Raw genomic sequence first — 121896 nt, forward strand, 5'->3', positions numbered from 1 at the left:
GGCCATGGACTATGGCCTACCTTGGGAAGTGTCTCTGATTTCAACAAAACATTTTTCATCAGGGTACGCTGCAGGGTTTTTGAGCATGTATGCGTGCGCATGTGGAGATGTAGACTGCGAATGAGACGGACTACGACGGTTTTTGAACCAATTAAATCTGATTGACAACATTATGTAGGACTAAAAACTGACTGTCAGAAGAATATTCACTGAATATTCGCTTCACCCGGTACAACGAAAAGGGAAAGTCAGGGAACAGAGGCAGGGTACATCTCGAAGATCAATCAAATTGCAGGTGCCGATTGGTTATGGATCATCGCAGCTCAAGGCACAGTGTATATAAATAGCTCAAGGTACTGCCTTGTGCTGCTTTATTGTTAACTGAAATTCCTTCCACCTTGTATTGAAAGAAGTCATTATGTAAGATTTTAAAAAGGTTCTTGAAAAATTTTAAATACTCATTTATATTTCTGCAGAATTATACACCCGTATCATTCTTTACATGTCAATATTTGTATATTATCTAGCAAATAAGAAAATAGTGGCCTCAAGTTTCTAGAAAATATCTGATTTTGCTCTTTGGGCCGCTGCAGATCCCTAAAAAGTTAGGAAGCGTCTTCATTATTTAATGTATAAAACCAAATAAATTAGCATTGCTCAAAAGTGGAAGAAATGACAAATGAAAAAAAGTTTTCCTACAGCGTTGCAATCCAGATTTTGAGATAGTGATGGGCGTACTAGAAAGCAAGTAAAAGGTATTGTAAAAGTTCTCCGCAAGGTAAAAGTAAGGAACAAGAATATCCTTATACTGTTTTAGAATTTGGTAACAAACATTTTTTATGTGTTTTAAATACCTGAACGAATCGATTCCAGAATCCGTCTTGATGATATTATATGGTTTTTGTATGGTGTTGGTGGTACTTGAATGACCAAAGTCAGTACATGTCCATCACCTTTCGATATTTCCGTGGTGCTCGCTCCCATTTCATAGCTGCTCACGGTGTTTTCTGCTGACGTCATATGGTGCTGCTCCACTAGCGCCACCATACGGCGTCAGCTGGCGAATTATCCAGTTAAAGGGACCCTCCCACCTTCAAAAAAGTTAATGAATTGGCATGAAAGTGATGTCGCTCGGTTTAGAAAGAGCAAAAACGAATATCTACCAAATTTCATCGAAAAATATTCACCGGTTTTCAAGATATTAGACTTTCACTTTTGTTTACTTTTTGGGATCTCCGCTGTTCCTAGCGACTTTATTTGAAAGTGCGGCATTTGTTGCGCGCAAAGCAGCATATACCACCGCGTGCTACAAAACGTTTTAGTCAAACATTTAACGGACGTTCGAAAGCCTGATGACGTCATCAGATTCCCGTAATGGTTAAGAGATAGGGACCACGCTGGTCCCACCCTGCAAGTAAAGGGAAGAAATTTCTTGAACACCATAAAGCTGCGGGGGTTGCGGCCAGGATAAATGGTGGTTTCTGAGCCTGGCCGCAAACTTGGCTATCTCAACTCAAAACTAATGTTAAGGTGGGAGGGTCCCTTTAATACCAGAGCCCGTTTATGCGGGGCGCGTCATATCCCAAGTAGTTATATCCGTTGCATGTCTGAAACAATTTTTGTGAGGCTCTTTTTTAACATATCAGGTCAAGTTCCCGGTAAGTTCTCTATATACCGTGCCCAAGGCTATATAAACCACCGTGCCTAAGGTGAAATCTGCGGATGTGCTGGCGAAATAGTGTTTGCGGAGATATCGCGTGCGCTTTTCCCCGTCACTGTGGCTTTATAACAAACATTGCTGAAATAGGTAAAATTTGATTTTAAATGACCTATGGTAACCTGACCTTTGACCTAATCTAAAAATGACTGAAGGAATGTCTTCATTATTTTTTACGCTTTTTCACAAATCACATGTCACTTGCCACATGCTGCTGTGCCAGTCTGCAAAAGGTGGCAGGGAGCTCGACGAGATTTTCAGGGCAGACGAAATTCTGCCCCGAATCAGGGTGCTGAGAGATGCGGTGCAGCCCAATTCTGGTTCCCAAATGGTATAATGGTCCCAGGGGCAGCCCATTTCCCATCTTTTTCTCATCTCTGCCCAGATATTTCTCAATCCTGCCCCGATAACCGATTGTGAGAGCTGCCCCGACGAGATCTCGTTGAAACCTGCCACGTTTTTTCAGCCTGCTGCTATGTGGACCAGGAGCTGAGCTAGATGGGTGGGACTGGTGGGAGTATAAACAGTAAACACCCCCTCTCCCCAGCATGACATCAATATTGATATTGGTGTCATCCTCCTCCTCCTGCCGGCCAGGGGCGGATCCAGCCGATCCGTTTGGGGAGGGCAAAAGTTTCCGACCTATCCGACAACCCCTATCCACCCCGCACTGGGAGGAATGTAAGATAAATTTTGGATGGGATGCAAAATTTTCTCAAGGGGCCCCACTGAAGGTTTTGGGCCCCTTTACTTTTTCAAGCTGCCAATCATCGATTTATGAAAACCAAAAGTTAAGGAAACAATCCATACAGGATGTTATCCAAAATGTTTGCATATTTCAGTGAACCTCACAAAATCACAGCATACCTAAATAAGTGAAATGCGACAAGTTTTTTTTTACTGGGTGATTTTTCTTATGCTAACCACCACCCGCAAACCTCAAACCACTTTTCTGGATCCGCAGTGGACCTTTGAGAGCCCTACGGGTCCGCTCTTACGTACAAGCCGTAATCGCCACGCCATATGTGGAAGGCTTTTGGTGTCAATACATACATACATTCATACATACATACATACATACATACATACATACATACATACATACATACATACATACATACAAGACCGTCAAAAACCTCTGGAAACTGAATGACTCAATGGAGGCTCCTCCAGAGACCTTCACGACTTCTCAGATTGAATGAGCCCCGACCAGGGTCGGTTCCTCAGAAGGTGCTGAAGGGTTTCAGAAAGCAGCGTAGGCTCGAGTCTTGAAAGTTCTTCATAGGGTTCTTCATAGGCCACCGTGGGCCCTTGGAGCCTTCGTTACAGGGCTCTCAGAGGTCAGCATGACCCCTGCAGTCTGCCTGCATTGAGGCCCGATCAGAGGCCGTCGTGGGGCCCTCAGATGCCAGCGTGGGCATTTGAAGCTTGCGTTGGGTCCTAGAGGTCGTCGTGAGGGCCCTCAGGGACCGTCCGTCTCGGGCGGAATCAGTGTGGAAGTCGTTGTGAGGGCCCTTAGAAGCCTTCAAGAGGACCATCAGAGGTCAGCATGAAGATCCTTGGCCATCATGACGGTTTTCATAGGCCCTGGGCCCTCAGATATTTTTGCAAGGCCCTCAGAGGCTGTGGTAAGGCCATCAGAGTCCATCGTTAGGGCCATCAAGAGACCGTCACAGGTTCCTCAGATGCCAGCATAGCTCCTGCAGCCTGGTTGTGTTGGGGCCCTCAGAGGCCGTCGTGGGTCATCTAAAGCCCATGGGCACTCAGACCTGAGATGGGTCTAGGACCGTGTCACGAGGGCCCTCAGAGACCGACGTGGGGGCCCTCAGAGGCAGCGTAACCCCTGGAGTCTCCGTGGGGTCCTCAGATGCCGTCATGGGGCACCAAACGCGGTTCGGGACACTCCTAGCCGGTGAGGGCCCCAAAAGACCAGCATATGGCGCTCCTGACCAACAACTAGACGTCTGATGATCGGTGATCCCACATGATCGTTCGTTTCCCGATCACTGGTCTTTGGGAGAAAATGTATTTGGTGGTGTGACAGGCCTCTTATACGGCTTTTGGGGGGTGCAAAAAGCTATGTTTGCACTCCAATGTTTTTCCATGGGTCTGGAGCTGAAACCCCTGCACCCTCTATCCGCGGATTTCCGGTGCCCTTGAGCACCGAGATGACCAAGCGACTTTACAACGCCACACTATCTACATGCAATCAGTTCAGGGAGTTTGATCTATTTACAGCATTCTGGCATAAGTCATCAGCAGCGAACGTCCAGCTCCTTCCTTCGGAATGGCCGTCACCGAAAGTCCTGCTTTACGTCCAGATAGCCCTCGACGCCATATTCAATTTTATCATCTCTACATGCTTTGGGAGGGGCAAAAGGACAGTCTTGCCCACATGATTTAGCTTTGGGGAGGGCAAATGCCCATTTTGCCCTTCCCTGGATCCGCCACTGCTGCCGGCTGCCCCTCGCCAGTTGCCTCACCCCCAAACCAAAGCCACAAGAATCGAAATATGGCAGTTTTGGTTTTAAAGGCATATTTCAGTTGGGGAAACTATGAGACGAAGGTCCAAAAAATTTTGTATTGGTGTGACATGCTTTTTGTTTGAGTTGTGTGGTGCGTATTTCTCGTTTTGTTTCCATACTACTGAGAGGGCTGGGCGCTGGCTTGCGGCTCATATCACTAATTGAGGTCAGTGTGGATGTAAACTGGACATCTGTTTGGTTTGGTGCGGGCTTTTTGTACTCTCATTCGGCTTTGGTGCGGATTTTCCGGCTCTTTCTCAAGCCGGTTGGTGCAGATTTTGAACTTAAGCCGGTACACCTCGTCGATCTATGAGCCATACTTTGCAGTATGGCTTTGCAGTATGGCTACTACCTACCACCTACCACCTAGAACCTAACAGCCTATAACCTTCATCTTTGGGTATAGCACCTCTCCTTGGTTGCAAAAACAAGTGTAATGCCTGCTTTATGACTGCCGGATATTTTATGCGCAGGGGCACTCAGCTCAGGCTCATCCAGTCTATGTTGCAGTGAAGATTTACTGTGGTACCTAGTCTCTTGATTTTGTGTGGAGCAGTTAAGGCGCTAATGTGCCAGGTAATGGGGATCATTACTGCCACTTGTCGAGCTTTGAGGCCAATTACTATAGCATGCAAATAGGTTGGTACTTTATGTTCTTCCTGTTCATTTAGCAAGTTTCTTTACAGTTTTTTTTTCAGGCTTTGGGCCTGCTCCAGGTGGCCATCCGCCTTTTATTCATGTTTTCTCTTGTTGCTGTTTTGTAGGGGCTTAGAACAGGTCATATGGTGGTATGCAAAGACTTTTGGCTAAATTGTCATATTGGCTATGCTATGCTGTATAGGTACATGATTAATTCATCCCAGCAGCATTAGCTTAAAGAAATAACAGCTCACTCAGTTGTATGATCTTGATCTGGTTCATGTCTAGAGTATGTCTAACCACTCGTATCTAAATGTCTCTCATGTCTAGACATTGTACCTACTCATGTCCTAAATTAGATGAAGTATCAGATGGATGTACAAATAATGGCTGCTGAAAGGTGTTCTCCAAAATGTTTTGTAATTTGCATCTTATTACCATAGACATATGTTTTTTATTGCAGTTGATCTGCAAAGATGGGTGACAAAATGACTGGAGATCCATCGGTTTTCCAAGACTCATTTCAAATGATAGTGAAACAGAACATAGAAGACTTTGAAATGGAGAAGGATGAAGCAGTTGCAGATGCTTTGGAGCAGCTGAAAGCACAGGTTGGGTGAAAATTAGCTTTCATGATTTAAAAGAGCTGGTATATTTTCAGCCTCCTTTAATTAGAGACTCATTGTCATAAATCCTACCTCAGCATTATTATTTGTCTCACAGTTTGCACATCATTCAATGTACTTCAATGTTCAGGAAGATATCTCACCAATCATGCATCTCGGACTGTGAGCCGTGAGTTCGGTCATGTCATACGCCCACTCTACATGCACACAGTGGGCTGTTATATAGCGAGTCCATAATAAAGTGCCCAAAGGTACACATCCCCTGGACGATGACCGAAGCTCCCGTCCCGCCCCGCAGGGCGTCGACACTCGGTTTATCGTCACCGACGAGCGCGCTGCGTCGGTGCCGGCGCAGCTGTCGGAGCTGTCTGCTCTGGCCGCTGAGGCCGAGCTGTCGGAGCCGCAGCTGACGCGGCTGGCAGAGCTGCTGGAGGCGGTGCGCCAGTTCTGCGCCGCCGGCCTCCCGGAGCGAGTGCTGGCCGGCCGGCGCGGCGCCTACCCGGCGCTGCGCGCCTGCCTGCGCGCCGGCCGGCCGGAGGCGGCGGCGCTGCGCGCGCTGGCCGCTCTGCAGGACGGCCAGCCGGACCTGTTCGCCGCCGACGACTGCGCGCTGCTGCTGCGCCTGCTGGACGCCCGGCCGGCCGAGACGCTGCCCTGGGCGACGGCCGTCACGCTGCGCCACGAGGAGAACCGGCAGGCGCTGGCCGAGGCGGGCCTGCTGGCGCGGCTGGCGGCCCGGCTGGCCGACCCGGCCGCCCGGCGCGACCAGCTGCCCGCCCTGCTGACGCTGCTCAGACAGATGACGCTCGATGACGACGTGCGCGTGCCGTACGGCCGGGCGCACCAGCACGCCTGCCAGCTGGTGACCGAGCACGCCGCGCTGGACACGCTGCTGGCACTGCTCAAAGGTACGGCGGCTGACGGAGGGCGCTGCTGCTGCTGCCTGACTGCCCACCAGACTGCACTCGCTGTGGTATGCAGCGTGCTTCCGCCTACATCAACGAACTGCTATATTTTATATTGCAAGGTGGTGACTCACCACCTTGCATATAAAATACATGAGCCATTTTTTTCATCAGCTTTGTTGGTTTGATACATTTAACCAGCTGTCTTTAGTGTCATATAGGTAATTTTGCTACAATGTTAGCTGTTTATTTTCCTGACTCCAATCCCACATTTACTGCGGTTTATATTCAGTATCTGTGTTAACTCTTATTTTGTAATGATACACCTACTCCAATGACACCGCCTTGTGATGCCCTCCCCGCGGCCACAGGCGCCGCAGAGGACGCTGCCCTGGCTGCCGAGGTGCTGCACGCCGCCACCAAGCTGTGCGTACGTCAGGAGTTCTGTGAACAGTTCGCCGAGAGTGGCGGAGTGGAGACTATGCTGGACGTGATGCGAGCCAACCCGGACAAAGTGGTGAGGTTGCCCTGAATATGATCTTGCATATAATAACTCCAAAACTCATGGACGCAAAATGACCTTGTAGTCGGCGCGCCTTAAATCCCCAAATAAACAACTTAGAACTCTGTCGTGTCGTTGGAGCTGCATGTAAAAAACAAAAAAGATCGAAATCGACGCTTAGTCAAATATGCTACAATTGCTTGTCACAAACTATCAGTAACATCTATAATGCATGTAACGCAACAACGACTCGCTCCGAATATGCTCTACGCTCATTTATCAGCGTTAATGGTAGTTACTCTATGGCCTGTGCGTAACCCGCCCGGATCCACGTGTGTCACTCCCGTGCTACCTTATCGTACCTTTGCGTTTCAGTCTCTGGTGGGGCGGTCGTTCTTCCTGATCCGCACCCTGGCCGGCAGTGACAAGGTCAAAGGTCACATCATGAAGGCGGGCGCGGCCGAGACTATCGTCACCACTCTGGACACGCTGAAGGTAAGAAATTAGCGGACCAATGCCCGCTGATTGTCATTAACTAGTGTTTGGTTATGACTAGGGTATGTTTGCTGGGTACTTGACCTAACGTCAAGCTCTGACGTTGTATTTGTACCGTCCCGCTTACTTCTTCAAGAGCTGGGCACCAGATTGACTTCTTCCCGGTTTCGCACCCCATCATGCCCTCTGCAGCTTGAAAAATCAACAGCAGTTTGACCTCCCATCTGTGATCTGACCCCTCAGACGAAGACGAGTGTGAGCGAGGCGGCGTTTGCGGCGATCGGCGCTCTGACTCTGCGCAGCGAGACGAATGCGGGGGCCCTGGCCCAGGCTGGCGCAGTGCCCGTCATGGTATCGGCCATGGAGCTGCATCCCACACAGCCAAAGACGCAGGTAGGTCGGAGCAGCTGGGGCAGAAATGCTTGGGCGGAGCTCTATTGGGAGGGAAGGAATATAGGAGCTCATGGTGTCCGAAGTGCGAAGTTGGCGGGTCAGTAGATTTTTAAAAGCAGTGTGTGTTTAGTAGGAAACAGACAGCAGACCAACCGAAGATCGGCTTCATACTGGGATCCTGTGTAGGTGTTTGATTAAATGTTTTGGATAGCATCTGGCGTTCGATAGCGTACCGTCATTTTGATCTCAGTGTCTCTCAATTTCAGTGTCTGTGTTTCTCAACTTGAAACCCAGTTCGGGCACACCTGTGACTTTGCTGACTGATGACTATTTTCTTCGCCGGTGCGTTTCCTCTACTGAATCTTAGTATAACTGACTGGAGCGCTGTGTCTGTGTGCCGCAGAAACTGGCCTGTATGGCGATACGGAACATGGCCTCTCGCAGTCCGGAGCTGCGACCCGCCTTCAGGGAGCACGGGGCGGAGAAACTGATCAACGCCGCCCTGCAGAGCCACGGACCGGTGGTGAGTAGTGGATACTGTGACAGGAACACTGACACACTGACACACTGACACACTGACACTGGCACACTAGCGACGATGCAAACACTTACACAATAGACACTAGACAGGTCCGAACGCGGCCCTGCAGAGCCACGGGCCGGTGGTGACTACATGCTGACACAATGACACTGACACCACTGACACTGACAGAGATGCGTACTGACACTTAGACAATGACGCCACCCTTCAGAGACACGGCCAGTGCTGAGTCACTGACTCTCTGTCTCGCTAATACATGAACACTAGCGTACTATCACTAGCATCGACGACCGACGAGCCCGTCGGTGGGACTTGAATAACACAAGAAGCGGCCGGCTCAGCCGAAACTACATTGATCTGTGTGCGAGTGCTATAAACTTTAAATGCGGACCCATTTCTTTTTCACCGAAACGCTTATTATGTCGGTAGGTTCTGACTTCTGACGCATCTGAGCTTATAACATCATAACCAATTAAGTGTCTGGTCACCCGAATTCGCCAGATTTTCATCTGCACCAAAATGTGCACTGTCGTGAATACTCTCGTGTTTCTGGGTTCCGCGCCGGTGACGCCGATCCTCCGTTTCAGCTGGACGCCGAGGCCCGCGCCGCGCTTCGCGACCTGGACTGTAAGGTCACCCTAAAGGAGGAATGGACGGGCCACGGCGGCGCTCTCACCACGGGACTCATCAAGGTACCGGAGCAGCCCTCGGCATAGGTGGCGCTAGTGTTTGTCCCAGGTGGCGCTGCTGTTGTCTTATAGGTGACGCCACTGTTCCGCACATTCGCCTCCAGCCGTCCGAAGTCATGACATTCCGTATGTGGGTTTGGTCGGACCGTATTGGCACGGACCGGACCGCGCGGTTTATGGAGCCTCGCTGACAGGCTGACTGTGATCTGCTGATGATGATGATGGACCGTGGCCTTATTGGTACACAGGGATGGGCCAGGGCCGTGGACGGACGCATTTGCGTGATATTCCACGTGATAACACGTGATAAGCTTCTCTAGCACAGTATATACATACTCACACTCGTTGTGCGCTTTAATATTTGTGTTAGAAAATATGTGTGACTGTTTTAACTTGTTTTGCTTTGAAAGAGCGTTCATTGAGCTGCTACCTCTAGTTCGTTTTCTAAAAAATAATATAGTTCTAACCTGACCGAAGTGTTTTGACAAACATTCGAAGAAGCGGCTGTACTGAAATGTGCTGCAAAGTTTTACAGCGCTGCTCGGTCGGTACCGGATGGTTCCTCGAAAATCATGTCCAACTGTGAGCGGCGAGCCTCACGCGAACGGTCAACTTTTGCTGGTTCGACTTTTGATGGCGGCGGCGACTGGTTTCGGCTTTTGGTGACGGATAAGACGTATGTCCATCGGACGGACGAGGCGTTATGTCCGTCCCCATTTAATAAGTTTCACTGGAGAGTTGTTAGTTGCATCTAAATTGACCAGATAATCCTACCCACTGAGCTGGTGACTGACTGAAGTGTAACGAAATAACGATAGGAAGACTAGACTGTATCGCTCCAGTCAGTACAGGGTCTGGAAACAATAGAACACAGGAAGAGGGAAAACCGATTGTTTGCCGAAGCCGTGAGCTCACGGCAAGAGTGCAGGAATGCCGGACGCCTTGTCACGCCGGAGCCGGTTGTAACCGACTGTAACCAGTGGTGCCCGTTCCGACCCACGACCTCGCCAGGATGCCGTCAGCTGAGATCACCTTCTGTGGAAGCTGGTGGCTAAACGCCGCATATATCGCCGGTATCCGTCCGTGGAATCACAATAAGCATTGTAATCTGACTAGTACAGCCAGTCCCGGCACCCGGGACCTGAGTGTCCGAACTGTACGAGGTTATCGGAAAGTGGGTACAGTATTACCAATGACTGCTCATCAGGTGATAAGTACCTATTTAAATGAAGAAAACAATCGAACGGATAGTTTTCGGTGTGTGTCAGCGTAGAGTACCCTATATTTACGATTACATTTAAGAATCTACCACGCTCAACGTGATTCCAGCTCTTTTTCGTCACCTGTTTATCTTTGACGACCGTTTCCCGTGTGCGTTTTCTCCACTGTATGCTGATTATCCCTTTCTACCTTGCATGTCTCTTTTCTCCCTCTCGGTGCATCGTCAAAGTGATATTTATCAGGGCCGGGCAACCCCTCTCTCTCTCTCTCTCTCTCTCTCTCTCTCTCTCTCTCTCTCTCTCTCTCTCTCTCTCTCTCTCTCTCTCTCTCTCTCTCTCCCTCCCTCTCTCTCCAACCCTCCCTCCCTCCCTCCCTGCTTTTCTGTCCCTCTTTTTCTCTCTCAATTTCTCCATCTCGCTCTTCTTTCTGTTCTTTGTTCACTTATCTTCCCACTCTCTATCTTTCTTCCCAACACTCTTCCCTTTTAGTCTCACTCCCTTTTTCTACCGATCTCCCCTCGCTCCCTCTCTCCTCTCTCCCTCCCTCTTCCCGCCGCGGTCCGTATCGCGCCGCCTCATCCATCGGAGGTCACATTCCGACCGTAATTGGACCCATTGTCGACCACCCCGGTAGCACTAATGCTCCCGAACCGAGCTAATCGCCGCCCAGCGTCCACCACATGCTACCCTGGGCGCGCCGGCCGCCGCCGCCCCCGGGCCGCCCGAACGCCATCCTTTGGCGGATGACGGGCGATGTGACGCACAGGAATGTGCGCCGTCGGGTCAGCTGATAAGTGTTCCGGGATCGAGGGTACAGGAGAGGTTTTAGGAGACGCCCCAGTGACTCTGCTGCTGCCGGGTCAGCTGATTGGTTTTCCGGGATCGAGGAGACGAGAGAGACTGTAGGAGACTGTAGGAGACGTCCCAGAGACCCCCGCCGTCTCTGGGTCACCTATCATATGCTGTTAGGCGGTATTCCGGGACCGAGGGGACTGGAGGCTTCCCGGAGACAGCAGGAGATGTTACGGGATCTCAGGTGGATGCCTTCGAAATGTAGGGTGGAGACCAAAATGCTGTAGGACATCATGCTTCTTTTCGACTTAGTAGGACTCGCTTCTTTTCGCAAAAATGCGCAGCGCAGTCAAATCGCTAAACCAAAAACCAGCAACGATAAACGTAAGATCACATATGGACGATTACCGTTTGTAAAACCGCCCACCAATAGTGCGACAGACTCATTCAAACTCAGATGATTAATGTTGTCATTGAGCCAGGTAAACGGCACATGAATTAAATCGTGATTGGCCACGGAGATAAGCATCAGTGGTTCGTGATTAAAATTAACAGCCGGTATGTCGAGGAAAAGGGTCGGCGGCGGGCGGCTTCAAACGATCACCGGTGTTACGGTTCTAGTTCGTGGTGCAGTCGCCAAACCTAGTGCGTGGCGGAGGGGGGGGGGCGAAGGACGTTGGCGTCCCGCTCGGCTTGTATGCGTGACACTGATTGGTTGGTTCGCACCGTGTGAAGTGGCCGAAACAGCCTTGGCAAATGTGTGACACCGGCCGCGCAGTCGGCTCAGGAACTGATGAACAAGCAGATTGACGTGCAATCCGCGACCGCCAAACGAACGCAGCATCAGATACCGTAATTGAAGACAGTTCTCGATCGGTACGAGGAAGGTAAACGCACTGGAAAAGCTGAGGTTTTTCTTCGGCTACAGGAATAGAATGCCTTCGAGTTATTTTCTGTAAGAGTGTATCTGAACTGCGACTGGTACCTGGCTCGGAGCTCGGGAGTTGGTTGAGTGTTGAGTTATGTTCGTGCACTACGTGCAGGGCAGTCAGTCGCTGCATCTAGCTGCAGCTGCCCCTCGTCCTGTCACCGACATACACGGGGAATACCTCATAGGAAAGTCGATTTCGCCGAACTATAGATGGTAACGTCACGAATTCGTTTGCAGTTCCATGTTTACAGGCGTGTTAAGTCGCCGGCCGGGCCGGCGGTTCTGAACTTCTGACTACTTCATGTTTATGAATTGAACGGTCTGATGAAATCGACACGGCCCACCGTGGGCCGGAAACCCACCGCTAATTGCGAGTATGAGCAGAACTCAGCCCAGTGAGCAACTGACTCGACGGACGGACTGGATATACACATATGCGTCGTGTGATCGATATATTCGTATCATATCATTGACAGTTGTTTTGGAATGCATGCGCTCGTAATCTTGCTGAAGAACCTACTTGTGGTCCGTATTGTTAAAGAACTGGATTGGGCCGTTCAATTGCAAGGAAATGACCGTGTCAAGAAAATATTTATGCATGATTCAAATACGGTAGAAGAACACGACATTGTTCTTCTAAAGTAGTAGTCTTTTCAACAGTTATTAACTAATAAGTCATCGTTAACATTATAGTATTATTTGCCCAAAATGAGATGATGATATGCATACCTTACAATTATTTGCAAGATAAAGCGCAACGTGCCTTCTAAGTAGGTAATTTCATAATGAAATGAGTCTTGCGTCTAGGGTCAATGCATCCCATCCAGCCCCATCAACTCCCAATCAATGCCGGTCGGCTAACACCGACCGACCACTGCGACTGGAATCCTACCAGTCCAGCCAGGCTCCCCGGACCTGGGATCGGCGCGACTTTCCTAATCCCGTCGCGGACAAAAACCAACACTGCACCGGCGCCGCAGCTTGTTTTTCGGTTTATTGTCGGCTGCAGGAGCGTCGGCTGCACCGGCGGTATCGACTAGTATCACCCCCTGCTCCCCCCCCCCCCCGGCGGCAGTATCTGCACGGTGACCGCCGGCACGCTAAACGTCCATTATTGGGGCGTGATTGATGGAGCGGCAGACACTGGAATGTGCCGATCGACGCCGACTGGTTGCATGTCCCCTCGCCGGCCGCAGCTGGGGACGACGGTCGCTGTTCGGACGCCGGCCGGGCGATGTCCACTGTCCACTGTGTGGCGTACAGATCGGGCGATGTCCACCGTTCATGGTTCACAGTTCGGCTACATTCTGTATATGTACAGGTCCTCATGCAGTCTGTGAATCGTCTACCGTTTACTACCTATACCGTCCACCTTCTGTGGTATGCATTGTTAAGGATACTGAATAGTGATTAAACACCATTCATGATCTACCCTGCGCTGTGTACCGTCCACTGCCCACCGTCTATCATGTGGACAGTGGATGAGCATTGTCCATCGTCTACCAAACCGCCGTCTATCGTCTACCGTCCGTCTACCATCCGTCTACCATCCGCCTACCGTCCGTCTCCGTCTGTCCACTCATCATCCACGAACCGTCCACCTGCAGGTGTCTTTACTCTTTGCAGTACCCGACAAGCGATCGTCCGCAGTGCACCGTTCCACTGTCACTCTACTATACACAGTCGACTACTGCTATTACTCCTAGCCTCGAGTAGTCGACCGGTCGTCGTTACCGTTTTCCGCCGACGCGTACATCTCCGTACAAAGCTTGTCGTGTGTCGGTGTCGCAGTCGCGCCGATCGCAGCGGACGCAGCGGACGCCGTCAGTCGTCTCCGAAAGCGGTGTTTGATGGCCGAAAAATGCAGTCCGGTGCCCGACTGCGGGCGGGAGCTGCAGGACAGGCACTGAGCACCGAACAGGTGTCCGTCCCTGTTGGCAGACTGTGACGACGTCAGAGGAAAACCCGGCGTGTCTTGTGGGGCGGCGGGACACCGGTGTTGTCTGCGGCCTCCTCAGATGGTCGATATGGTGTGCTTACCAGGTAGCGGCAGCGGTCGATCATGCTCCGGCTGATGCAGCATTGCACCGTTGTGAAGTGCATGGAATGAGAGGTGCAGGTCGGTATACTTCAGAGGTTGGATGTTGTGGTTTCGGGTGTTGGCACTTTGAATCGTATAAGGACTTGTGGGAGGAAAAGTATACAGTGGTACATTGGGAAGACCCGATGAGTCAGCGCAAAGTGCCTTCGGGGAACAAAATGGCGTGGTGGTTGATTATTAAACGCGTGCGGCCCATTTCCATCCACAAATTGCATGCGATTGCTGCATGCTTGATCTTTCCAGTTTGCGAGTGCATTTTTTAATCTACTTTTAAACACGCGCTCATACTCGAGGCGTGCTCATCCCTCCGTATTTTTAGCTCATTTACAATGTGTGAGGCTATCGTGTCATGAAAATGCTGCATTTTATCAGATCGTCACGTGATTGTTACCATTTGTTCCGCATTGTTTTGCCGTCGTTTTGAGCACAGGTGGTATGTTACACTCTGCGCCGCCCCTGGTTCTTGTTGGACATTTTCAGCCGGCGTGTATTTCGTATCTTATACAACTCGCATTTTGACCAAGCCACCCAGCCCGTTAGGTTTCCAAGGCTGTCACCTAAGCAGTTATAGGAAGTAACTAAATGCGTTGCCATCCGGTTGGGCTTTTCGGTACCTATTGGTTGTACTTTTTCTTACACATTTTCATAATTTTTAGGTATAGGTATTTTTATTGATATCATCTTAAAGTACATATTCGACAGGCATGTGTACTTTGATGTTTGTGTTATGGTAATTATCATTGTTAACAATATTGTTGTTTTTGTTGTTGCTTTTGGTGTTATCATTATTCCATGATGTTTGTCACGTGTATGGCAAACATACCAATCCATCCACTGCACTGATCGTCCAGACCAGACCCAGAGCGATAGCATTGTCTGCAGCCGGCCCGTTCCCTGCACGGCCAAGCCTTGAAACATATTGCCAAACATTCCACCGCACGGTGGATTATGGTCCGAATCGGGCCGGTCGCATGTTAACAGCGATCAAACAACGCTGCAAGACCAAAACGGAACGAGCATGGAGCGTACCGGGAACTTCAAATAAAAACCGGGATGACAATTTAGATTGGAGAACGCGCCGGCGCCGGCCGGGGCTGCGGTGGCTCGGTGCAGGGGCCGGCCATGTCTGCTGACGGGACAAAGGCATCCGACTATGGGGCCCGCTGTGGCGATAGGGGGACGCCAGCGGACTGACGTCGCAGAACTCTGATTGGTGTCACAGACAAGATCCACGTGCAGCGTGTGGAAAAATCAGGGATGGAATGTATCTGTGCAAGAGTCAAAGGGTGTATGCTGCCTACTTATTTGGTTTCGAGGGCTCAACGAAGCCAAGGCAAATTAGCGCCAATAACATAAAGTTTCAATAATATCCTATGTCTAGGTAGATGCCTCATAACGTTTTATTTTGAAAAAGACAAAACAAGAATAATGCAACATTATCAATATTGTAAAGAAAAATGTTATCGACAACCACAAGAACTACAAGCCTATGTGATTTAACGATGTCGCTTACTCATTACTCAATTAACATTGATCAAATGTTTAGTTGGTGAGGGAGATAACATTTTACTTGTGATCGTAATACGCATGCCAGTGTGATCACTGAAATCAGTATCCCTGTTTTTATATTAATCATTATACGACCTATAGCAATTTCTTGTTAACCCGCGCACCGACGGGGGGGGCGGATATCCGCCCCCCCCTGAGGTTTTTCGCGGATAGCGGGAAAACCGCGGCGCGTAGCGCCGCGAAATTTGGTATGACTATTCTCTCATCAATTTTACACATGGTGTGCAAGTTTGAACCTCCTAACTTTTAAGGTCAGGTCACCAGGTCACTTTGAATGACCCAACCTCAAGTCACTTTTTTGCAACTTTGTCACCGTGCCAGAGCTACAGTAGATGTCGGAGGCCTTTGAAAGTCGCAGGATGTTATTAGGTCATTAGTAGCTACAATTTGTATATCTCGGAATTTTGATGTCGGTGACCTAAGGTCAGGTCAATTTCGCGATCTCCCCATTATAAGTCAATGGGGGGAAAATCAACCCCCTGTTTTTACCACTAAAACGGGTCGGAATGGCCCCATATACCATACATGACTTCACATACGATCAACCTTCACTACCTTGAGGTCTGTTTTGCTGTTGGGCAGCTGTAAGGTCATGTGACGTCATCAAAGGTCACCAAAGGTTTTTTGCCAATAACTCCTTACAGGAACAAGATACAGCCGCGCGGATGGTCTCATTGTGTTCAGCTCGTCAAGACGCATCGAATGATATACATGATGACCTCGAGGTCACGTGACCTGAGGTCAACCTTTGACCTTGACCTTTCGAGGTCAACATATATATCATTCGATGCGGATTGACGAGAGGATCACGATGATGCCCTTAGTTTGTTCCTATCTTGACTACTTCGAAAGTTATTCGAGAAAAACCCTCTCCATATCTAGCGCCGCCATTTTGACTTTTTTGACCCCTGTGACGTCATCTTTGACCTGACCTGAAAATGACCCTAGTAAAAATTGTAGACCTTGTTCGTGCGTATCCGATGCCGTTTACCGCTTGTCGCTATCTTGCTTCGTTCTCGAGATCTCAGGGGGGGGCGGTCATCCGCCCCCCCCGTCGGTACTAAGTTGGCGCAGACCCCCGTCGGTGCGCGGGTTAACATCTACGAATTGTTTACAGGTAGGTACCGATGTTTTTGTTATTGATTCGATAATTTTGTTCGTGTCAGCTGTGCTAATTATGTCGATGTGTCGCATGTATGTACATTGCACAATGCACATAATACCTGAGCATTGTGCATGTTTCTAACTGACGGACAGATAATGCCGGTCTTTTGCAATTTATCACTACACCACGCTGCCTAGTTTCCTCGTCATTTTCCATATGGTGCAATGCATAAAATACCGGCAGATCGTATCGAAACCTACTGAAACGTCGTGATAAAACTCGTGAATGCGGAAGAATCCGGCGGCTCAGGGCATTCACGTCATCTAATTTTTCCTTCAATTTGACACCGTTACATAAACAATCGGCAGAGACAGCCCTGCAGCTGACCTCTCTACCAATGTGCCGCCACGCAACTTTCTTTAGATCTGCCTTCTTTAGTAGGATAGCGTGATCTTTCAGCTCTGTTCTTCAGTGACGGACATACAGAAGGGCGATGGGCATCCGGCGTGTATGCGACTACTGGAGATAGAGCTATTGCCTCCCGACGAATGACGCGTGACATAACCTGACCATGACCCCGGGGTCAGTCGCGGGGTCAGCGGAGGTCACAGTTCTGCTCCGGTGTCCCATGACCCCTGAAATAGGCCACACTCGGCCAATGACACTATGGCTCGTGACAGTGGGTGATATATCCGGCAAACCTCACCGGACGGGAAGGAAGGCGTGCTCCCGTGCCGGAGATAGCGCTCCGGCGCGCCACTATCTACCAGTACGGTAGGCGGAACAAAGACGGGTCGCGTCACAGCCGGCGAGCAATCGAGATCATCTGCCGACCGCGGAGATCGTGTACTGCGCCGGAAAACGGGACGCGACACACCCGGCCGTCGGCAGATTAGGTATGCCACACCGGCACCGCCGGAGGAGAGATAGGCTCAGCGCACCGGCGGACGCCTCAGATACCATCTGCAAGTGCTCGCCAGCCGCGACCACCGTCTGGTAGGACGGCTGCCCGAAACGCGCCGCCACAGTGGCTGTTTGCTGACTTAGTGGAAATAAACAAGATGGTGAATAATTTTGCTACAGTTTTATGTAGCATGCTCAGCGTAATAAGATAACAAGACAATGCAAAAAAGCATTGTTGTTGTTTTCCTAAAGTGGCAACATTAGATTATAATAAACATCTTAGAATCTGCATGAGGAAGTGGACACATTGTAGATTTTGTATGATCGTATAACTTAATATGCATCAGTGAATGCATAATACCTATCTCAGCAAAATCTGAGGCCTCTAACATGTTCTTGAAACTGCATTCCCAGACATAAACCGTTACGTGGTATGTTGGCTCTTGCCATGACTTCCTGGTCGCATGTGAAGACTTTTTTGGACGGCACAGGTGATCACCTGAGAATAATTGTGGCGTCTGGAGTCCTGAGTGCCTAACCACACCAGAATAACGATTTTATATCCCACACATCGTGTGTCATTATTTTAGCATTTGGCCTTGAAGATATTGATCAAAGGTAATGAATTTCCAGGGTGGTTATTTAACCGTCACGCCGTTTTATGGGGCAAAAGTGGGCTACTATTTATAATTGAAAGTTATCGGTGAACTAGTTTGATTTTTGGAGGTTTGCCTTACTTCTTCTATGCTTTAATAGTGAGCATTTTTGCGCGATCCTGTATGGCATTATTGACTTTTATCAAGGTCATGGCGCTATTGCATGTTTCATAGTGTGGGCGCGTCATTCTATCAGTGATGCACCATACCGGAGCACCCTTCCCCTGGTCCGCCCTCCCCCGTGACCTCCCTCTGCGCGGGGCCGGCAGTCGGTGGCGCCCCCCGTCGCTGCCGGCCGCTCTATCATAGGCGGGTGCCGGCGGTGCAGCTCTGTTTACTGTTTGGACAGGGGCTCGGCCGCCGACATCGGACCATCATGAGCGGTCGGTATGCCCCGCCCGGCGGCCGGCGCTCGGCCGACGCCGCCGCTGCAGCCGCCGGCCACATAGCTGAATACGTTAGCCGCAGCCGCGGCCGGCCTCGGCCGCCGGCGGCGCTTTCAAGTGGCGGCGTGCGCCCGACACAAAGGCCGCCGCGGCGGCCCGATCAACTCGGGTAATTGATCGGAATCGGCCCCGAAAGGGTCGACTGGCGTCGGTATGGCTCCGCTAAATTTTAGCCGCGCCGTCTCGGCTGGCCGGCGCTGGCCTAACGAGGTGATCCGATGGCCCCGGTACCCGGATGGTGGCGGGGACTGACCCGACCCGCGGCGCCGCGTCCCGCCCGGTCTGTGTGGCCGCTGTGACGCCGCCGAGCGGTCCTCTGCCGAGACACAGCGGGGCGGCTCGCGCCGCCGGCCGGCGTGCTTTACTGGACGACCGCCCGTGCTCTGGACTCCGTTATGGCCCGGCTGACAGCGGGGAGGTCCACATTTCACACCCTGCACTCCCCGCCGACGGGGCTCTGCAGCCCCACCTGTCTGCAGAAATAATGTGCCCTAGTGGTCCTGAGATGTTGAGCACGTCCTACCTCCTCTACCGCTGAGACTCTTCGGTTGTCTTATGAACTCCTGCCCGTATCTGAAAGAAAATAGCGGGTTTTAGCATCTCACGGGTCATCAGGTCACAAGATCACATCTAATAGCTTCCTCGGGAGCACCGCGTAACAGCTCTCTCCCTCGACTCCCGCTTTGAGGTCAGCTCGCCCTGGTAGCATCTGTACAGCGGCTCTCTCCGCGGTGAATTCCGCCAGTGGCTCCCAGTAGCGTTGGTGGCTCCCGTCGGTGGCTCCCACCGTTGGCTCCCCTGCTGGTGGCTCCGCCAGCGGCAGCTCCTGTTACCGACTCACGTCCTAGTGGCTCCCACCGGTGGCTCCTGTCGGTAGCTTCCATCGGTGGCTTCCATCGGTAGCTCCCATTGGAAGCCCCCATTGGTAACATAGCCCCCATCGTTGGCTCCCATCTGTAACTCCCGTCGGTGGCACTGGCTGTTATTGGCAGCTCCCATCGGTGGCTCCTGTCGGTGGCTCCTGCGGGTGGTGGCTCCCATCTGTAGCTCCCATCGGTGGCTCCTATCCTGGTAGCTCGCTGGATGGGATCTCGTTCTGCTCGACTGGCTGGCCGGCTCGCCGGGCGACTCGCCGGTCCCTCTCCGTGCGCGGCCGCCGCCCGCCGGCTCTGAATCTGTCGGACGATTCAGAGCGGCGCCGGCGGCGCGGCCCCGAAAAAGCCGCCCTCGCGCCGCCCTCGCCGCCGCGCTGCCGTGCAGGAATGCCGCGGTGCGCCGTTTTTTGTCACCTCGCTCCGCCCTCCGAGTGTGCGGCGGTGGCGCGGGCCGGTCTAATGAGCAGCTTCTGACCAATCTTACCGACTGCTGCGCTTTGGAATCTGCGGCAAAAGTGTCGTGGAGGTGTGGGTAATTGGGCGCTATTTATGCCAGCCGATAGATATCAAGCTTGAATGCATGATTTCCGCACATTCAAAATACAACAATTTTACAACGTCCAAATATTGACTGGTGTTCTAACGATATTTGTCTTGCTGCCTTCGCGATGTTCGAGCCCACACTCATTCCTATATTCCTCCACCTAATATGAGTTCTTCCTCCTACTCCTGACCCACCCTTACCAGCCTCCCACTCTCGAGTCCCGACCCGTTCCAACCAACCCTTCTCTCCATCCCTGCCCTCTCGGACGCCTGGTAACGACTGCCCGTCCGTCTGCTCTGCAGACTCTAACAAACAATGACAGAATCAGTGACAAGAGCGATTATTCACGACACCCGATAAGCGTTGCTGATTTATGATCTCACCAATACGTGGACGGCTAAATCCCTGATCAGCGCCCGTTTGTTTTTCACTGGTGGCTTGCAAAACACCTTCGTTACCGATTTACCTCACCACTTGCCTTGCTGCGCTGCTCTGCGGTGGGAGCCCGCTGACGGCTGTGGGCTGTTAAACCGCTGACTGTGTGAATGCAGCGAATAGTTACGGTGACTGAAATAGAGCACTCACACTTACACATGATGAGTGTGGCTGGCTAACAACCGGTGAACCCTTGCACTGCTACTGCATTTCCTGCACTTCATCAAACAACTCCTGCTCGTCCGCCGGGCCGGGTGCGGTGCGGCCCCTCCTTCTCCCCTCGCTCTCCCCTCCCACCACCCCCAGCGGGCGGTAGCCGGCCGCGAGGAGACTGCGACGCGCACCAGGCAAGAAGCACGGAGAAAGGCGGGCGCCGCGCCGCGCCGGCCGGACCAATAAAAACTCAGCTGTCGGGCGAAGGAAGCCCAGAGGATGACCTCAGTGGGCACGAAACGAGGGAGAGAGCGAGAGGGACAGAGTGGAGAGAGCAGCCGCCGTCACATGGGGCGGGGACGGGTGGTGGTCCGTGCAGGGGATATAGCACACCCAGTGCAGTGCCGTATCACCTAGCCAAGAATGTCGGCTTCGTGTGCGGTGGTGGGTCATCGCGGGGATCTGTCCCGAGATCTCTCTGTGAGGCAGAAACAGATGGCAAAGCTGGCGCCACTGATGTGAGGCGGCTGAAATTCGGTCACTGATTCCGCTAGCGGCCCGGTCTGAAAGCATGACCAAAGCTGCGCCACATTGCCACTTACACGTCGCGATTATCTCAATTAGGCGTTTATTTATCATCCTGACCGGGCAATCAAACCCTGCAGGTCAACTCTCAGTGGATATCATAGTGGTTGCAAAATCCGCACAGAGCACTCTCCCGGTCAGATTGCAGTCAAGGTAGATTGGCTGTCTAGTGTCTAATTTTACTTATCTTGCCCCCTGACGATCCATTACAGCAGCCTACGATCATTACACAGTCCTCGATGCGATACAACAATGCAGTTCAACAATACAATACCATATGCAATACGCATCATGTATTCCTCGTTTAAGTACTAACTTCACCGGGCAGTAGTGGCCTGCAGTATCGATGTCAGTGTGGAGGTTTATTTATCCATCAGCCACAGATCCCGTTCGAGCGCCTCTCTCTCTCTCTCACCACTCTGCCTCTGCGGGTGCCCGTGTCCGAGCTGCCTCAGTAATCGCCAGCTACCATTGGCCGCGTGTGTTTACCAGCTCAGTGTGATAAACGGAAGCCGCTACCAGCCGCCGTCCCCCGATAAATAATCCGGCCGTAATTGGGCCGCGCGCTGAGTTATAGCCGACCGGGGTATCATTAGGTGGCGGATTATGCGTCAGGGGACGGAGGGCGGAGGGAGGGGAGGGGCGGCCACTCAGCTGACGGCTGACGCCAGCTGACGACCGTCACCGGTCACCGGTCACGTGGTGTGGGGTCAGCTGACGGAGGTCACCGCCGAGGGGGCGGAGGAGGGGGAGGGGCGCAGGCGCGGCTGCAGCAGCAGTTATGGTAAGTAACTCGGCTGTGGACGCTGCATTCCAACCCGACCCAGTGGCCGCCAACTAATGGACAAAGGGCCGCTTCATACAGACGAAGCCATAAAACTACGGCTCTCCTCGGTCTTTGGACAGTGTGGAATACAAGCTCAATTCAATAGATTTAGTGGGTGCTGTTTTCTTATCAGCAGGGTCTTTGAAGAGAGAAATCGTGACTGAAGAAAATATTGGATGCGTACATACTACATTTCCTTCCGTAGTCCGTTTGGTGCATTCCAAGTTTGGTGGCAAAGTGGCATATATCACAGTCCGGCCAGATAAGAGTTCAAACAAGGGTGGAACACATTCACCCATCATGGCATTGCAATGCTAGACGCTTGCAGATTGCACAGCTACACGCTGCCTAAATATGTGACAGTGGCTCGCTCAACATACGATAGAGGCAACAGCGGGCCATTTGGACCTCGACTGAAGCTGCACTGTTTGGCGCGGGCTCGCCGAAATCCACAATGCACCGTATGATTTTTAAGGCTCGAGTCGGTGTTATTTATTTGTTACCGTTACTTATACAGTTTATCTTGGCACTCAAGCTATGTCGGACTTTCTCCAAACCACGAAAAATGCACCAAACCCGGCTCCACTATGCCGTGAAAGGATTATTGAATGTTTCACGGCGTGCCAACAATTTCATGACTGCGGGTCGTAGACGCTGATGATAATTGAATTTCATTTCAAGGCTGAGACATTCATAAATTACATTGACGCTTGGTAAGCTGACGCTGTGATTAGTTTCCTGATGTCAGTCGAAAGGCTTTGTTCATTTACAGATAGATTTTATTCAAGGACGCGGGATCAGAAAAATAAACCTGCTGCACAGTACGCAGTAGCTACGCACGGAAACAAGATGAGCGGTTAGCCACCGAATCTCTTAATCCCTGATAACGTATGCATACCAGTCCCCTTATCATTAAAGCCCACGTTTTTAAGTCATTTTAATATCTAACCTGCTGTCTGCTAGGACATCATTTGATTGATCTCCATGTTTCTGTCTGGTACCGTCCCATAACCTTGTCTCCGGCTGGTCAGTGTGGTCAGCTCATCAAGGGCATCTTGCCACCAAGGTGGACACTGGATGACCTTACGGGTTCGGAAGGGTGATATCGACGCTGGTGCTGATTGCTGACTGATGAGCAGCGCTTCGACTGTGAGCGTGGTCGAAAGGTCACTAAATTCCACATCTTTGCTCCAGCAGTGAATGTCAAGTAATCACCTAAAGAACTTTGGTGCGCTATGGTGCGATGTGGTGAACTGGTTACTGCGCCCGCGTAGCTGGATGTACTTACTGGTTACTGAGCCAGCTGTCCGGCTGCACTGGTTACTGCGCCAGCTGCCGGGGCTGGGTGGTGTATTGGTTACTGCGCCAGCTGCCGGCGCTGGGTGGCGTACTGGTTACTGCGCGAGCTGCCGGCGCTGGGTGGTGTACTGGTTACTGCGTCAGCTGCCGGGGCTGGGTGGCGTACTGGCTGCGGAGGCCGGCCCCCTAATCAGCGCCGACCCGGGCCGGCCCGCTGGCCGCCTAATGTCCCAGTAATCGCCGGTCGGCAGGCGGCGCGGGCGTCGGCACGCGCACTAAATCAGCTGTGCTTATAAAAATTGATAATGGCCGCAGCCGGCGGCCGTGTACGCCGGCCGACCGCGGAGAGTTGGCGTGAGGTATGGAGCGCCGGCTGACGGCCTAATTACCCGGCGCCTGCAGCCGCTGCAGCCGGCCGGTCGGCCACGCCACTCCGCCGCCGCGCCGCCGCCGGACGTTGCAGAGTAATTGCATCGCGCCGGAGACGCGACTGCGGCGTGGAGCGGCGCGGCGCGGCGTCGCTAAGTGTCGCCGGCGCGCCGGCCGACCGGTTAGTGTCACTGGCGGTGCTCTGCGGCCGAGGAGCGATGGACGGACGGCCGCGGCCGATGGACGACCGCCGGCCGCTTTATTACAGTGACCGGCCGGCGGGCTGGCATTAGGGCCGCCCGATGGCCGCGATCATTGCGGTAATTGCGTGCTGCCGCCGCTCCGATGCCGACTGGAGCGGCTGCCGGCCGGCCGCCGCGCCCGCCGCAAAAAGCGCGCGCCGGCGGCGGCGGGAGCACGATTAGCATCGGCTCTGGTCTCGGGAGGAGCCGCGGCAGCACGCGCGCCGGAGCGGTCGGTCGGGGAGCGGGCGGGCGCTACCGGCCGGGGCGCCGCCATCCGTCATGGCCGGTGAGTGGTGTGGGCAGCGGCCGACAGGACGCCGCCGCCGCCGGCGGCGCGGATGCCACGGACGCCGCTCGACAATGCAGGCATGTAAACCACTCGGCGGCCTCCCAGTCATCTCCGTGACCCGCCGGTTTAACGAGCCGCCCGCCACGTGCAGGAATGGTGGGCCAGGGGCACCGGCGGCGGCACCTGTCTCATAGCAGAACGGCGGTCTCTGCAGTCGTGATATTAACTGTTAATTTTGGTGTAAAATTTTGCGAAAAAACGTAGAAATTCTGACGTGGACATTTTATTCACCGGGCACAATTTACGAGCATTAGTGGTTCAGTTCTTACCCAGTCGTGCAGGTACAGATATGAATGCTACACCATCGAGCCCAAAGATCTTATTCAATCATTAATGCCTGCGAACAGTGTGAACACATATCCCAATCTTGCAGGTTGTTCTACCAATTCACACATTTAATGACCAAAAAATGATACTGATTTGCTATCAGGACAAAATGTATGCAAATAGCTTTTGCTTATAATCACAAAAGCTTCGTAAACCTAGGCGCATCCTGTCAAATAATCTAAGCACTATTAGATTTCCTTGAAAAGCATTCAGAAATGCGGCGATAAATACAGGGTGTCCACGTCAAAAGTGTACCCAGACTTTTCTCCATATTGTATCTTAAAAACATAACACTCACGAACAATTGCCCATGTTTGAGAGCCAAGGCAATGGCAAAACATTTGCTATGCTTTTCAACTGTGCTCGGCACTCTGCTGACCAGCGCGTGCCGTCTAGAGCAACTGCTCTATATGAGCCCCTTTGCGTCGGGCCACCGCCGGCAGACCGTCTGGAGGTGGGTGATCGCCTGGTCAACCATGTGGGAAGGAAGGCGACGGATCTCGTCGCTGATGGCGTCGTTCAGCTCCTGGGTCGACACTGCATTGCCGGCGTACACTGAGAAAGCCCCACAAGAAGGGCCGATTTAGAGGGTTTAGAGCGCCGAGGTCGTGCGAGTGGGGAACCCATTCCACCGCGCTTTTCAAGCTCATGTGGCGGTCAGGAAAGTGCTCCTCCAGGATTTCCAGCGACCGTTTGGCGGTGTGAGGTGGCGCCCCGTCCTGTAGAAACCATTCTTCATGGCGACGGATCCCGCGTCTCCGCTTCAGCTCTCGCCAGAATGGTTCCAGTGCCGCCGAGACGTAGCGTTCTAGCGTTACGGTGACTGTATTTGTCTCTCCCCTGTCGTCTTCGCAAAAGAAGGGGCCGATAATGCCTCCTCCATGCCTAATTGCCACCCAAACCGATACTTTCAGAGGCATGGTCTGAACTTTTTCTAGGCGGTGGGATCCCCAGTGCACGGGACATTGTGGGATTTCACATGCCACGGTCCGTCTGCCGGCGGTGGCCCGACGCAAAGGGGCTCATATAGAGCAGTTGCTCTAGACGGCACGCGCTGCTCAGCAGAGTGCCGAGCACAGTTGAGAAGCATAGCAAATGTTTTGCCATTGCTTAGACTCTCAAACGAGGGCAATTGTTTGTGAGTGTGATGTTTTTTTAGATAAAATACGGAGAAGAGTCTGGGTACACTTTTGACGTGGACACCCTGTATGTTTCGCAATTGGGGAGTGGTTCATGCGCATTGCATTTACAGCATAAGCCAAATTTATTACCACAAAGACGACATTTCACTTAAACATTCACTAAAACATCTCTGTTATCCTTGGCAAATGACATCCTGTGCTAAAGCCAGGCTGTTTATTAATGAAACGTATCTACTTATAAGACAAATGTCTATGATAAATCTCTTTTCAATTTGACCAGCTCCTGCAGTGTTAACCGCAGACTATGCTTATTGATCTGATCAGAGATAAGCGATAGGTTTTCCTTCAGAGCTGACATGCACCTCTATGCCCCTGACGCTAATGGCTATAAACTAAGCTGACGACCAGGGCAGCGGGTCGTCGCCTGTCATCACCGCTGGCGTTCTGTGCAGCGGTTCAGGGAAGACCAGCAGACCACTGGAAACCGTGTCGACAGTTGAAATTGATTGATTGAACTGTTACAGAGCGGGTGGGACAGTGTGGGGATACTGGATAGAAACGCCACCAGCATAATTGTCATACCAAAGAAATATGGTCTCATGGAAGTGACTCACATTTGGTTTCCTGCCGATGCTCGAATAAACTCTTGGTATCAAGAACGTAACGTACGTCAACAAATGTTGGCATACTATGATGCTCAAACGTATGTTATCCGTGCGATTATGAAACAGCCATGCATTGTTACTTGTCTGAAAACATGAAAACATTATGAGTGACAATATGTGATGAGCTCGTTGTTGCTTTCAATTGAATCTCGCGATGCATAAATACAACTCACAGTTTTCTTTACAAATGATATCAATATCAAAGTAAAACAATATCAACCAACATCAGAGGCTATTTAAACAAAAGTATTTACATAAAGCTTTGGTAGTGTTGGACGATAACGAAGTTGAAAACATTCGGCATTCGACTCACGTTTTTATGACAAACATTGAAAAATCAAATCAAGAAGATCAGGAATGTTTGATGATTTAATGGTTAGATGATTTATTTTATTTCTGAGTTCATGGAACAGTCACATTTTACCACTGCATCTCTGCAAAGATCCAGTAGTCTGTCTGCTGAAGGTGCCCCCAGAGCGACGCAGTTTGAAGGACAGGCTTTGGCAGAGATTATATGAGATCATCGTAGCCGTCTATCTAAAAAAGGCACTTATGTTATAGCTACAGAACTATTGCTGCATTAAAATATCACTTCAGCTACGCCATTGCTATTGTTAAAGCGCAAAATAAAGCATTGCTTTGCCAAAGTAACCGTACCTTTCACCAAACACTCACTACGTCTCCATGACACGTCTAAATAGATCAAACGAAATTTCATGTGCGTTTTTCTCGCATACTATTCACCTTATGCGAAAAACGAGCGTGTATATGGCTTAAGCTAGCACCTAATCGTATCTTTACAAATTCAATGATGTCTTAAGACTAAGTGATTTGATGGAAAAAAGAAACGCAAAGTCGGTTTACCTTTTGCAATGGAAATGTAGTAACATCGCAATGTTGCTCTCGAATTTAGTTGGTTAGTGAGCGCTCTGTAATTAAGATATGCATTGCTACTACTTTGACAAGAAGTACTGGCGTGGCAGTGTGACACGATAGGCTTCAGCAGGGACGGGGTCAGAGATCTACAGGTCTCTCGCTCGTGACGATAAATTCACAGGCCATCCCTGCTGATATTTCTCACTGTATGTCCGTGCCCGTACCGATATGTCACCGGCTCATCCCGACCCTGCCCGTGCAGTGTTTCAGACCCGCCCGTGCTCGTGTAGTGTATCAGGCCCGCGACCGTGCCCGTATGGTGTTTCAGGCCCTCGGCCACCGCCTGGTGTGGTGTTTCAGGCCCGCCTGTAACCGTGTAGTGTTTCAGAGCCGCCGCCCGCCTCTGACTCATATCACGCCCGCCGCCAACTTTCACGTTCCCCGTGTTGCTGGCCTTGGTTTCGGATAGTCATTTGGCGCGCTTCCGATATCAGCTTTGGAGGCACGCAAGCCTAAAACCATTGCTTAGTGTCAACGGTAAGTAGCGTTTTTCAATTTAGGCCGGCCACAATACGGAGCTAGTGTGGATCAGCGGCGGGTATTTAGGGCCGCATAAACATTCACACAAAGAGTGATAGATTAGCACTGGGTCTGCCCATGGCCATATGCTCACTGTTTATTTACACACAAGGGATATCAACGTTTGCCAGCTAAGGATCGACTTATCCACCACTGATGACGAACGTCGTATAAGAAAGGCATCTAAGCTTCGATAATAACAGAGCCGAACTGACGTCAAACAGAAACCGAGCATCATTTTACTTGTCATTGTCTCCAGCCGCCCACCACAGCTTCTTTCTGTCTGAAGACTTACCAATGCAGCAAGAGCGCAAACACCAATCTTTTGTGTGATATCAGGTGGCTGGTAGATCCGTGTGGCTTCACATGGTTTGGTGTAACAGTCGCTCTTTCCTGTAGTTCAGCTGTAGCGATATGGTGTGATGGCGCCATTCTGGGCTGGAGCAACCGCTACTCATGACTGAGAATGATAGTGCAGCTGCAGCGAACTGCGATTAACAGCATCAACATTCAGCTCGTCGTGTCAGTTACAGAAAAGCAGTTGACATTCCTGCTACATCAGAGCTGACCTGCCTCTTTCAGAAGCTCACCGCACAGCAACTGACCCAGTGGCTACAGCAACTGACCGCAACAGACTGACTATATAGAAGCTAACTATAGGCTACCCAGCAGCTGACCTATGCGCTATACCAGCTCACCACTCAGCCACTGGCCTATCCGCTGCACCAGCTCACCACTCAGCGGCTGACCTATCCGCTGCACCAGCTCACCACTCAGCGGCCACCAGCTAACCATATGACAGCTGCAGGTGCCGGTGTGCGGGATCTATCCTCCGGTGAGGTCGGGGGGGGGGGGGGAGAGACGGGGGCCGCCGGATTAGCTCTCTCGGAGGAGGCGTCCCGTAGCGATTGACGTCGTCGTCTGGCCCCGAGGAGCCGCGCTGGCCCGGCCACAAACGAGTTCTGAGAGCTGCCGACGTGACAGTGCCGCTGGAGAGTGCGCTGCGCCGTGTCCTCTACCGTCTCACCGAATCAAGATGAACCGCTGTACCCCGCCACCACTGCTGGTGCTGCTGGTGCTGGTGTGTGTGCTGGTGACCGTGGCACCAGCCGCCGCCAGCCCCGCCCTGCGTCGGTCCGGTGAGTGCCCGGGATCCAGAGGTGCTGCCGGCCGCGCCGATTGAGTCGGGACACAAACAGGTCTCCGGCTGAGCTGCACAGACAGCCGTGTCGCAGAGTTTTAATTGAAGACAGTTTTGAGATGAGGTCGGCGATAGAGCGCTCGGGCATTAGCTGAGCAGTTTTGTTTTGTTCGCCACTGCTGCGACCCGCAGATTATGGTCAGAGGCGGATAGTGGTGAAGAAATTCCCAGAGAGTTTTGTTTCAGTTACGCCTGTCTAACGGTTCGGAAACAGGCGACTAAACACTAAATGGCTTGCTTGGTGATCTAGTTTTAAGTAAAAAAAGAGTTTTCCCATGTTCACCTCTCTTGACAAAATGTTTTCGAACTGTAACGAGTTCATGAACGTAAGGAAGTGGCTGAACCTGCACTGGGCTTCTTGAAAGGCAATTGTCACAATCGAAGTGAATGACCGAATAACACTGGCATCAACGTGTGGCACTGGCATAGTGATCACCAAAAGGCTAATTAGTGTCATTTTGCATAATATTGGACAAAATAATTTCGGCACATCTTTTCCCAAAAAAAAAAAAAAAAAATCCGTAGACGAGACGTCATTCAAACTGATAATTCCAGAGCGTCAAGAAGGTAATTCACGGGTCACATAAGAGCTGAGACGTTGTGCCGCGGCTGTCGGCCCATACCGACCATTGCAGCAGGCCTTGACACCCGTCCGTCGCGGGACGACGTTGCGCCGGCTGCACCATGAGCCAGCCGATGCCGTCCTTGGACCTGACGGACGTCGGTAAGGTCGCCAGGAGGTGCGGCCGAGGTCAGAGAGTGCCGAAAGGGGCGCGGCTCGCCACGGGGGCCTGCTGGGCACATCACTGGTGCCGACAGTATGGTCATATAGATCAATTAAGCACACCTTGCAGTCAGTGCTATTCATTCACCAGCTTCTTGACCAAATTATAACACAGAAATACGTAAGGACCAAGGCTCAATGAGAATGAGGTTGTGAAGATAGGAAAATATTCAAATGATTCGGAAGATACGAGTTATGATGTTGTAGTTTGCCCATTCAGACGCTTACCGTCAAATTGATGTGATCATGGCACTGAGCCGCTAGGCAGAACGCGGCAGCTGGTTATGACGTAGACATGCAGCTGCAGCAAGAATACGGTCCACAATCAGAGTCATCGCATATCGAATTCCCACCATGAGCAAACGTGCACGGCCCAATATAGCCTTAATCGCTGCAAAATTACTTTTCAAGGTACAACGTTTTCGGAGAAAGTCCCTAGAGCAGAACACTTCTTTCATGGTTAGTTGAGCTGGCGGAATTTTCCTCGTTTCGACATGAGCGACAGGGTTTGAAAGGGAGGAACCCAATGGCAGACAACGGTGCACAAAGCAGCCGTCATTCACATTGTATTTCAGTTCGCTGGCGCTGGGGTGTCTACTGTACCTATACAGTCGTTTCAAATACAGAGCCACGGCACAAGAAGCTCAATCGAGTGGTTTAGTGATCACCAGCATTTGTAATCGAGTCTTCGAAAGCCTCCGATTGCGTGCCGCTGAAGCGCTTCTCAAAGGATTTAGTGTGGTATGTTTACCGATTTCTCGACCGCGCAGTGGGGAGTAAGGCCTTTGCAGGAGCTTTATGAATATTGATACCGCCTAACGATTGCGCAAGAGGCCAGAATTGCCAGTTTTGATGTTTGTTTTGAAGGAAAATCCAATTACTTGGATTGTGGAAAGCCTCTGGTTGATTTGCAGACCTCCATCAATCCCTATAAATGTTAAACGAATGCTGCAGAGTGCAGAGGCATCCGATGGCTGGCAAATGACATGCTACACACTCGACCTTTCTGAAGAACATCGACGATTGAATTCGGGTGTTTCAAAACAACATAACGTCCAGTAACAAAGAGGAATACAAAATATCCCATTGTTATGTTCCCTCTTACTTTATCATTATCAATGACATCAATGACATCAATCAATCCTCACAGACCGAGAAATAAAATCAGTTCATAAAAAACATAAAACAATGCTCTTCCTTTATTCCTTACGATAAATAGTGCGCCACTCAGAAGCTAGCGCTACTTTTATGCAGCAGATATATCCAAAAAGATTGTTAGTGAGAATTTCATGCCGGAATTCGCGTTGATGTGGCCGCCCTCTCCACTCGGGGCATATCGATCAAGTCGATCACCATGTTACCTAGCCTGTGACGTCAGCAGTCGCCACATGTGCCGACCAATAGCGAGTCTGACGGCAGTAGCATGGCGTCCCTCGTCCCCAGACACAGCGAGAGCCTTCTCCGAGCCACAAACCTCCGTGCTGTGGTCTCGACTTAGCACCCAGGATGTGCTAATACTCCGTGTTCCTATGAATGGAACCGCTGAACCAAACTGTTGCGACCGAACGTGCTTAATTCGATGCATTTATTCAATCGATGCATTTATTCAATTTCATGGTCAACGAGGAGCCTCGTTGTTTGAAAAGGTAGCTTCAGGGAGCCAAGAGGGGCTGTGCTATGTTTTGGATAGAGCAGATTGACCAATGAAAATGTGTACAACTGTGACTGGGGGAGACGATCAGGGCTGTGCTATGAAAGCATCGGGAGAGAAAGACAGGCAAAACAAAGGGAGTGTAAGAGAGAGAAAGAAAGAAAGAGAGGGAGAGCGACAAACAGGCAGACAGACAGACAGACAGACAGACAGACAGACAGACAGGCAGACAGACAGACAGACAGACAGACAGTTAGACAGACAGACAGACAGACAGAGCCTGGCCGTGTTTCACAGTTGGTTACTGTTCAATACCTACCCACCTGAATATCGAACATGGCATCGGAAGCCTTTGACAACGTTTTCTCATGACCGTTGTAAGAACATACATCCGTGTTTCCTCTGAAAGTGATCTAATGTGTGTCTGTTCTCAGAGCGGGACGCGATAACCTGTTTCTCGGTACACGAGACGTTCCGACTCGGAGAGGTGTTCTCCGATGAGCACTGCAGGAGGGTCAAGTGCATCGAGTTCCTGGGCGAGGGCTTCGTCATCGAGGTGGAAAAGTAAGACATACCAATTGTACCATACCAATAGTAAGACATACCAGACTATGTGCTGGGAAACATTGCTAGCGTTTTCTCTAATATGTACATTCACAGATCACCAAATGGCAGACAGTGTATGGCAACATGTAACATAAGTGGAGGTGAGCGATAATTGCCTGTTGTTGATCTCGCCTGGATGAGATTCAGAATGCATCAAATAGTCATTTTTGCACATGGCCACGTAATTCCAAATGAAGGAAGTCCCGATTAGCTAAGGTAACGGTGACGTTCGCCACAAGCCTCCGTGCATTCATGCTTCTGAAAACTAATTTCGTCCAACTACTGAGTCCAACTGGGAATAAAAGCCTATTCTCATGAGCACAATCAGTGTGAAGGTTATTTGCTAGGCCCAAGGGAGCCGCGCGCTGTGCGACCGCATTGCGGGGCAGCTGAGGTGCAGATTTGGTGATGCCAAGAGTTCATTTAAAACGCTGCGTCACGGTCAGATCAGAGTTTCTCAGTGAAATCTATGCACGCGCCAAAACACCAGCATCCGCTACCTATACGCCCTGCGATGAAAAGCTGACCCGAAATGCCCTGTAAGCTGTAAGTAGATCATAAAGCCGAGAATGTGGCAGAAAATTGCATGCTTCTTGCTGTTCACCGTTACCTTTTAAGCCTCTTTATACTGTCATTAGCCTTATGCTGAATGAGGTATGGATACAGCAAGGGTAACAGCAGGATAATCAGTTTTCTGAACGGACAGTGTTCATCTGTTTCCACTGTTCGATGTCCACAACTGCACATATCGACGGGTATATTGGTAACCGTGGCATCGATATTACCCATGCCCTCGAGTGTCCGATAACCGTGTCCTTGTGTCCGCAGGTGTCCTCTGCCGGACATTCCGGAGGGAGCCGACTGCACGATGACCGAGCCCACCGAGGAGCGTTTCCCGCTCTGCTGCCCCAAGGCGGTCTGTGGAGCCGTCTAAAGGGGCGCTGAACACACTGCAGAGACGGCAGTAGCCGAGGTGTTGTGGCGTTCCGTCGCAGTGTTTTTCTACTTTTGTTCCGCACTATCAACAAAAATTATTTTCTGATTTTGTATTTATGGACGAGTTGCTAAACGAGGGTCAGATTGAGGGATAACTGTTAGTGGATAGGTCAGAAAATGTCTATAAGACAAATAAAATGTGTCTTGTTTATCGTCATGATGGCATGTGTCCATATCAAATTGTGAAACGTGATTTGTACTGTTTTTCGTCAAACATCTATCCAAGTTTGCGTTGTTTGATTCATGAATGGGTTGAAAAGAAACCAGTACGATAGATATATTCTGCAGCTAAGGCAGCGCCAGAACGTACGGCGGTGCACCCTACATACTAAGACCGACATGTTTTTACGCCGGCGGATGATACTGTACCGCAGAACTAGGACGCACAGCGGCGCAGTCTATCGGCATTTTATGTTCTGAAGCACCGTCGGACAATACTGCGCCGCAGGGCTGAGGTGCATGGCGGGACAGTCTACCTTTCAGTTCTTTTAGTAGCGCCGGCAGTGATACTGCGCCGCAGCGCTGTGATGCATGGCGGGACAGTCTATCTGCCAGTACTGCTTTTATAGATATAGGAATTTAAAGAAAGCACCGAAGAAATTTAAACATGGGAAAACACAGAAATATAAAACGCAGAAATTAGATAATTATGAAGGGAAAAAGGGAGACAGAGAAAGGCTGAAATGGGAAGGACGAGAAAGAGCGAGAGAGAGAGAGGGAGGGAGAGAGAGAAATAGAGATAATGAGAGAGAGAAAATGTGTGAAAGAGAGAGAGAGAGAGAGAGAGAGAGAGAGAGAGAGAGAGAGAGAAAGAAAGAGAAAGAGAGAGAGAGAGAGAGAGAGAGAGAGAGAGAGAGAGAGAGAGAGAGAGAGAGAGAGAGAGAGAGAGAGAGAGAGAGAGAGAGAGAGAGAGAGAGAGAGAGAGAGAGAGAGAGAGAGAGAGAGAGAGAGAGAGAGAGAGAGAGAGAGAGATTGTCATTGCGGATGGGGTAAGCGGTGCTTCTTCATCCATGACATTTATAGCTAACAGGATGCCGTAATCCGCCATTTGGCAGTAGATACTACTTTTATTGCGTCGTAATGCTTTTGTAGATGGAGCGCTATAAAATATGGTTGATTGATTGCATTTGATAATGTGATTAAGATAAGCTGTCAAGGAGAAATATTAGAAACGGCACACGGATGTTGTCAGATGGTCACTGAAGACGAGGTCATGTGCACTGTGCAGCCACTGAATCTGTTTGTGAGTTTTGACGTTACCTCCCAGCAAAAGAAAAGCAGAAAACTCCGGTCAAAAGCATGCATCAGTCATTCTTAATTGAATCATCTAATGTCAGGACCATCTGAATCCTAGGTTAGAATGCCAATATAGCCATAAAGAGCGAAGTTGGTCATGGGATATGTCAATACGGAAGCCACTTGGCTATAAACTAGGTATTAGCAATATGTGTTGTGTTCCATGACCCATTTTGATAGGAGCTAATGCAAAGGCTATAAGCTGTGCCGGTGTACAATGTGTTTTGATAGATATCTTGAATTGAAGGAGTGGAGAGGTTTTCTATTTTTCAATGAAGTAACCATTTAACTATCAATTTTAACTATAAATAAGTCCATCACTTGCATATCTTACCTATTATTTCCAGTAGCTCCCCTCTCTCCCTTGTTCTAAAGCTGCCCGTTTACAGGAACGTCCTCTTACCAATAAAACAGTCCAGTGTTGGCATGCATCGCTTTTCTAAAACCACTAACCAGTACCTGCCTGGCCCGAGGGGACTTGCGAAGCTCACATCGGTCCCATTACGAAACAAGTGTTAAACCAAGAAAGGTAAGTTCACGACGGTTATTGTCTCTTATCGCGGTCCGTCGTCGGAGCTCAAAGGTGTAAAACTGCTGGCGATTGCCGCGGCCGATAGCCGCAGCGGATTCCGACAGCAGGATAAAGAAAGTGTTGAGGTAATATGGTGCTAAGGTCACTGAGACCGTAGCCACGCCGCTGCCCAGCCGAGCCGTTAGCCAACGAGCCGGCTTCTCTGGAGCGCTCAGTTTCTCCCGGTGGACTAGTTCAGTCGCGCTGGACCTGAACTAAGTTTGTCCGGAAAATCAGAGTTCGGGGGTTTGGTGCGACCTACTCAATAGCTGGAGAACTCATGACTTGAAGTCCTGCATTCAGCACGCAGGGTGACATTGAATATGAGTTAGACGCATTTTTGTGAGTAAACGTGGATTTCTGGCTCACTGCTATGATTTCTGTTAATGCTAAACATTGCAACACATATGTTCCAATGAAAACAGTCGCACACATGGGAAATAAAAATTGTATGACTTGCGCCAGGCGGCTGGATACCATTGTCTGGTCACCGGGCATTACGCAGATGGTGGTGGGAGGGCTGCCGGTGGGTGGGGCCTCCCCTGGCCTCGCCGGTCTCTGTGACGTCCCAGCACGCCGCTAACTCGCCTGCACTGTGGCTCCCTCTGCCTGTCTCAGCACTGGTACACAGTGCGCGGCGGCAGCCGGCCGTCCGCTGCCGACCGCCAGGTCCCGCGCCCCTCCCCCCCCCCCCTTCTAGTGGCGGCGAGACACCGAGGCCAGTGCAGCTAATTGGCGCCGGACACGACGATTGACACCCCGAACTGATAGGAATGTCTCGTCACCCTTCCCCTTTCTACCTCCCATCACCTGGCACTCAAACCGGGACCTAGCTCCGCAACCATCAACTCACCGCCTTCGCCAAACTGTCAATCGCATTCGAGGGAGCGAACCGGTGGACAATCGCTAACGAACAAGTTTACGTGTCACACGTCGGGTGGTCAGCGCGCGCACGCTACGCAGCCGATCGGGAGATAACTTCCTCTTATCGTGAGAGCCGGCGACACGCAGCTGGGAGTAATTGGCAGCGCGCGCGCTCCGCCGTGTGAGGGGCGGGCCCGGCGGCGCCTCCGGAGCTGAACATGTGTAGGGAGCGGTGCACGGCAGTGCGGCAGAGCCGATAGAGCGGTCAATGTATTAGATGAAGCGGTAGCGAAACGGCCTGCGAACGTGCGTGCAATGTGTTCGCTGCAATTATACGAATGTGTGGGAAAGTGAATAGGAGTCCTGGGTGCTAGGGGAGGGAAGGTTAGTGGCTCAATGCTATGAACTTCGCTCGTGTTTAATAATGTCAATTATTGTGTACACAAACGGACTGGAGACATATTAGCCCATTTTCAATTTAACTCCATTTTGCAAATACTCATGTCCTTGCACGTGCACACTGCACACTGCACAGTGCATATTACAAAACGGAAATGTTGGTCAGAAAACAAGTAACGAATCGACGTAGCAAGCAACAAAACGAGAGAGGTGTATGACAAAAAAAACTGCAAGCTACCGAACAAGTAATATCTAAAGCTCGCCTTGCTAAGTACGAAGGCTCGTCACACCCCGTCCGCATGGAGGTGGGTGATCTCGCTGTCTCGTCTCTCTGCGCATGCCCCTTTCTTCCGCTCACTATATCCTTGCGCCCGAATCTGTGCAATTTCTATCGGCTGCCGCTGCCCCAGCAGGCTGTGTCCGCAGAGTGTTGTATGCTCTGCTCTAGACTGCAGCTGCCGTGCTGAGTACACGACCCGGCCAACCGGGGGGCCCGGCGGTGGCGACTGCTGACGCAACGTCACGACACAGAGGTGCCAGTTGCAACTGTCGTTGAACTTATCCCTCCCCAATGTAGGCACTCGCGGATTCAAGCAGCGCTAAGGAACATTATGTTGAGCATGGTAATGCAACGATAAAAAGATTCGAGATACTATAACGCTTCAAGGAGATAAGTGCATGCCCATTCATATGATAAACTAAAACGTTAACAATGAAAAATATTGGATAGAGTAACTGCTCCCTTTATGGTAGCTTAGTTACAAATACATATAGCCCTGGTATGATGGCAACCATCAGATTGCAAACGATTAGAAATCTTCGATTCGGAACTCGTGTACAGTGATCTCAACAGTAAACAGAATCATGAAACAACTTTAAGGTTGCTTAATGTTTGACTCCACTTTCACGAACCAGTCTAAGTTCACATGCCAGTTTTCCTTCTATAATGCAGGCTGCAGCATTACCGTACAACAATGCAACTTCGGCTAGCAACCACATAGACAATGATCTGAAAGATACACTACGAAACGTATACACTCGTATACACTATACCTTCTGCACCTGAGCACCAGCAGCACCACCATCGACAGCATACACCTACCCTGCTCTGACTATTTTCTTGGAATGACTGATAAGTTGTTTGAGCTTTTCTCAACTGACGAGAATTCATGTGTACGTACGTATATTGAGTTGCTCCTATTCTTTCACCTGATGAATGCAGAATGCATCCCATGTCCGTGATTTCTCCTCGAAATGATATCTGAAGACGTAACCACCATCGCCACCCTACAGAGTTGATAATCTGGCACCAGCAGGCGCCAACTGCCATGTCCAAAACGGGTTCCAAGTGACGCCTCTGACCTCCTCCATCTCCTGAGATGTGCGGCGGCGGCACCGGCCTCACATCTCAGCAGCGCCGGCTGCCGTCGGCGCTGCGATCTGACTCACTCTGAGGGCACCCCGCCGGGCGACGGGAGCGCTCCGCGGCCTCTTTAGTCACATCACGTGCGCGGCCGTGCCTGTCGGCCGCCCGGCGGCGCCGGCCGGCCGGCGGTGCTCGCTCGCAGCGTCCTCCGTTCAGGAATGCACCGCCACGCCACCCGACGCCGCTCAATAGAAAGAATGCCGCGCGCTCGTCGCTTTTGGCCACCGGCCGATGCGGTCGTGTCCGGACAGCGCGGCCGCGACAGGCCGGCGGCGGGTCGCCCGGCGGCCGCGGCGCAGCGCGGATGGCGCGGCCGCCCGCCGCCGGCGCCGACCCCAGGTAGCTGCGGCGCCGGCCACCGGGCGCCCGTGTCACCGCCGACCACCCGGCTTTTTATCCGAGTTTTTATTGATGGTTCTGGCCGCCGTGGTCCGGCATCGTCCTCTGCGGGGAATGCACTCTATTTCGGGGACCGGCCTCGCCCGGTGAACATGAAAAGAGACCGTCGTTTTCGAGGTCAGCGCTCGGAAGGTGCGGCGAAATAGCTGCCGTGTCGAATCAGAGGCCACTTTCTAATGGCTAAAAGCAGCTATTGACCATTGGATGGCAAGTGTTGCGCCACTTACAACTCATGGCAAACTTGAAATATGCCCAGTTATGCGGTTCTCTCTTACCGCAAAATGAGGTCACAATGCAAATTGAGTTACGAAAACATACTTTTCAAAAGCTTATGCACACGTAAGCCTCCAACATCTTCACTTTTCCTTTCCACTGCAGGTTTCGTGTTGACTAATGCATTCAAAAGCATGGCCAATTATGCACTTCATGAAAATACGAATCAGATACAATTGTGTCGTCACTTCACATAAGGAAGCGAAGGCTCAAACCATAGCTCCATTCTCGCATGTTGTATTTTTGAAATAGCATTTACCACAGGCGAATTCTTAATGGACTCCTTTCTCCTTTCTCGAAAAATACATGAAATAATAATAGAAAGAACATACGGATCCTAGCGGAAGATGGGATGCATTTCCACGCGAGAACGACCAGTGAATATTTATCGCGTTAGTAAAGTTCCACGTGTGCTTTTGAGTGAGGTAAAACTTCTGGATCGTTTTACATAAACAGACCTCGAATCGTGCCGCTGAATGGCTCGTTAGTGGGGTCTTTAAGTGCATCAAACTTTCTGTCCGTGCCTGCTACCGTTGCATGTAGTTATCAATGCTTTTACATAAAACCGCCACCGAGAGCATTGGGTCCACAGTGTAAATAAAAACGTGAGCTCAGTCGGAATAATGACCATTGCGTGAGTGAAATTTATCCTCTTGTGTAACTAAGCATGATGTTGTCACATGGTCCTTCCTTCGCTTAGTTATGGATTTAAATCACAATTGAAATATATCCAGCATCCAGCCCTAGCACTCGTCTCGTCATTATTGGCTATGTGACCACCGACCATTGACCACTGACTAACAGATCGACTGGAGATATGTGGACTAGTTAGACACATTGGGGGTGTTACACTGACCAGACGCGACAATAGTTTGAAGTTAAAACTATTACAGACGTGTGCGAAGTTGAGCAGAAGTTGGCTTACTATGGAAGTATTATCCAGAACTGTCCACAAGCTCTTAAAACGTTCGCGAGAAATGTTGAAACCTTGGGGGGGGGGGAGAATAAATTATTTTAGAAGACGCGTAAGAAACCTTCAGATCAGCTCCTCTGCCTTAGATCAGTCGCCGGTTAGCTTATCATCTGAGCTAGCATTGAAAATTGTCGTTTTATCTTACAACAATAATGGCCAGTAACGTGTATTTTTCAGCATCCTTTCTAAGCAAACGCGGTGAGTGCTCGTTGAAGACGTTTTTAGCCCGTCGTTATGCTACAAACGCTTTCTAACAGCCAACCAAGTTTATTTACAGTTATTCAGGCACCACCATCAGTACAAGGCACACTCAGCAGTACAAGGTACTATGAGCGACTCTCAATTCGTACACCGCTCCTCCTCGACGGCATATTTTTCGACACACGTTCAGCGCCATCCCAATAGTCACCACAAATACTGCGGCGACTGCCGACATAATGCCAGCCCAGCCCCTGCATCGCACTCCAACTCATCTGCTGATATTGTGTCTGATAATGGCTACTTATAATAGGGCATATTACTAGCAATCGGAGAACCAGAGCACTCGAACAAACACGAAGGGAATACAGACCCTGACGGGGCGGGATATCCGAGGGTTTGCGCGGCGCCTGCCGAAGCGGGGATGCTGTGCCGCAATACACCCCAGACGCTCTGTGGCGATGCACCGTCCGAACCCTGTCTAACCAGAGATCGCCGCAACTCTGCCCCCTCCCCTCCCCTCCCCAAGCACACCCGCACTGTAACAACAACAAAGGGCGAGCCGAGCCCCGCTAACGGGGCCGCTTCTGTCGCCCATCGTACAACATCGGCCGGTGCCGATATATCATGACTTTGGAAGCTCATGGCCGCTGTATAGATACACAGGGATTTATTATCGCTCACGTAAATATCCATCATATGGATAACAAAGGGATTCTGCATCCAGATTGTCATCAAGGCAATAAAGCAGCATGCAGCAATAATTTTGGGATAACATAACGGCAAATTCGGGCAGCTTCATCGACAAAGCATCGTAACAACTTTAAGACAAGACTCGGGTCGCATATTCCATCGGACTTCAATGGCAGTCGGTATGATTACCGACAAGCGTCATGCACCGACTGGTCCCACGCTAAGCACCCCGTGAACACAAATAACATTTTGCACAGCCACACGCGATGCGAAGGCCTGCGAAGGCTCTGAAAGTCCCACTGCGCATGCGTCTTGGCCGGTCCGGCGACTCGCCGGGCCGCACAATCACATTCATCTCGCACGGATCGCGAGGTCCCTCCAGTCGGCGTGGTATCACCTGAACCTCGACTAACTGTCATCGCTCAGTCCCGTCCCGTCCGCGACCTCAGAGCGCCTGAGGCGGTCACTGAGCACCAGAGGTGGCCTCAGGGGCGGTCACTGAGCACCAGACAAGGTCTCAACGGCAATCACTCGGCGTCTGTACCGATAGCGACGCTGGCCGCGTCTCCGGCCCGATCATCAGCCTCATCGCTTCATGATGTCGTCTATGCTGAAGCCTGTGGACCGGCTGGCTGAAGGCTGTGCGGGACGCATCGGCGGTACGCTGACGTGTGCGCCGCCTCGGATGACGGCGTCACCACCTCGGATGACGGGCTCGCCACTTCGGATGACGGCGTCACCGCTACGGATGACGGGAGCACCGCTACGGATGACGGGATCGCTACTTCGGATGACGGGATCACTTCTACGGATGACGGGGTCGCCGCTACGAATCACAGCATCCGCGCCTCCTCGGATGACGGCATCGTTTCCACGGATGAGCGGCTCGCTGCTGCGCGCCGACGTCTCAGCGCTGCGGATGACGCCCTCCGCACCGACCGTAACAGCGTCATCACTCCTGTGTGTGACCTCAGCGCTAGCCGCATGCGTCGTGACGACTCCGTCACCATCCTCGTGTGACGTGTCTCCCGGAGCGCGCTCATCGCCCGACGATCCGACCACATCCACGTCGCTGCATTCATCTTCGGCAGGCTCGTCCTCATCTTCTTCCTCGTCTTCGTCTTCGTCGACGTCGTGCGCGTCCGGCGGGGAGGTGGTAGAGCTTCCTGCGGCGGCGCTCGGTCCGGCGCTCGGTCCGGCCGCCGGTTCGTCCGCCGCCGACGCGTCGCCCAGTGAGTGGGTCAGAGAATGACGCCGCAGGTCGCAGTTGCGCCTGCAGAAATGGGAGAGAGAGGTCAGAGCAATGATCGGTAATGGGTGGCGGCGGTGGTGGTGGAGAGACGATTAAACGAGAGGGTGGTCGGTGTGCGGTGGATTCATCAACATCCACATCCAAATAATCTATCTGACCTATCTTTTCTCTCTAATATCTATCCTACCTATCTATCTAGCTGACAACACATTCAAAGACAAGACAGCATGCGCCGAGTTTGCTGTACGGACCAGCTGTCTCCTCTCCTCCCTCTCTCTCTCTCTCCCTCTCTCTCTCTCTCTCTCTCTCTCTCTCTCTCTCTCTCTCTCTCTCTCTCTCTCTTTCTCTCCCTCTCCGAGGTCAGCTGGCATGCCAGTGAGCGGCTAAAATCGCACCCCTCCCCACTCTGGGTCAGGTGAGTGGGGCGTAGCAGTGTGGGGCGACATTCCACTCTGGGCCTCAGGGATGGGGGGGGGGCTGAAGGGGGAGGGCACGCTACATGGCACAGTCTGCGCAGTACATATCGGTGTCGGGGTAGCGCTGGACTGAGGTCAACTGGGGAGGGGAGCGTGGTGTCGAAACTCCGCTAGCGGTCAGTTCGGGGACAGAGCGAGCCGCCGCGCACGTGACGGCGTCTGGACAGCGCAGCCACCGCACTCTGTACGCAGAGAACACTTGAAACGTTACCGCTGCCGGCCGCGCTGATACGGACCAGATACGGGCGCGGACGACGCACAGAAGCCGTACAAGCAGAGGACGGATTCCTCTAAACAGGCCACTGGCCCCGGCCGCAGATCGACCGCTGACGGGGCGGCAGATGGGCCGAGCGGACAGGCGGAGAGCCGGACAAAGACCAGAGGTCGGTGGCGGCGTCCCCGACTCGTCCGGCCGGCCGGCAGCGGCGGCGGCGTCTCGACATGTGGCCCGAATTCCGCGGCCAGTCTGTCCAGATACCGACAGGGTTTCCCACCGGACCGCAGCCAGTGTTTATTGCACCGATCGACCAATTAGAGCGCTTTCACACCCTGATTACAAGCCTTCCTCGAAGCCTCTAACCAACTGCTAAACCACAGCGCGGCCGAATTCTTTTGCCCCGAGCCGTGGCGCTGCAGCCACGGTCAGCTTCCCAGAACTCGGCCAGATAAACTGTTTGCAAGGCTGGCGCTGCTCGGTCAGCCGATGGGCCCGGTGATAGACACCTACCTGAAAACCTTCCCGCAGGCCTGGCACTCGTACGGCTTGAGGTCCGTGTGCGTCAGCAGGTGGGTCTTGAGGTTGGAGCGCTGGTTGAACGACTTGCCGCAGGTGGGACACTTGTGCGGCGACTCCTCCAGATGGAGGATCTTGTGAACGGCCAGAGTCCGGGACTGGCAGAATCCCTTCCCGCACTCGGTGCATCGGAACGGCTTCTCCTTGCTGTGGATGTACCTGAAACAAACAAATCACGGTCAGACTCAGGCACTAAACAATAACCATGAACCAATGTGCTCCCAAGCCCACACTTTCCCGTCATAACGGGAGCTATAAACCGCAGCATACCGGTTTTTAAATACAGTCGCCATGAGCTCGTACTACATTTGCGTACAATTAGGCACCGTACGCCACCGCATACAGGACAGCCAGCACACATCTCTCGTATATCCCCGCATACACCAGCAGCGGCGGCCGCTGGCTCTCTTCCAGCCCGGTTCGGTTCGGTCCGGCCCGGTTCGGCCCGGTGCGGCCCCATTGTCGGTGCGGTATCGGCCACAGTGGCCGGCCTCATGCTGCATTATTCAGGCCGACGGCGGTACACATTATACCGCAGACAGGATGCATTGTCCAACAGCGCCGGGCAAGGCTAGCGCGGCAGTGTCCGGCGCCGCATATTTTCCTCCTCGGCTCACTGAGGACCGGCGCGGACAGGCGGACAAGCCGAGGACTGACCGAGGACTCGTCGAGGACACGTGAGGACCGGTGGGGGCCGGTGGCCGGCCGGCTGTGGTCGTCTGCGGCGCCCCATAAGGACGGTGTCGGTACAGCGGGTACCGTTAGCACACCGCTCGATAGGTGCACGGCCGTCGCAGAACTGGTACCGAATCTACCGCTTCATGGAACGGCGTGGGGAGGGGAGGGACAGGCGTGCGACGGGAGACCTTGAAGCGAAGTTTATAAAACATGCAGACAGGTCTGATTGGGAGTTGGCTGTAAATATAACATTATCGTCCAGAACAATTGCGGAAATAATACGCAATCTGCTAAAACAGACGGTTTCTCGATATCATGGCTAGCCCCGTTACAGGCATACCTAACCCGTTGTGAACGACCCTTCCATCTGACAGCGGTGATGTCGACACAGGTGACACGGGCCCGGAGTACGGTCCTGCCCTGTCCGTCCCATCCCAGCGCGGTCCTCAGTGCCCGCCACTGTCCTGGTAAGTACGAGCAAGCGGTGATGGGTGGCGGCTCCCGACTGCGACCGGCAGACAGTGATGTATGTGCGCTGACCGCTCCCGGCTCCCACCTGCCGTCCGTCCCGGCCACGTCCCGTCCCAGGGCCGTCTCGTCCATCCCTTTACGTTTCTTCCCTTCTCGATCGTGCCGCGAGTAGATTTGGGACGTCTTGTCCCCGACCAACCGACATCGGGCCACGTTGGGTCCCTATTCCTCGACCATTTCCCGTCAGCCTCACTCCCCGATCCTCAACAATTCGTCAGCCATTCAGACATCCTTCCCCATCTTATTCGGCACCCATTCCACTACCCCTTCCGTACCCATTTCCCTGCTAGTCCGACCCACTGGACGACACCCATTCGGCGCCTATTCGAATTACCATTCGATACCCATTCGCCATTAAAATCCCACTATCCAGCGCCCATTCGGCGGCCATTCGGTGCCCACGGGAGTGCCGGCCACCGACTGGGCCCATCCTCTCGGCGGGGACCCAGGAGCCAGTGTGACGTCACCCGACGGCCGGCGCTCATTTCAGTAATTTATGGCCGGTATAGTGCTGGACAAAGTCGCCGATACATGGGGTCCCGCGGAGAGAGTACCGGTGCGGTATCGGCCAGGTGGTGGTGGAGGGGGGAGGGGGATTACCGGCAGACGGTGCCGGGGTCGAGGAAATGTTCGACAGCGAACAAAATGCTTGTTGTGGTTTGGTGGTGTTGCAGTTACTTTTGAGCGCTGTACCAGCCGTTAGGTGTTCAAGGATTGCAAATAAAAGAAGGGCGGTTTATCTATTGGACTTAAGGATGCTGAAATCGACAAGAGTTCCGCAAGCAGACTTTTTTAATATTAGGTATTTTTTGCATGCTGCGTCTGTTTTATGCAAGATCTTATAGCTGTGTTCTTTATACCGGAAGGTTCCAATAAAGATAGATCAAATATAGTCGAATAAATCAATAAAGGCTTGTAGCATCAAAGCAAAACGAGTAGAAAACATGCATCGTGACTTTAAACTTGTCACAATGGTCCATATACACTTCCATGTCTCTGTCTGCTAAATGAGCAGAAAACGCTCAAGTTGCGTGCTTTCTTTTCTCTCCTTCCCAGAATCACGACCAGTCATTAAAATATCATGAGCTTGTCAGTAGTTTCAAACATTCATAACAATCTCCTAACGTTCTGATTTTTCCTTATCCAGCGTGAATGCATGTAATGCCCCAGCTTTAGCCGGCTGTGTCGCAGTGTATTTACAAGTCTTCCCGATTGTTTCGCCGGAATCGCTAGCCACACGAGCACACAAAACGAGCGAACTGCTGCGCCTGCACCCGACAAAGGGGTGCCCTAGCTCGTAACGCCGGCCCGCGGCCCTGTGTACCTAACCGTGTCAAACGCGCCCGATCCCCAGTTTTTAATCCGACAAGCATGCATGCGGTCGACTAGCCGACTGCTGACTTCCTTTAGCCGTTGACAACATACCAATTCGAGCCGAGCTGCATGTTGCGCCTTTTTGTTGGCCAGCTCCACTCCCATGGCTAAGCCGGGGTTAGTGGGCAGCTGTGGTTTACTTCAAGATAAATCCAGCGTCTGTATGATCGTTTAGGTCCATCAAAATTATAAACTGCATTATCGCCTGTTACCGGCTGTAGTATTATCATCAACGGCTGCATCATTATCTGTAGTATCACAAGCTGCTGTATCATTAGCAGCAGTTGCGGTATCACCATCAGCAGGTGCAATATCACTATCATCATCAGCAGTATCACCAGAACTGCAGTATCACCAGCTGCATCATTAGCTGCAGTATCACTAAATGCAGTAACCGCCGGCTGCAGAGCGGCAGCTGCGCCGTCCACTCGCCGGTGCTGATGGCGTCAGGGACGCTGGTGACGGCGGTCACCGCCGAGACGGACGATAAGGGGACAGCCGGAAGACGATGAGTGACAGGCCGGACGGCCGCCGGAGACGGACCAGACATCGCCGAGTGACGCCCGAGCTGCAGCCTGGCCGTGCAGCAGCGGACGTGCTCGTCGCTTGACCGCTGCGGCCACGTCACCCATGGGTCCGCCGACATTAATACGCTCAGAGGCGCTCGCAACGATGGTAACGGTGGCAGGGTCTCCGTGATGCCTCTACACACGACTCGCACGTTTTGACCGCCCCTGACCGTGCCCGAGTCTCTGACAGCGCCAGCTGACCATTACAGACTAGTGTGGGTCTAGCAGATCAACAGGAGCACGTCTGTCAGGCGTGGTCTGAACTGCGCGATCCATCGCCAACTCTCCCAGTGAGGCATCCCACTGTAACGCAGCGGCATACAGACTTCGCGTGCGGAGATGGGGGCTGCGCTGCCCGACTTGGTGCCACTTATATCGCCGAGATGGGGAGCGGTGCCGTCTGAACTCCAAATGTGGCGTCCAAAACTGACCAGTCTGCTCCAGATACGGTCTACGCCAGAGCCGGCGCAATGTGAGCCAATAGTTTGACCTACACAACGCGGCGCAACCTTTCCCATGCTCCAGACGGCGCACAAAGAATCGTGCCTGGATTGTGCACACTCGCATGTTCCAGCACAATGCACCGTATGTTTCACCATTCGCACCAACATCGCCTCTTCTCGAGTAACAGGAAGATATAACCAGTTCCATGCCAACGTGACCTACGCTGTGTCACCGTTACGAGTCCCGTGTCACCGTGACCTGAGCAGTGTCACCGTGACCTACACTATGTCATCATGACCCGTGCCGTGTCATCGTACCAGAGTCGTGACGCACGTCAGATCCGCTACAGGGAGCCTTGTTCCGCCTCTGGCTTCGTGCGTCACACGCCGTGAAAGCCGGCGTAACGCGGGGGTCGGTGACGCACACCGAGCGTGACGGCCGGCCGGAGGTGTCACGGTCCCCGTGCGGGGGCGGGGGCGGGGGCGGGGCGGGGCGGACCTGGGGAGCCAGCAGCAGCAGCGGCAGCGGAGGGAGCGGCGCGGGGCCACCTGGCGGCACCGCTGCAGAGGAGGCGGCACCACAGCGCCGTCCATCAGCCGACCACCTCAAACGGACCGACGGACGGGGCTGGCACGACTGGAGTTCGCGCTGGCTGTCAGCACCGCGCCGCGACCGCCGCGTCCGCGCCGCGACCGACAGCAGGACGACATCGGACCGACGGCAAAGTGAACAGCGGCCCGACGGTGCAGGACGGCAGAGCCGACAGCAGAGCAGATAACAAAGCACCAACAAAGGGACAGCACTAGCAGAAGGGCTGGGAAAGGACAGCGGAGGAACAAGGGAGGTACAGGAGGACAACGGCCGGACCGCAGAGCCAGAGATTGAAGAGCAAGCTACCGCGGAGTCTGAACAGATCAAAACCAGACATCCCACTGTCCTTGCCGTTTGGGTTTACCCAAGCAGACAACGGTGAACAGAACCGAATTATATAATATTCACGGGTCTTAGCCGGTGGTTGTGAGGTTCTTAGCCACGTTTAAGGTAATTTTCACAAACGTCAGCTGCAAAACTCCCCGTGAGCATCCAAGCGATAAATTCTGCTTAGCACGAGCCAGACTCTGACGCGGGACCAGCGCTCCCGCTGCGACCGTCGGCCGGCGGCGCTGGTCATCTGGGCTCGGCGGCGCGCCGGTCTGCCACCCACAGCTCGCCATCTGGTCCGGCCTGGGGCAGGGAGAGCTGAATAGAGGCGCGGCGCCGGCCTGCCGAAAGCCCGGGGCGCCGGGACGTGCCACCCAGGCGGCAGCAGCAGGAGCGGCGGCAGATCGGGCGCGCGTGCGCTGTCGGCCTGCCGGCGCGGCTGATCCTCCGCCGAGTTCGTGTCAGGTGCGGTCCTAAGTCGGCCACACCTCAGCGGCGGCCCGCCACCGGCCGCCACCGGCCGCCACTGGCAGAGCGGCGCGGCGTCCGCAGTCGGCGAGGAATGCACCGCCGCCCGCCCGGCTCCGCCCCTCACCGCCGCCGGCGGCTGCAGTATGGCAACAGGTGGGCTCCTAGTGGTCCTTACCGGCGGCCGGTCGGTCTGCTGCACGGTACAGCACGGTTCGGCAGGGCACGACACGGCACGGTATGGCGCAGCACGGCGCGGTAAAGCACGGTAGGTGAGGCCCACTCACCCCGCTCACCCCGCCACCGCCGCCGACCGGCCGCCCGCCCGGTGGCCGGCTCCGATCATGAATTATTCGACGGGCGGCGGCCATTAATTCTGGACATGGCGCGGTCGCGCCGCTGCAGCCGAGCGCGCCGTGTCCGTCACCGGTGCGGCGCAGTGGTCGCGCCGCGCCGGCACAGTGGCAGTGGCGGTGGCAGCGACTGCGGTCGGACGGGCCGGCACAGGGGCGGATCTGCCCGCCTCGCCGGGCAGGGGGGCCGGCGGCGACTGCAGAAGACCCCAAGGACGGCTCGGCGGCGAGCAGCGTTACCGTGCATGACTAACGGTTTGCAGCCGAGTTGCAACCGCCGCGGCGGCGGCGGAGGGGCGCCGGCACAGCGTCGGCTCGCCAGTGCTGTGGTCGCAGCCCGGTTTACCTGACCGGGTAGACCATATATGACCACCCGGCGGCGGCTCACTGCACAGCATCGCACCGCGCGCCGCACCGCCCAGGGGCGGCGGCGGTGCTGAATATGCATGCAGCCGGCGGTGGCGGTGCAGCGGTGTCCGGGTGCGCTGTCGGCCGGGTGGGCCGCTGACACCATCTCGCCACTGAGCGGCTCCGATTACCGGCAGCCGGGCGGGCCGGCGGAGGGCGACATGCCGCCGTCACCGACCCGACGACGCCCACAGCCAGGGACGGACATGAGGTATTTGACGTGAGCGGTCCGCCGAGCTGCCTGACATGAGCGCACCGTCCGCCTGGACGTCCACCTACCGCCAACGCCCAACGCCCTCAGGATTTGCCGTTGAAAGCCCTATAGTAGGTATCTGGCTACTGTGGTCCACGTCCTCAATGTCAATGCAGTCTTCTCACCACTTCCCTCCTCTCTGTCTATGCTCGCCATTACATCCAGCCTGCATAGCTAGTCGTATGACCACTGCCTCAGGCTCTGGCCACTGACCAGGGCGTCGGCCGCGGCACCTCGTCCAAGCCCCACCGCATCGCGGATCGGTCCAGCTGGCGTCCGAGCCGTCGGGACTGCCTTTGAACGCGTTCGGGTATATTGCATGGCACAATGGGGCGAGGCTGAGAGCGTCGCCTGATTAAAAAGCCCGACCGGCACTGCCTGCAAGTCACTGAGCGCCATTAGCCCGCGAGCGCCGCCAGAGCCGACATTGGCGAGACGGGCCGACGAATGGACGGACGGACGGACGGACGGACGGACGGACGGACGGACCGTTAAGACGGACGGAATGCCGCGAAATAATTCCTGACTTTACAGTCGAAATAGCTACTGCTAAGGTAATTTTCAGCAACACAAACTATGCCGCTAGTATTGCATTTATCTTAGTATGAAAATAAAAGCATATATCTTGAAATAATTTTTTTTTCGGTAGGTAAGTTTATCATGGTTCAGCCCATCGAGGTCAGCAGCAGAACACGTCACATAAAAAGCGCCCGTCCCCTCACAGTGTTCAGTGACTTGCATGCATTACAGAGGCGCCCCTCCGCAGCTCGCGGTGTTGCATGTGAGCTTGAACGGGTTCCTGTGGAGGATGAAGGTCGGAGATATAATTCGGCACGATAAGACGCCGGATTTCGGCCGAGTTTAGATGGATGGCCGGAGCTGTCGGCCATGGAACAGCCGCTGCGCGCCGCTCAGCTGATGTGGAGTCTACCGCATGCAGATAATTTCCTTGAAACACAACCGGCGATCCGGCCTCTTGAGAACACTCAAAACTTTTTTACTACCTCCTGGAGAGTTCATTTTCATCAAACCCGCAAGATAATAGTATATTGAAAGGGTAACTCGCTGCTACCATTATGTGCATAGTAACGGTGCGTGGTTAATATGAACTTATTCGCCAGAGAAGAGTATTATTACCATGTAAATATCAATATTACTCTCGCGATCCAGAACATCACGAAAACTCTTTCCTCCTGGGTATCGTGACTCGGGTACAGATAGTCGTTTCATGCGTGGATCTTGTTTACCCTCGTGAAGATGATATTTGAAATGGAAACAATCAGCCAATCAGAAACGAGATCGGCCGTTTGCGGTTTGAAGGCCGCGCGCATCTGTCAGTTTTCGGCCGTTGGTCTCCGAGAGCGGATGTGAGCAGTGTCGGTGCCGCGCGGCGTGGCCGTTGGTGATTGTGCTTGTGTGTTGTTCATCGCCTATAGAGCCTCTGTGGACATTTTATTGTAAGTACCGATGTGCTAGAGCATTGCGTGCCGTTGAGTGGTGCTAATTTGACCTGGTTAACAGGACCCCGTGCATGGCCACGTGGCCTAGTGTTGTGAGTACCTACGTACATTAATTTTGTTGTGATGCTACAAGTTTATGCATTTTGTTGGTGACTTTGAAAAAGCCTTGCACTGTAGTGATCCAATTCCAGTCTCATTATCTCACGCAGACGGGCGACCACCCGGGAACGCCGTCGCTCACTTCAAATATTGTGCGCTCTGCCTAATCCAATATGAGGGCGCTGAATGTCTTGTATTCATATTCAAATTGCATTCAAGTTGTATCGTGGTGTTTATTTACCGCTTGTGCCTTGTGCATTGCTGAACGCTTTGTATAAATTTGTATGAATAAGTGAAGAGTCTCACAATGTTCATGGTTGGTGTGCCCCTCGTATTGTTTGTACGGAAGCCAAATATACCTACATTGTTGCTCTTGAAACATTTTTTTTTAGTTGGTGAGCTCCGGTTAACAGAAGCTTTGTGAAGCTTCTGAATCTGAAGGAAGCGTCTGTGGGTCTGTTACCATCCTCTGGGGGGTTTACACTAAAGGAAAGAGTAAACATTACCATGTGACAAAGGGTAGGCCATAAGAATATACTCTCTGTAGGAGGGTAAAGCACAGAGTAGATGATGTGTTACTCCCTAAAAAAGGGTTCCGTTAAAGATTTACCCTTTCAAAGAGTGTAATCCAAAAAATGTTACACTCTAGACAAGAGTAAATCAAAAGAGTTTACCATTCAGAAGATGGTGAAAAACGTCTGTGTGTCATGTTACCCCTCCCTGGCGAGTTTACTCTTCATGAAAGAGTAAAATTTACCATCTGGAAGGTGGTAAAAAACCTCTGTGTGTCAAGCTACCATGCTATGGCGGGTTTACCCTTCAGGAAATGGTAAAAAAGTTTTCAGTGAAGAGCTCTTATATCACATGGCTGCTACTTTTTTGGAAAGTCCCGAGTCTCATTCATTCTAGTCTGTCTCTGCTGCGGTTCTTCGGAGAACCACTCTAAATCCCGGAGGTTAAACAGCTATGTCAGCAAATGTAACGAGAACCAAAAAGTCGCGTGTTCACTGTTTAGTAGATACGTGCAGCGATGGGTGACGAATCACTGCGTTCTTTCAAAAGTTAATCGATTTAACGGCAGTAGCGTGACGCCGGCGAGCTTCCGGACAAAAGAGCTTTGTAGCATAGCTGAAAGCAATGCGAAACGGAAGTGCCTGCCATTGTTTCCCTAAACTGCAAAATGGAGAGCTTTACAACCGAGTGACATGAAACTTCTGTGCTACGAACTACGAGCGAAACAATCCAGTGTATACGGCACAATTAGGTATTGGCTGCAATGGCTGCGCTCGGCAAAACCTTTGTGTTTGGGAACATTACAGGAAATGGGAAACATCGACCGTCATTCCCAGCTTCACGGCTTGCCATTCTAGTGCAGAAGATTCTTTTAAATTATGGTTAAGCTGTGAGTGATTAGTGAGATGATGTTTTTCGTACTCCAGCGTAGATGGGTAGCCATACGGCTTCCACGGTTGACAGTGATGACATCAGTCATCTTTTGCAAGCTCGTTAAAGATTTGGGCTGTACGGGGACTCGAACCCCGGGCCTTTGGATTAGCGCTCCAATGCTCTACCTCTGAGCTATACAGACCAAGTACTTTAACGAGCTTTCTGCCAAGTTTTATGCGGATCATTCTTAGGTGTTGTTTTTATCCGCTGGGACTGAGAGCGTGAGATGATGTTTTTCGTACTCCAGCGTAGATGGGTAGCCATACGGCTTCCACGGTTGACAGTGATGACATCAGCATCTTTTGCAAGCTCGTTAAAGATTTGGGCTGTACGGGGACTCGAACCCCGGGCCTTTGGATTAGCGCTCCAATGCTCTACCTCTGAGCTATACAGACCAAGTACTTTAACGAGCTTTCTGCCAAGTTTTATGCGGATCATTCTTAGGTGTTGTTTTTATCCGCTGGGACTGAGAGCGTGAGATGATGTTTTTCGTACTCCAGCGTAGATGGGTAGCCATACGGCTTCCACGGTTGACAGTGATGACATCAGTCATCTTTTGCAAGCTCGTTAAAGATTTGGGCTGTACGGGGACTCGAACCCCGGGCCTTTGGATTAGCGCTCCAATGCTCTACCTCTGAGCTATACAGACCAAGTACTTTAACGAGCTTTCTGCCAAGTTTTATGCGGATCATTCTTAGGTGTTGTTTTTATCCGCTGGGACTGAGAGCGTGAGATGATGTTTTTCGTACTCCAGCGTAGATGGGTAGCCATACGGCTTCCACGGTTGACAGTGATGACATCAGTCATCTTTTGCAAGCTCGTTAAAGATTTGGTCTGTATAGCTCAGAGGTAGAGCATTGGAGCGCTAATCCAAAGGCCCGGGGTTCGAGTCCCCGTACAGCCCAAATCTTTAACGAGCTTGCAAAAGATGACTGATGTCATCACTGTCAACCGTGGAAGCCGTATGGCTACCCATCTACGCTGGAGTACGAAAAACATCATCTCACGCTCTCAGTCCCAGCGGATAAAAACAACACCTAAGAATGATCCGCATAAAACTTGGCAGAAAGCTCGTTAAAGTACTTGGTCTGTATAGCTCAGAGGTAGAGCATTGGAGCGCTAATCCAAAGGCCCGGGGTTCGAGTCCCCGTACAGCCCAAATCTTTAACGAGCTTGCAAAAGATGACTGATGTCATCACTGTCAACCGTGGAAGCCGTATGGCTACCCATCTACGCTGGAGTACGAAAAACATCATCTCACGCTCTCAGTCCCAGCGGATAAAAACAACACCTAAGAATGTGAGTGATTAGAGCCGCGCTGGAAACCCGTTTACAACTATTCCAATCAACTGCAGGTTGCCTATTCCTTTTGCTGGGTAGGTACCCACCTTTGTAACTAAAGACGACCAGATCTGGGCTCACTGGCCCTCGCAGACTCCGTCCCGACCTTGACCCCACATGGGAGCATGCTCAGCCTGATAACGTTTACCTCCGACCAGCGAGCTCCCAGTATTCCAGGAAATCAGCAGAGTCTGGATTGCCAACCGTTATACGCGGGCCAGGCTTAAACGCTTCAGAATGCAAACGGAAAGGATCTCATAGACTCAGCAGCTCTTACGATCGCGTGACGTTAAAACATTTGTTAATTATTGGGAAACAAAGCCAGTGGTATCATTACCTTTCGTCGATAGTTTGACGAATCAGACACTGCGGTAAGAAATGTAAACGTCCACAACCTCAACAATATCAATTTTAGCCCTTCCTAAATCTCAACTTTTATATGATATCCGGCCAAACTACGGCGCAAGATATCCAGTCTCCAAGCAGCACGACTGGGTTAATCCCGTTTCTCACGCCTCGGCAGCGGTGTCGCGGCGGTGACCAGGTCACGGTAGCGGTGACCGCCTTCTGTCGCCTGCGCCTGCTCGGAGACCGTCCAGTGCCACCGGTCCCGCCGGGGTGCGCCCACCCGTCAGACCCGTCGGCAGTCTGGGGCGCAACGGTCCGCACCTCACAGTTCACGGTTCAACACCCAGGACACCGCCCGCAGTTGGCCGCCCGCACTAAACCCCTGTCTGACGCCCGCGCTAAACCCCTGCCCAACTGCCCGGCCGCCCGGTGGCTGGCTGCCGAGGTAAGATCGCAGTCCCGTTATCATCAGCATGACGCCCGCGCAACGGCTCAAAAACTGGCTGGCTTCGTCCTCGGCTGTCCCGCCGGGTTTGGGAACAGGAAATAGCAGCGACAGATTCGGCTGAGAAAATGAACGGATTAACACTCGAGGTGCTACTAGAAAAGGTTACTGGCCCAACTGGTTTGCATGACACAAAGTGCTGGAGAGAGCGACATACTGCCAACCATAAAAACTATTCAACTGACTTAACTGATCAAGAAGCAAGTCGCAAAAAAAAACTCAGGAAGAGGCTAATGAAAAATGTTAGATTCAGCGAAGCCGTCCTCAGATCTCATGACGCTAAAATAGTCGCCACATCCGTGGGCACCAGTTCACCTTCCGGGGTCGTGGGAATATGTCATTCATCTGCAAGCGCTCTAACCGAAATCCAGTTGTAGACCTGACATTCCCCATGTTCGTGGCCTACACGAACACCTGCACCCTGACAAGTGCTCCGGAAAACGGCCACTTCCTCCGCTGAACCGTTTCTCACGGCCACTGTCGGGTGACAACATTCCGGCAGGGTGACTGGACTGAGCCTGACTCTGAGAGTAGCGCTGACTGCGCCAAAGCTGCACTCTGTGAGTCTTCTGCGGTCGGACAGGGACCAGTGTGGTGTGCTCGTGTCTTGACGGTGACCCTGCATGGCTTCAGTGCCGCGGAGGAATTCCTCTGACCGACCGTACCAGGGAGGAGTTTTCTGACGGACAGTTTGCTGTGCCGGGAAGTCGGTCCTCTGACCAAAAGGATTCTAGCCAGGGAGGGAGTCCTCTGAGGGATGCCGTGACGCGGCCACAGACAGAAGTCACGGTCGGCTGCCCCGACGGCGGCTTCCAGGGGTCTGTGAGTTACCACCGAGAAGCCACACATGGCACTAACGACCCTAATCAACTCATGGGATCATTTCGCCACCGCTGAAATAAATATGATCACGCTCATGCTTGCCATCAGCAACCCATTGTAAGAAATTGATGACTTAACATTGACAAGCTCACGAAAACCAACATTTAACCATTGTTGCTTCGTGACCGGACTATTGTTCGGTCTGAAGCATGACATGGGTACTAAGTCCGGCAGCACGCGCGATGACTAAATAATGTTCCCCACCAGATCCGCCGTACAGCCGCCGTATAAATGGTCATGGTAAGGTCCAAGAAAGAGTGCTATGCATTTTTAATTAAAGATCAACAGGAGTGAAAGATGCTTCTGACCTGAAGACTTTGAAGACTCCACATTAATAATGTCTAATCCGTGCATAAACACAACTTTGGTACATTTATCTATAAAACAAGGCCAATGTTGTGAAAGGTTTGCCCAACTTAGAGATGTATTTCTCGTAGGTTCGAGTCGTCGTCATCAGACATCTCTGAAAGAGCCTGGGTCTAAGGTTTCTTTGATATCTCCCTGAAGCAGAACCTAAAGCATGGGATGTAGGACAAACATCCATCTACGACTTACTTGTGATCCCGGAGATGATCCTGCCGCCGGAACGCCTTTCCACAAATGTCACACGGATAGGGCCGCTCGTCGGTGTGCGTCCGCTCGTGGATCAGCAGGTTATAGCTCTTGCTGAACTGTCGGTTGCAGAACTTGCAGATGAACTGTTTGCGCGGCCGGCTGGCGCGGCCGGGGATGCGCACATAGCGGCGGTCGAACACGCCCGGCAGGATGTGCTGTGTCAGCGAGCCGAGCGGCAGCGGGCCGAGCACGGGCGCGCCGGCTCCGAACGGGCCCAGCAGGCCGGGAGCGCCGAACGCCCCCACCAGGCCCGGGTACTCAGCGTACTTGTTGCCCGGCGCGGCGCTCGGGTGCGGCGCCGGTTTGGGCGCCCCGGCGCGGCCAGCCACCACGGGTCGGAACGCCGACGGCTCTCCCTCGGCGCCGAGACCGGCCGGGCCCGGCGCCGACGACGGGAACGGCGGGTACAGGCCCGGCGGGTACGGCCGTGACGACGGCCCCGCGCCGTACTCCTCGGCCAGGGACATGGCGGCGGCGGCGGCGGCGGCGGCACCTGAGGGGGACAGAGAGAACAGGTCAGCTGCAAGACACACGGCAGGTGGCTGAGAACATACACAAAGGAGACAGATGGATAGAGTCGAGACAAAGTTGGGCGCACATGTATCTAAGACAGGCTATATCCAAGAACATTATCTCGAAAGACCGAGGAGAGGAAACCGAAAAAAATTGTTTTCGGCAAAGTTGTTCCCTTACAATGGCTAGCGCACGAAACTCCTCTCGCATTCAGCGCGCTATGTTCAAGCAGCATGCGTCATCAACGACGGCGCACGCACTTCAACTGAGTCACCAAGCGCAGGGGAGTCTACGACGACAGTCCGGGACAGCCAGGTCAACAACCCTCTCGCCCACGCCCTCGCCCTAGCCAGCCGCCCTCGCCCTTGCCTTTCGCCACACGCCACTCGGCGCTCGGCGTACCGGCACTGTGGACTGATCCCGATCCGGGGTAGCGGATACCCGGAGATCTTGCAGCGGGCGTAGGCGGGATGAGACGTCACGCACGGTCCAGTCCATCCACAGAACCCCGCCGAGGCGAGCGCGGAGCACATCCTTCCCGGACACAGTGTAGCCCTGAGGAACGCGGCCCTGCTCAAGTTGGCCCGGGCGGCCGATTTCTGAAGCGGCAAAAGGCGCTCTCGGTGCCCTTTCTGCGGGCGTTCAATGCCACCTAACGGTGGGGGATTACAGCCCGGTGCGCTCCGCGGTTCCCCGAAAAGGTTCGACTCCCAGCTCCTCTAGCGGTGTCGGCTCATGACGAACTGCTTAAAGTATTACTTCAGAAGCGAACAACGGGGTCTTGTGAATGTCGCCAAGGATGCATTTGCGCCCCGCCTCGAGCAGTCAACGGTAGCCGTTTTATTTCAATTCGTCCGACAGACTCAATTGGATTATGAGCTGCGAGCGCTAGCGGTCCATTCCGCCACTTGAACGGGGTACGTCACTTTGAATAAGGTGCGGGCAAACCCGATGACGAGGCCGACTGCAGAAATGTCAGAGCAGATGCCAAGCTGAGCGCCTGGGTCGGTAGCACCGGTTACTTTCTCGGGAACTTGCATGCGGTATTACAAAGCTTACCGCTGTTGGCACAGGAGTTTATCAGTCATCTGGATTACTGACTCATGGCGTCTGCGGTGACTCCTGCCATGGAGATTACATTAAGATGAGCACTGGCGCCGCAGTCGTGTGGTATTCAAATGGCTGAACTGATTTAACGCGCTGCTGGGTTAATTTCCTCGTTTCGCATTATGACTCATCAATTCAAAGGAACATTATAATAAACGTGTTCAACGTCGCTTCCATTCAGGAGAAGCCCTGGCACTGTGTCGCTGAACTGTTGCAGTCAGTAGGCGGAGTCAGGGTCGTAGAACAGGGGGAGGGGAGAGCAGCAACAGAGGGCGGGCAGGGGCGGTTCCAGGAGGGCGGGAAGGGCGGTCTCCGGGGTGGAGCGGCAGAACTCCGGAAATTGTTACGGACGGACGCAGACTGTTGCTGGGGGTGTACGAGTAAGCGTTTGACGGTGAATGTGCAGGGAAGTTGGATGAGAAAGAGAGAGAGAGAGAGAGAGAGAGAGAGAGAGAGAGGGGGGGAAAGGGAGAGAACGAGAGAAAGAGAGAGAGAGAGAGAGAGAGAGAGAGAGAGAGAGAGAGAGAGAGAGAGAGGAAATGAAGATAAGAGTAAGAGAGAAAAGGAAGAACATAGCTTGGAGAACAGAAAAGGTAGATAGGAGAACAGTTATAGATAGGAGCGCAGAGCGGATCAAGTGAGTCATTGCCACCACCCGAGTCCCCAGCGCCGTGAGATTCCGTCCGTCTGCGGCGGCTCTGCAGTATGTCCCTTGTCGGCTCGAGTGGCCCGGTCACTCTGAGTGGGCCCGTTCTAAGTGTCCTCTGAGGACATCCGTCGGCAGTCGCCACCACCGCCGGCCCTCGGTTCTGCAGGGCGGACACGGCACATACCGACGACGGACAGAGGTGCTGCGGTCATCCATCAGCCACCCAGGCCCCGCCCCGCCCCCGTCCGATTCTGCAGCAGCAATGGATCATGGCGCACCACCCAGACCCCCTGTGCCGTCAGCGGCCGCCCAAATACCGGACTGGACCGCCGACCGTGCGCCATTGCAAATGGTTTGCAGTTGCACTGGACTCTGAGTCTCTGTCCCACATGGTGGAGCGCGCTACGCCGGGGCTGCGCAATGCACATGTTCCATCCCGTGCGGGGACAATGAGGGAGCGTGCAGAATGTTGAACGGTTGCGTGTTCGGGTGGTGTATACGGTGCCCTGTTCACTTCCATCATCCTCTGTGATGTGCTGTGTCATGTTAACTAAAACAATATCAGTACCGTGTGACGCAGCGTGTCGCATTCCACCGAAACATAAAACTTTGTGTGTTGTGGCGTGCTAACCGCCCCACTCTGCACAGTTTGCGCGTTATTCTGCGGTATTACGCACGATCGGTTGAAACAGAAATACCGCACAGTCAGCGATATCCAAACGCACAAAGGCCTATACATACATATATGTAGCTCAGTCATCGCTTTATGAAGCCGTGCCCGGCAGCGGCTGGGATCCGCCGGGTGCTGAGCTGCTCTCTGCGGGGACCCAGGCCGCTGAGCGTCAGACACGTCACCGGCAACAGTAAGAGGATTCTGGGCCGGCCGTCTGGTCACTCAGTCTCTGAGTCCGCACCTGTCTACAGCGGTTAATGCCGCCAACAGAGAGCACTCGGCAACTGTGAACCGGCTGCCCTCGCCTTTCCTGTGTCCAGTCATCGTCCGAAATACACGGTATCGGGAGCAGCATAAGCCCGACAACTGATCTAATCCGGAGAGCTTCTGCCGGTTGCTATATATAGGGTGTTCACTAAAAATTGACACAAACTTTGAATGGCTGCATATCAAAAGTGAAGCAAGCTATTACGATGCAACTTAGCATAGAGATAAAAGGGACGTTTTTATCATACCGAGCATAAAATTTCACAGATGTGATGAAAGCAGTGGCGTTGGAGGTCGTTTTAAACAAGGACTACCAAAAGCCAGTTGGCAGGCTTTCCCAAAATAGCACGTCAATGGGAGAGTTTGACACGTACAAATACCTAATGAAAACTTAAAATGTCAAAATTAGTTACATACCGTACAGTCGGACGAAAGTTCTAGAGGGTGTGCGAGTCCGAAAAGCTGAAGTGGTGTAATTGTGGAGATATTGACATGAGGAAGGGTCGGGGCCCCGAAAATGCACGTGGAGGGGCTTTTTGACACATCACGGCGCAATGCTGCTGATCAGTAAGGTATTAACTGTGCCTAAGCGAAGAAGATATATCACACCTGAGACTAGGCTGAGTTACAACCGGCGCAAATGATTTCTCGAAGCGACTGGGAACAACATAAGGCCAGAGAAGTAAATATGCTATGGTCAAAAAAGGGACAAAAAATGCAGAAAAAAGTTTTGAACTATTTAAGGTAGAAAAATCATATTTTTAGTTAAAGGGCGACAATTAACTAGACAATGGAGTGTTCTGTTGTGATGTGATCGATGATACAAGGGCTAACGTCCAATTAAGTGTCAGCATGCAAGCTAACGCTGGATGCCGTGGTGTATGTGTTATTTCAGAGAATATCATCAGTTTGACTTTATTCCTCCAGACTGGTCCTTTACAATATACTTTTTGAGCCAAGTGTATTATTAAGCACTAGAGGTTCATGCAGAACAACATATGTAACCAGAAGGTGATTTTCTGGTCCGACCTCGCGCCAGCACACTAACCAAGGGGCGCCTTGAGGGCCCCGGCCGATGTAAAAATGCCCATTGGAACGAGACCCGATAAGCCAATTTCCACGCCTGAAATTTAACAAATGAGTGTCTAATGTGATTTGTCTAAGGCTGTAACGTATGTTGGTGTCTTTCGATTTCATACAAAATATCAACTGGTTGCTCATTACCACCATCAACTGGCCAACATCACGGTCCACTGGTGCCAGAGCTTGTGACAACACTTCCAAGGAAATATCAAAAAAATGGCCTATGGGGATCAGGCAAATCTGCTGACACTCTACGGCTTGCAGCAGATGCAATGTGCATTACAACAATGCCTCGTTTGTTTAAATCGGTACATTTTTACCGAAGATACAGCCTGCTAAACTTTGTCTCAATTTTTAGTGAACACCCATTATATCCAACCATGTGCTGAAGATGGACAGCTGTTACGACAGGGACACAGCCATGGCTCATCAACAGACGCAGCCCAGCAGGAACAGCTTTGGCGCTTCGGGGCAGACACAGCGCAGCGGAGACAAATGTGGCACATCGGAGCCATTCGCGGCGCGTTGGAGACGACTGCAGCGCTGTCGCTCGGCGGGCGCGTGAGCGGGGGCGCCGCGGACAACCGGTCCGGTCCGATGGCCTCGCAGCAGGCGGCGGAGGCGGCTGCTGCGCGCGAGGGACACGTGCCCTTGAGGTGACATCGTGTCTGATAGTGACGGCTGCTGCGGACGCCGGGGGAGGGAGGGAGGGGAGGGGAGGGGAGGAGAGGCGGCGTGCCGGCCTCTCGGTCAGCTGCACAAGGCGTGACCGCCCTCCCCAGCAGCGCGGGGTCATGACCTCAATAGGCCGCCTGATAACGTAATGGCTCCGCCGGTGACATTCTCATTGCTCGCAATGAAGCATGCAGCCACTGGCACTGTATTTGGAGCAGTGCAGAACAAACGGGGGCGCGGGCCTGCGCCATCACAGAGAACTACAGCCCCGGCGTAGTTGTCAGCTGTCTGCAGCGAGCGCCGGCATTCGAACCAGTTCTTGGACGCAACTGGCTTGCGCACAGCCGCGCGGGCACGTAACTTCGGGAACAAGTGCAATCAGGTGCGGCAGCTGACCGGCCCGTTTCCGGTTTCCTCCTTCAGGAACTGAATGAAAGTGCGTTCCGGGCGCGGTCACGACTCACCCAGCCGGGCGCGGCGGCCGGCCGACCCTTGCAGACTCAGCGGGAGTCTGTTTATCGAAGGCCGTCGTCCAAGATATATTATTACAGCGGCATGAGAGATGGCCCGGTCGGCGGACGGCGCTGCCCCCAAGACGGATGGCTGCGCTACTGATCATTAGCAGCGCGGGTATATATTTGTTTATCTCGTCTCTATCGTCTGCTGAATTCCAGCCGGCAGCGGGCTGTGCAGACGGCCGGCGGGCGCCAGGTTTACTGAACGGGGCCGTGCCGTGCAGGGGGCCGGGCTGGGCAGTGACGGGGCTGGACAGGGCAGTGATGGGCCGGGGTCACACAGGGGCAGGGGTCTGCCGCTGGAAGAGGGACGCCTGGTCCCCATCTGCCGCCGTTACGCGGCCGCGACCGTCTCTGGACAAGATAAACACTGCCACCGAGCGCCGGACAGTCGGTTCATTTGGTCCAGAAGGACGGGCTGAACAGAGCGGAGCCGGGCCGGAGTCTGGTCAAACAGGAATTGGGACCGAGGACACGAACCGGCGGGAGCGAGCTCCTTAGGGTGTGGAAACTGTACCCTCTGTTTTCACCCTATCTGTCTCTGTCCTCTGACTGCGTGCGTCGGTCGATTGAGGGCAGAGTGGCCGCTGTCTTTCCGGCCGACTCAGCGGCCAAGGAGGTCGGAAAGGGTAGCTTGTTTACACACTACTGCTACCCGTCGTAGGCCATTAGAAGCCAGATGTCCCTGTGCTGTTGACAGGGAGAGGGAAGTGAGGAGGATCCCGCCGGCTTGCCGTCACCGAGATACGCGTGGTGAGACGGTGCGGACACGGGGATGCTCGAGTCATCAGGCAAACGTCACACCTCGGCGAAGCCACCAGGCTGTGGCAGAAGGTAGGGTGTCATCGGGTGGCTGTCAGGACACTGCTGTGTCATCAGTCGACTGTCAGGTCACTGCAGTGCCATCACTCGACTGTCAGGTTACTGCAGTGTCAGCAGGACGGTGTCACGTCTGGCGCCACCGTGCCGGCCGGTCGTGGGGCTGCGTTTTTACCGACGCCTGCGACCGCCCGTCGACTGACAATGTGCAATGTGTGCCAGTTCGCGGAACGTCCGGCCGCCAGGTCAGAGTTGATGCACGCGACAGGCGACCGACGCCTGTCACCTACCGCGATCAATGTGACGCACTCGACAACCGGCCGCTTTTGGCAGCCGTTCGCGAAAAAGAGTCGTGACGTGCTGTAAAACTGTGAAATTTAACGTTCAGCCGTATCCGTGAACTAGCATGGAGCTACGTATCACACGTCAGCATCTGTCATGAGCCGCATGGCGTGCCAAATGTCGTACTATTCGGGCCGCGCTCAACGTAAAATGCGCACAATCGCCACATCACCGACCAGTTTTGAGCTTCATATTTATTTCGAAGGCCGCCGTGGTCAAGAATTATTATGAACATGAGTTGCTAGACAGTTAAGTTCCTGAACTATCGTGAAACTTGAAGTTCACATATCAGATAGTTTGCTTACAAGAACCTTTCTCTATCAGATGTTTAGTTTTTCGAGACCTAAGTCGCGCGACACGCGAAGTACTTTATATTTGTTTTACACAAAGCATAGAATACCTTATGCTATGCATTTACAATGTTTACTAGAATTTTCATCCCTCAGCAGTCAGCAGGTAAACAATAGTATGAATACACAGCCAATAACCTTTATATACAAGCCAGTTGCTGTGCTGGATATTCATATTACCTACACACCCTAGCATCCGTTACGGAGCATCTCCATTCGTTATCGGTAATGATTAGTGATGTCAATTACGGAAAATCGGAATAGGGGCATTCCATGTCAACCGGGACAGCCAAATTCGGCCACCTCTGCGATTTTGTTCAAACTTGGTATACTTGTTGGCTATTGGGTGAAACCTCTGAGGGTCAAAGGATTTTGTCATATGCCCTCGGGCTACAGAGATACAAGCCGCTAAACTTCTGCTTTTTTAGCAGAATTGGACGTGTATTGCAATCTTGAAAGATCTATAGCTTCAACATTTTTGAAGCTATTAATTTCAATCAAACAGAAACGTGAACACGAGGAGTTATGCTAGTTAAATTTGGTAATTTTAACATTTTTTGGTGATTTTGAATTTATTTTATTTTGAATTAATTTCTTAAAATCTAATTTGTGAAAAATGGGTACCCTTCGATTTTGCTCAAATTTGGACATTATCTTCCACCACACGTAAGGCATACGTGCTGAGAAAATTAGAGTGGGCCAACGATAACTTCGGATGATATAGCAACAAGTAGTGCAACGTAGCACGGGCGATGGAAGGGGCGGATTTCGCCAACCCCACCTGTTTTTCGCCAATAACTCACGCCATAACTATTATATTAACGTCCAACTTTCAGCATCTGTCCAGAATTGAATTGCAAATCCTCCCGTGCAAGCAATAGGTAAATCGGTCCACAACTTTTCTAGTAATAGCGGTGTTAAGTCAAACATCTTGCCGGAGCGGCGCGGCGGCCGGCGTCGGCCGTTGCCGCCTGAATGGTAGACTGTGCCGGCGCCGGACGGTTCCATCTTTGCACTGCGCTTCTTACCGCTGATCATGATCGATTCGTGTCAAATTTTGTGTGAAGGCTTAAAAATGTACAGGCAAACTAATGGTCATATAAATACGAAAACCAACTGGTAAAAATTGAATTATTAGGGTGCAAACACAATCTGTGACTGAAACGTTTCCCGCGTCGGCCGATCCCCGCGCCTTTGCCGGCGACATCTTACTCTTAGCAGGCCACTAACTGCCAAATTTATGGTTAGATTATCTAAAGATTCTCATAACACTACAAATGTCGTAAAAAGGAAGAAATAGGAAAATCGGCCAGTAACTCATAGAGCTATGGGCGTATAAACGCAAAATAGTCACCATAGCAAATTTCATCACGATTAACCTCATTTGATCTTGAAGATACCTATTGATCTAGGGCCATGAAATTGGCACACGATAAAGTTCCCCACCGCCCCACCTACAATTCAAATTCCGTTTTTTATACCTTTTTTGGCTAAACCGGGCCTTTCTCCCCTAGCGCTGGGAGAGTCAGGCGTATTTCCTTTTTGCAACCAAAGAGAGGCGCTGCCCGGAGAATGCCCAATTGCATCATTAAAAAAACTGGCTTACATCTCCGCGATGACCAGCTATCTCCGTGGCTTAGTAGTTAGTGTGCCGAGTGTACCCACCTCGTAATCTAAAGGTGGCTGGCTCGTGGCCGGTTAGCCTCAAGTGTTTAAACACGCATTCGTTTTTTAAGTAGCATCTGGCCAGCCGGCAAATGTCGTGAGGGCTAATGTTCGTATCTAAGTAGCATTTGGCCAGTCGGCAACTGCCGTGAGGGCTGTACATATTTACGCACGTTAGATTAGGTCAGGTCACGTCAGGTCAGGCTAGGTTTGCCTTGGTTTGGGGCAGAAAGAAGCATCTCCGGGTAGCGCCTCTCCTTGGTTGCTAAAACGAAACTCGCGAGTGCCAGACATTCCGAAGTCCAAAAGGCAGTTACGTAGACGTCGGCCCATTCTGGATTTTTTTATATGATGTAGCTAATGTATGGGAGGATGAAATATGTAAAAATCAGCAAAATCGAAGGGTACCCATTTTTCAGAAAATCAAAATTTATTTTTTGAATTTTAATTTAGTTCATTAATTAGCTAATTATGTCAATATTGTTATCCTCAAATTAAAGCCTGATCTATTCCCTCCATTTCACACTTTGTCTCATGGTGATATGTCTAAAACTTCAATGGTTATGACGCTTTAAAGATGATAATGTGCCTTGCCTAGGTCAATGTTTGATGACGTGTATCTCGGAAACGTGACGTCATATCTTGACAAAAACATGTCTCCTTTCTTTTCACATATAGATGAGTAGTTTCACAAAGTTTCGCAAAAATCGGAGGAGGTGAGGTTCAAAATGGCCATTTTTTGTCTCACTTGACGTGGAATGCCCCAATACCGATACCAAACCAAATACCAACCAAAACCACGGGAAAATACCGAAACCAAACCAACTTGGGGAACTGAGGGAAATACCAACTTTTTACCGATTTCTTAGCCTCTTATACATTAGTGAGGGCTTATGATACCAACAAAATACCAAACACATTACGATTGAAATACCAAATACCAAGTTGGTATCGGTTTGGTATCGGTATACCAAAATGTTGGTATCCGATTGACATCTCTAGTAATGATCACTACACACTGACCCAAATGGAACCGCACCCGGCCCTACGGACGTTTCTCTATCATATCTACTTCGATAAATAAGCGCGGAGGAAGAAACTGCCTATGTATGTAGACATTTCATCAGTCATGACTTTATCCATGAAAACTTAAATAAGATACGTCTTCAGTCCTGTTTCACATCGAGCCACAATAATCGAAACCAAGCTTAAATATCACTAATGAGTACGCTCAAGATCAAATTGGTGCACACATATCCGTAAAATGGTCGATGACTCGATATACATAACACACGGCAGATGAAATGCCCATGATCTGTATAATTTTTTGTAAACACTGCAAACGAGTACCCAGTACTTGTAGTTTATACAAACTCCGTGTACGTCTGTTTATGATGGCATGTTTCAAAGGCGGACTATAAACTGCAGAACGCTCGTTGCACTTAATGCCCGCCGGGCAGCGTCCCTGCGTGACTTGGAACCGTTAGCCGGAGACGGACCATCATCCAGAGGAGAGTTGGCGTGGATCATCAAACTTACACCGCTTCTAGGAATGTCTATGACAACATCAAGACCGGAAACGAGCTGAATGCAGTCACCATCGTGCAGTGAGGGCTCGGCCCATCTGCTTCGCTTCCTAGCGTGACATGCCGCCGCTGCAGGGGGCCCGCAGGCGACCCGGAGGCGACTGAAGAGACCGCGCTGCACAGAAACGACCGCCAACTGTGAAGGGTTGAGAGGCGATTGCCAGTCGCGGGACGATGCTTGGTGGTTGGCGGTTGGTGGTTGGTGGACCGTGGACGGCGGACGGTGGACGGCGTACGGTGGACGGCGGACGGTGGGCGGTTGTTGGTAGACGATGGATGGTGGTCGGTGGACGGCAGACGGTGGACGGTGGACGGTTAACGATAAAGAGCAAGCAGAAACACGTAGTAGAAGGATGGTCGGTGAACGGCGGACGGTGGACAGTGGACGGTGGACCGTAGCCGATGATCGGTGGACGATGGACAGGAAATGGCAGACGGCGGGCAGCATTATATCGTAGAATTGTGGTCGTTCGCCGCTGGACGACTGCCTGTGGGCAGCGGTAGGCCGTCGTATACCGGCGCTCAGTGGTTGGCAGTTAGTGCCCGGCCGGCGTCGGCTCGGCGGGCCGGCCGATAAACAGCCGGGCAGTGTAAACACAGGCCGGCCACAGGCCGCCCTCTCGGACCAGTTGTTTATACTGCAGCGGTCCTGCACCGGAACCCTGCGGGACGCCGCCGCCGCCAAACGGGCACACATGGTCTCCGTCACCGGGCGGCAGCGGCTCCCAGCGCGGCCCGGCTCCCACCGCCGCCGGCTGGCCTGCAGGACCCGCCGCGAGGTCGGCCGTGCCCGCAGGCAGTTGGCCGTCCGAGAGGGCTGAGTCAGCCGGGATAAGAGCGCCCCAAGCGTGGGATCGCGTGCGGGGCCGACAGAAGAGCGCCGCTGAGAGACCGCCTCTCCCACCGAGCAAGGGTCTGATGACTGAAGCTCTGCATGAGAGGAGGGTTGATGGTGGGACGACCGCCGCCGCCCGCAGACTCGGTGTAGCGGACAGAAATACTCACTGACACGGCTGGTTAGGTAGAGTGGAGTTTAGGATGAGATGGAGACCAAGCACGTGACTGGGTGGAAAAGGCCAACAGTGTTTCTCAACTCACCCACAGCCTTTTTTAACTCGAGCTTAGGTATTCTTTCCTCTATGTGAGTCCAGAGTATTTGCTGGGGCAGCTAAAAAGAAGTCAAAAAACACAGCGATGAAGGATAACTGGTAACAACGAGCGCCACGCCAGTCTAAAAGCATAATCCATTAAAGCGGCTTTCCTAAAGCTTTTACCAAATATAGTAACATATTTTCGAGTTCCTTTTTTAACTGAGTCTTCATACGCTATTCTGGACCAAAATAGACGCAGCGGGTAAGCCGGCGTCTCCTTTCGCCTCTAACCTTTTGCCGTCCTCCAGCATACGAGCGCAATGATATTCAACAGATCTCTGCACCCGATATCCCCGGCTTCCAGTCTTCCACAGCGCAACATGTGCTGTTGATGCTAGCCAGCTGGGGTATGGTGTCACCGGGTCGGCGCGTTTGATGCTGATTCGGATCGTCGCTCGCCAAACACGCCAGGCCTGCTGACCTCATCGGAGACGATGAGTCGGTAGCAAAGACGACGTCGTCGGTACCCTTTGAGTCGCCAGTAATGTGCAGCTGAAGATACCGGGTAAACATTCCACCCGAGCGGATGATGACACAAAAATATTTGCTCCATCTTCATTAAGATTAGCCGAAATATGAGATCAGTAAGCCCACAAATGTAATTTCACTGGACAGCGGCCGGCAGCATATCAAAAACATCACAGACAACTTATGGAGAAGGCGGCACAAGGGTAGCCAGGTGTGTACAATGTAGCTCGGCCTTCGCTGCATTTGTCAGGAAATGTGGGTATCCGTATCCATCTGCAAACACGGCCCTGCATGGAACTGCCCTGGCCCTACCGGGAAAGGAAATATCCTCCAGCCGTAGCGCTGCTCAAACCATCGTACCAAACCTTGTTCAACACAGGTTGTACTTTTTGACAAATAATAGTTATACGTTTCTCTGGTATTGATTTCAAAGTAACTAAAACATAGAAACGTTAGTTATAGTTAGTAAAGAAACGTCAGCTGTGATTGAGATGCGGCTGCGATAGTCAGCTCCACTGACCGGGTAGGCACGATCCCTACTTGGGTACCCCCAGGGATAAGTTGCTAATCGCCCGTCAGACCAGTGAGCGATGCCCATAGCAGAGCGCGTTTTTCCTCATAAAGCGCACAGATCGCCCGAGATAATGGTAGCTTTCGCCGAGTGATTTGTTACACCAGCCCCAAATACCGGACAAAGGGCGGTCATGCTACTGCCGCTGAGGCTTTGATCCCTATAATTAGATCGAACGTGATACTGTCATTGGTGGGACCATCCCGCAAGAGTAAATTCGCCAGTATTCAATATCATGAAGGCATGGGAAGCAATGCCTAAATTTATGTATATGTCTTCTATCTAGCATCTGTCGTGGTACTTTAGGGCTTTAGTCATTAATACTAATAACAAGTTAATGAAGGAACTCCAAAGGGTTATTCAGTAAATTGAGGGGATGATGTATGAACGTCTATAACCTGAAAGTACAAACACACTGAGACAGCTAATTGAATGCAAACATGTGCTCATCCATTGCCGACCTTCATAGTTAAAATTCCCTCAATTATACCACCCCTGCTCCGGCCGATAATATGCTTAGACGCGGCATTGCACATTGCGTACGGTACGATTTTTGGCTTCTCTATCTTCCGTTTTTGCTTTTCTTTCATACCTTCGTTCCGCCGATGCTACAGCCTTGCCACTCCGCGCATGCTAAGAGATCACAGACGTGTGTAGTGTAGGTATGTACCAATAGATGAGGCCAGCGAAAGATATTTATTTTAATTTGTTAGAGCCTCATTTTTACAAATTGTTTCATGTTAAAATTATAACAAGATAGAAAACCATGAACAGACCATTCTAACAAGTACAAATTGGTCTGATTCACATCTTCTCCGATCCGCTCGGAGATTTCTTCCACCGGACGGGCTCCACCTGAATTACACGGGCATTCATCACCGGGACCAGTGACACAGCGCCGGTCCGGACTGCCGCCGACAGCGCCGTCCGCATTGTCACCGGTGCGCCGCCGTTTGCCGCGCGGACGGTTCACCGGGACCCCGCGGCGTCACCGCGTGGACGGCCTCGCCGGCAGTGTCCCGCCGGCGCCCCGTTCAAAGGCCACAGCACAAAACCCACAGTCACTGTCTCTCCCGCCGTTGCCACCGTCCGCTGGTCGGTCCGACAAAGGGCGGCAGGCTCACGGCCATCGCCACTGTCCGCCACCGCGGTGTGTTATATCCGGCGGGTCTCCCGACACCGGCCGCCGCCTCCAGCGTGGGCGCCGTCCTAGAGACTGCAGCAGCCGGATGGGCGCACAAGACACTAGCACCGGCCGGCCGCGGCGACTGTGGCGGCGGACGGGGAGAATCTATATACCCTGGGGAGAATAGAAGGCGGCGTGGCGGCGGCAAGCGGAGCGGAGTAGCGAGAAGACGCTGCGAGAAGACGGGCGAAACAGTAAGAAGACGGAGAGAAGGCGACATGCGGACGGAGCGAACCAGTGAGAAGGCTAGGCGATGAGAAGGCGTTCGTCGTGGCGGAGAGAATAAGTGGTAGGAGGTGGCGGCGGGCAGGGCGGGCAGGTGAGAAGGCGATGCTCGCGGCAGCCGCGGATAGAAGACGGCAAGCAAGCGGAACAGTTCGCGGTGGAGCGGATAGAAGGCAGTGAGAAGGCGGTGAGAAGACAGCAGCGCTGGCCGTGGCTGCCGGATGGAACGCTGGAGTGGCCGCCGGTGACCGGGCCGAGCAAAAAGCGCCGCCGCCGAGATTAGATCCGGACACCCGGGCCGGCCATAATGGTTTGATTACGGCCAGCGCCGGCTCCCTGTCTAATTGGCTGGCCTGCCGGCGCTGCTGGCGCCAGATCGTGACCACGGCTACCCGGCGCTGCCCGGAGCTACTCTCAGCACGCCGGGACTGTTCTTAACCCATTAATTTCTGCATTACGTCCATCTGGCTCTACCACTTAAGATCTATTCCGAACTTAATTTTGCTACATTGCTCGCAGCATGCAACCACCTGCTGCTACTCCAGGTCTCTTCACTGCAAATCTAAGTCCTCATGGTGCTTCAGCAAGTCCGTCAGCTGCCGCATCTGACTTTCTCGACACAACCGATGCGGTGCTCCTCGGTCCCTCCTCACATTCCGGTCACGGGTGAGCGATCTCCAAGTAGCCAGCTCATGTCGCTCGCAGAAAACGCCGCCCCGCTCGCTGTACGCGCTGTGTGTGGCGCCGGCCAGTCGAAAGCGGGTCACATATGTTGCAGAGTGACGTCATCAGTTTGCAGTTGTGCATTGCACAGCGGCTGTCATGTGGACCACAATGGCCTGCGAATGACATCCGGCAGAGCCCTGGCAGTGGTCTCTGGTGGCACCACACTCGAAATGGCACATGGAGCCGGACGTTTGCGGTCGGCAAGTGCATTTTTGTTCTGGTGCTAATTGAAGTTTATTGGTGCGACTCTTTTTCGGCACATTCAAATGCAGCGTGGTCTGTGTACTTTTCCGACACTGGAAACTCTTTTATGAGGATGTTTACATCTCTACTCAGCAGCATTATATAACTTCACGATGGAAAACGGTCCCACTTTGCAGCTAACTAGTTCAAGTAACGAGTAATGCAGCGATGAAGATGAAGAAATGTTAGTTAGTCCATGCAAAGCGTCTGACGTTTGATCTGTGTGAAAGGCGTGAGGTTTCTCTTCTTGGTAGCACCGTATTCGTTATCCTTTATGCGCGGCAGAATAAAAAGGTAGTGGCGGTTTGGTGCGAAAAGGCACTTGACTTTAACTGGCACTTGAACAGGAGCTTAAAGGTCTCAGAGAAAAAGTTTATGGTGGGGTATCCGGCACGTGAAATCCATGAGCTAGTGGGGTTCATGTGCGATGTGCGCATCGGGCAAATAATGTCCTGGATTATGCGTCTCAAGAGCCGTTGTACATTTTTCTCACCAATGCGTATATCACAAAACCATCTAACGGTGTTCAACGGTCAGATTCCTCGCGGCTTTATTGTGCATTTAGTGCAGGAGAGGAAGATTTTTAATTAGACTCTTACACAGGTTACGTAAATATTTCACTCTCCGGCTCGTTTCATGGTTACTCGTGTAAACTGTGCGGTTACGATAATTTTTTCGAGGGCTGCAGAATATTAGCCATATTATCGCAGAGGCTGGGCAGAATTTTCAGCATCGTGAGTGAATGTACCGATGTAATAGATGGGAGGCACTGCATGGTGGCTGCATTGTGGCTACCATATCGTAGTGCACATCGTTGTGAATCCAGCTCTGAGGGTGTTTTGGAATGCAATCCCACTTAGCCAGGTCTGACTGTTTTATGTAAACCGCAGTTCACACATGACCGTCAGTCTGTCGGTGTCGGGCCCGTCACCGTCGACCTGACGGTCTGCAGCCCGTCAAACGAAAGTTGAGATTTGGTAGCTCCCATTGGCTGCCATATCTTGTGACAGAAATGGCGCACCATTTTCGAGATGGACGCAGATGGGGGAAGGGGATGGGGGAGGGTAGAGGCCTAGAAGTTAAAAATATTCTTTGAATAAACAGAAATAAAATACCACACTTTTACATTTTTATGTAAGAAAATGCTGCAATTTTATTTTAATGAAAGACACATCGGTTCGCTGACTTAAATCAGGGAGCGAATCTCAAGATATTGTGCCGTAATAAACACTTTCATCTCAACAAATGGATAGAAAATGATATAAATTATCTTAAAAATGCATTTAAGCTTCATGCCAGATAACGTTCCTTTTCCTCTTCCTCCAACACGCAGACATTCAAACCGACGGGCCCGTCACCGTCAAAAGTTGAACATTGCTGAACTTTCCAAAGCGACGGCCGTCAGGTCCGGCGCCGGCGCAGTCAGCTGTTGCCGGCCGTCAAACGCTGCCGGTTCACACATGCCCGTCGACCTGACGGCCGTCGCTCCGTCGGTTTCGGCCGTTTTGACGGTGTCGGGCCCGTCACCGGCAGACCTTACGGGCAAGTGTGAACTGCGTTTAAAAGAAACTGAAGACATAATGCAAATATTATTCACTAGGCCTGCAGAGTGCGACAGCAAGGTTGCCTGTCGTTGTGCATTAACTGCCAATTGAGAAACGATCTGATGAAGTGGAAAAGTGCACTCGTGTATAAAATGCTGGGAACTTCACGCTCCATCGCCAATGCCTTCCGCTGGTCAGTGTTCAATGGAGGAGAAAACAGCAAATGATGAAACTTCTGTCAGAGACAAGTTAACACTAATCCAACAAATTACGAAACATTCGTACCCAGAAGCGACGGGAGGTTCTTTGTGTGAGCCACAGAAAGATAACGATCAGTTAATGTGGACCGTAAATCGCGGCCGGCGTCTACGAGTGGCGACCGAGTACCGACAAAGACGGCAACTGGCCGGATTCAGCTCCTTCCCAAAACTGGGATCGACCACCAGCGATCAAATGATAACAATTTCGGCCGGCGCGTGGGCCTGCGCGCGGCCGAGGAAGGGCGGTTCCGGGGGCGGTGGCGCAGGCCAATACCGCTGCTCTAGAGGCTCCCAGAGAGGCTGGCAGGCTCCCCAGACACGCGACTGTATCAACAAAGACGGGCACGGCGGCATCTCCGCCTTCCCGGAACGACTCGGCAGCCGTCTCCTGGTAGCGGCAGCGGCGGCGGTGGTGGCCGGGCAGGCGGCGGCGGAGGCAGCGGGGGGCCGGACAGTGCGGCCAATTCCGATAATCCGCCGCCGCCGCCGCCGGACCAAGCCACCAGCACGCACCGCGCGGCGAAGGCCGGTCGGTGAGCCGCGCCGCGCCGGGCCGGTCCACTGGCAAAAATCGCCAGAACCCGTTCCGGCGGGTCCGGCCGGCCGGCTCGGCCCGGTGCTGCGCCGCGCCGCTCGGCCGCCGCGCTGTGGACGCTCGTTGGCATGCGGCGGCGGCGGCCGGTGTCCGCGACAGCGGGCGCCCGCCGACAGCCCCCATCAGTCAGCGAGCTGAGCTGCATGCTGACCAGGCGCGCGCGGCGCCGCGCCGCCGACCCACCGGCATTCACTGACCTGATGCTCCTGGGACTGCCGTGGTGATCCTCTCCTGGCTCCTCCGGTCTCCTGTCTCTCTCAGCTGTTCAGCTCCGATCACTGACGATTCGCGCTGTGCTCCGCGGTCCACTGTAGCGGCCCTACATCTCGCACGCACCCGGTTCGCAGATCGACCTCGCTCGCTCTGTGCTCCACACTGCACTGGCGCGGTCGCGGCGCAGCGGCGGCGGCGGCGGGACGGACGGCGCGCGGCGCAGCGGTAGCTGCCCCGGTTATCCCTCGCGTCGACTGCCGGACGCTACCTGGCCTGGCCAGCCGACAGGTAGCCCGGCAAACGAGCCGCCTATTGGTCCACAAATCACTAGCGGGCAGGCCGCTGGACAGACTCGGCGAGCGCGGCGGACAGTCTCGAAGTCGCTCCTCCCAGCGACGGGCGCCGGAGGCCACTGCGCCTCGCCGAGGCCAGCGTCGCCCTCCGTCACCTAGCGGCCGCCTGTGGAACTAGACTAGAGCGACCGTCACCAATGCAGTCTGCTCTACCGCGACCGTCGCCGTGCGGAGACTCCCCCCCCCCCCCCCCCCACTGAGTGAACTGCTGGCGACTCGCACTTTGTGTCATCATCCTTCACGCAAATAGCCAATCAAAAACCTCCCGCACATAACTTTATTTGCTCACAGACGCAGTTAAAATTGCCAGTTTGACATGTCTAGATATTCGGCATCCAACTTCAAGGAATAGAGGAAACTGGACACTCACGAATGATAAATTTCAGGCAAAACGTGTCAATGGGTAAACATGTCCATGATTTCCAATTTTTCGGCGACGCTTAACAGTTTATTTTCACCATCGCATCACGCGATTTTGTGATCCAGTTCACCGGTTGCAAGGTGATAGGTATGATGTCAGTTATTGTATAGAAGAGTGAAATGGATCGACCGATATTTTTTAAGACAAACCTGGCTAGTGGCTTAGCTGCTTACATCTAAATCGATATATTTTAATTCATGACACATACGAGTATATGCGCTTTTTCAACGCCGACCGGGTACGGACTAGGATGACGGGCTGAGACGAGAAACCGGCTGGGTGGGGCGAATGACAGTTGGGCTAGGACGAGGGACCGACGGACTGAGACCAGTGTCTCGGCGGTCGGGCGGTGAAGGTGCCCTGGGTTCTAATCTGAAACCAGCGGGTCCGGACCGCCAATCGAAGGTGGGCACTGGGCGGTATTGCGTGGGATATATGACACTCGGATAAACTCTAAAAACACACTCACACTCACATACAGTTCGCTGCTCCACTGCCACGTCAAAAGTTAGAGATTGATTGCTATAGATCAAACCGCTCGGACAACCAAAAATAACGGAGGAATGGACGAGCAAAGGAACGGGTAATTTGTATTTGTGGAAGGAGCCACCAATGTAACGGAAGATAGGTACTTGACGTTACACTTTTTTAAAGTAACGATAGCGTTATTCCGTTCTTTAGAACTGTAACGACGCTCCGGAGAGAAGGAATTGAGGAACTGTCGTGCCAACCTATGAAACTCAACATGCAGGTTGCAGGACGACCTCTCGCGGATTGAAGAAGACTGATTAGGGCTTATTTGAGCGCCTTTTCTTTCCCTGCTGCCGTGGAATACGTTCGATCTTCTATGTTGCACAATTATCCGTACAAATGATCGCTGAGATACCACGTTTATAAGCCAGCAATACACTGCTGCGCACGTAATTTCTGTTCGTAAATAATAATGTCTGGTAGCCGGGCGTAATCTTGTGCAATTATTACCGTGAGAGCCGCTGTCATAAATTCATTGACAACTGCTTCACAGCACGCTCAGCCCGTTCCGGAAATGGCTGAATAGCATGACATCCACCAATCTAATATAAGGCCGCTGACTAATTATGATACATGCAGCTTCTGGCCAAGTAATTGGTAATATACGTGAGAAGGCTGACATTTTGAACTGATGTAGTAGCCCAGCTCTCCCGTCATCGACTAAGGATTTAATGGCATGCATACATATAAAACGCATGGGAATAAAAGGCCTCTCTCTTATTTTCGTGAATGTAAGAACTGGCTACTTCCGAATGAAGGTAACGAATAAACGAATAAAGTGCCATCAATGATCGAGCTGTTTGCTAGATGAGATTCAATTTGCACACATTCCGTGATTCAATATAAGCGAAACTGGAAAACGACAAAATTTCGTCTATTTCGATTTTCGAACGCCGTTTGCGGGAGCCAAATGTCCCCAATGCCCGTTTTGGATTCGTTCGTGCACATGCATACAAATTTCAAAAACACATGCAAAAACTTGGCAAAAACAACACAGCTGAGTCTGGTCCCATGTAGGGCATCAGCCAAACTCCCTGGCTGTGAGTCAGGACTAACGACTAGATATCGGCACGCTGTTGACCGCAGAGTTCGCTCGGGGTGGTGACGGCGGGCACTGCGCCGTCTTCGACGACTTGCCGGATTATCCTGCGGTAGCGTGGTTGTCGCCAGCCTAATTTGCTGCAGATTTATTGTCTGCAGACTGTGTACCTACGGAGTCGCAGTGCAGGTTTTCTCTTGTCGCACACTTTCAGAAGGAAGGCTTAGCGCGGACATCTGCTGCAGCCACCAGCCGGCTGGTCAGACACCATCGCTGCAGCATGTTTTTTGCCTCGGCCGAACGTTGCAATGCAGATTCTGGTGGGGGAATGTCCGTTCATGCATCTGTGCATCGTGCTATCGTTCCATGATCTCGGTGAACCGAGTGGTTCAGCGGTGGACGGTGGTCAGGTCGCGGTGGACGAGACGCGTTCCAGCTACCTGCAACCCGTGGGCTCCCCCGTTCTTGATATGGGGGAACCGTTAAAAAAGGATTTAATGGTTTACTTCTCAGAGAAGTTAAAGCAGTAGTTATGCAATGACGTGACTACTGGCCATTCATTAATATTTGACTTAATCCGTCGATCAGAACAACGACAATAAATCAACGCAACATGTATCGTGAATCAGTTTCTTTACCAAAATGGCAATCGGCAGTAGGCCAGCATGCTTTGATCCACCGCTGATCCAATCTTGTTACCCCTTTCTACCAGAAACGGACTACGTCATGGATATGTACGGATTCACTGGCTTCATAAGGTGTCGTTTGTTGCATTTTTTTTCTAGAGATGGCCAAGTCAATCTCATGTGGTTTCGGCTCTGTAGATAATAAAATTTACCCCTCCTGGAAAAGCTTCTAACTGTAGTCTGTAGTGCATTCAAATCCGACCGATTAATTCAGCTCGGTATGTCCCGTGTCGAGTTCCTCGCGTGGTCTATAACGCAATGCTGCAAGCCTCATTCCTTTAGTTCCAGTTCTCCACCTTCGTCCTCGCCTCAACTCAACACACTGCTGGTATTGTTTGCCGAACACAAGCATCAGATCAAGTCCCTCTCCAAAGCCCAGTCCGGATTTCGTAGTCTCCCCAGCATCAATCCCTCTCTAGCCCGGACCCAGTGCCTGTTCCAGTCCAGCCCCACTCCATCTTCCAAATCCTTTTCCAGTCCCTCTCCCAGACCAGTTCCTCGCTCAGTCCCTCTCCAGTCCATTCCTAGCAATCTTCCAGTCCAGCCGCAGCCGCTATCCTGCAGTCCAAAGCCATCCCTCTCCAGCTCAGCCCCAGTCCCTCTCCTGCAGACCCATGGGTCTCAGTGTCTCTCCCAGTCCCTCCCAGTCCAGTCACAGTCTCTCTCCTAGTCCAGCCCCAGTCCATCTCCCAGTGACAAGTCCCTCCTCCAGCATCAGCCCAGTCCACCTCCCAATTAACAGAATACAGGCCCAGTCCTCCCACCCAGTCCCTCTCGCAGCCCAGCCCGGTTCCGCTCCCGGGTCATCACATGGCCGTCGGCGCCGCGTGGCGTGTGACCGCGCCGTTTGCGTGTTAAAGCTCTGTTCATACCAACCGCCCGGCGCCGGACGGGGGTCGGCTACCGACGCCGGCCCCGGTTCGTCAGCACCGCCAATTTCGGCGGGGCGTTCTCACAGTGGTCGGAATCGTGCACGGGGTGCGGCGCTTCCGTCGCGCGGGGCGCCCCTGTGGCTACCACACCGGCACCGCACGGTGTATCAACCGACCGCGGATGGGAAACATCGACCGACCTCGGCTCGGGCAGCTGTGGGAGCTGTGCTGCATGACGTCTTTATGGTACCGCTGTAACGTGCAAAGTGGTAGGTTGGCGGCAGTTTCCCCAATGACGGGCAGGGATATGACAGGAATAAACGTATATTCTCACATGCTAGCGTTATATAAAGTGCAGATAGCTCAAGAGCGATAAAGAAACCGCACCATGCAAGCAACTTATTCTATTTTCGACTTCCATGTTACGGCGCTCTGAGAGAGTTAAGGCAGAATACAAATTTGGTAAATTTATCCATCGCATATTCACTCGTCGTATCCAGTCTCTCGACAAGAAATGGATCAGGAACTAAAACACAGGAAAACACGATTCAGGAACATAACATGAGAAAAAGCAGAAAGCTGGAGCCAGGTGAACCTCGGCTGCTCTTTTTAGCAGTTGGCTCGCCTACCACAACCGTCGTGAACCGGGATAGGTTCCTCACCAGCCGTCACATAGAGAAACGTTTTAATTAGTTCGATTTATGCTAATCCTCGGCGCCGCGCCGCTTGGTGCCCTTCTCCGCGCGGCCGAGGGACGTTCCCACAGGTCCGCTGACCTGGTGCTCCGGGTGTACCGGTTGGCGGTAAACGCCACGGATTTAGCTACGTTCGCGAGGAATCGATTACGCCGAGATAGGCGGATTAACGTGCCAGGGAAGCATAAATTAACCGCGCAGTCTGGCCGACCGACTGAAACGTGACAAACCACCATGAGATGTTCCCACGGGAGCCAGGTATAATGCAGCAGCAGCTCGAAATAAACAGTTATGGAGATATTCACTTCATGCGCCATTATAATCATGCTACCGGAAGCCCGCATGACGCAATAAAGACGCTCGGGTGAGTCTTCTTCTGTTGAGCTTCATAAGATCTACATATGCATGAACTTGTACAGACATTAGCGTGGCTGGTTCAGATGCAATCTTCCCAAACGCTTACCTAACCATTACCAGGTTTCAATTGCGCTGCTGTTGCGACAAAAAACGCAGCTTTTGTGCTTGTCACTTGTCAACGCAGCGCAAAAGTGCGCCATTATCGGTTGTCCAGTCGCCTTTTATCGACTGGCGGTGCCAGTTTCCCACGGCGGGCCACGGCACGGACGGGCGGCTCCTTTGACAGCCGTACCGTTTCCGTGACATGTCCGTGTTGGCGCCATGCCGTGCCCGAGTATGTCCGTGCCGCGTCCGTGCCTGTTCGTGCCGTGTCCGTGACGGCGCTGTGCCGTGTCCGCGTCCACTGCCCGTGCCCGTGCCCGTATCGGCGCAGTGTTTGTGTCCGCGCTGTGTGTCGGCGCCGTTCCATGTTATGCACGAGCCGTGCTGTAACCGTGCCCGTGCCAGTCAGTGCCGTGTCCGAGCCGGCGCCGTGTTGTGTGTGTCCGTGTCCGTGCCGTGTCTGTGTTCGTGTCTTCTCCCTGTCGTGTCCGTGTCCGTGTCGGGCCGTGCCGGTCCGGTCACAGCGGCTACGTGCATATAGGCCGACACCTCACCACCGGCGGCCGCCCCGCGCTATCCACCATGACCAGTCAGCGCATACCTACCCGTACATTGGTGCAATGGAGGCATATAATGGAGGCACCAAGATATTGGTGCAATAAAAGGAGGGCATATGATGAGTAGGTAGGTATGTACAGTTTCGCGGAGTTCACATTGTCAGCTGCTTATCTTATCTAAAGCGTCTGCCAATTTTCCCAGTGACTTAAAAAAACGAAATTTTAATGGGGATGTGACTGGCGTCCACTTACGAAGAAATAGGTATAGCACCTGGTGCGTTTACATGGAGGTGCGACATTTCATCTTGTAAGAAGCATGCGCATGCCCACTGGCCACGCCTATTACCGGCTATAATCCGTTACGGAGTTCGACTGCCCGCCCAAGTAAGGTTGCATCGCGTGCTGCTCGCATTTTACTTACAGTAACGGAAGGCCTGATTTATTGCCACTGCCAAAAGGAACGCGGTCCTTGAGCGATGACAGCAACAATGCCAACAACGCCAGCAATAACAACAGCAAAAAGAACTAGACGATGCCTACCTAGGCTATCAATCGGATCAGCTGTAGGCTGTTGGCAAGTAAACACTTCCTTTCTCTACATACTTTCCAACAATCAAATGTATTATTTAAACTGTCTTATATGATATATCCTTGTCTCGTATAGGCAGACTTCCACGATGCACAATTATTCATCAATCTGTTGAATGTGGTTGGGCGCTAAAGGCAGATTTATTTTGTTACTCCCTCGGCCAGCCGAAGGTGCGCTTCCCGTCCCCGCTCTATCCCCTGCTCAGAGACACGGACCTCCTTCCGCTGATATCCTCCGCAGCGCCGACCTCCCCTCACAGATGTCCGCCGCTCCACCGACCTCTCGGCGGCATTCTGACTACGATGTGCGCCGAAGCGAGACGGCGCTACTGCCGTTCCGGCAAGGCAGGTAGCCGGCCGCGCCGTCCCCGGTGTCGGACTGCGAGTGATGGCCTTCTGCCGTGTCCGGACTGGCGGCGCGCTGATTGATTTACTCTGACGTCTGGCATGTCCGCTGACAGGCAGACGGGGGCCGCCGACGTCGCCACCGCGCGCCGCTGTCCGAGGGCGGTGACGGGACCCAGAGGGCCAGGGAGGTGGGGAATAACACAGGAATGGATGCAAGGGACCCGAGGGCTATACATGGGAGGTGGACCAGCTGAGGCGCACATACTCGGAAGACATACTCGGGTATGCCGACACGCTTTATGAGATTTATTTTCATCATTAAGCGTCCAAGGGCACCAAGGATCCAAGCGCCATGCATAAATGGCGCGCACCCATTTACGTATGGGAGCGTTTATAAGCGATTCAAGTTAAGTCGTAATCGATACCTAATGCTCTCACGTAGGGACTGAAGAATTTGCCCTTTCTTTGCATTATCTGAACTTATCCTTTTGGAAGATCAAGCTCCCATGATAAAAACGAGATGGGAGCGCGCTATAACGCCTGTAAAATCTAACTTTTTAGCTTTTTGTGTGTAATCGCACTACTTTCCCGCATATTTGCCCAGCATGCCTCGAATTTAGGAGAAAGGTATTGAAGCCTGAAGGTTTGATAGCGGTATGAGGTATTGCCATGTTTCAATAGGCATCAATTGATTATCCAAAATATTTAATTTACTTATCGAAATAAAATAATTCGAACCAGTTTAGCTTTGCGTCTAACCTCGACGCTTGTCAAAACTCATATGGATTCTTTTAATTCGACGAAAATACTTTCTGGTTTAATGAACTCAACTAAAAATGGTACGCTAACATGAGTAACAACAGCCAGCCAACCGTTCCCAATTAATATATTATACCTCGAAAGGGACCAAGATCGACAGATACGGTCTTACAGCCACAAAAAAAAACATCATTGACAAGAACAATTCGGCACACATCCATCAAAACGGCTCAATATCGGGTGATTCATAAAAGACTCACACATCAATAACTCTATCCTTGTCACCGGCAGCATGGATATTCACTTATTCATTCATCTGTTCTTTTCTTGTCCACAATGCGGTCTTGGGCTACTACCCACACACTAGAGGTGGCAAAATATGAAAATTTTGGGAACCAGACTCGAACCAGACCCGGCTGGATATTTCTGGAACCAGTCGGACCCGGTGCTAGTTGGAACCAGAACCAGTTGGACCCGTTCCCCAAAAGTCAATTAATCCAATCTACTTGTAGGAATCATTAGTTGCATCATGTAAAACAGCCTATTTCCCACTGGGAACGCTCATGAACTACTGTGTGCAAGGAAACATTCACTTCATTCGCTTCATATTTTGCAATAATGTGTAGTGTGTAAGATGTATAGTTTATGGTAGGACCCGGTTGGACCCGTCAGAAAATTTCCAGGAACCGGTTTGGACCCATACGGGTCCAGACAGGTTCTTTGGACCGGGTCCTCGGGTCCACATTTTGCCACCTCTACCACACACCATGTCAAAGTAACTAGGTGGCACCACCATTGCTGGAACAGATGTCGCCCCATGCGTATTTTTTCCACTCATCCCACACCGCACACACCACTCTCTAACTCAGCTGACGGGTGCCGAATCATCTGGCTCAAAGTCAATCTGCTCCGGCGTCACCTCTATCAATTTGTCCACGCCAAGCACCCGCACTGGTGGCCTCACGCCCGTGATCACGCCAGTCGCCACGGTGACTCCGTTCTCGCGGAGTGTGAAATGGTGACCGCGCCTCGCCAGCATCTGCCGCGGCAGCAGCAGACTGACCCGGCCGGCGTCTCCGGGCAGCATCATCTCCGTCCCGGGAGGTAGCATCACCCGGCAGCCGACCGTCCACGTCTCGCAGAACAGCTGCTGTACGTAGCTGGACGTGATGGGTTTGCTACGGCCGCCCTCGCTGCGCTCCAGGAGGTAGAGTCGAGCCCACAGCACGTTAGACGTGTCGAACGCCCCGGGAGGCGTCAGAGACATACCACGCTTCACTGCAGACACGGGGACTCCCCGCAGGAGTACACCTGCGTGCTCGCCGGCTTCGATCTGCGGCACCGACTTCTTGAACACCTGGATATCGGTGGCGACCGTCTTGATGCGAGTGTCGAAACCGACCAGCTCGGCGTCCACGCGTCGCTTCAGGACGCCCTGTTTGAGCGTGCCGACCACCACAGTGCCGCGGCCGGGCACGGTGAACCCACTCTCGACGGGCATAAGGAACGGCGCGGCTCGGTCTCGCTCCGGTATAGGCACGTGCTCGTCCAGGGCCTCCACCAGCCGCCAAATGGAGGGTTCGCCGAGCTCCCCGTCACCGCCGTTCAGCGCCTGCAGCGCCGAGCCGATCACAAACGGCGTGGTTGAGCCGTCAAACCCGAAATTATCGAGCAGCTCGCGCATCTCAAGCTCGACCAGCTCCAGCACCTCCTCGTCCACCAGATCCGCTTTGTTGACAAACACGACGATCTTGTCAACACCGATCTGCCGCGCCAGCAGAAGATGTTCGCGTGTCTGCGGCATCTGACCATCGTTGGCAGCCACCACAAGGATGGCGCCATCCATCTGAGACGTGCCACAGATCATGTTTTTCACATAGTCGGCGTGTCCGGGGCAGTCTGTGTGCGCGTAGTGGCGGCGTCCGCTGCTGTACTGCACGTGTGCCGCGTTGATGGTGACACCCCGCCGTCGCTCCTCCGGCGCGCGGTCGATCTGGTCGAACGGCACGTACTCACTCTGCTGGTGCGCGCCCAGCACACGTGTAATGGCCGCTGTCAGCGTCGTCTTGCCGTGGTCTACGTGACCGATGGTGCCCACGTTCACGTGGGGAAGCTCTGGAAAAAGTGGGGTGTTGTCAGAAAAAGCCCGAACTTCAAATATTTTGGATACACACAAAAAGTGTTGAGATGACAACATTATGACAAAGTCTTCTGAATTCTTAACAAAGATCTGTATCTTATTTTAGAACAATTATATTTTCTGCATGCTTGAGTAAACAAATAGCAAATGCAAGGTTATCTTTTGATCTAAAAAATATGAAGCAACCATGTAGGAGGTAAATCGGACATTTACTCAAGGCTTGTACCAAAACAAAGTCACAGTTTCAGGCTCACTTAAAGGGACCCTCCCACCTTAACATTAGTTTTGAGTTGAGATAGCCAAGTTTGCGGCCAGGCTCAGAAACCACCATTTATCCTGGTCGCAACCCCCGCAGCTTTATGGTGTTCAAGAAATTTCTTCCCTTTACTTGCAGGGTGGGACCAGCGTGGTCCCTATCTCTTAACCATTACGGGAATCTGATGACGTCATCAGGCTTTCGAACGTCCGTTAAATGTTTGACTAAAACGTTTTGTAGCACGCGGTGGTATATGCTGCTTTGCGCGCAACAAATGCCGCACTTTCAAATAAAGTCGCTAGGAACAGCGGAGATCCCAAAAAGTAAACAAAGGAAAAAGTCTAATATCTTAAAAACCGGTGAATATTTTTGGATGAAATTTGGTAGATATTCGTTTTTGCTCTTTTTGAACCGAGCGACATCACTTTCATGCCAATTCATTAACTTTTTTGAAGGTGGGAGGGTCCCTTTAAGCCCTGCCTATAAAATATAACAACACATATGCATTGTTAGCAAATGTGATAAGTCCTCGCTTTCACCAGCAGCTTCCATTCAGCAGAAACGCACCTGATTTGGACTCATCTGCTGGTCCTCCAGACTTCTGAGGAATTTTAGAATTGGTAGTCTTCCACCTTCTCCATGACCAATTGGTATAAGAACCATATTTAGCTAGCAAATTTGACTGGCTTGATCCAGCACATGACAACAGTCTGAGGGCCCTGTGCTGAAGGTGAAGCTGAACAGCTGCCATGAGACAGCGGCTCAAACTAGCAGACATTATGCAGACCTTGTTCCGAGGATCCAGAGCCAGGTAAGATATGGTCAGAGATCGGACAAAAAGACCATCAGGCCAATGCCTGAAAAACTTATGTAGGACCTGAAAAGAACAGCATAGGTATCAGCCTGAGCTAGTTCAAACACAAACTAAATAAATTATATGGTATAATTTGGAATGCTCAATTAATGTTAACAAGATTTGCACTAGATACAAACAATCGCATTACACTAAACAGGAAATGCACTTTTTGAGGAAAAGACAATGAAACCAATATGGCGAGTTCCTTAGATGCATTTTTAATGTTTAAAGGTCAAAATAAGACTGATTACATACCTATTTATCCCACATGTATCACGTTGTTGTTGTTCTGGGTTAGGGCGCGTAGCAGCTTGGCTCTTGCGTCCAACACATGTATCACTTTGACTTCAAAACAAGCAATCTAATCAAGCATTGGCCAAAAGCATATTGGCTTCGGTAGGTGTCACAATTGTCAAATACGCGCAGAGTTACGCATCTTTCTTTGCTACCATATTCTACCATATCCAAAAAAGTACTCCCGGTTACAATTACTCAAAGTACGGTATCTTGCCAATCGCTCAGCGCTTTTGCAAGCTCCAACCGTTCCAAATTCCAATGTTTTTAGTTCAGCGTTTGTTGATTCAGGAACATCTCGTGAGTCGTGGAGTCCCGTAACCTAGTTTTGTGCGTTCCGTTGCTTAGTTTGTCGGTTGACACTTGACAGTAATGACTTGATTGCAAGAGGTCAGGAAACTGAGAGTCCGGATCCGAGTCGCTTCGCTGCTCGATAGACGATAAGTATGAGACTTCTGAAGGTTGGGTGACGAATGGCGGGGACGGTGCAAAGCTGGTGAGCATCCGCAGGTAGTTCAGCGGGAAGGAGTGACAGTGGTGTCCGGCTTTGACGGGTATAAGTTTGACATCCGAATTCTATCGCTTACCAAAACCACCCGATCGAACGGGATATTTGGGCCTACGGTAAGCAGCAAGCTCTATTTAGCGTGGGACCCAACTAGAGCAAATCGGACGTGCAAAAATTCAAGCCATATCTATAAAAAGAGGTCAGGGATTCGATATCTGCTGTTCTACATCCTACGTCCTAAGGCTTACGGGCGCAGAATAAAACCATTAACTTAACATGTTTATTGCATGCACAGGTGATTTTTAACCAGTTTGAGAACAGGAATGCATGGCTTATCAAATCGCTACTTACGCTAGTATAAACGGACTAGAGTCGCCGTCGCGGTTCACTTGGAAGACTACGAAAGCAAAAATAACAACAAGCACATTACCAAACACCAATCACCAACACTTGAATGCAGCCTTGTTCATAACAATGAAAGGCACGATGACACTGAAAGGGCGGGGCAGCCCGTCGCTGCCTTCTCTTCATTCTCAAAATATTTCATTATCGGTCACAACTCACAGTAAATATGGATGAAATGGAACCTGGGGCGCCAGCGTCCCGAATTCCTCAACTTGCAGTAGTCGATCTTGATGTCATGATCTAGGTGACGATGCATAGATGACGATTCATATCACAGTCATGGAGCTAGCTAATCTACACTGTGCTCAGTTGGTCGGAGAGAACCAGTGAGCACCGGAAGACTGCACCGTTCCGGGCTTCGTCACTGGTGCAGGTATTCGTCCACGCACTTCATGTTCTCTGGAAATGAGAAGCAAAATGTGTTTGTACTTGTTTGTGCTGCAGTTTGAAAATGTCGCGACTCGCGATAGCTTCAACAACGCCGGAGATATATTGGATACAGATAACATAGAAGTCTATAAGCAATCATGTTAATTACAGCCAAAAACATTACACATGAGAAAGCGATGACATTCAAAGGCAGTAGGTACATACTACATACTGAGTCCTAAAATATTTACGATTTTCTCATTCACCCACCTTGCACTTGCTCGACGATCTCCTGAACATACGCCGGGGTGTTGTGGTCCTTCCTGAGGCCCGCACTGAGCTCCAGGTCAAAGCTGGGGCCGTAGCGCATGAAAAACTGAAAACGGTAAAAAAAAAACGTCAGAATAGTTGTAACCGAAGAGTAGGATTAGCTCAATCTTTTAGAGCATATGAAACAATCCAGATTTAATGAATGTGATTAATGGTCGATTTGATAAAACAAATCAGTCATCGGGAGGGAGCATCCAGAAATTTTGTTAGATGAGCTTCAACCAAACTATATTTATTTATACTGCTAAACAGTACTATAACCGACGGTCAAGCACAACATCATCATCAAGATGACCTGATGCCGCTTTTGTTGAAGGCACCTGCACTGTATTATGCATCGGAACTGCGTGCAGGCCTTAGCCCAGCAGTTGTGCACACATGCCGCAATCAATAATTGATCGCCCAGAACAACAAGTAAGCCAGGCAAACACCCCCCCCCCCCCCTCCTGCTGGATAACCATTAGTATACCCCTATGCCTGCTCACCGGATGGTCGGGTATGTCTGGCGTCAGCCGCCGGCCGAGCACCAGCGCGGTCAGCTGGGCCCAGCAGCGCGCCACGTTAGCCGCGCTGTACCCGCCGCCGCCCAGCAGCAGGGTGGGCCGTCCGGCGGCCAGCACGCGGCGCACGCAGCGCGCCAGACCGGCCGGCGTCAGGCTGAACGTGCCCAGAGGGTCTCCGGCCAGCCCGTCAGCGCCGCACTGACACACCACGGCGTCCGGACGGAACGCGGCCAGCACCGGCGAGATGGTGCTGAAGAGGGGGAGTCAGGGGGCGTGTTAGGTGTGTGGTGGGAGGCACTTACGGCCGGAGAGTAGCCGGAACAAGGCTCGAAACTCGAAAGCGTTCAGTGAACAACAGAAATTGGGTGCGGTTAGACACAAGTTCAAAGTGAGTAATACTGCGACATTGTTTCAACATCATAATGCGTAAAACATCACGTTTCAATTCACAAGCTAATATAATAGACGAATGTTGTTCCTTCTTCCCTGCAACGCACCTGTCAAACGCCTTAAAGAAAGTGTCGTCGTTGGCGCCCTCTTTCAGCGGAACATTGCAGCAAAAGTACCGTCCACGGCCGCAGCCCACGTCGTCGATGCTCCCTGGAATAAAATGGTTAATCCATAACGACGGCAAAACTGGACGAACACCCGTATTAAAAAATTTCCTTTCTCCATGTAGCCAACATAAGGGATTATCCGTTTTGTGCCAAAAAACTAACGAGTAAACGTGCAACAGAACGTTAAACAGACTGGTAAAAGCCTGCTACAGTGCTACATACACAAAGTACGAAGTGGCGCTGTTTCACATACCTGTTCCAGGGAAGTATCCATCTTCATAATGATGGATGGAGTAGGTGAACACCTTGGACGAGTACAGGAAAGCGTTTTCAACCCCGTCACCTGTGAAAGATACGATCGATACGTTCGTTAACTCATAAGGACATCGCATATTTGTGCTTGGTACAAACAAGTATAAATCCCAAACATCAGGCACCTATTTCCGTAACGGAAGATAGCCGATCAAACGGATGCCGAAACCGAATCGTCAAAAGAAGTAACCAATGTACGGAACACAAGTGCGTTTATCGTTCTGGGGACGTTTGGCATGCCCCTGGCCCATGATTCACACAGCCTTTCCATTTTACAAAAGATTGTCTAACACCAAGATGATGTAAATTATGATAAGCACGCACAGGCTGCAATGCTCAAATGTAAATATAGCTCCCCAATTCCAGATCTGCAACGTACCGTAACGTATGTTCAAATCAAAGTGCTGCGTCCCGGTATGCTACGCACCGTGGTGGATGTCGAGGTCGACGTAGAGCACGCGGTCGAAGGTGGAGCGCAGCTCTCCGATGGCCAGCACGGCGTCATTCACATAGCAGAACCCGCTGGCGCCGTCCCTGAAACAGCCGCAACCAAAATACATGGGACACGTCATTTATGTCATTAGTAGACAAGTGCTTCACATAAAATAATATATACGAACCCGAGTAGAAATCTTATTATAATTTGTAAAAAAAGCAGTGGCAGTCAGCGAATGAATGCGTGCCGACCTTCAACACCCCAAAAGGAATAACTTCCCTCGAACGAAAGTTATTTCACTCAACGCTCATGGACAGACACAGCCTCGTCGAAACCATACAAATCCAGTACAAGATAAAGTCACAAAACCAATATTCTGCAGAGCGGTAGTGTCAACAGCAGAACGTGCTGCGCTGTGCCGACTCACCTCTGCGCATGGTGCCAGCCGCCGCACCAGTTGATGGCCACGTCGAAGCGCCGCTCGCAAAGGGCGCGCGCAGCGCTCAGCGAGGCGCCGGCCACGGTCCGTGCCAGGTCCAGGATGCCGGACACCAGCGGACAGTCGAACCCTGCGGCAGGATGTTGGTTATCTTGGTGGCAGGCGGTCACCTAGTCACAGGGTGTATACTATGCAGGGACTGGATGTCTGCATGGATCAGCGGCGAAAAGGATAATGGAGAATGAAATAGTGAAGGAATAATGTACGAAAACGACGAGATTGAGAATGTTAAAATATATTCGTGACAGGAATCATTAAATTTCTTGTAAAGGTGGCGACTGATTGTGAACTATGATCTACATATACAGCGCTTCGCTGCCAGATGTATGGAATGGCTGTAAGCAGCTGTGCACACCCCGACTCCATATCGGTTGGATCTGTGTTCAGTGTCTAGTGTTTACCATGGAAGCGCATCAAGGATCACGTGAATATTTGTCCGAAGCAATTATCGACCTAATAAAGCAGCACGACCATCTACCTGAAGCGAACAAGCCTTTCTCCTTTCGTATAAAATATTACTGCTAAACAGGCGCAAGCGAAAATCGTCGAGTCGCCCGGACCCATAGCCGCCCATACAACCATTCGTACAGAATGTGGCAGATCAGACCCATCCCGGCTCTGCCCGCCACTCACCAAGCCCGTACTCGTCGAGCTGGTCGTCGCTGTGTTTCTCGAGGTCCTTGCTGCCATTGACCGATTCCAGGTAGTCAACGTAGTCGCCCGAGTGGAAGTTCTGCAGGTCGTCCACGTCCGCCAGTCGCGGCTCGATCACAGTCATCAGCTCAGTGAGCCGGTACGCGCACAGCAGCTGGTGCACCATGGACGCCTAAAGGAATCAGATGTGTGTCAGAAAGGTGTCTGTTTGCTTCATATCTAGCTCAGCAGCGCAGGGTATTTAACTCCCATACATAAGTGAGACTAAAGTGGTTTAAATGACTCTGACGCTCGCGAAAGGGCGCAATGTGAGACCCCAGATGTCAATGGTGTGGAATTCTCGATCTGGTTGGTGGCCGGTGGGTAATGCTTAAGCCATTTGATACTTATGAAAGTTTGCATAGAGTTTATATGAGGACATGAACTTCCCTCTTATGTTCACAACTACTTCCCAATTACACAGTAAAATTGGGGGATTGTGTAACAAACTATTTTAAATCTAAAAAAACTACCGATATTTTGTACTGCGTCATGTCAAAATGTTCTGGTTTTGCTAATATTATTCAAGAAGGCACTCAACTATATCTCCTGAAAAAAAATGATAGAAAAATAAAAAAGTTTCAGATAACTGGCATGCATCAAAAGATATGAAAAATGGGAGTGAAACATTACAAACATATTGGTCATACCCCTGAGAGTCTAAACAAAATCACAAGCAGGTAAAAAAAAGGGAAATAAGATGGGATAAAGCAACAAGCGATAAATTAGCAAACTGGTTATAATGAAGAGCTCACCCTTAGTTGCATGTTTTGAATCCTGTCAGCCTGACACAGCAGCTCCTTGCTGATGACATAGCCCACACAGAGCTTTGATACCTCACTTGTCATGATGAGCTGTAAAAGAAAAGATAATAAAATCGAATCAAAATATAAAATTCTTAATGAGTATAAAAAGAAAATAATAATAAGAGGATGTTAGGATTGCAAAAACAAACTTAAATATTTTGCATGTGAAATTTGGTTTGAACTACAAAATCCAACCGAATTGTGCTCAAGAAGACTGTGGAAGAGGAACCCTGTTTGATGATAAAGTCAAATTAAATGAGTAAGCTATAATTATTACCTGTTATCTGATCATAATGATTATTGTGAGAAAGTAAAAAGTAGGTATGACTTAACAAAAGGTAGGTACTAAAACAATATGAAGGGCCAAGGGCACCCATGACCCAAAACAATGTAATTAGTAAATGTTAACAGTTAAATGCATAGCTATTAGCTTCTATCGCCCACCCAACTACCCAGCTTGCCACTTGCCATCCAGTGCTAAGACATGCTTATACTGATCCATACTAAAAACATCCTTTCAGATTGTGTTATTAACAATGTGGCAATAAAAACTTAAATTTTCATTAGTTTAGCACCTTAAATCACTAGCTGATCCAGGGGGCTTTAGTCTACCAATTATATTATATGATGCCACTCTTCCACGCTAGACCCGCTTCTGGCAATGTCTTGAGCTGCCTCTGCGAACTTCTCCACACTGCAGCAACTTGAGGCTCTAGCAGCTTTATCCATGCCACAGCTTGAGCTGACACTTGACAGCATATGCCTGCCAACTTGTGTGACATCTGCCATATCAATTACCAATATCCTTATTTGCAGTGAGAACCCAATATTTAAAAATTGCTTCCCTCATACCTATAGAAAGAAAACTAAGCAATTTCTCTCAGTAAGTTCATTTTAATCTGAACAAAGACAAAAAGCAAACCATGAGATTTTGGAAATCAGAAAAAACTTTTTGAAGATTATCCCTACTGCATCTTGATTGATCTTACACCATGTTTCTCATACATATGGTGTTAATAAATAAGTTCTGAATTAAAGTAGATAGCAACCAATCAGAATAGTGTAGGTACAAGCATTGTTATTGTGCAAGTGTTTCTACATAACAGGTAGAGCAATTCATCTACAGGGTGATTTTTTTTACTTGTTAAAAAGTAATGAGGTTTAGTGGCGTTAAAATGCAAATATATATGGTGAAATTATATACCAGCATGACGAGCATTCTGGGACATTTTGATTTCATGCAGACACGCTGTGAAGGAACGTCCATCGTGTATTTTACTTGTGCTTGAAGCTACCCCCTCTCTCACCGACACGAATCAGCCCGCCTGAGCACGTGTTGAACAGTACCATGGACTCCCATGCTCATTAGGCGGACTGAAAAGGCTCCTATCACCCATTTTCAGCTCTGCCAGATATTTCCAATGTTTTCTTGTTATATCTGCCATACCTGGGTCCAAAAACTAGAAGTCTAGAAAAGGCAGGTCGAGGATTTTGCTACTGGCGGCCCTGGTGGTGTCTGATTCGCTGTTTTTTGTTTCTCCCTGAAGACTGATTCTTCAGAGGTTGCACATACGCCAGATGGACCGTTTGAAGGTCATTTATGACTACAAGCTTGTTCCTGCATTATTTAACGTCTTTCTGAGGTATCTCCTTGATGATCGTAATTTGTATGCTTCGAACTGCCTCGATGCTTCAAAATCATCGTTTTGTGTCGTTCCTTGCTCAACGGCGGTGGACCAGGCGTGCCCGATTGGTGGGACATTTTCAGGCTCCATTGGGGCCGAGGCCTTCGGTTAAAAGGGACAAATCATGACACCATACAAAATGTCCCAGATTTATCTATCACGTGCATTGCTTTTTTGCACAAGATTTTTCGATTTAGGGACCACCATTGACGTTTACTTTTTAACAGTTAAAAAAAAAATCACCCTGTAAATGCATCTTGGTAAAAAATAAATGCATCTGAAAGACTCAAACATGATGAAATGGAAACCTTCAGTTTCAGGCTTCAGTCCTGGGTGGCCGTTCGCGGGAGGTGGCTGCGGGGCATGCACTTGCAGCAGTAACTGTCCCTGAATTACCAGAAAAATAAACAATACAAGTTCTAAAATGTACAGCTTAATACAGAAACTAGACTTTTATCCTACAAAAACTTGAAATAATATCATCTTAAGCCTAAAGGTGCTACAATTTGTGTTGCGGTCTCAAAATATGTGCTCTATTTACCTCTCCCAGTCCCAAACGTCCAACCCAATCCCGGACCTAATCTTCTTAATACCGTAAATAGGATAGGTACCTATGGCAGCACTGGCCGGAGTCACCGGCAATAATATCAACAGCAATATGTTCATTATCGTCTAGCTCATCTTGACAAATGAGTTAAATGACGTGGATGAATATGAATGTTGCCTGAATGAATGAATAAGTGAATGTGGAATAGTTCTGAATTAGAATGTTAACAAATGCTGTGAATGTGCATTCACGGAATTTTGATTTGGTAGGATAAAGGATTCAGATTGGGTCCTTGGGCCCTTGATTGAGCCCCTGAATCTAATCCTCCTTCACCTTGGAGAGTTACGATGACAAGACAATGAAGCTTAGCAAGATTCCTGACGGAGAATCAGCACTGCTTGAACTTGTATTTTGTACGCCAGGGTTTCTTTCAGCTGAAACCAAGGGAACCCCAAACAGGTGAGTTGAACAGGTGAGTTGAAATGAATATAAAAAAAATGTACGATGAAAACTTTTGTTTTTAGGGCCTACTGGGACAATAACTAAAAATACTCGCCAACGCTCCCTAATCTATCACAAAATTTTCAAACAATCCGCCGCGAGCGCCGCGACAATCACGCGCGCTACTTTTGCCGAGAAACAAGTTAGCACAATTACGAGAACTTTGAAGACCATTTTAGTACTAATATGACGTCATAAATTTTGTTTTGATCCATAATCAAACCAATTATATTTGAATTATTCTCCATTATGCCTATGATCCTATCTACCTTCACTAAAGTCTAAATGGGCACCTAATGATCCATTTGGTTAGCTTTTAAAAAATGTAACTTTGATTCCGTAAAACAGCTTATAAATGTTCCCAAGGTCAATGTCATGACCTTGACCTTGACCTTGGAAGGTCTTGGATTAGGGTGAGACTAAATGCTTACTTCGAAATCTAAGCTGCGTTGCGGCATTGGCGGTTATGTGCGGCGTGTATGCCGCATGATTAGTAAGCGGCGACCACTAAATTAAAAACTCAATAGCTTTGACCTGTTTTCAATGGATAACACTGCATACCAAAAATGTCCATCGCTCTCGTCATAGGATATTTAGATTTAAATAACTAACTTATCTACATCATTGTTTTGAACCAAATTAATACTCAGCCGCGAACGTATAAGGTATAAGCCCTTGCCGTTTCGCTCCTGATCAAGCTAGAGCTTCGCGGAAAAAACGGGCGTGTTGCCCGTGACGAGAGAAAGCCGATGATACCCAATTTTAAGGTCCTAGGTCATCGGTTGACCTTCCAGGTCAGGTCAATGACCCAAAAGGCGGGAAAATTGGGACCTGTTAGAACGTCGTAGTGTGGCCGCTATGGGGTTTTTCGGGGTGCTGATCACGAATATCATGCTAGTTTTGATCACAGATGATGTCTTCATTCATTTAGGCCAGGTCGGGTTAGGTCAGGTCAGGTCAACCAGTAGAGGTCCTGCCAGGTATTTGTAGTAGGTGTCAACCGCCTCTGACAGCCTCGTAACATGTTACGAAGGCACCAAAACTACTTTGTAAACGTTCATGTGGTTGCTTAATTCGAATTCAGCTCGAAAAAACTGGCCTAGAAACATGTCAAACTCGAAAAAGTGAACCGAGGTCACCAAAGGTCAATGACCTGACCTGACCTTCAGGTGACCTTGACACCCACCCTAATGCATGGGGGCAACATCATATCACATGTTTGAACGCTTGAAACCACGAAAAGACTGCAAACGCGCTGCTAATGCGAGCCGACATACGCTGAATCGCGGTTCCGGCCAAACATGGTCTCGAAAAGTAGGTCACAGGTCAAAGGTCATTTGGGTCAGGGTCATGAAATTTTCAGAGTGGGTGTTAAATTGATCAATGCGAGGGTACTGAAAGTTTCGTCGCGATCAGCCGCTTTTTAAGCGAGTTATTCGCGAAAAACCTTAGGGGGGTTGCATCAACCCCCCCCCCCCCTGTGCGGGCGAGGTCATGTTTTGATAGCAAGACTGAAACATACTTTTTTGGGTAGCCAGGAAATCGCATGCCAGAGCCTATTCAAATTCTTTTATCGGCCTTTATATGCACCAGTCGCATACAGGTACGGGACTTAGCATACGATTTCCAAATCCAGACAATCGAAAGACTGTTTGGAGCCAACAAAGGAAGGAATGAGTGAGTTAAGTTGAAAGTATTAATTTGGTTCAAAATGATGATGTAGATAACCTAGTTATTTAAAGCTAAATATCTTATGACGAGAGCGGTTGACATTTTTGGTATGCAGTGTTATTCATTGAGAACTGGTCGGAGCGTTTGAGTCTTTAATTTAGTGGTCGCCGCCTTGGTCGCCGCTTACTAATCATGCGGCATACACGCCGCACATAACCGCCAATGCTGCAACGCAGCTTAGATTTCGAAGTAAGCATTTAGTCCCACCCTTGGATTATGTCATGTTGCACGTCAACTTGCGTCAACCATAGTCGATCTACATCGCTGAGACGCTGAGCCTGAGCTGGACACAACCACAACACATCAATGCCGTTGTTGGCAAAGTCGTTGTCGTTGCCGTTGTAGTCGAAAATTTGCAATTTACCTTACATGACATAATAAAGGTCAGGGGTGTGTAAGGTGGGCCATGGGTGTGATTTTCCGATTCAGTAGACATTCGATAGTTGCTTGGTGACTAGAGTTCCATCGTTGAGCTAGACCACTAAGTAAGATCACTAAACATTAAAAAATTACACGTTACAGAAAGGCCGGTGCTGCCAAGATTACTTTACAGTTTACTACTCGCCGCAGCTCAGTAGGTAGTGTGTTGGACTCAGTATGGTGAGAGCACGCGTTCCCGGTTACAACAGTCCGGGGTTCGAGGCGCGAGGGACGTTCGGTGTTTATGAATCTCCTGACGGGTATGGTTGCGGTTGGTGGCAGGTCGTAGCCAGCCGAAGTCAACGTGGTTGTGCGTCCTATGCCCACATACCTACGTATGTTAAAGGGACCCTCCCACCTTCAAAAAAGTTAATGAATTGGCATGAAAGTGATGTCGCTCGGTTCAGAAAGAGCAAAAACGAATATCTACCAAATTTCATCGAAAAATATTCACCAGTTTTCAAGATATTAGACTTTTACTTTTGTTTACTTTTTGGGATCTCCGCTGTTCCTAGCGACTTTATTTGAAAGTGCGGCATTTGTTGCGCGCAAAGCAGCATATACCACCGCGTGCTACAAAACGTTTTAGTCAAACATTTAACGGACGTTTGAAAGCCTGATGACGTCATCAGATTCCCGTAATGGTTAAGAGATAGGGACCACGCTGGTCCCACCCTGCAAGTAAAGGGAAGAAATTTCTTGAACACCATAAAGCTGCGGGGGTTGCGACCAGGATAAATGGTGGTTTCTGAGCCTGGCCGCAAACTTGGCTATCTCAACTCAAAACTAATGTTAAGGTGGGAGGGTCCCTTTAAGGCAGAACCGTTTCTAAATAGGAGGGACGACTGGGCAGTGGGCTATGCTATTAGCGGTCACAATTCCGCGCCCCGTAGGGGGGGGGGCGAAACAGCCCCCTCCCCTGTCCTTTTCCGTCGATATCTCCTAAACGGCTAGAGATATCGCCACCAAGCTTTCAGGACCCCTCCGGGCATCAATTTTACACATTGTGACCAAAACTTTTTTCCAGAGGCTATGATAGGTTGGCCACAAATGACGTCAGAATGACGTCATGTTCTGCTATTTTCGACCGAAAAAAGACCTTCGCGAGAAGAGCTGTCAGGCCTACATCTTTGAAGATACAGAAAATGATCACGACATAAAAGGTGTAGAATTGACCGGGCTACAAAACTGCTATCTCGGATTTTTTTTAAAATTACTTTTGAACCCCAAAAATCAAAAAAGTATTTTTTTATATATTAGCAAAAAATCCAAAAAAGTTTTTTTTAAGTTTGAAAAAACGGAATATATGTGAAAGTACCAAATTTCAGATCGATATCTCGTTTTTTGGCCAAGTTATAGCGAAAAAACTGTTAAAAAAGATGACGTCAAATTTTTCAAACTCAATTTTTGGAAATTCTAGACCACGTACGGTACGGCAAACAAAGACCACCATTAGACCCCCCATGACGAGCTGCATCGAATCGATAGCCATTTTATGAAAAATATCAACTTTAAAATTTGACCTAATTTGACCTGACCTTGACCTGACCTTCACCAAAAACGTGACCTAAGCTGGCCCCAAATGCTGCCTGACCCACATAATCGCATTTGTCATGTAAAATGGACCGTAAAACATGTATCACACGACACTTTCATATTGTGACCCCCAGTGACCTGACCTCTGTGACCTGACCTGGTATCAGTGACCTTGGATAGCAAAGTATGTGTTTGAAGAACAATGTACCATCGATGGTTTTCAATAACTTACCAATTTACTCGATTTTACAACACATTTCTTGAAATGCCTGTGAACGGTGAAAATCCGACCTTTGACCTGACCTGTGACGTCATCGGTTGACCTAGGTCAATGAAATTTGGTCAAAAGGTAGTTTCCCGGTGGGGCTATCGAACGCCGTTTTAATTTTGAAAATCGGCCAGTACATTTCCGAGATCTTAGGGGGGGGGGGAGGGTCCGCCGATAGCCCTACATTCGCATTCCTTGAGACCGGCTGAATATTATAGTCCGCACCAATGAGCTGAGTCTAACTTTTCTCACAGTCTCACAGCCCTCATTTACTCAAAATGAAACAGCAAAGTTGGGATTAGGTAATGGGTAGATAGATAATTGGCAGCGCATCACGATTCAAGAGGATATTATAACACCGTCAAAGTTTGTGTAACTATTCGTATGTCCTGGAGGCTGGATTGCCATTCGGGCTCATTAGTTCCAACTTCCAACGGGTCAACTCTGCCACCTTAGCCTTCCAGGCGGTGGGGGGGGGGCATTTTTTTGCCCCCCCCCCCCTTTAGTTTTTTCGATATATCTCGAGAACCGCTGCGCCGATCGTCACCAAACTTTCAGTACCCTCCCGGGAGCAGCTAGCGCACATGGTGACCAAAAATTTTTCCAAAGGCTATGATAGGTTGGCCGCTAATGACGTCAGAGTGACGTCATTTTTGCCGTTTTCGACCCAAAAAAGGTTTCGCGGGAAGAGCTGTCAGGCTTACAGCTTTAGAGATACAGAAAAATGTTTCAGACATAAAAGGTGTGGAATCAAAAGGGCTACAAAACTGCTATTTCGGTTTTTCGAATTTTTTGGATTTTGACCCAAAAAAATCAAAAAATAGATTTTTTAATATAATAGCCAAAAAATCAAAAAAGTTTTTTGAATTTCGAAAAAACCGGAATATATGTAATAGCCCCTACCGCCTACTATCTACATACCAAATTTGAGATCGATATCTCTTTTTTTGGCCAAGTTATAGCGAAAAAACTGTTCAAAATTGATGACGTCAAATTTTCAAACTTAATTTTTAGCAATTCTAGACCTCGTAGCGCAAAACAAAGACCACCATTAGACTCCCCGTGACGAGCTGCATCGAATCGATACTCATTTTACGCAAAAATATCAACTTTGAAATTTGACCTTTTTTGACCTGACCTTGACCTGACCTCCACCAGAAAGTGACCTAAACCGTATCTGATGGTCTTATAACCAACACCATTGAGTTGGAAATGAAAAACTGGCTATAAAACATGCATCGCATAACCCTAGTAAAGTTGGGCTCATGTGGTGACCCTTGGTGACCTTTGGTGACCTGACCTGTGACCTGACCTGGTATGACCAGTGACCTCTAATAGCAACATATGTACTAGACAACTGACGCCTTATCGCTGATTTTCGACAAAATGCGTTTTACTCGGTGTTATAGCGCTTTCCCTTGAAGCCCCGTGAACGGTGAAACATTTCATCTTTGACCTGACCTGTGACGTCATCGGTGACCCCGAGGTCAATGAAATTTGGTTTCCCTCGACAAATTTGACAGGGCTATCGAACGCCGTTTGAATTTTCCGGATCCGTCCAGTAGTTTCGGAGATACGGGGGGGGGGCAAAAAAGTGCCCCCCCCCCCCCACCGCGCGGAAGGTGGCTGGTAGGCCCACCGCCTGCCGGGTTAGTTTACCTTGTTTTCCTTCAAATAGTGCTACACAAACCCTGCCCCGCAGCTGGGTCTTGTTGAATGTTCAAACTTCAATTTGTCGAAAGTTTGGACACTGTTGGCTCGCAATAAGTGGGTGAAATCGAGTAGCTGTCGAGCTCAGAGCTCGAATAAAGCGCCCGGGCTCTGGAAAGCTGTCGCCACCAGTTGGCTCAGTGGGGCTCGACGTCGTCTCACCGGTGCAGACCACGTGCTCAGACGAACCTCGGGGGCTGGCGCTGTGAACGGCGCGTGCTGCGTGGAGCGGTCCTGCTCGCGCTACATGATGGGAATAAATAGATTTGAATGAATAATTGCATGAATGGATGTTTTTTTCATAATAGCACGGTGAGCCTATGCATTGATTTTTTTATTCTCGGTAAAAAAGTAACGATAGAATCCGTTAAGTTTTACCTCTTCGGGCAGACTCCAAGAGCAAAGTTGCCTTAATTTTAACTCTTCAGATTGCTTTCAATTCTGGACATTTAATTACGATACCTATATTGAAAAATTAACCTTATATATGGCATAAAATTATATATACCTATATGCATATATTATATGCATCAGCAATGTTAACCCGCGCACCGACGGGGGGGCGGATATCCGCCCCCCCTGAGGTTTTTCGCGAATAGCGGGAAAACCGCGGCGCGTAGCGCCGCGAAATTTTGTATGACTATTCCCTCATCAATTTTACACATGGTGTGCAAGTTTGAACCTCCTACCTTTCAAGGTCAGGTCACCAGGTCACTTTGAATGACCCAACCTCAAGTCACTTTTTTGCAACTTTGTCACCGTGCCAGAGCTACAGTAGATGTCGGAGGCCTTTGAAAGTCGCAGGATGTTATTAGGTCATTAGTAGCTACAATTTGTTTATCTCGGAATTTTGATATCGGTGACCTAAGGTCAGGTCAATTTCGCGACCTCCCCATTATAAGTCAATGGGGGAAAAATCAACTCCCTGTTTTTACCACTAAAACGGGTCGGAATGGCCCCATATACCATACATGACTTCATATACGATCAACCTTCACTACCTTGAGGTCTGTTTTGCTGTTGGGCAGCTGTGAGGTCATGTGACGTCATCAAAGGTCACCAAAGGTTTTTGGCCAATAACTCCGTAGGGGAGAGCGGGGAGAGTTGTATCATGTCCAAGTTGTATCAGGGCGAATTGTGCCAAACTTATCCAATGGATGGCGCTCGCGACACGACCAGCCGACGAGGTTTTCCGGGCGCCATCTTTCCCTGTTCTGTCTTGTGGCTGATTGGACGCGTCTCGAGGTGAGAGCCGATTTTATGTTTTTTTAATGTCATTCTAAAAAAATAAGTTGCAAGAAAATGTGTGTTCTGGGCATTTAGATGTGCACGAATTTGAAAGATCTCCGTAGCGGTGGTGAGGGTAGGTTCTAAGGCTGCGTGAGTGAAAACGGATTTCTCCAGCTGTCCGCTGTTTTTTGAGCACGAGGATGTTTTTTCCAAGATGGCGGCTAGGTACATGTTGTATCAGAGCCGGGTGGGGTATGTTGTAACATGTATGTATGTATGTAGGTATGGGTATGTTGCTTTTGATCGCGAAAGCTAAGCCCTGGCTCGCGTTTGTAGGTAGCTAGTCAATGCTCGTTCCATTTCGGCACAATGTGTTGGCTTCTTTGCTCTTAACGGGCAACTTTTGCGTCTAGTCTGTTGATGTTTCGTTCGGATTGCATTGACCTAAGTTTGGTCTAATAAAGTGAAGCCTTTGAGCATACCTATACATCGTATTAACCCCATTTAATGTTGTTGTTATGTTCAAAACCAGTAGCAAGCACACTCCCTGAAACGTGAAATAGTGATACAAATTACCCCACCATGTGATACAACTCACCCAAGCCATGGGGCAAGTTGTATCAAAAACATTGTTCTATTCGGGAGACCGTAGAAGAAAAACTGGTAGAGGTAGCGGAAAAGTTACTTTGCACAAAAAAGCAGAAGAATCAAGGAAGGGGATAGTATGGAAATAATGAGTTTATCACGGATAGTTACGAGGTTATGGGTCTCGGAGTAAAAACTGATACAACCCACCCCACTCTCCCCTACAGGAACAAGATACTGACGCGTGGATGGTCTCATTGTGTTCAGCTCGTCAAGACGCATCGAATGATATATATGATGACCTCGAGGTCACGTGACCTGAGGTCAACCTTTGACCTTGACCTTTCGAGGTCAACATATATATCATTCGATGCGGATTGACGAGAGGATCACGATGCTGCCCTTAATTTGTTCCTATCTTGACTAATTCGAAAGTTATTCGAGAAAAACTCTCTCCATATCCAGCGCCGCCATTTTGACTTTTTCGACCCCTGGGGCATTCCACGTCAAATCAAACACCGAAATCCGTCATCCCCTTCGATTTTTCTGAAAATTTGTAGGCAGACTGGGCATGGTTCAAAACTGAGTTACGTATAATATTTTCGAAATTTGATAACGTATCGCTGAGATATAGGTCATCGAATATAGCGAAAAATGCCACATATCAATTTTTTTAATGGCTATAACTCTGGTTCCTTTTCTGGTATCAAAATGATATTAGCAGGGTCTTATAGGCAATTGATAAGGCTTTGATTTTTAATTATAAAATTAAATTGAAGTGACCTTGAAATGCATTTGACCTTGAATTAAAACAGAAAAATCTAAATAGCAAAAAACACGTCACCTTCGATTTGGGTAATTTTTACATATTATGTCCGTCACAATGTTCCTAACCATCTGTGAAAAAATTGGAGTGGGCCATTCATAACTTTCGCGGCAAACGCCGTTTTCATGCATCAACATCACGCAACCGCGCGTGACCTTGAAAGACAGAGTCAAGACATGCTTGCTTGTGTACACTTTCTGAAATGAATGATTGCTGATTAGTGATATCCCAAACTCTGCGAGAATGGAAATGCATAGTCATCGTAGTCAAGCATTCACGTTCCATAGTAAAAGTGTCTCAGGCAAACGGTATTTTGCGGTGAATTTTGAGCCGTGTGGAAATGCATCATGAAGTAAATTCAACGAAAACATTATCACGCAACGATATCTTCACGTCTTTTGATCTTCACTATACGAAAGAACATACATTTTTTAGTATGTATGGGGAATTTCTAGCTAATCCAATAATAAATATGGCAGTTAGAGGCCTGCTAAGAGTAACATGTCGCCGGCTGAGGCGGGCTCGGCCGATGCGGGAAACGCAGCAATCACAATTTTGTGTTTACACGTTCATATTTCAATTGTTTACCAACCGATTTTCAAAACTCTTTCACCATAAGCTTGCCTGTACATTTCTTAGTCTTCTCACAAAATTTGACGCGAATCGAACGTAATCAGCGGTAGGGAGCGCGATGTAAAGACGGAACCGTTCCGTTCCGTCCCGGCACAGTCTACAATTCAGGCGGCACGTAGCGGTCGGCGCCGGCTGCCGAGTCGGCGCGTCGCCGCGGCGACAGGATGTTCACTTTACACCGCTATTACTAGAACAGTTGTGAACCGATTTTCTTATTGCTTGCACGATGAGATGTCCAATTCAATTCTTGACAGGTAGCCATAATTGATTTCGCATTAATCTTATGAGATATTGGCGAAAAACAGGAGGGGTGGGCGAAATTCGCTCTTCCCCCTCCACTGCGCGTGCTAACATACGTTTGCATATGTGCAATTTTCTTCAAAACTTATGAATGGCCCACTCTAATTTTTTCACAGGTTGTTAAGAATATGGTAGGCAATGAAATATATGAAAATGAGCCAAATCGAAGGTGACGTGTTTTTTGCTATTTCAATATTTGTGCTTAAGAACAGAGTTAAGCAAATTTTAAGGTCATATATTTAAGTAGGTGCAATTCTAAACAAATGCTTAAGAAATTACCTAAACAGTAAGGTTTATTTCATTCAAATCAAACAAGTACAACCAAAGTTATGGTCGTTCAAAAATATAAAGATGCAACATTTTGTAAAAATTTGATGCCCTATATTTAGAAGACCTGTGGTCAGAATGTGCGAAAAAAACATCAATGTAATGTCCGGGGCCACACAGGAACTCGCTCACAAATTTATAATGAAATCGCTGATGGTAAGGTGCAAAACAGCCGATTTTTGTTCGATTTGACGTGGAATGCCCCCCCTGTGACGTCATCTTTGACCTGACCTGAAAATGACCTTAGTAAAAATTGTAGATCTTGACCGTGCGTATCCGATGCCGTTTACCGCTTGTCCCTATCTTGCTTCGTTCTCGAGATCTCAGGGGGGGGGGCGGTCATCCGCCCCCCCCCCCCCGTCGGTACGAAGTTGGCGCAGACCCCCGTCGGTGCGCGGGTTAACCCGCGCCCGGCTGGGGGTCCTGGATTTCCACGCCCTGCTGGGGGGGGGGTGTTTGAACACCCCCCTTGTAACTCGGCTCCTGGGCCACGTAGCGATACGCGGAAGGCGGCGTTCGAAAGAGCGTCAAAAATAATGACGAAATCACTTCGGTCAATTTTTTGGTCAGGTCAAAGGTCAGGTCACCAGAGGTCATTGAAGGCAAAATTTCGCCGATTTCCAGGTCGAATGTCGAAAATTTCCAAGAAGCCAACGCATAACTCGGGAACCAATAGAGCTACAGCGCCGCGGAAAAGCGCATTCGATAGCCCTATTAACGCCCTTTCTGAGTGATTATCTCAGATTTGACCTAACGTCAACGGTTTTGCCTGCAGGGGGCAAAAACTGCAAAAATAGCCAATTTTTTTCGGAAACAGTTTTTCTGCAATAACTTTTGACCCAAGCCGCCTTGTACGAGCTTACTTTTACCGGCATCGTGTTCCTCTCGTCAAGACGCATCGAATGAACTATACCTTGACCTTTAAAGGTCAACTTGAAAATTTGACCTCAGGTCAAGGTCATGACCTGACCGGAAAGGGTCATGTTGCATATCAGTCGATCCGTATCGTCGAGCTGAACACATCTAAGGCGTTTTCATCGCTCTAGCATGCCTCTATCAAAAGTTATTTGCGAAAAACTGTTAGATACCATTCGTGACCTAAGATGACCTCAGGGCATAAACAAGGGTCACGGACACCATTTTCATGTTCTGTGTGTCTAAACCACTTGTAATTCGGTGTTTGGGAGTGTTTATAATGTCCTTCGTCCAAAAGAGGCGCATTTCAATTTTCTCCCATTGACTTATAATGGGGAGGTCGCAAAATTGACCTGACCTTAGGTCACCGATATCAAAATTCTGAGATATACATTTTGTACATGCTATTGCTCTTAGCACTCGCTGAAAGTTTCAAAGCGATCGGTCTTTCGGTGTAGCTATGACAGACATTGAAACTTTGTATGAGGTGAGGTCACTTCAAGTGACCTGGTGACCTGACCTTGAATGACCTTGGTCTGAAATTTTCACAACATGTGTAGAATTGATGTATGATAAGGTGTACCAAAAACGGCGGCGCTCCGCGCCGCCGTTTTTAAGATATTCGCGAAAAACCACAAGGGTAAAACACCCCCCCAGCAGGGCGCGGGTTAACGTGCGTGTCTGAAATCAATCCTTTGAATCTGGTGTTTGGACAAGGAAAGACAAAGCCATTCGTTTTTCCAGTAGGTAAGGTCCAACTTTTTCGGGTAGACAGGACAGGCCCGGACAGGCTAACAATAAAGTTAAGGACGAGTATGCACATGAATATCAAGGGATATTGAAGGACGGCGATTTTCAATATAGGTACGATTTCCCTTGCACCAGACACCAGTCCTGCCGCTCGATTTCGAACATAATACGGTGGTTTCCCGGCTCGTCTGGCCGCTTGTGACGTCACAAGCTTGACAAACGGTGCCGTATACGTCGGCATCGACAGCGTATATCACAACAGAGGCCTCACTATCGCCAGAAATGGCCTCCAAATCGGGACTGAGCCACATTGATCTGCCAAATCAACTCCGACTGACCGCGGAGCCACTGAGCTACTGCATGCGATTGTGGCAGGGAGGTTCATTGTCCATTTCTATCGGTCGGGCGGCGTGAACAACATCTGAACAACAATGAGACGTCTTTATGATGATAACGTGAATGGCTACCCGCATTCACGACATGAAAGCCATGCCGTTCGCTGTCAGGCTTTGGCGTATCTCTGGAGCCGAGAAATGCTAGCTATTTTGCTGAGCAATACCCAGGATGCCATGGGTGCATCCTGTTCACTGACCAACGTTCCCAGCCCCGAAAGGACGAGCTGATATGACGTGATTGACTGCCTTATGGCGTCTGTATCGGATATTAGTGACCGCATTCGCTCAGAGAGGCATCAGAATTCTATCAGCAAATTGGATCTTCTTATGTAGAGGCAGCGTGAATTCATTGATTCATTAGGAAATGAATGCTGGCAGCGTCGGTAGGACGTAAAAAAAACGGAAATGCTCAGAGGTGTTGGCATTGGATCCGAAACACCGCATCGAACCAAATGGCAAGTGACGTCTGTCAAGACAGCCTCAGATTCAGATTCACTTTCAGAATCACATTCGGACCCCCTTAGATTTTCATAAAAACTGGTCCATGGGTACAGTTTTGGACGCTGATTCCAATGGTGAAGTCTGTTTTTCGCCACATATAATACTTTGGCCCCTAGAGGCATTCAAAGTTTTTTTTTTGGGGCGGAGGGGGACCCCCTTAGATTTTCATAAAAACTGGTCCATGTGTACAGTTTTGGACGCTGATTCCAATGGTGAAGTCTGTTTTTCGCCACATATTATACTTTGGCCCCTAGAGGCATTCAAAGTTTTTTTTTGGGCGAAGGGGGACCCCTTTAGATTTTCATAAAAACTGGTCCATGTGTACAGTTTTGGACGCTGATTCCAATGGTGAAGTCTGTTTTTCGCCACATATTATACTTTGGCCCCTAGAGGCATTCAAAGTTTTTTTGGGGCGAAGGGGGACCCCCTTAGATTTTCATAAAAATTAGTCCATGTGTACAGTTTTGGACGCTGATTCCAACGGTGAAGTCTGTTTTTCGCCACATATTATACTTTGGCCCCTAGAGGCATTCAAAGTTTTTTGGGGAAGGGGGACCCCCTTAGATTTTCATAAAAACTGGTCCATGTGTACAGTTTTGGACGCTGATTCCAATGGTGAAGTCTGTTCTTCGCCACATATTATACTTTGGCCCCTAGAGGCATTCAAAGTTTTTTTGGGGGCGAAGGGGGACCCCCTTAGATTTTCATAAAAACTAGTCCATGTGTACAGTTTTGGACGCTGATTCCAATGGTGAAGTCTGTTTTTCGCCACATATTATACTTTGGCCCCTAGAGGCATTCAAAGTTTTTTTTGGGGGCGAAGGGGGACCCCCTTAGATTTTCATAAAACTGGTCCATGTGTACAGTTTTGGACGCTGATTCCAATGGTGAAGTCTGTTTTTCGCCACATATTATACCTTGGCCCCTAGAGGCATTCAAGGTTTTTTTGGGGCGAAGGGGGACCCCCTTAGATGTTCATAAAAACTGGTCCATGGTTACAGTTTTGGACGCTGATTCCAATGGTGAAGTCTGTTTTTCGCCACATATTATACTTTGGCCGTTAGAGGCATTCAGATTCACTTTCAGAATCACATTCAGACCCCCTTAGATTTTCATAAAAACTGGTCCATGGGTACAGTTTTGGACGCTGATTCCAATGGTGAAGTCTGTTTTTCGCCACATATTATACTTTGGCCCCTAGAGGCATTCAAAGTTTTTTGGGGCGAAGGGGGACCCCCTTAGATTTTCATAAAAACTGGTCCATGGGTACAGTTTTGGACGCTGATTCCAATGGTGAAGTCTGTTTTTCGCCACATATTATACTTTGGCCCCTAGAGGCATTCAAAGTTTTTTGGGGCGAAGGGGGACCCCCTTAGATTTTCATAAAAACTGGTCCATGTGTACAGTTTTGGACGCTGATTCCAACGGTGAAGTCTGTTTTTCGCCACATATTATACTTTGGCCCCTAGAGGCATTCAAAGTTTTTTGGGGAAGGGGGACCCCTTAGGTTTTCATAAAAACTGGTCCATGTGTACAGTTTTGGACGCTGATTCCAATGGTGAGGTCTGTTTTTCGCCACATATAATACTTTGGCCCCTAGAGGCATTAAAAGTTTTTTGGGGGCGAAGGGGGACCCCCTTAGATTTTCATAAAAACTGGTCCATGGGTACAGTTTTGGACGCTGATTCCAATGGTGAAGTCTGTTTTTCGCCACATATTATACTTTGGGCCCTAGAGGCATTCAAAGTTTTTTTTGGGGCGAAGGGGGACCCCCTTAGATTTTCATAAAAACTGGTCCATGTGTACAGTTTTGGACGCTGATTCCAACGGTGAAGTCTGTTTTTCGCCACAAATTTACTTTGGCCCCTAGAGGCATTCAAAGTTTTTTGGGGGAAGGGGGACCCCCGTAGATTTTCATAAAAACTGGTCCATGGATACAGTTTTGGACGCTGATTCCAACGGTGAAGTCTGTTTTTCGCCACATATTATACTTTGGCCCCTAGAGGCATTCAAAGTTTTTTTGGGAAGGGGGACACCCTTAGATTTTCATAAAAACTGGTCCATGGATACAGTTTTGGACGCTGATTCCAATGGTGAAGTCTGTTTTTCGCCACATATTATACTTTGGCCCCTAGAGGCATTCAGATTCACTTTCAGAATCACATTCGGACCCCCTTAGATTCTCAAAAAAAAATGAATGCCTCTAGGGGCCAAAGTATAATATGTGGCGAAAAACAGACTTCACCATTGGAATCAGCGTCCAAAACTGTACACATGGACAAGTTTTTATGAAAATCTAAGGGGGTCCCCCTTCCCCGAAAAAAAAACTTTGAATGCCTCTAGGGGCCAAAGTATAATATGTGGCGAAAAACAGACTTCACCGTTGGAATCAGCGTCCAAAACTGTACCCATGGACCAGTTTTTATGAAAATTTAAGGGGGTCCCCCTTCGCCCCAAAAAAACTTTGAATGACTCTAGGGGCCAAAGTATAATATGTGGCGACAAACAGACTTCATCATTGGATTCAGCGTCCAAAACTGTACACATGGACCAGTTTTTATGAAAATCTAAGGGGGTCCCCCTGCCCCCAAAAAAACTTTGAATGCCTCTAGGGGCCAAAGTATAATATGTGGCGAAAAACAGACTTCACCGTTGGAATCAGCGTCCAAAACTGTACCCATGGACCAGTTTTTATGAAAATCTAAGGGGGTCCCCCTTCGCCCCCAAAAAAACTTTGAATGCCTCTAGGGGCCAAAGTATAATATGTGGCGAAAAACAGACTTCACCATTGGAATCAGCGTCCAAAACTGTACCCATGGACCAGTTTTTATGAAAATCTAAGGGGGTCCGAATGTGATTCTGAAAGTGAATCTGAATGCCTCTAGGGGCCAAAGTATAATATGTGGCGAAAAACAGACTTCACCATTGGAATCAGCGTCCAAAACTGTACACATGGACCAGTTTTTATGAAAATCTAAGGGGGTCCCCCTTCGCCCCAAAAAAACTTTGAATGCCTCTAGGGGCCAAAGTATAATATGTGGCGAAAAACAGACTTCACCATTGGAATCAGCGTCCAAAACTGTACCCATGGACCAGTTTTTATGAAAATCTAAGGGGGTCCCCCTTCGCCCCAAAAAAGTTTGAATGCCTCTAGGGGCCAAAGTATAATATGTGGCGAAAAACAGACTTCACCATTGGAATCAGCGTCCAAAACTGTACCCATGGACCAGTTTTTATGAAAATCTAAGGGGTCCCCCTTCCCCTCAAAAAACTTTGAATGCCTCTAGGGGCCAAAGTATAATATGTGGCGAAAAACAGACTTCACCATTGGAATCAGCGTCCAAAACTGTACACATGGACCAGTTTTTATGAAAATCTAAGGGGGTCCCCTTTCGCCCCAAAAAAAACTTTGAATGCCTCTAGGGGCCAAAGTATAATATGTGGCGAAAAACAGACTTCACCATTGGAATCAGCGTCCACAACTGTACACATGGACCAGTTTTTATGAAAATCTAAGGTGTCCCCTTCCCCCAAAAAACTTTGAATGCCTCTAGGGGCCAAAGTATAATATGTGGCGAAAAACAGACTTCACCGTTGGAATCAGCGTCCAAAACTGTACACATGGACTAGTTTTTATGAAAATCTAAGGGGGTCCCCCTTCCCCCCAAAAATATTGAATGCCTCTAGGGGCCAAAGTATAATATGTGGCGAAAAACAGACTTCACCATTGGAATCAGCGTCCAAAACTGTACCCATGGACCAGTTTTTATGAAAATCTAAGGGGGTCCCCCTCCGCCCCAAAAAACTTTGAATGCCTCTAGGGGCCAAAGTATAATATGTGGCGAAAAACAGACTTTACCATTAGAATCAGCGTCCAAAACTGTACACATGGACCAGTTTTTATGAAAATCTAAGGGGGTCCCCCTTCCCCAAAAAACTTTGAATGCCTCTAGGGGCCAAAGTATAATATGTGGCGAGAAACAGACTTCACCGTTGGAATCAGCGTCCAAAACTGTACACATGGACCAGTTTTTATGAAAATCTAAGGGGGTCCCCTTTCGCCCCAAAAAACTTTGAATGCATCTAGGGGCCAAAGTATAACATGTGGCGAAAAACAGACTTCACCATTGGAATCAGCGTCGAAAACTGTACCCATGGACCAGTTTTTATGAAAATCTAAGGGGGTCCCCCTTCGCCCCAAAAAACTTTGAATGCCTCTAGGGGCCAAAGTATAATATGTGGCGAAAAACAGACTTCACCATTGGAATCAGCGTCCAAAACTGTACACATGGACCAGTTTTTATGAAAATCTAAGGGGGTCCCCCTTCCCCAAAAAACTTTGAATGCCTCTAGGGGCCAAACTATAATATGTGGCGAAAAACAGACTTCACCGTTGGAATAAGCGTCCAAAACTGTACACATGGACCTGTTTTTATGAAAATCTAAGGGGTCCCCCTTCGCCCAAAAAAAAAAACTTTGAATGCCTCTAGGGGCCAAAGTATAATATGTGGCGAAAAACAGACTTCACCATTGGAATCAGCGTCCAAAACTGTACACATGGACCAGTGTTTATGAAAATCTAAGGGGGTCCCCCTTCCCCCAAAAAAACTTTGAATGCCTCTAGGGGCCAAAGTATAATATGTGGCGAAGAACAGACTTCACCATTGGAATCAGCGTCCATAACTGTACACATGGACCAGTTTTTATGAAAATCTAAGGGGGTCCCCCTTCCCCCAAAAAAAAACTTTGAATGCCTCTAGGGGCCAAAGTATAATATGTGGCGAAAAACAGACTTCACCATTGGAATCAGCGTCCAAAACTGTACAATTGGACCAGTTTTTACGAAAATCTAAGGGGGTCCCCCTTCCCCCAAAAAAACTTTGAATGCCTCTAGGGGCCAAAGTATAATATGTGGCGAAAAACAGACTAGACCATTGGAATCAGCGTCCAAAACTGTACAAATGGACCAGTTTTTATGAAAATCTAAGGGGGTCCCCCTTCGCCCCAAAAAAAACTTTGGATGCCTCTAGGGGCCAAAGTATAATATGTGGCGAACCACAGACTTCACCATTGGAATCAGCGTCCAAAACTGTACACATGGACCAGTTTTTATGAAAATCTAAGGGGGTCCCCGTTCCCCTAAAAAAAAACTTTGAATGACTCTAGGGGCCAAAGCATAATATGTGGCGAAAAACAGACTTCACCATTGGAATCAGCGTCCAAAACTGTACACATGGACCAGTTTTTACGAAAATCTAAGGGGGTCCCCCTGCCCCCAAAAAACTTTGAATGCCTCTAGGGGCCAAAGTATAATATGTGGCGAAAAACAGACTTCACCATTGGAATCAGCGTCCAAAACTGTACAAATGGACCAGTTTTTATGAAAATCTAAGGGGGTCCCCTTCGCCCCCAAAAAACTTTGAATGCCTCTAGGGGCCAAAGTATAATATGTGGCGAAAAACAGACTTCACCATTGGAATCAGCGTCCAAAACTGTACACATGGACCAGTTTTTATGAAAATCTAAGGGGGTCCGAATGTGATTCTGAAAGTGAATCTGAATCTGAGGCTGTCTTGACAGACGTTGGCAAGTGTGTGGTGCTGGCCTCGCTCACAATTACGTTGTTGACAGTTGATGATTTCGGTGTCCCCTCCCCTCCCTCTCTGAAGTATACGCTATCAACTATGATGGCCCCAGGCCAGGGGCGGAGCTTCCTTTGCAGTTGGTAGGGTAGGGTGGCTGCCCCACCAACTTGGTATTTTGCCCCACCAAAAAGCGTTTTGCCCCACCAGCTTTAGCTGATTTGCCCCCCCCCCCCCTCGTTTCTCCGAAACTACTGGACGGATCCGGAAAATTCAAACGGTGTTCGATAGCCCTGTCAAATTTGTCGAAGGAAACCAAATTTCATTGAACTCGGGGTCACCGATGACGTCACAGGTCAGGTCAAAGATAAAATGTTTCACCTTTCACGGGGCTTCTAGGGAAAGCGCTATAACGCCGAGTAAAACGCATTTTGTCGAAAATCAGCGATAAGGCGTCAGTTGTCTAGTACATATGTTGCTATTAGAGGTCACTGGTCATACCAGGTCAGGTCACAGGTCAGGTCACCAAAGGTCACCAAGGGTCACCACATGAACCCAACTTTACTAAGGTTGTGCGATGCATGTTTTATGGCCAGTTTTTCATTTCCAACTCAATGGTATTGGTTATAAGACCATCAGGTATGGTTTAGGTCACTTTCTGGTGGAGGTCAGGTCAAGGTCAGGTCAAAAAAGGTCAAATTTCAAAGTTGATATTTTTGCATAAAATGGGCATCGATTCGATGCAGCTCGTCACGGGGAGTCTAATGGTGGTCTTTGTTTTGCGCTACGAGGTCTAGAATTGCTAAAAATTTAGTTTGAAAATTTGACGTCATCAATTTTGAACAGTCTTTTCGCTATAACTTGGCCAAAAAAAGAGGTATTAATCTCAAATTTGGTATGTAGATTGAAGGTGGTAGGGACTATCACATAAATTCCGTTTTTTCGAAATTCGAAAAACTTTTTGGATTTTTCGGTTATTATTTTTTTAAAAATCTATTTTTTGATTTTTGGAGGTCGAAATCCAAACAATTCGAAAAACTGAAATAGCAGTTTTGTTGCCCTCTTGATTCCACACCTTTTATGTTTGAAACATTTTTCTGTATCTCTAAAGCTGTAGGCCTGAGAGCTCTTCCCGCGAAACCTTTTTTTGGGTCGAAAATGGCAAAAAATGACGTCACTCTGACGTCATTAGCGGCCAACCTATCATAGCCTTTGGAAAAATTTCTGGTCACCATGTGCGCTAGCTACTCTCGGGAGGGTACTGAAAGTTTGGTGACGATCGGCGCAGCGGTTCTTGAGATATATCGAAAAAACTAAAGGGGGGGGGCAAAAAAATGCCCCCCACCGCCTGGAAGGTTATATCTGTAATGATAGGAGTTGATTCAGTGTGACATTTTACTCAACTTCATAATCGGACATTGTGGGTTTGACGACTTTATGCCCCACAAACTTCCCTGGAAAAGCGCTCCCCCCGGCTATCCCTGCTACAGAGCCTCTCAGTTTCTCGATCTGGCCACGACGCCCGCCCACCACCATGGCCAAGAGTTGGGCCTCCCCACTCCCCCACCCACGTGATGACGCCATCCCAGGACGGCACCATTAGCACTCGTCGATGGCGCGATGTCGCCTCACCTGGCGAATGGTGGGCGGCACCGATAGACGACGGGACAGAGTTGGGAAATGCTGAGAGGCGCGCTTGTCATCGGCTAAGTGTGACATGGTACCGGCGAGGTTTGGCTTACACGCTTAGTTGGTTGTATTGCTGAGTTATGTAGCATCGTGAGAGTAGTGATGTCGCGGCAAAGGTTTGAGAAACGTCATACGAGCGGTCCACCCACGCACGACAGCAGAGAGGCTGAGGATGGTGCGGTAGAAAGAAAATTACCGTACCGTGCACTGTGCAGGCTTTCTTCATTTCTTGGTTTGGGAAAAGAACGACGAGAGCGGCGCGATGGTAAGGTATACGTACCATCCATCAGGTCATCTAGAGCTATAGTTCGTGGGAACCCTGACAAATAGTTAGGTAGAAAATACGCCTCTATAGTAAAAGCTGAATTTACCAATACAGAGTTCATAGTTACCATGCAGGAAGGAAAGCTGTCTTCACAAGTTATCGTATGTACGATATGGCATTGCGTTGAAGGAATTCGTTTTACTCGAAAATGCCGTGTTGGAATGCAGATTATGCCATATCGTCTTGCACGGTCTCATCCATCACGGTAAAAAATTCAAATGATGCGATGTCATGCCATCATGCCTCTACACTGGCAGGAGAAGAAATAATATGTTTATGGCCAAGTAAAGCTAATGCTAATTAAAGACCAGATCGCCCTATTGCGTAGGTAAGAAGTCTCGCCTTATCTATCGGAAGGCTAGGCATTAGGTATAATCGACAATCGTGCTTGCCGCTTGGTGTCGACTTGAGCTTTTATTTAGCATACATATCCATAGCATAGCACGAAGACGCTTTCATATGATAATCTCTAAGCTCCAAGCTGCGTAGAAGCTCTTAAACTTCGCAAGGTTTTTCAATGTGGAATTTACAAGTTGAAGTCAGCATTACCATGAACAATCATTAATCATGTAAAGATGCTCTTTAAGCCGCCGCTGCCCGCTAGCCAGTAAAGGAGTCAAGGCCGTCAAGCCATTGACAAAAAAATGTCATTTTGGCAAAGAGGTTCTTTTTCGTTCACTTCGTAGGTACTATTTCGACTTAGAGATCAAAGCGCTTTATGAGAAGAGCAGTCGTAAAGAAGTTTTATCCTCGTACTATACGCACTGAATTCACAGCTTTATTGGTGTATCCAATCCGTGCTTTCCCGCGGTAGACGCTCATGCTGAAATACCGATCGGGACTCGGCTCTTACTTCAAAAGAGAGTTAAGTTCCAAGGTCAACAAAATCTCTAAAGATGTCAGACCGTGAATCGAATCGGGTATTTTATTATTATTTTGAGCTTGATTATTATTTTGTTTGTTTTGTTTGATTTGATTATTTTGAGATTGCTGGGGCCGGTCGACGACCATGCAGGATCAATATTTTACAGTATGAATGATATGTACGCCGTGTGGTATGTGCTGTAATTTAACAGTGCCCTGGTATAATGCTGCAATTTAGCGCTATGTGTCGTAACACACGCAAATATAGACTTTATTTCTATTGACCTATTTTCCATGAGCCAGGCCTGCTCTAAGATAATATTGGTGAAGCCCTTAAATTAGCACTAATTAATGGTGGTCAAAGATCAAGTAATTGCATTGCAACATGAGCGAGGACGTTATTGGCGCTTTGCTGCAACTTTTCCCCGACAACGTTAATTAAATCTTCTTTCATCACGAGTTTGCGGTAACGTCAATGCTGTTCACGTTTAGTTGGGAATGTCAAGATGATTATTTGTAGATGAAGCCATGCATATCAAACTTATTATCAAACCAATCAAACTTCAGTTGCGAGGTAATATTTTCATGAGGATGAGGGACTAATTGGTCATCAATAATACCGAAACAGATGAGAACAAACACACCAACATAGCAATAAGCAATATGTTCAGATATTTGTGGCTTATGACATAGTGCATGCAATAATAAGGTACCGTCCAAAGCATGGGTGTCGATTTGTATACCTTTGGGGGTGCTGCAGCACCCCCAATGCTCAAATGAGCACCCCCGATGGTTTTCCGGGCACCCCCAATGATTTTGTCCCTCAATAACTCCCACTAACTCTGCTTGAGGAAAATAATTGTTCTGCAGTCTTTCACTACAAAAAATAAAACAATTACGCAATTTACAAGGCATGAAATAAAGATGTAAAGAAAAGAAAAGTTAGTTTTAAGAAGAAGGGCGAAAAAGACGGTAAATTGCAAAGACACTTGTATTGGTCCGTCGTACACGGGTGTCGGACTCTTAGAGCTGCTGGTGCGTACCCTTTACAAGCCGGCAGGGGGCTCCAGAGACCGGCGACGGGCCCTCAGAGGCCGGCAAAGGGCCATCAGAGGCCGGTGGTACCTTCAGAAACCCTGTGGGGTCGTCTTTAGAGACCGGAACGGACTCAGACGCCGATGGGGCCCTCAGAGTCGCCGGTGTGGGGCCTTCAAATGTCACCGGTGGCAGGGTGGCCGTCACATGCGCACTAGTGGGGCCTTCAGAAGCTACGATGCTGGGCCCTCAGAGCCGCCGATATAGGGCCTTAAGAGGCACTAGTGTGGGGCCCTCAGATATGGCAATGTGGGGCCCTCGGACTGGAGGCGCCGGTGTGGGGGCTTCGCAGTCGCCGGTGACGGCCCTCACAGGCGCCGTTGTGGGGGCTCTCAGAGACACTGGTTTAGGGCCATCACAGGCGCGCGTGGGGCCCTCAGAACTGCTGTTACGGAACGGACCCTTCATGGGCCGACAAAAAGATATCAAGAGGTCACCGGTGCCTTTAGGAGCCTTGTGGGGTTCTCAGAGACTGGCATGGTGCGCTCAGACGCCGCTGGGACCCTCCGAGTCACCTGTGTGAGCCGTCAGGGTCGCTGGTAACTGACAATGGCCCTCAGAACCGCCCATGTAGGGTTTTTAAAGGCATTGGTGTAGGGCCTCAGAGTTAGGGGTGTGGGGCCCTCAGGGACGCCGGTGTGGCGCTCAGGGGCGCCGGTGAGGGCCCTTACAGTCGCCGTTATATGGGCCCTCAGAGAAATGGGTGTGGGGCCATTATAGGCGGGTGTGCAGCTCCTAGAGCTGGCCCCCTATAGGCCGGTTAAGACCCCCAGCAAGTGGCCCTCAGAGGCTGGCTTGGGGCCCTTATGGAGATCTTAATGTTGGTACTTGTGGGCCCATGAGGTGTTCTTACGAGCCCTGTGGGGCCCTTCTGAGTCTAAATATAGCCAACGTGGACCCTCAGCGGCCAATTGACGCCGCAGGGCCCCTCAGGCCCGAATAACCCGATGGGCCCCTGAACCTGATGGGGGGGGGAATCCCGTGATTATCAGTACCTTATGGGGATACCCAACCATGCCTTGCACGGTTGTGCCCCATGGCAAAGCTGCAATCTTTCACCCGGTGCAGGAGTTGAGCACCCCCAACCATTTTGAAAAATCGACACCCCTGGTCCAAAGCTTGATGAAGCCAAGACGATTTTTATATGGAAAATGCGTGCACAATGTTACATTCTAACTGCCAAAAGCACTCTTCAAATGACGCTGGTTTTGTCAATGACGGAAAAGGTCTGCCAGGCGTCTCTTATAGAGGGACTTTTTGCATAAGATGTAACTCTTCATGAATGTATTGTACATGCAAGCTCGGTTGTAATTCAATACTGTTTGCTGATTTTATCCTTGGATTAAGCACGCTCCAAAGTCCCGGCCGCCGAGCTGTTCGATGTTCCAGCACGACATGAGATCATTCTAAATCTACTTCGCCCTCTTACACCCTTCCCTTTACCCAGCCCGCTCCAGTGGACCCAGCTTGTTCTCAGCAGGAGCTCAAGGTCCTCCCTCTCACGCCTGGTCAGGAGGCACCCAGGTGAATGTCATGCAGGACCAGATTGTATGCGACTCAGCGAGAGGCAAGGTCGTGTCGCCGCGTCAGGCGACTGGACCAGGACTGACACAGAACTGGTCCAGCGCAGTGGGGCTCAGTTTTTCAGCAGTCATGTGATCTGACGGGGCCGAGGTGCACCGTGCAACAGCTATAGTAGCTCCTAGCTAGGCATACACCTATGGTGAATGGGAGCTGGTTTCGATGCTCCTTTGACTCAGGGCCTCTGAATTGTGCTCCACTTCATATGTTTTCCTGCAACACGAAGTTTCGCTGACGTCGTCTGTTGGTTAGGGTTAATGTTATTTTAAGTTTCCAGAGATTAGCTGGGAATTGTATTGAGCGCTAGTTAATCCGAAATTATGTAACGAACTATAATGTTTTACATCATCCCTCTCTTTTGGTAGACCAATAAGGACCCAGCGTAGTTTCTGCTCAGGCTTATCACATGCATAGCAGATTGGAAACCAAAGCTAATCAGATTCAAGATTAAGATTATTATCCAGAGAAGAGTGACGTTCATTGCCCTTCTAGCGAGTTCGACGCAGTTAGCTCTCCAAGGATGGCATTGCTTCCGTAGCATTGGGCCATATTCTGCAAATGACGCGTGGGAGCGAAGTGGCGCCGGGCAACTTCGTGGTTCTTGGTAAAGTTTCGCTAATTCTTAGAGAGGGAGCTTCAACGACGTCCAACTACTTAAGTAATGAGAGAGTGGATAAGGCAGACAGTCGCTTACGTTGCCATCTCCACTCACATCATAGTTCAGAAAAGTCCTGGAGTGAACGGTATGCGTTGATGTTCATCTTTTTGCAAAAAGAGACCTGTCAGAGAAGCCAAAATTAATATCTAAACTTCTCATTTACTATTATTTTTTCGAGAAAACACTATATGATTGCTGAAACATGCTTGCAATTTGCACAGCACCTATGCACACCCGCGTAGACGCATAATCAGACTTTCTGAACTGATGAAATATCGAGCGGTACCGCTAGCTCTCAAAGTCGTCCGGACCAATGCATTGCCTAATTTAACTCCAACATTGGACGACCGTACTGGTGAAATGAGGATCAGTCCCAGTATGGCCGTCGAACCAGTCCCTGACTTCCGCCGTCCAATCAAAATGTCTGGCTAGTGAGCCTGGACAGTGGACGGTTGCTGATATGATATGGATGTCTTCCTGTTGGCAATTTCTAATTCGATTGTTTTAGCGCGACCACATGGATTAACGTTTTGTGCACGTGTTTCTCACTCTAGCAGTTTAGACAATGATATTACCTAACTATCGCAGTTCACAGAAATGACTAAATATCTGGCTGCTCTCTCACGGCTCGAAGTGCTATAATTTTAACTCAGCCTGTGAATGCCGACCACGCTCTATCACGTGCTTTCAACGGCGATACAAAACAAAGTTTGTCTAAGCTTCGTAAGTTCACTGGGAGTTCGACAGTCCCAGACACATCCAAACGCCTGACACGATGCCCTGAAAACAGACTGTGCCGCAGTACAGCTAAACGCCGTGAGATAGACTGTGCCGCAGTGCAGCTGAGCGCCGTGAGATAGACTGTACCGCAATACAGCTAAACGCCGTAAGATAGACTATGCCGCAGTTTAACCGGGCGCCGTGAGATAGACTGTGCCGCAGTACAGCCGAGCGCCGTGAGATAGACTATACCGCAGTACAGCTAAACGCCGTGAGATAGACTGTGCCACAATACAGCCGAGCGCCGTAAGATACTGTTCCGCAATACAGCCGAATGCCATGAGATATATGTAGACTGTGGCGTAGTACAGCCGAGCGCCGTGAGATAGACTGTGCCGCAATGCAGCCGAGCGCCGCCGTAAGATAGACTGTACCGCAGTGCATCCAAACGCCGTAAGATAGACTGTACCGCAGTACAGCCAAGCACCGTTCTGTGCCCCAGTACAGCTAAACGCCGTGAGATAGACTGTGCCGCAGTACAGCTAAACACCGTGAGCTAGGCTGTGCCGCAGTACAGCTGAGCGCCGTGAGATAGACTGCGCCGCAGTACAGCTGAGCGCCGTGAGATAGACTGTGCCGCAGTACAGCTGAGCGCCGTGAGATAGACTGTGCCGCAATGCAGCCGAGCGCCGCCGTAAGATAGACTGTACCGCAGTGCATTCAAACGCCGTAAGATAGACTGTACCGCAGTACAGCCAAGCGCCGTGACATAAACTGTGCCCCAGTACAGCTAAACGCCGTGAGATAGACTGCGCCGCAGTACAGCTAAGCGCCGTGAGCTAGGCTGTGCCGCAGTACAGCTGAGCGCCGTGAGATAGACTGTGCCGCAGTACAGCTGAGCGCCGTGAGATAGACTGTGCCGCAGTACAGCCGCGGACGACGGGAGTACGACTCTGACTGTCCTACCTTGCAGTGAATTTCGGTGGGCTGTGAAGTGCGGTCAGTTTACAGCCGATAAAAGTTCACAATGCTCGTAGTCAGGTCAGTCCTTTTGGTGAATTGTGAAATTTTGTAATTAGGCGGAGGGCCAAGGGAGTTATCGACTAGTATGGTCCGATGATGCGACCGCTGTAGCTGCTGAGTGCTCTCTTTCTCATGAATGATTGATTGATACCAAATCACTTGTTTTTGGTGACCCTATGCATATATAGCCCCTGCATATTTGAATATCTTACTGCAATTTTGTACGCATAAATGTTGATTTTTGCTTTTAATGACCGATACTTTTTACATTTTTACATTTGTTTAACAATCAATAATTTAGAGCTCATGGCATATTTTACATATAACTGACGAAACAAAGATCGCCAAATGTAGCTAGCCCTCAATCCACAGCCAATCCGATTTCAAAGCCAATTACGACCTCCTGTTATGTTCTACACTCTGTCACACTGTCACCTCATTCCAAACCCATTTCACAAATGGTTCGTAACCTGCTGTCGAACATGATCCTTGAAAAGACATTCACGTCTATGGATGTGTCGCATATTGCAGAGAACATTCTGCTGATGCGAAGTCAGCATTTTAACATTGATACGTTCCAGGATGTACCTAATTTCATCTTCCTATTTAAACTGCAGTCCACTCCATGCCGGGAGCTGACATGTGGTCGTTTTGCGGCTGCAGTAAAAGAGTAAGAGGCTGACTTACACAGCCGTCCATCGGGTGCAGCTCTCGCGACGAGGAGCGGCGGGCCTGGCCGGGCCGACCGAACCCCTCGTCTGCTCCGACCCGCCGGTACTGGCAGTGACACGGAGCGCCATCGGTGGCAGCCATTTCTCGAGCTGAGCGGCCGTGAAATGAGCCCCCTCGTCCAGGGATCGCGCGGCCGACCGGACCGAAATGGACTCATCTCCTAACCGGCTCCCCGGCCGCCGCTCGCTGTCCAATGCCGAGACCATAAATTGAACATCCTGCCACCGGCCGCCTGCATTGGAGTACCTTTAGAGGAAAAGAATACGAATTCAATGCTGGAATGATGAGGCTATCAGTCTCTTAAGCAGCCTTCAAGAGCACATCTTGCTTCAAATAAAGGGATGGTTGATGATGATCGATGGTGATTAAGTGTCCTGTATTTGCATAATTAAATACTATCGTTTCTTTTTGTGTGTGCTGTGATCAAATTAGACTTTAAGTTTAAGTTTAAAGTTAAAAATTCCTCTTTATTTCAATATGACGGTTTCGACACTTTTTCTGTCTGTACACATTAAATTACGATGCTAACTATTGCCACTATGGTGTTGCGACATAACCAGCTCCTCCCAGCTCCATCGCGCATGAGTTCCTTCGGGAAACACCTGACCGTCAACATAATCGGGTATATCGCAAGAAGCGAGGCCTGTCACCATGGCTACGTACGTCGACGTGCGATATACACACCCCATGGTGTAATATCGTCTGATCAGCCATCTGATCTGTCAATGAAGGCAGCCACCTGTCCGTCCGACGATCTGCGATTATGGCATCGATCCTACACAGGATAAAACATATGTAAGCCAACAGCTTCATTGCTAGCATTAGCTTATGAACATCTCCTTTGAAATGTGTTAAAGGCACTCGAAGATTAGGTATTTTGAATTCAGGACAATCTATAGGAAGCATTAAGCTATTTTTGCACTAGAGATAGGTATAGTTGGCTTGTTTTTGCCTTCTTGGCGAGGTGTCTGAGGCCGCTGATTTTCTATTCCATGCGAGGTGAATAATAGACACGGCGGGCGGCGGACAGGCATGTCCACAGGACGTATCTGTGTGTGTCCGTGCGAGCGGATGCCAATAATGACACGTTGACACTGCCGTCCGCTAACGAGCGCAGGTGCGTCGAGAACAGGTCGAAATGACAGAGGGCACGACGCTGTACTGACGCGACACACAAGAAACACAAATATTTGCCAGATAGCATATAGAACTAGGGACAGCGCACCCAGTAGTATATGTATATTGTCGCATGTTACCTTTTAAGTCCTTTAGAATTTATAAGATATCATTTTTTACCGCTATAGTAGATTCCCGTTTCTCGTAATTCCGCAAATTTCGGTTCATTTTTTTTCTCGAACGTCAAAAGAAAGAAAGAAGACAGTGCAGTTTGAGAAAGTCTGTGGACAATCTTTACGCACTCTTATGTTAAAAACTGCCAAGCCGCTGTGTTGTGCGGCCCATTCTACTTTCAGCTGCTCCCATGCAAAGAAGCTGCTGAGTAAAGCGGGTTAGCTTCCCATTAGGCGTTCTGCAAAGGGCAGAAGAGCTGTTTCGTCTAACATCACGCTGGTTTATAACTACGCGCTCGAAAATCCCCTGTAAGTTATGGTGTAATGAGCTATGCTCGAGCCAGATAAGCATATTCGCCATACAGGCCAGGTTCTTATCAAGGCCAAGTGATCTACTGTCTCCGTGATCCCCAATCCGACAAATGACATGTCGGCTCTGTTGTCATCATTCAGCTGGGCGCTGGCAACTGTCCAGCGACAGCCATAGTCTTTCGTAAGTGGTCCAGAAGTCGCTGGCATGCAACCACTCCATATTATGGGTTGGCTTTATTAAGTTGGTCTTTTGAATTCGATTGTGATGATTTGGTTTTAAACTTCTTAATCGTGTACCTAAGCCACAACCATTTTGATAAAGATAGGCAGTTCGCGGTTCTCACCGCACAAACACATGTAGCGAGAGTTGTACTGTCGAGAATAATTCTTAGACTGAGCGCCGTATATCTATTTAGTTTAGTGTTCATGGCATATGTGATATTCTGTCGGAATTGACGGCATAATAACACTGAAATCTATGTGATTATCATTTCTCAGAGCTTAAACGCGACGTGTCGTTCAAAAATGGTCGTTGGATAAAAACTCAACTTCACATTCAGAGCAGCAGTCTCTTGGTGAGTGCAGCCAATAGGGCTGAGAGTAATTGAGGTCGTGTTTCAATCAGTCGGAGACAATGCTTTTGGTCCATTCTGGACCGGCATATTGGGACTTTTCCGTTTCATCTGATACTATAAATAAAAGTTGTCTCAGTTGGGTTGGTCACGCCTTTGGTTGGTGCATCGTGTCTGTTAGATATGAGGCCTTGGGACCATAAACAAGATTCATCGTTTTATAATGGCAGTTTAAAATTCAACGATCAGATAAGTTTCATTTAATTAAGCATTCAACTTTAATTCCTTTCATTTATCCGTCCACCAACGAGCTATGTCCACCATTTACCGTCCACCATTTACCTACATGCTAAACGTGCTATATTGTGGATGGCGAATACAATGTCAAAAAACACGCAAATATGCCTTCCAAGTTCCAACCTATTGTCAGGATAAAAGCTTATGAAGCACTACCTAAGCCACAAAAGGTAGACAGTTCAATCTATTTAAAGCTTATTTTCTTTTTTTAAATAAAAAAGATCATTTTTGCCGAAGGCAGGACAGCGTAAAAGTGGTCAGCAGCGTGCGAGTCTATATGTATTGCAGAACGAGACCGTGGCCTGAGCGGTAAGGTGAAGCCCGTCGTTAGCATGGACTGGAAGCTGGGTTCTGAATTTGTGAGCGAATGGCAAAGTTGCACAGAGCGATTCATCAACTCCTTTAATTGCCATCAACGAATCATCTCCGGAGATCACAACTCGCTTTCCAGACTGGAGTGAACGGTACAATTACATAGGTAGATACCTAATCCCTGACGTTTTAACACGTCAGCACACAAGTTTGTCCTGACCCCAGTGTGATTGAGAAAGCCCCAGGAGCATATTCAATGGTGCAAGAGAAACTGCACCTCTGCTTAATTAAAGTCCGAGTCAATCGACCCCTGATGATTAAATAGCTGTCTCAATATCCGTGATTGGGAAAACCGGGCCCGCAGACGTCGTAATAAAGCCACCATCGCTAACCAGTTGTGGAGAAGGAAATCATGCCTCCCACTCCCGATGGAGGCCCCAAATGTCGGACCCCCCTTTTTTGTATCTGTCTGGGTGTCTGGGGCGCATAGCGACACGGGACCGCCGGCTCGCTGGCCGGCTGCCCGTCCGGTCACGTGCTTGCGTCCCGACACCCACCATAAAACCTATGTTCTCTAAATACACTCTCTCACTCCTCCTCTACCGACTGTGACGCCAACACCATCCGCGGACCCCCGGCTCCGACGAGGGCGGCCGAAATGGCCGGCCCACAATTGGTGGCAGCGGTGGGATTCGAACCCACGCCTCTTCCCAGAAC

The 121896-nt window shown here is 50.1% G+C and overlaps 5 protein-coding genes and 1 long non-coding RNA gene across 10 annotated transcripts in view; 3 read left to right on the forward strand and 3 right to left on the reverse strand.

Moving 5' to 3' along the window:
* Positions 1–28, forward strand: part of LOC122387166 — a 2322-nt gene extending 2294 nt beyond the window's left edge. The window contains exon 2 of the long non-coding RNA XR_006257511.1: positions 1–28. This exon is cut by the window's left edge and continues 1390 nt beyond it. This is a non-coding gene — a long non-coding RNA (uncharacterized LOC122387166).
* Positions 29–1565: 1537 nt separating this feature from the next.
* LOC122387170 (armadillo repeat-containing protein 6-like) lies at positions 1566–9503 on the forward strand. 2 transcript variants are annotated; one of them, XM_043377091.1, is made up of 8 exons: positions 1566–1658; positions 5345–5492; positions 5806–6415; positions 6784–6929; positions 7290–7409; positions 7653–7802; positions 8206–8325; positions 8931–9503. In XM_043377091.1, exons 2-8 carry the CDS (start codon positions 5358–5360, stop codon positions 9057–9059), a joined length of 1410 nt encoding a protein of 469 aa, XP_043233026.1. In that variant the 5' UTR covers positions 1566–1658; positions 5345–5357; the 3' UTR covers positions 9060–9503. The 2 variants fall into 2 exon arrangements, with proteins under 2 accessions (XP_043233026.1, XP_043233027.1); XM_043377092.1 differs by lacking the exon at positions 1566–1658 and adding an exon at positions 4206–4881.
* A 19393-nt stretch (positions 9504–28896) lies between these two features.
* LOC122387167 lies at positions 28897–33228 on the forward strand. Its single transcript, XM_043377087.1, has 3 exons — positions 28897–29163; positions 32095–32224; positions 33095–33228. The coding sequence occupies exons 1-3, from the start codon at positions 29061–29063 to the stop codon at positions 33198–33200; spliced, it is 339 nt and encodes a 112-aa protein (XP_043233022.1). The 5' UTR covers positions 28897–29060; the 3' UTR covers positions 33201–33228.
* A 6482-nt stretch (positions 33229–39710) lies between these two features.
* Positions 39711–73414, reverse strand: LOC122387165 (protein bowel-like). Of its 3 annotated transcripts, none has more exons than XM_043377086.1 (4): positions 72979–73414; positions 55511–56055; positions 42810–43034; positions 39711–41627 (listed from the first exon to the last, which is right to left on the reverse strand). In XM_043377086.1, exons 2-4 carry the CDS (start codon positions 56035–56037, stop codon positions 40940–40942), a joined length of 1440 nt encoding a protein of 479 aa, XP_043233021.1. In that variant the 5' UTR covers positions 56038–56055; positions 72979–73414; the 3' UTR covers positions 39711–40939. The 3 variants fall into 3 exon arrangements, with proteins under 3 accessions (XP_043233021.1, XP_043233020.1, XP_043233019.1); XM_043377085.1 differs by having other exon boundaries at positions 55511–56063; positions 72981–73412; XM_043377084.1 differs by having other exon boundaries at positions 55511–56058; positions 72979–73319.
* A 6999-nt stretch (positions 73415–80413) lies between these two features.
* LOC122387174 (elongation factor Tu, mitochondrial-like) lies at positions 80414–83916 on the reverse strand. Of its 2 annotated transcripts, XR_006257512.1 has the most exons (4): positions 83812–83916; positions 83268–83577; positions 81064–82419; positions 80414–80661 (listed from the first exon to the last, which is right to left on the reverse strand). XR_006257512.1 is itself a non-coding variant. In XM_043377097.1 (3 exons), exons 2-3 carry the CDS (start codon positions 83476–83478, stop codon positions 81170–81172), a joined length of 1461 nt encoding a protein of 486 aa, XP_043233032.1. In that variant the 5' UTR covers positions 83479–83577; positions 83812–83916; the 3' UTR covers positions 80778–81169. The 2 variants fall into 2 exon arrangements, 1 of the variants encoding a protein (XP_043233032.1); XM_043377097.1 differs by lacking the exon at positions 80414–80661 and having other exon boundaries at positions 80778–82419.
* Positions 83917–84624: 708 nt separating this feature from the next.
* LOC122387175 (histone deacetylase 8-like) lies at positions 84625–97863 on the reverse strand. The gene is made up of 10 exons (XM_043377098.1): positions 97829–97863; positions 89218–89316; positions 88403–88595; positions 87698–87839; positions 87262–87368; positions 86776–86865; positions 86463–86565; positions 85948–86215; positions 85403–85508; positions 84625–85162 (listed from the first exon to the last, which is right to left on the reverse strand). The coding sequence occupies exons 2-10, from the start codon at positions 89308–89310 to the stop codon at positions 85125–85127; spliced, it is 1140 nt and encodes a 379-aa protein (XP_043233033.1). The 5' UTR covers positions 89311–89316; positions 97829–97863; the 3' UTR covers positions 84625–85124.
* Between the last annotated feature and the right edge of the window lie 24033 nt (positions 97864–121896).

Source organism: Amphibalanus amphitrite, unplaced genomic scaffold, assembly GCF_019059575.1.
Source record: "Amphibalanus amphitrite isolate SeventyFive unplaced genomic scaffold, NRLGWU_Aamphi_draft 000275F_arrow, whole genome shotgun sequence".
Classification (NCBI taxonomy): domain Eukaryota; kingdom Metazoa; phylum Arthropoda; class Thecostraca; order Balanomorpha; family Balanidae; genus Amphibalanus; species Amphibalanus amphitrite.

Excerpts from the sequence above, each read along its gene's own strand:
- LOC122387165 (XM_043377086.1), bottom strand. The coding sequence starts at position 56,037 with ATGTCCCTGGCCGAGGAGTACGGCGCGGGGCCGTCGTCACGGCCGTAC. Across the intron at positions 43,035-55,510 it reads GATCATCTCCGGGATCACAA|GTACATCCACAGCAAGGAGA; the intron begins GTAAGTCGTAGA and ends TGTTTGTTTCAG. Across the intron at positions 41,628-42,809 it reads GCCTGCGGGAAGGTTTTCAG|GCGCAACTGCGACCTGCGGC; the intron begins GTAGGTGTCTAT and ends CCATTTCTGCAG.
- LOC122387167 (XM_043377087.1), top strand. The coding sequence starts at position 29,061 with ATGAACCGCTGTACCCCGCCACCACTGCTGGTGCTGCTGGTGCTGGTG. Across the intron at positions 29,164-32,094 it reads CCCCGCCCTGCGTCGGTCCG|AGCGGGACGCGATAACCTGT; the intron begins GTGAGTGCCCGG and ends GTCTGTTCTCAG. Across the intron at positions 32,225-33,094 it reads TTCGTCATCGAGGTGGAAAA|GTGTCCTCTGCCGGACATTC; the intron begins GTAAGACATACC and ends TTGTGTCCGCAG.
- LOC122387175 (XM_043377098.1), bottom strand. The coding sequence starts at position 89,310 with ATGACAAGTGAGGTATCAAAGCTCTGTGTGGGCTATGTCATCAGCAAG. Across the intron at positions 87,369-87,697 it reads GGCTGGCACCATGCGCAGAG|GGACGGCGCCAGCGGGTTCT; the intron begins GTGAGTCGGCAC and ends CGGCTGTTTCAG. Across the intron at positions 86,216-86,462 it reads TTCTTTAAGGCGTTTGACAG|CACCATCTCGCCGGTGCTGG; the intron begins GTGCGTTGCAGG and ends CCCCCTCTTCAG.
- LOC122387170 (XM_043377091.1), top strand. The coding sequence starts at position 5,358 with ATGGGTGACAAAATGACTGGAGATCCATCGGTTTTCCAAGACTCATTT. Across the intron at positions 6,930-7,289 it reads GAGCCAACCCGGACAAAGTG|TCTCTGGTGGGGCGGTCGTT; the intron begins GTGAGGTTGCCC and ends TTTGCGTTTCAG. Across the intron at positions 8,326-8,930 it reads TGCAGAGCCACGGACCGGTG|CTGGACGCCGAGGCCCGCGC; the intron begins GTGAGTAGTGGA and ends CCTCCGTTTCAG.
- LOC122387174 (XM_043377097.1), bottom strand. The coding sequence starts at position 83,478 with ATGTCTGCTAGTTTGAGCCGCTGTCTCATGGCAGCTGTTCAGCTTCAC. Across the intron at positions 82,420-83,267 it reads AGCAGATGAGTCCAAATCAG|AGCTTCCCCACGTGAACGTG; the intron begins GTGCGTTTCTGC and ends CACTTTTTCCAG.